Source organism: Lathyrus oleraceus, chromosome 6, assembly GCF_024323335.1.
Source record: "Lathyrus oleraceus cultivar Zhongwan6 chromosome 6, CAAS_Psat_ZW6_1.0, whole genome shotgun sequence".
Taxonomy (NCBI): Eukaryota; Viridiplantae; Streptophyta; class Magnoliopsida; order Fabales; family Fabaceae; genus Lathyrus; species Lathyrus oleraceus.
The window spans coordinates 129008336-129152514 of NC_066584.1; positions in this window are offsets into that span (position 1 = coordinate 129008336).

The following is a 144179-nucleotide window of genomic DNA, read 5'->3' on the forward strand; positions in this document are numbered from 1 at the left end:
CAATCGATACCAAGCATACGGGTAAACGAAAGACAACTCAAAGGGATAAATTGCAAGCATCCGGCAATTATCCAACAACAAGAATATTCGACTCCACAAAAGGGAAATAACGAATCTTACTCGACCGGGGAAACGCAAAAGGCTTCGACTGAAGAGTGCATGAGACATATTATTCATTACCGGCAGACCGTGAATAATATACTCGCATGGAAGATTATCCACAACCGGTTACTGGGTTAATAAAGGATAAATCAACCGAAAAGAAAGGTATCGGGATACCAAACTAGGTATATAATGATAACCAATCAAAAGGGAGCAACAGACATTACCAACCAAAAGGGTAAATGAAAGACGATTTGCTGAGGATAAATTGCAAGCATCCGGCAATTATCGACAGAGACTAGCTGAGGGATACACTGGTAAACAACCAATGATCCGGGGAATAAATCACTAGCATACGGTGAAAAGACCCATTGGGGATAAAATTGCTAGCATACGGCAATTATCCACAAAAGACTTGCTAGGGATATAAGTGCTGATCTGAGCAACTTATCCAAGCAAAGGAAAGTCAACATCAAAGACTAGATGAAGATATCCACAAAATTAGGGTTTACATCTACCGAATACAGGGTAGAAGACCAACAACTCCGCATGGGGATAGAACAAATCACAAATCCGCACGGGAAACCAAAATAGGGTTTATAACAAACCACAAACTGCTGAAGAGCAGGAAGATAGGGTTTACAACTACCGAGTAGTAGGTAGAAAACCAAAAACTCTGGCTGGAGAATAAAAGGTGTATAACCACAAATTGTCAAGAAAGCCAGGAAAAGTAGGACTTATAACTACCGGGTATGAGGGTAGAGGCCCAAAAACATTCCACTGGGGAACAACCCACTGGGAAGCACAAGACTTTTGACAAATAGCCAATTCGGGAATGATCCGAAAAGACGGACTGAATCAAGACACGTCCTAATGAGGATATAACTCAAGTAGGAACATCCATCCCAATATATGTGTTGGGAGGAAACGGAAGAAACCGTCATCCACGAGGATATATCTCAGTGGGGAACTGCAGAAGGAAAGACAACATTTTCTGCTTATAGGGTTGACTCTATATAGAGAGATTTTAAACACCCAACATCTGCTTGGGGAGATCTGTAAAGAGATCTATATCACCATAGCAGGAGACACGACAAACAAAGGATATATGGCGAAAAATGCAACATGAATATCTGAATGTTTCATGAATATGCATGAATATGCGTGATTTATGTTTGATGAATGCTGACAAAACAGACAATTCTAACACAAACAGGTTCAGGAACAACGTCCGGTATTATACTTCCAGGGGAAAAACCAGCTGGAGAGCCAACCTGCGGAGATCTATCATGCTGTAAAGCAAAGATCTGCAGGTACCGCTGAAGAAGCAGCGAGTCAGAGATATCAGGAAACAACCCAAACAGGGTACAGAAAGTCACAACGGGCAAAACAGCCACCAAGACGAATCTGTAGGGGAACAAGAGAACTCCCAGGATATCTGCAAGGGATCCCAGTGTCGACTGAGGAACAAGAGATGCATAAGCACAAACTGCTGTAAAAGCAAATCCATATAACTCCGCCGGGGGACAACCCACTGAGGGAGAATGATATCATCCAGGTAGAATCTAACTGCGTAAGCAACTCTACTGGGGAAAACTGTCGGCTACTCTCTTGGGAACAAACCACTGAGGGAGGACAGATCAAATAAGCATATTCTGCAATAAACCACTCCGCTTGGGGAGAATACACATAGCAAACTGATCACAACAAGTAGGTTCTGCAATATAAGCCACTCTACTGGGGATCACAAACAGTCAGGAAATAAATCCGTTCACCGGAGGCTAGAGCCATCATCCGACTATATCGGGGATTGGAAGAGTATTCAACAGGCGAAACTGCCACAACAAACAATCTGCAGACTAAGCTGAGGAAAAGATGATTGTAATATTGGGATATCAACCCAAATCAAAACTGCTCAGGAAAATAAATCCTGCTCTGCTAAAGAGAATAAACTCTGATGGAGAGATAGCAACAATTCCACAGACGACTTCGCCGGGGAAAAGGTAAAGTACCGGGTATCAAACCACTGACTTACCGAGTCTTCAAAAAGAAAGCGATCATGCTGAGGAAACAGTCAGTTCCGCTGGCAACCTGCATGGGGAAAAGCGGTAACAACTCCACTTGCAACTCTGGTGGGAGTATCAACAACGGTTATACTCGCGACCCTGGTGGGGATATCGATCAATCAGTTATACTTATGACTGCGCTGGAGGAGACAAATAAAGTCTGGGGATACGACCCACTGGAGAAAGTGACGGGGCACCAAGGTGACAAACCATCAACCGCCGAAACTTCTCAAGAAAACACCCATGCTAGGGGAAACTGCTGCTGGAGAAAAACGAAGTCTTCAACAACAAATCACTTGCGACTGTACTGGGGAACAACCCCACCAACAACTTTGTTTGAGGAACAGCCTCAACAAAGATCTGAAGAAAGAAGATACCACCAAACCAGGAATATGAACCAATGTCTTACCTGTTGGGAATCATGCCACCCTCGGGAGAGCACTGAGATATTCTTGAGTATCCTTTCAATCTTGTGGATGTTCTTTTTGTTTAAAACAAAAATTTTGAAAAATTTGATTAAAACAATGACATTTTATCAATTTTAAAACATGCAAAACATTTGTTGAATTGAAACAAATAAGAGTGCAAATAATTGGATAAAAAGCTCAAATTGATTTGATAGAATGGTAGCCTGCAAATGGCAAGACTCCATAGATCTGTACAAATTTGAAATCAGTGATATATATTGGAAGAGGGCTACATTGAACATAATGATCCTTTCTCTACCAATTTGAATCTCGATGTATCCGAAGCTTCGGTTGACGACGAATCGAGAATCTTCTGACGAAATGACGACTGATGAACCAGAAAGTCTTGTCAGGATGCAGTTACTTGCCAAATCCCTAATTTTTGCCTAGATTGTCCCAGAGTGAGGTACCCAATCTAGCGGGATGCAAATATTCTTTTTTTTCAAGTCTCTAATTTTTGCCTGGATTACCCTTGCGGGTTCTCCACCGAGACGCTCATTTTTGCCTAAGCCGCCCTTTCGGGTTTTCAACTTAGCTAGCTATTCTGTTTTTTCATTCTTTTTTCATTTGCATATACTTTCTTTTCTAGGCAAAGTATCTTTTGACTGCATCTGAATTCACAGGACGAGTGAAATCCTCCCCATCCATTGTTGTAAGCATCAAAGCTCCGCCTGAAAAGGCTCTCTTAACAACATATGGACCCTCGTAGTTTGGAGTCCACTTGCCCCTGGAATCGGGCGCGAAAGACAGAACTTTCTTGAGCACAAGGTCACCTTCTCGGAACACACGAGGCTTGACCTTCTTGTCGAATGCCTTCTTCATTCTTTGCTGATACAACTGACCATGGCACATGGCAGTTAATCGCTTCTCTTCAATCAAATTCAACTGGTCATATCGACTCTGAATCCATTCAGCATCAGTCAACTTGGCTTCCATCAAGACTCGCATTGATGGGATTTCCACCTCTACTGGGAGAACGGCTTCCATGCCATAAACAAGAGAGAAAGGGGTTGCCCCTGTTGAAGTGCGTACAGACGTACGATATCCATGCAAAGCAAATGGCAGCATCTCATGCCAATCTTTGTAGGTGACAGTCATCTTCTGGATAATCCTCTTGATATTCTTGTTAGCAGCTTCAACAGCCCCATTCATCTTAGGTCTGTAAGGAGAGGAATTATGGTGTGCAATCTTGAATTCAGCGCACAACTCATCCATCATCTTGTTATTCAGATTGGATCCATTATCAGTAATGATCCTCTCTGGCACACCATAACGGCAAATCAACTGGTTCTTGATAAACTTCACAACCACCTGCCTGGTTACATTCGCGTACGACGCGGCTTCAACCCATTTGGTGAAGTAATCAATTGCTACGAGAATAAACCGATGTCCATTGGACGCTTTCGGCTCAATCATACCGATCATGTCGATTCCCCACATAGAGAAAGGCCATGGTGACGAAATCACATTCAGGAGTGTCGGAGGGATATGAATCTTGTCCGCATAAATTTGACACTTGTGACATTTCTTCACATACTTGCAACAGTCAGACTCCATTGTCAGCCAATAGTAGCCTGCTCTCAACATTTTCTTAGCCATGGCATGTCCATTGGAATGAGTACCAAATGAACCCTCATGGACCTCAGTCATCAACAGGTTTGCTTCGTGTCTATCCACGCATCTGAGCAAAACCATATCAAAATTTCTCTTGTACAGCACTTCACCACTGAGGTAGAAACTGCCTGACAACCTTCTCAAAGTTTTCCTATCTTTCACAGATGCCCCAGGCGGGTAGACCTGGTTCTGGAGGAAATTCTTGATATCAAAGTACCAAGGCTTGTCATCTTTCACGTCTTCAATTGCAAATATGTGAGCGGGTCTGTCCAAGCGCATCACAGTAATGTTGGGAACATCATTCCACCATCTGACGACTATCATAGAAGCAAGCGTAGCAAGGGCATCTGCCATCCGATTATCCTCTCGAGGAATATGATAAAATTCAACTTCTGTGAAGAAAGTTGAAATTCTCCTTGCGTAATCTCTGTATGGGATGAGACCTGGTTGATTCGTCTCCCATTCGCCCTTGATTTGATTGACAACCAAAGCTGAATCACCATAGACATCAAGATATTTGATTCTTAAGTCAATGCATTCTTCAAGTCCCATAATACAGGCTTCGTACTCCGCCATATTGTTCGTGCATTTGAAAGTTAGCCTTGCTGTAAACGGAATGTGCGATCCCTGGGGATTAACAATTACTGCCCCAATTCCATTTCCATATTGATTAACAGCGCCATCAAACACCATCGTCCATCTGGAACCAGGTTCTGGACCTTCATCAAGTGTAGGCTCATCGCAATCTTTCATCTTCAAATACAGAATTTCCTCGTCAGGGAAGTCATACTGAACAGACTGATGATCTTCAATTGGCTGGTGCGCTAGGTGGTCAGCCAAGATACTACCTTTGATAGCTTTCTGAGCTCGATACTCGATATCATACTCGGACAACAGCATCTGCCAACGGGCAATCCTCCCAGTTAAAGCAGGCTTCTCGAAGATATACTTAATTGGATCCATTCTGGATATCAACCAAGTTGTATGATTAATCATATACTGGCGCAAACGCTTAGCAGCCCAAGCTAAAGCACAGCACGTCTTCTCAAGCATAGAGTACCGAGACTCACAATCAGTAAACTTCTTACTGAGGTAGTAGATAGCAAACTCCTTCTTCCCTGATTCATCTTGTTGACCGAGTACACAACCCATCGAGTCTTCAAGAACTGTTAAGTACATGATCAGAGGTCTTCCTTCCACAGGCGGAGACAAAATCGGAGGTTCGGACAGATAATCCTTGATACTGTCGAAAGCTTTCTGGCAATCCTCGGTCCAATCATGAGACTGATCTTTCCGGAGGAGCTTGAATATAGGCGCACATGTGGCAGTCATGTGGGATATAAATCTGGAAATATAGTTCAAGCGGCCAAGGAAACCTCGGACTTGCTTCTCAGTTTTGGGTGCGGGCATTTCTTGTATTGCTTTGACCTTTGCAGGATCAACCTCAATACCTCTTTCACTTACCACAAAACCCAACAACTTGCCGGAACGGACTCCAAAAGTACATTTGTTCGGATTCAGACGAAGCTGGAATTTCCTCAAACGCTGAAAAAGCTTCAACAAATGCTCAATATGCTCTACTTCCGTTCGGGACTTAGCAATCATATCATCAACATAGACTTCTATCTCCTTGTGCATCATGTCATGAAACAAGGTAGTCATAGCTCGTTGATACGTGGCTCCGGCGTTCTTCAAACCGAAGGGCATCACTCGATAACAGAATGTTCCCCAAGGTGTGATGAATGTTGTCTTCTCCATATCCTCTGGTGCCATCTTGATTTGATTATATCCGGAAAATCCGTCCATAAAGGAAAAGACTTTGAATTTAGCTGTATTGTCTACCAACATGTCAATGTGTGGTAGAGGAAAATCGTCTTTTGGACTAGCTTTATTCAAATCTCTGTAGTCAACGCACATACGGACTTTTCCGTCCTTCTTAGGAACAGGCACAATGTTGGCCACCCATTGAGGATATGTCGAAGTCACCAGAAACCCCGCATCAATTTGCTTCTGAACTTCCTCTTTGATCTTCACTGCCATATCTGGATGAGTTCTTCTGAGCTTCTGCTTCACAGGCACGCACTCAGGCTTCAAAGGCAGGAAATGTTGCACAATATCTGTATCTAAACCCGGCATGTCTTCATAGGACCAAGCAAAGATATCTGAATATTCTCGTAGCAAGCTGATCAAATCTTCTTTAACAGACTCTTCAAGAAGTGCCCCAATCTTCACCAGGCGAACACAATCCTCAGACCCCAAGTTGACTGTTTCCAAGTCTTCGAGATGCGGCTGAATGATCTTCTCTTCGTGCTCAAGGAGACGGGTGATCTCATCAGGGATCTCTTCAACGTCATCTTCCTCTGCCTCAAATACAGGGAATTCAAAATTGGGAGATGGCGTTGGATCATTATGTTCAATGGGTTTTAGGATCAACCTGCATAATGATTTTGGTTAAGAAAAATTTCAGAATTTAAGCAAGCAAATCATTATGCAGATGAAAAGATGTTGCTTTTATTGCTTTTTGTTTTTGTTTTTATGGTTTTTGTGATCACTGATTTCATAAAGAAAAGCAAAAAGTGAAAACAAAGGAAAAACAAATGTTTTGACAATGCAAAAATTGAATGAAAACATCATTGTATATATGCTTTGCCAACAATGTCATCACTTCTCCTTTTGGCATGGGAGAAGGGTTTTAAACAAAAGTGAACAATTTACTCTGATCTATGGATAACTGTAGGAACATCCACAGCGACCCAATTGTGGCAGACGCCACCAGGAATAACAAAATTGTTCAAATCTTCTGTATCTTCTTCTTCAATGATAGCAGCAGCTTCCTCTTCTGCAGGTTGATCAGCATGGATGAATCCTCCACTGGTGAACAGACCTTGCTCGTTGCATGCCCCAGAACCATAGCCAATGCCAGCCCGGGATCGGTTATCTTCAAGTTCAAGCACTTTCCCTAAACCAGCGACTGCACCACATTCAATGGCCAGCTTTGCATCTCGGTAGGAAGTGAATGAAGGAGACTTCTTCTCGATTGGTTCATCAATAGATAAAGCTTGAAACTGAGTCCCAATTTCATCCTCTGCGTCAATGTACGAGAAGGAAGACAGATTACTGACCAGGAGAGCCTTTTCTCCCCCTACTACAACCAGTTTCTTGTTTTTCACAAACTTCAGCTTTTGGTGTAGGGTGGATGTCACGGCGCCAGCCTCGTGAATCCATGGTCTGCCTAAGAGACAGCTGTAAGATGGGTGGATATCCATTACTTGGAAAGTGATCTGGAAATCACTTGGTCCAATCTTGATCGGGAGATCAACTTCCCCAATCACGGTCTTGCGCGACCCATCAAAAGCTTTTACAACAACCCCACTCTGCCTCATAGGAGGACCTTGATAGGACAATCTGGAGAGTGTGGATTTTGGCAATACATTAAGAGATGATCCAGTGTCCACCAACACATTGGACATTGCATCAGATTTGCAGTTCATGGAGATATGTAAGGCCATGTTGTGGTCTCTTCCCTCCTCAGGGAGATCAGCGTCACAAAAGCTCAAAGTGTTGCAAGCGGTAATATTTGCAACAATGCTATCAAATTGTTCCAAGGTGACGTCGTGATCGACATACGCTAGGTCCAAGACTTTCTGCAGAGACTCCCGATGGGGTTCTGAATTCAGCAACAAAGAAAGTATGGAAATCTTGGAGGGCGTGTGTAGAAGCTGGTCTACAATATTGTACTCACTCTTTCTGATGAGCCTCAGCATCTCATCAGATTCTTCGTCAATAATGCCACTCGGGCCAACTGAAGAAATAGGAGTCTTTTGTACAGGCGAGGAGGGTTTGGCAACATCAAGTGCCGGGTTCTGAACATTCACAGCAGTCCCTACAGGGTGCACAACAGTGTCAGAAGCGGTAGCCTTAGCAGGCACAGAAAACACACGACCACTGCGGGTCAACCCACTAACATCAGCGATAGTGGTCACGGAAGTAGACGGCAGAGGTACCTCAACCCCATCCTGGACAGCAACAGGATTGTACCGGAAAGGTACGGCTTTATCAGATGAATACGGCGCCGGGCCGGCTGGCTTGATGATCAAAGCAGGGGAAGCCTTTGGTTTGTTGCTATTATAGCGAATAACAACTGGCTCAGGCAATTTGAACACCGGGGAGATGACACTCACTTCGGGCTCAACAACATCAACATTGCGATTCTGGAGAATCTCAATGGTACCTTCATTCAACATCATTTGCAATTCCTTGCGAACCTGGTCACAACCCAAACGATTGACCGAGCAGACGTGGCACTGGTCATGGTTATGCTTCAAATAGCTGTGCTGACACAGCATCTTATGTAATCCAACCAATGACTGCCGGATATGACTGACGTATTTAACCTTGTACTTCCCAAGGTCCTCCTGGATCATATTCACAGATTTCCCATGCGAAGGCAATGGGTTCCTGGTGACATTTGGGTTGGAGTCTTCAAAACTCAGAATTCCGCTTCTCATAAGGTCTTGAACCTTATTCTTCAGCGGGAAACAGTTCTCAACGTTATGGCCCGGAGCACCGGAATGGTAGACACAATGTTGGTCAGGCTTATACCACCACTGAGGGTTGGCCGGTATAGCCGGAGGATCCTTGGGAGAAACCAACTTCCTCTCCAACAAGGAGGGATAAAGCTCTGCGTATGTCATCGGAATAGGGTCGAAGCTGACCTTCTTCCTATCGTAGTTCATGTTAGCTTGGTTGGTTGTACTTCCACGAGGCTGGTAAGCCTGTTGCTGTGGACGTTGCTGTTGTTGGTATTGCGGTTGTGGATATTGCTGCTGATGCTGATACTGTTGAGCATTATCCTTGAATACAGGCGCTACATGAGCCACCTGGTGCTGATGTCCGGCACGATGTGCAGGCTTCCTCTGAACAGAGGGTCTTCGATGCTTTGGCTGAGACTGCACAGCATGCGTTTCACCTTCTTTCCTCTTAAACGCTCCATATCGTTTAGAGGAAGAACCATCATCTTTTGCCAACCGTCCTTCGCGGACACCTTCTTCAAGACGCATCCCCATGTTCACCATCTCGGTGAAATCAGAGGGAGCGCTGGCCACCATTCTCTCATAGTAAAATGACCCAAGAGTCTTCAGAAAGATCTTGGTCATCTCTTTCTCTTCTAATGGTGGAGTGATTTGAGCTGCCAGCTCACGCCATCTCTGGGCGTACTCCTTGAACGTCTCTTTGTCCTTTTGTGACATAGACCTGAGCTGATCTCTGTCAGGCGCCATGTCAACGTTGTATTTGTATTGTTTGACGAAAGCTTCGCCAAGATCGTTGAAAGATCGGATGTTGACACTGTCCAGGCTCATGTACCAACGGAGAGCAGCACCAGACAAACTGTCTTGGAAGTAGTGGATCAAGAGTTGATCGTTGTCGGTCTGCGTAGACATCTTCCTGGCATACATGACCAGGTGTGCCAAAGGACAAGTGTTCCCTTTATATTTTTCAAAGTCTGGGACCTTGAATTTAACTGGTATTTTAACACCGGGAACTAGACAAAGTTCGGCTGCTGACTTGCCGAAGAGATCTTTGCCTCTAAGAGTCCTCAATTCCTTTCTCAGCTCAAGGAATTGATCGTTCATTGCATCCATTTTCTCGTGAACATCTGAGCCCTCAGAAGCTTCAGAGTGATAGATGGTGTCGTCTACCCTAGGCATGGTATGTACGACAGGAGGAACGGGAATAGGGACCGGGCTAGATGCCGGCATTTGAGCAAAGGTAGGAGCTGGCAGATCAGGCATGAAGCCTGGAGGCATCCCCCAAGGAAAACCGGGAGGCATGGCATTGGGCTGATGGGCACTGACAGGCACCGTTGATGTAGCCACTTCAGATATAACCGTCCGCTGAACCGGAGTTGCTGGCTGTTGAGCAGGCTGATTCTGGGCGGCCAGAAGTTGTTCCATCAGAGCGCCAAGTCTGGCAACTTCATCCCTCAGACTCTGGTTCTCTTGTTCCAACTGCTCCATAATCCTTGCGGAGTTGACTCTCGTATAATACCGGTGAGTCAGCTTGTCTTCAAAATAAATGAAGAGCAATGGTTAGAACCGGAAGACCAGAAAAATGGGGTACCTGTTTATGCAAGAATGATGCATGAAATGCTCTGTGCAAATGCTTTGTTTTCAAGGAACCCTTAGGGCATTATTTACAATATTTGAATATTTAAACAATTTAATTGCTCATGGAAAATATTTCATTCAAAATATATCAAAACAAAGAAATACAGCATTTTTGAATTCAATTATTACAAAGAGAAAAGGTAAATGACATCCTATGGATCCCTAACAGCTCGGGATGCTGGAAGACGAGAAGTGCACAACTTCTTGATCTCTCTCTCATAGGCGGCTTCCATATCAGCCTTCTCCTTTGCAAGTTGATCATACTTCCTCTTCCAGAATTTGGAAGACTGAGGGAGCAGAGAAGTCCAAGTGTCGTTCGGATCGTCGATCACTCGGTGCTCGAGAAATTCAATCATAGCATCTTTCTCCTTGAGCTGCTGCAGCAATTCCTCTCTCTCGCGGATCCAGGCACGCGAAAGGTCTTCTTCTCTCAACTCCTCTACACGTTGGGTAGGGAGGGTTGAAGGCCCAGCCACATCCAACAGTGTAGGTCTTGGATGATCATATGGCATCAGGTAGGTAGCAGCCCTCTGTCTGACCCAAGAGGTATAGGGCTCCAAAGCAATGCAGTTCTTTGGACCCAATTCATTCCTACTCTTTATGCGAATATTGCGCCAAGCGCGGACAAATCTGGCTTTCAGGCCTTGGGGATCTTTACCCTCCTGAAAGAATACACCTTCTAACAGAATGTTATGGGGTTTATCCTTTAGGGGGAACCCAAGCTGACGACGTGCAAGCGTAGGGTTGTAGGTAATCCCACCACATGTACCAAGAAGAGGCACATTGGGGAATTCACCACAAGAATTAATGATCTGAACGGTGTCGTACACGCGATCATACCAGGTGATATCATCATTGGTGAGAGACATAAGTCTCTGAGACCACCGTAGACATCCCTTGTTCTCCTTGAAAGCAACTGTCTGCGGCAAGTGCGAAATAAACCACTTGTACAGCAGGGGTAAACAGCAGACAATAACTCCTCCATTCTTCATATTCCTTAGGTGCAAGGAAACTTATGCATCACCCAACAAGGTCGGAACTGGATTAAGAACTGAAAAGATCCTAATGGCATTCATGTCCACGAACTTGTCAAAGTTGGGGAATAGCACCAATCCATAGATGAGCAACACAAATAGAGCCTCAAAGGCATCCTCACTCATGGCCTCCCCATAAAAGGTTGCTTGGGCAATGAGGAACTCGGAAGGAAAACCCTGAATTCCGCCTTTGGTAGTCAGATTAGCTCTAATCAGATCTTCATCTATATGCATCAAGCTGGAAATCTCTCGAGCAGATGGAATACTCTCTAAACCGCTGAACGGCACTTGATCCAGAATAGGAATCCCAATGAGGTGAGAGTATTCTTCCAAAGTCGGCAACAACTGGAAGTCCGGAAATAAGAAGCAATGATAGAGCGGATCGTAGAACTGAGCAAGAGTGCTCATCAATCCCTCATCCACTTGAGTAGTCAACAGCGGCAGAAGCTTCCCATAGCGAGCCTTGCAACCCAAGGGATCTAATACATATGATGTCAGATTCCTTAACTCTTTTACATCGGGCTGCTTAAAGCTGTACTTCTTTGTATGCCTTTTCGGTCTTTCCATGTCTGAAAATTTTGCAAATAAACCCTTTAAGTTCCTTGAAAATTTCCTCTTTTTTGATGACATGAATGCGGATGAATGCGTGAATGCATGAATGCAACAAACACACTCAAGGATCAAGCAAAGCACACCAAACAAAGGTCGTGGGAAAGCTCTATGTATCCCTAATATCAATCATCCATTTTGGTGGACTTAGGTTTTCACCTTATCGACACCCAAGTTCCATTGATATTAACGGTACATGAACCGGTTCAGACATTCTTAATATCAACCAGCCGCTTTGGTGGATTTTAGGTTTTACACCTGATCCGGGATCCATTGATATTAACAATGTTTGAACGACTCAACCACGAATCATGGGTTTGTTGAGAGTCACGAGCATGGAGTCTCGGTTAAGAACCACCCAAAGGGAGTGTACTAGGGTTTAAACCTGCCAGACATGTTCTATCAGAGGTTCCCATAATCATCGTTCCATCTTTCGAATATTTTCGGAGGAACGAATACTCGTATTCCAAGAATATTCTCAAGAGAAACTCTTATGAGTGTAGTATCGCGTAACAATCGTATCAGAACTGACATCTGAACGACCTCCGCACTACGGTCCTAAAAATAGGCCAAGATGGGTTTGGTAAACTAAGGTCCTTGGCTTCTGCGGAACATGATTGAAAGAATAATGCCTAACCACAAATAACTTGTGTGACATTATTAGTTCAACATGACCTCCACCAAGTGAATGGACTCGCAAGTCAATTGGCTAAGGAATACTCCACACCAATCGACAAGACTATGCCATTCTCCTATCCTAGAGAGCACTCGAGTTCGGGTATAGAACTCATCTCACAGATCACCAAAGCAAACAGCAATGTATATCAAGCAATTCACACATTACAATCAATACAGTGATCCCAAATTGTACAAAAATATGTCAAACGACAAATAAACAATATAGCACAACAAGGGTGAAAAGTAGGCAATACAACCAGGGATGATGTTCGTTCTCCCCAGCAGAGTCGCCACTTTTCTGTAGCGGTGTATTCGTCGCTATATGATCTATCGATTAAATCATAAGCTAAGAGATACATTGAAATTTTCGAGTCGCCACCGCACTTTTATTTATCCAAAGGACTGGCTAAAAAGCGAACAAAAGCCTAAGAAGTTTTACACGTAGAAAACTAATAAAAAGATCAGAGATTCTGGGTAAGGGGTAAATTACGCAATGGGAAGGTGTTAGGCACCCACTACGTCCTAGGTACTCCTAGGGAGCCCTTTTCACACTTGTTATGCTAAATTGTTATTTGTTATGACATATGTATTGTGCAAACATGATTGGGATGGTGAGAAAAGAATATACAAGTTTTATTATTGGGTTATTGGGTTTGAACGGATGAACCCGTTGCCTACGTACCTTCCATCAAAGGTAAGGATCAAAACGCCGTAGTTCGGCTAAAAGATTTCCAAAAAGTTGGTGGATTCAGTTTTAAACACAAGCACTGAGGCTCTTCATTATCAATGGGAGAATACTCGACCAAAAACAACATCCACCATGCGAGGATAGCTTCGACGTACTAGAGGGGTTAGCCCTGTTTGAAGTACGGAAGTCTTACTGTCGACTCACTAAGGATAGGCAAGATTTACATCAACCACAAAGATAATTGAAGCCTATGGCTAATGCATGAAAAGATTAATGGACAAAGCCAAAACAAGTGAATGAGTGAAGTTAATTGATTGTGATTATGAAAATGAAGTCAAAGTATGATTAAGATTGATTCAAAAAAGTATTATGAAAATGAGTTTGAAAAAGGTCAAGGACTTGAGTCCAGGTTTTTAGTTAGAAAACATGAAGATGTTTGCACAACACTTATGTCAAGTTTAGAAGTAAAGTGTGAAAAGGTCTAGGACATAATGAATGATGAATGGATGGAAGTGGATTGTAAAACTTCTTAGAAGGTTCACTTCTCGAAATCATATGGGGGATGATTCAAGGGTGTCCTTTGGAATAGCAATGAATAATAATAAACAAACAAAGCAAAGAAAGGCGGATATCGGATGCCAATCACTGGTCTTATACCAATCTCCTCAGGCAAAGAAATAAAAAGCGGATACCGGATACCAATAGATGGACTTACACCAGTCTCCTAAAACAGAAATGGATATCAGATGCCACTCAATGGACTTACACTAATCTCCTCAGAAGAAAACAAAATGAAAAGCGGATACCGGATACCAATAGATGGATTTACACCAGTCTCCTAAAACAGAACAGGATATCAGAAGCCACTCAATGGTCTTACACTAATCTCCTCAAAAGAAAACAAGAATGAGAAATGGAAGTTAACTGCCAATCTGTCTGGACTTAGGTTAACTCCACAGTATGGTCCTAGGAAATCCAATGCCACATTACAGGGACTTACAATGGATCCCCACATACAAGAACAAAAGCAACAATATGATCACAGGAATGCAAATGCCAACTTACAGGGACTTATAATTGCAACCTCTCATACAAACAGATAAAACAAACTATGATCACAGGAAAGCAGACGCCAACTTACAGGGACTTATAACTGCAACCTCACATACAAATCAACAGATCAAATTATGATCACAGGATAACAGATGCCAACTTACAGGGACTTATAACTGTATCCTCACATACAAATCAAACAAAGCAATGAGCAGAGATAAGATGAGTGGCCAAGGTGATGGTCTTATACTCACTTCCATGTCATAGGAGCAATGGCCAAAAGAGATGGACTTACAATTGTCCTCAATGGGTAAACAATCAATGATAGCACACAAGCAAATGAGATGATGGTGCATTGATGAACAATTAATGATGATGATAGATGCATACATACAGGCAAACAAGTGCATATGAAGCAATCAAACAATCAATGAATATCAAACAGCACACTCTATAGCCAAACAATGGGGGCTCACACAAGAGGGTTTGACTTTGAAGGTCCACTGTAATAGGTAAAGGTTGCTCTTAACCTTGCCATTGAGAGGCTAAGGTGAAGCAGATGAAAAGGAAATGAGGGGTGTGCCTCATTGCTTCTATCTCAGATCAGAGAGAGCATCAAAGAAAGTGTGGGAGTTCAGAAAGTAGGAACTCTCTCCACATTATTGACTCGATTAGATCTTGGGTATTTATCTCAATGCTTCAACCATGTAATGGGAGCAAAGAGAGGACACACTGAATAGTGGGGGATAGATTGCTTATCCCTACCTTCCACCAATTGCCTTACTTGAAGGACTTTTCCTGCTTGGGACAATTTTAAACACACACAAGCATTGCCTCTTAAGGAGGACTTCAGACAATTTGCCCGGTCAAATAACAGACCGGGTCTCCAGACTACATGAAGAAGAAAGGTTTATACCTCAAAGCAAATGCTAAAAAGCAAAGCAAGCAAGCAAGTTCAAAGAACTTAAGCCACTAAAGTACCTGAAAAAGTCAAACTTATTAGTAAACAGCTCAACAATCAAAATCAAAAGGAAATGAACCAATAGTCAACCACAGAGGGACCAATTTGTGCAAGGCACAAAGACTCAAGTATGTGAGTCACCTACAAAACAAAGGTTAGCGCATTAAACAATCAAACTAAAACACATTTGAATGATCCTCAAGGCATTGGTGCTTAACCTGAAACAGATGAACTCAACATAAGCTTAGAAGACCACTAGGACTAGCCTAGGGTCAAAGGTGAAAGAAAAAGTCAAGGCAGCAAGGAAAAGTCAACCCAAACCAAGTCTAAACATTCAAGAAGCATTCTCAATTGGATTCAAACTAAAATCATGCATCAAGGTCATTTCATATGCACAAGGATGCAAAGCATGGCAAGAGAAGCATACAAAAGTCAACAGCAAAGACTTCATTCAAAAGTCAACTCAAACAATCTCAAAAATTATGAAATAAATCACACTCAATCCTAACATCTAGCATGGCAAGCATGTAAAATTTCATGGCATTTGGATGAGAGGAAGGCAGTCAAGTAAAATCATGAAGTCAAACCAAATTCAAGTAAGCATGGTGAAAGTCAACAAACATGGGTCAACTTCAAAAAATCATATCAATTTGAAAACAGAAGAGAAATGAGTGAGGTTAACACCAATGCAAAGCTCAAAGAGTCTAGTTATCACATATGAAATTTCATGGTCATACAATAAGATTTGAGAATTTCACAAAAGATTTGGCAACATGTAGCACAAAAAGTCAACAAATGACTAAGCATGGAAGAAAATTCTCAATCAAATGGAAAACAGCAAGATTAATTCCAAGAAAATTCATACACAAACTAGACATGTGATAGATGATTCATGCAAAATTTGAGGTCATTTGGATGTAAGGAAGCATGTGAACAAAAATTGAGAAAATGCATATCATTCATGTAGCACCAAATGTAACACACAACTTCAGAAAATCATAACTCTCAATCCACAAATGATAAATGCACAAACTTTATATGGAAATGAAGGTCAATGTGTCTAGTTTCACCACAAAAAATTTCAGGCTCATTGGATGCAACATGAGAATTTCACAATTGAAATGGCTCAATGTGTCATTTATGCATACATGTTGGGAAATCATTTATCATTTAAAATCCAGACCATGGAAAATTAATTAAAAATCATGATAAAATAGAGGACACATTCATGAGTTTAATGCAAAAAATCTCACAATTTTTGGAGTTAAAATGAATTAAAAGTGAATTATGGAAGTTGGATGATATTTGGGTGAAGCATGAGCAAATAAGCATGGCATATGGGGTCAAACCAAGGTCAACCGTGGCATTCTAGTAATTCTGCAGTCACTTATTGAAGTGCTGCGTTTTGGCAAGGCAAAACGAAATGTTCTCATTGGCTCTCAGCCAATGGAACAGTAAATTGGCCAATGGAATAAATTTCTGGGTTTAACAAAACCCTAGGGTTTGGCCAACAGCAAGGCATCATGTTATCATGTTCGAAAAACAACAAACTAAAATCAAACCAAGCAGAAAAAGACCAACAGCATGGCATTATCAACATCAAGCAACATCAACCAATCGACCAAGCAAACAATTAACAGTGGAAATTCTGGACAGGGTAGGTTGCAAACAGCAGCATGTACACATTCATCATCATCATCATTCGACCAACATTTCAATAGTATGGTAACAGCATTCAACTGGCATACTAACACAAACAGAACATGAATCAATGTGGATTTCTGAGCATGTTCAAGGTTCAAGCAATAACAGCAGGGCATTAACAGCATGGTTTTCAACATGGTATCACCAACATCAACACAAAATCGCTTAGCATGGTAACAACAAGGTTCATGTAACTTTTAAGCAACCACACCAAACAAATCAAGTGGAATTTCTGGGCATGGTATAAGTTTGAAAACAACAGCATCATGGAATTTCAAGCAAGTTCATCATCATGAAAATAAATTCCCAGCATAAACACACAGCAGCATGGCAATGGTACACATGTAGCATCAACATAAACAAACAAAACACGAGCCTGAAACATTTCTGGACAGTTTAGGGCTGCAGCTACAGGGGATCAACATCTTGTTCAATCGAGCTTAACAACAATTTTTCAGAAATGAAAATCAAATACACACAACTGACCAGCAAGCTCTAACTAACATGAATCCACCAACCATTTCCACTAGAACTCATTGGTTGTCACAAATCGAGCAAGAACATAAACCATTTCCAAATTTCATTTCAACATAACTAGCATGATACTTAACCATTTTTAGTAATTTCAAGCTTAATGTAACCACAAGAACATACTCTACACATGGCATAGCATTGATTTAAGAAATTAGAGTTTCGAAAATTTACTTGGATTTGAAGAAAAGTGTGGAGCAGTGGTTATTTGAAGGTTTGAAGCTGAAACAGATGAAGATGATGGTCCCAAATGATGTATCCCCGAAGGAATTGAGCTCAAACTTGCTTGAATCGCATCTAGCTCCAAGCTGCCATGGGAGATGTGCTTCGAAGAACAGAACAAAAGCTGGAGTTCCAGCTGGGTTTTGTTGCTTGAATGAGCTCACAAATATCGTCCAGATGATGGAGCTATGAAGACAACTCGAGGTCTTTTGAAGTTTTTGTGCAGAAAAGTGAAATCGAGCAAAATGCAAGAAAGAGAGAAAGTGTATTTTCTGTTTGGTAGGCTGCCAAAAACTAGGTTTAGAAATGCTGAAAAGTCCCTTATAAGGGTCTGTTTAGAGTTGGATTAGGGAGTGCTAATCTTGCTTAGTTCAAAATGAAGTTTTTGCATTTTTTGCTAATTTGGAAACAAATGAAAGAGGAGGTGTAGTGGCTGGTTGAGTGGGCTTGATACCAGGCTGGAAACAGACCAAGTTTTGCTGTTTTGTGTTGTACATGAAATGCTGCACTTGGTTCTACTTATTGAAGCCATTTTGCAAAATTGCCAAGTTTGCATTTTTATCCAAAATTGTGGTATGGTGATGGAATGTGCATGAATTAGGACTTGAGGCAAGTTTCAAATGTGATTTTAAACCTTTCCCAATTGGCCAAATCAAGAAAAAGTCCATAAATCAAAAAAGTCAACTGTTAGTCAAACTTTGATTTTTAAAGGAAAAAGGTCCAAAAATGCCATTTTGATTGGCAAGGTTTTAGGTCATGAAATTTATATTTTGGAAAGAGGATGAAAAATGTGGTTTGTAGGAAAAAACCCCACCAAATTTGGCCTTATGGTTTGAGAGATATGGCTCTTTGAAGTTCAAGATTTTGTGAAAATGATTTGATCATATCTTGACAACCACACATGGGATTTGAGAGTTCTTGGACTTTTTGAAAATGGGAAGACAAGATCTTCAACTTTCATGTTGGGCAAAAATTCATTTGAAGCTTGTATCATGATGTAAGTTTAAGATCAAGAAGTTTCCATTTTTGGCAGTTGAAATTACAGGTCCACTTTCCATTTCTGGAAAATTTTCTGTTTGACTTGATTTTCTTCCATGATGAGGTTTGACATGATAGATGAGGTTTATACAAGCATGAATGAGCTTCTTCAGATCAATTCTATCCACCAAATCATTGATTAAATCAACTGTTGACCAAGTTTGACTTTTCTAGGGTTTTGGATGATTGGACCTCTTCTGATGAATTCCAAACCCTAAATCCTTGAGAACTTGACTTCAAATGATGTCCCAAGTTATATGAGCTCTTGATTATTGATCATGGTGCCCAAATTCTGCAAGAATGGCCACCATCCATTGCTTTGACTGACTGTTGACTGTCTTTGACCTAATTGCTGATGATGGCTTCAACTGCAAGCAACAAGGTTAGACTGACAATATTTTTGTACTTTTTGAATAATAAACATATGAAAGCAAAGATATACAAATGCAAAGTATGCTTGGTGATCAAGAAAAAATCAACCCACAAGGCAAACTAACCACTAGGAGGAAAGCTAGGGCCTGCAGTGATCCTTGAGGCCATGATATGAATGATATGGGCCATGAGGGATCTTAGGGCCCAAAATTGGGGTCTTACACTTACCATACAAATATCCTTGTGCATCGTCACCAAGGACCTTCTAATAAAGCGGACATCAAATACCTTGAACTCCATAGGACAACCATCTACCATGTTAACGAAAGGGGTGTCATGAGCAGGTAGTGGATTAGCTCTGACATTCGGCGCACGGTCCTCGAAGTACACCATACCACTCTTTACCAGCTTCTGGACTTCATTCTTCAGGGGGTAACAATTCTCAATATCATGGCCAGGAGCCCCTTGGTGAAAGGCACAGTGAAGCTCTGGCTTGTACCACCATGGAAGTGGTTCAGGAATCTGCGGAGGATTTCTCGGTTGCAAAAGGTTCTTGAGAACCAATGATGGATACAATTTAGCATAAAACATAGGAATAAGGTCGAAAGAGACCTTCTTCCTCTCAAAGTTTTATTGTTATTGATGATTGTTGGTGTTGGTGTTGTTGTAGGTGTTTGTTCTTTGCGGTGGCTGTTGTTGACGTTGTTGTTAAACTGAAATTAATTGGTTATTTGAAAATACAGGAATAACATATGATACTTGATGATGGTGTTGACAGGGTTGTTGACTTCTTCTAACATGAGGCCTCCTCTGCCTCCCAACTGATATTGCGTTAATCTCTCCTTCTTTCTTTCTTGAAAACCCACTGTCGTACTTCTTGCTGGACAAAACCTCCTCTTTAGACAATCGTCCCTCTCTGACACCTTCTTCTAACCTCATCCTCATGTTTACCATTTCGGTAAAATCACTTGGGGCATTGAAAATCATACGCTCATAGTAAAATGAGCTCAGGATTTTGAGAAAAATCTTGGTCATCTCCTTTTCTTCCAAAGGAGGGGTAATCTGAGCGGCTAAATCTCTCCATCGCTGAGCGTACTCCTTGAACGTCTCCTTGTCCTTCTGAGACAATGACCTCAATTGGTCCCTATCTGGTGCCATATCCATATTATACTTGTACTGCTTCACGAAAGCCTCACCCAAATCGTTGAATGTGTGGACACTCGCACTATTCAAACCCATGTTCCACCTCAAAGCGGCACCAGTCTGTCTGTCTTGGAAATAATGAATCAGTAACTGATCATTATCAGTTTGCGTAGACATCTTTCTAGCATAAATGACGAGATGACTGAGCAGACAAGTATTCCCCTTATACTTTTCAAAGTCAGGGACTTTAAACTTCATCGGGATTTTCGCATTAGGAACCAAGCAAAGTTCTGCAGCACTCTTACCAAACAAATCTTTTCCCCTCAGGGTCTTCAACTCCTTTCGCAGCTCAAGTACTTGGTCTTTCATCTCATCCATCTTCTCATAAACATCAGGGCCCTCAGACAGCTCGGAATGATAGATGGTATCCTCGACACGAGGAAAAGTGTGAACAATCGGTGGTGGCAAAGACATGACCGGGCTAGATGTCGGCATGGAAGCGAAAGTAGGCGCGAAACCTTCAGGTACAAAGTTGGGCGGCATTCCCCACGGGAATCTGGCAGGCATGATAGCCGCAAAATGAGCGGCATGCACGATTTAAGAAATAACCTCTGATATGACCGTCCTCTGAGGAGGAGGAGTTGCAGGCATTGGAGAAGATTGACTTTGAGCAGCTAACACTGACTCCATCATGGTAGTCAGGATGGCGATCTCTTCCTTCAAATCTATGTTCTCTTGCTCTAGATGTTCCATAATCCTTGGATGATTGGCGCGAGTATTGTATCGATGAGTCAACTTGACTGAAGCACATAAGAAGAACCAATAAGACATCTGGCGAAAGAGAAACCTACTTATGCAAATGATGCATGAAATGCAATGCTTGATTGTTTTTATTTTCAAGGAACTTACAATTTTATTTGCAAATATATAATAATAACAACTGCACAATTTGATTGACCATAAAATCTCTTTTATTTATATAAATGGGAGGATTACACTGAGTACAATTTCAGAAACCAAAATACAAAATACAAGAGAAAAGGAGACTAATCATCCCAAGGATCCCTAACAACAATGTCATATGATCGGGCCACAGGCGCATACTTCCTTCGGATGCGTCGAATCTCGGACTCAAAAGAAGTCTTCATCTGAGTCTTCTCGAGGACAAGCTGATCAGCAATCTTCTTCCAAGCAACGGAAGGATGAGGTATACTAGAGGAAGATGAAATCTCTGGCTCTCTCTGTTTCTTCACTACTCGGTCTTCAAGAAGCTCAATAAGTGCATCCTTGTCCTTAGACTCAAGCTGCAACTCCTCATGCTTTCTACTCAAAGCATGGAAACATTCTTCCATATATCCTTTTCTTGTTTCATCTTGGCGAGTGCGTCTTCCAACTCCTCAACATCTTGGTTAGGGAGAGTTAATGGCTCAACCACAACCATAGACATAGGTCTTTCACAAGCATAAGGCATCTTCAAATCAAAATCTCTCTTCTTCACCCAAAGAGTGTAAGCTTCTAAAGCTATACAATTGCCTGGACCAAGCTCGGGTCTTCCTTTCCTATGCACATCATGCCAAGCATGCACAATCTTCTGCTTCAAATGTTGGGGATCTTTACCCTCTTGATAGAAAAGACCTTATAATAAAGTTTTATTAGGTTTGTCTCTCAAGGGGAACCCAAGTTGACGACGAGCCAAAGCGGGGTTGTAGTTGATTCCTCCTTGCGTATAAATGAGAGGCACATTAGAGAGTTCATCATAATAATAAATAATATCCAAGATACACAATGAAGTATCATACCAAACTATATCATCATTAGTGAGAGACATAAGTCTATGATACCACCTTAGACATTGTTTGTTCTCCATAAAAGTAAGCGTCTGAGGCAAGTGCGAAATAAACCACTTGTACAGAAGAGGAACACTACATACAATAGTTCCACCACCTTTAGAATTTCTTAGATGCAAAGAGAAGTACATATCACCTAAAAGAGTAGGCACAAGATTCCCAATCAAGAAGATTCTAATGGCGTTAACATCAACAAAACCGTCAATGTTAGGGAATAAAGCTAATCCATAGATGAGCAACACGAAGATAGATTCAAAAGCATCCACAAAACCAGCTTGAGTAAATGTGGTAGCTTCCTTGATGAGGAACTCAGAAGTCAATTCAAACAATCCTCTTTTATTTACCCAATGAGCCTCTATCTTAGACTTCTTTAGATGAAGAGCTTCATCTACGATATGAGATCTGGGAATCTCTTCCAATCCACTAAAAGGCATTTTGCTAGAAACAGGTATTCCCAAGAGATGGGCATACTCCTCCAACATAGGCACAAACTGATAATCAGGAAAAGTGAAGCAATGGTAGAGAGGATCATAAAACTGAACCAACACACTCAAAAGTCCTTCGACCACATCAGCAGACAAGATAGACAGAAGCTTCCCATGACGTTGTTTGAAGTCCAAGGGATCTAATACAAAGGATGACAACTTCCTTAACTCTTTCAAATCTGGACATCTGAAACTGTACTTCTTAGTGTTCCTTCGTCCATAATCCATGGTTTGAAAATATTTGCAAATAAGACCTGAATTCCTTGAATTTTTTTCTGGTGGGATGAATGTTATGATGCACATGAATGCATGAATGCAACAATCACAAATAAGGGATCACACACAAGGCAAACAAATAAAGGTCAAGGGATGAATCGAGTCATTGTCAAGATCAATAATCCATTTTGGTGGATTATGGTTTTCACCTTATCAACACCCAAGTTCCATTGATATTGACAAGACTTGATTGGGATCAACCAAGAATCAAGGGTTTGTTGTGAGTCACGAGCATGGAGTCTGGGTAAGAACCATCCCAAAGGAGTGTACTAAGGATAAAACCTATATATCATGTTCTAAAAGGTTCCTAGAGTCTTAATTCCATCTATTGGATATTACAGGTTAGGATGACTGACTCATCAACCCATAATATTCTCAAGAGAAACTCGTCTGAGTATAGTATCGCGTAACTACTATTATCAAGTCTACACCTAAACAGTCTCCGCACTATGTCCTAAATAGGCCAAGAGAGGTTAAATGTTCTACGGTTCTCAGCTTCTCGGACCCCAAATCAGAGATAGTAATGCCTAACCACAAATAACTTGTGTCACATTCCTAACTCCAAAAGGGTTTCCACTGAGTAGATGGGTCTCAAGCCAACTTGTTAAGGACTACTCCACACAAGTCAAACATGAGTATACCATCATCCTATCTTAATTGCACTCAAGTTCGGGTCAGAACTTATCTCACCACTCAGAGATCACCAAGCATAACAAGCAGATTATATCACACAAACAAATATACATACATCAAATATACAATTATATACACACAAAAAAGTAGGCTAAACCCACTGGAGACTAGTCCCCAACAGAGTCGCCACTTAATTTCTTTAGTGGTAAATTCATGATTGTCAAGCTATGGATAAGCTAGACGTCAGTTAAACCAGAGTCGCCACCGTGCTTTTATTATTTCCAAGGGAAAAGGGAAAAGTACGAACAAAACCCAAAGATAAGAAGTTTTCAAATCAAAACTAATAAAATGTCAGAGATTACAGGTAAGGGGGTTGGTTACATAGAGGGAAGGTGTTTGCACCCAAAGTGTCCTAGGTACTCCTAGGAAGCCCTTTTTGTGTGCATATGTGTTTTTGTACAAAATGATGTTTGCAAAAAAATAGAGTGGGGGGATGAGAAAAGAATTCATTAATTATATTTTTGTGTTTGACAAGACCTTCAGACTTGTGCCTACGTACCAACATAAAATGAGGGATCAAAACCTCGTAGTTCGTGGTAATAATTTCAAAGTGGATGCATTGCTTTTAACAAAAACTTAAGTTTTAACAAAGGCACGAAAGGTCTAAAGAGGTTTGAATGGGTGTTAGTACTTTTTGTGTTTTTAAATTTTAAGTCAAGTATGATTAAGTTCATTTACAAGTTTAATTAAGAAAAGAGTTTAAAAAAATGCAATGGCATAAGACTAAAGTTTCTAATTTGCAATATGATCTAAGTTTAGAAATCACAAGAAAAAAAGATGCTAAAAGGAGGGAGATATTTGAAATTAAAGAAGTGGGGAAGAGATGAAGAGACTAATCCTAAGCAAAAAATTAAAATTTAAGAGTTGAAAAGATCTGACCAATGGGTTGCAATCCAATAGACAAAAATGTCATATAGAAACCCAAATTTCCCTTGGACTTTAGAATAAAGCAATATCAATACACAAATAGCAAGATGAAGAGCAAGGCATCAAATAAAGATAGCCACATCCAAGCTTAGCACCTCTATGATCTTCTTCATAATCTCCCATGCATCATATGAACTCAAATATAAGCATTAAGCACAGGTTCAAAGTAACAGCTTCAATCAGACCATGTAGCAGATGAACTCAAATGGGATCACAACACTTGCTTCAGATGAAGTTTCAAATCACAAGCACTTGGTTTCATGAAAGTTGGCATTGGCCAAGTCCTTTTGCATAAGGAGTGTTGCCTAATTCTAAGTCCAATGTCTCAGAGCAAACCAACAATCCAGACAAAATATCTTTTAGGGTTTTTGTTGTTATTATGTACATTAAGGTCAAAAGACCACAAATACAAACAAGTATATACAATCACAAAATAATCACAAGATAAGGCTCAAATGAGCAAAGTGAAAATGACATTAAAGTAAACAAGTTAAATGGTATGAATAATGGCAAATGAATAAAGGCTCAAAATTAAAGTGCATAAAAGTAAATGACTTGAAATTAAATGTTAGTTGTTAATTGATTAGAAGTTAGTATGCTTTAGCTTTTGTTTTGTTTAAGTCAATCTTTGGAGAACACTCAATCCAGTTGTCACAAGTATGGATCCTTGAACCAAGACATCTTCCAAAGGAAAGAAAAAAGGCCAAGTTTCCACACAATACCATGAAAGAGGGGAGACTTACAATCTCACTTACTAGAATGATATGTCTTTTATGTCAACAATTTAGCGCTATGTTAAGCAATCGTAATTGGACTTATGTAGAAGTCACAACTATTTGAGGCCGAGCAATAGGAATTTTAGTGTTAATGCATGTTAGAGACATGGTATTATGAACCATGATCCTAAAACATACCACACTTAAAAAGAATATGTAAAAGAGGTGAACCTAATCTCATCCACACTCATGTTGATTTTACAATCAACTAGCCTTAGGATATGGAGATATCATAGGTCCAGGAAATGAATGAGAAGAGAATGAGATTGATATGAAGAGGGAGGGGAAATGGAATCAACACAAATTGATCAAAGGAGAACTTTTATCAAATTAAAATCATTCATTTATTTTGGGAGATGAAATGTACATTTCATCAATCCCCTAAATCCAATGATTTTAACTCAACAAAGTCAAATCAACCTTGACCAAGGCCCAACAACATAAGTCAAACTCAACAAGTCAATATCAAAAGCTTTACACAATTTATTTTGCAATTAAACAATTAAAATCAATTAAGTAATGCATTAAATTAAATTATGGTTGGTCAAAATCCTAAAACCTCATCAAAACACCAAATAAATGGCCATGAGATTTATCATAGGTCGAACAAGGTCAAAGGACCTTGGAGAAACAATTTCATAATTTTTGGAAACTTAAAAGTATTTTTAAACAATTTAAAATATTCACAAAAACAATTAAATCACGAAAAATATTAATAATGATCCAAAAAATAATTTTAATTCATAAAATGAAAGAGGAATTTATTTAAATTTTTTTTGGTGAAACTCTCATATTTATTGGATCAATATTAAAATTAATATGAATTAAAGAAAATAAACCAAAAAAATGGAAAATCATAAAATAGAAAAAACGTGGACCACTTAATCTCCCTCATTAATTGAGGTGGCATATCAAGTGGCTGCTTGCGCTTGTTCCATGGTAGACTTAAGTCAAGGTGCCGTACAAATGGTAATCAATTTCAACACGCGAGATTATAACATTTCAAATGGATCATGTGGCTCAAATGAATGCCAGCACACCACCAGAGCCAAAGTTCCGGTCTCCTTCTCCGATGAGCCTCACCGGACTGGTTCACTCACAACCATCACCAAAATTAAAAAGAAGGACATAAATTCAAAGTAAAAATGCTCAGGGGCTCGAATCTGGCCTCAATTTCTACTAAGTCCAAGTATATTGAAAGATACAGGGAGTTGAATTATAAGGTGTGTGATCCGAGTTGCTTCGATTTGACCTAAAAGCAACTCAATCTTGTTGGCTACATTGGTAGGACTTCAGACAACCAAAGATCAAGAAGAACTATGAAGAATTGAGTGAGAATCGAAGAGATGAAAATTTCTGGAAAATACCTTCAATGCAGGTTTGTGTTCAATCGATCTTGCTCTTGCTTGCTCTTGATCTTGCTCAGGACACTTGATGGAGTGGAATTGAATGATCAAAAGGTACAGGACTCTTGGAGATTTGAATCTCAAAACAATAATATTCAAACTCAATTTCCAATGAAAATTATCAAGGTTATCCTTTGAAATGAGAGGGTTTGAAGGTTGGAATCAAAGCTGGCGCGCAGGGTCCTCAATTCTGATGGCAATGGCTTCTATTTATAGCAAAACCAAATGATATTTGCACACTTGAATTGAAAATCCAAAAATAGCAATGTATATTGCATGGGTGCATGGGCGTGTAACATGCCCATGTAATCACCTCTTGATTGAGCTCCTTGCATTGAGGGTCTTAAACCCTAGATGTGAGCTTGATAAATCAAAGGTGAGCACATGCCCTACCTACAAGAGAGTTAGATTATACAAATACATATTTTTGGTATTTTGGTTAGTAAGTGATAAAAATATAAAGTATGATACAATCAAATGATGCTTGGTGATTTCTCCCAATGCAAACCCAATGTATGAGGGATGCCAAGTTGTGATCCCAATGCCAATGCATATGATGAGATAGCATGAGGGATCTTAGGGTCAAAGTTGGGGTTTTACAAAAAGGAAGTCATCTGACCAGCAACCAAATCCTCTGGCTACATGGGGATCAACAATATATCCTTTACTACATTGAATCTGGAAAGAAGGTGAATCTTCTTTCACTTTTATTTCAGAATCTAAGGGATTCTATGAGAGACACCATAAATGGTAGCAAAAGGACCAAGAGCTACATTCCTCTGAGTAGGTTGATCTCAAACATTCTGATGGAGAGCCAGTTGATTGGCTCTCTAGCAGACGTCCAATTTACATAAGGTATGAAACCTACTTCTAGAAAGTGGCTCAGCGCCACTGGTCTAAAGAATATGAAGGTTTCACTAAGGTAATAAGTCCACCTGCTGAAGTGTCCAAGGAAGAGATACATAGCAGAAGGATATATTTGAATGATTTTTCTATCTTCTCAAAGCCATATTCTTCTGATGATGTGGTTAAGTTTCTAGATAAGTGTCATGTTGATTCTCTTCTGACATCTTTTGAAGTTATTTCTCAGAAGAAGAGGAAGACTACTAAGAAGCATTTTGAAAGGATGGCTAAGAAGTTTAAGGCTTCTAGAGAACATCAGGATAATTCTGCTGAAGAACCCAGAGCTTATGGAGCTACTTCTGCTGGAACTTCTATTCCTTCTGATATTCGTCTGATTACTATTGTTAACAGTTCATCCATTTCACCCCCATTATCACTTCATCAATCCCAACCTCACTTCCATACATTGTTCCATTTGTTCTAGAATCCATGCCTACTTCTTCTATCCAATCCAATAATCCAAATATCACAATTCCACCACCCTCACCATCAATATCTGAACTTGTAACCTCCACTATAATACCTCCATCTCAATCACCTTTATCGTCTTTTCTCCTATCCCAACTCAGTCAACCATCCATTGGATCTTGAACCATCTTTCCCCTCTCACTTTTATGCTCCCATTATCGAATCAAACTTTGATTCTGACACTGAGTCTGATGTTGAGCCCATAGCCCTTCCTGATAGAACCCCCCAACCCTATTCTGACCAAACACCCTGCTAAACCAAAATTCACCCTACACCCTTGGATGAATTGTTAACTCAGTTTGAAGGTGAGGCTGCTGGAAGACTCCACTCTCTCTGAGGCTTGTTCTTCTAACACAAACCTCTATGAGGCGTGCGCTCCGTTTAACAAATTCATAAGCTGGATTGAAGTCAGTTCTAAAGTGCTAGAGATTGCTTGCCTGAAGGAAGAAAAAAGGAACCCCTACATCAGAAGGTTCCTCCAACGCTTTTACTTCATGCTCCTATTGTGACTCCACCTCCTTCTCCAGTTCAGGCTCCTTTGGTTACTTCTGAGCCTACTCTAGAAGTTAGAAGTGTCTCTGGTGCACATAATACTTTGAATTACGAGGAATTCATTTTGAAGGCTTTGGAGCGTCTATCAGCTGAGAATTTTGAAGTGAAGGAAAAGGCATCAAAGAAAACAAAGAAAACACAAACACATCATTAGTTACTCATCCTAGGCTACAAGTCTTCTTCAGTTAAGTTTGCATCGATAGGTACTAATCTTGCACACTAAGGATATCGTAGGAACACTAATCCACAATTGTACAGTCATAAACCTCCTGAATACACAAATCAACTCGAATCATGTTATTATGTTAAATCCTAACTTACTCATCCTTCTTTTTGCTCTTTTTGATTCAGGCGCAATCACATTAAGCTCGTTATCTCCACACACCCATAGCAAGGCGACCGGTTAGTGACTCTGATCCTTTTTGCACGAGATTCTAGTACTTACGTGGCATAACCCTTTGCTTACTCAATTGTAGTTGCGGGGGATCGGACCGTAATCCTCCCTACCAAGTTCAGCACCAGAAACCGCTGAACCAACTGACAACGAGTCTTATTTTCAATTTTTTTGAAGGTTCTACATCTGTTGGATTAAGTGACCGGGTGAGGGTCACCAAACTTAGAAGGTGCATTCCCTTTTCTTTCTCTTTTTTTCTTTTTCGGAACAAGACGATTGACCGTGTGTGAGATGGTGCTGACTGCTGAAATAAACTACTCAAGAGCTGTCAGAGAATGAGAATTTAAGGATAAAACATAATAATAATTCGAATCAATTTCCATATGCAGGAGACTTACGGTGTTAAGACGATACCAATCTTGTGAATTTTTCCCAAGTCTCCGCAAACTATTCTCAAATTAGTCAGTCTATAGCCTAAAACTTTCAAGAAGATGCATTTTTTTTTATGACTGAAAACAAACAAAACACTAACAAAAACAAGGAAAACAAACGAAACAAACGATTTCCCTCCCCCACACTTAAAATAAGCATTGCCCTCAATGAAAAGACATTACTAATAAAGTAGAGAGAAGGAAAGAAAGACTCCCTGATCAAGTTGCAGGGTAGTTAGGTGCTTCTAAAGAAAGCTCATTTATGCTGACATCTTCAGTCATTGAACTTTCATGGAATAGCTTCAAGCGCTGCCCATTGACTTTGAAAGTCTTGTTAGTACTCGCACTTTTTCTTTCTACTGCACCATAAGGGAAAACATTAGTAATAACAAAAGGGCCAATCCATTTAGATCGAAGTTTCCTAGCCATAAGCTTAAGGCAGGAGTTAAACAGTAAAACTTGTTGGCCCATAGAAAATTCCTCTATCCCATGCAAAAGAAAAAGATGCTCATCAGGAAAGTCATCCTGAATAGGAAAAGGATCTGCATCTCTCTCTATCCTGCTCAAGTGGTCAGCCACTAAGTTCTCAACTCCACTTTTGTCTTTAATCTCTGCTGATCACTCACCATTTATAGTAAGTTTTCATTACTGATCCGATGCAAAACAGAGACATTGGATACACTGTGCAAGCATTTAAGGTACAATTCGAGTAGTTTTACTTCCGTTATTTTATTTACGCATTTTTAATCTTTGTTATGTTTTACCTTTTATTATCTTGATTTTATGCGTGGGATAGCTGTGTTCATGTCCGACGGATCCAGGTAGAAGAACCGGAGAACTTAGAACACGACAGTGCGAGAGTCCGACACGCAAAAGAGCAGAAAACCCCGGTACAGGAGGCCTGACATGGCCACCCGTGTCACCTGACACAGGCCGTGTCAGGGCAATGGAAGCAAAGGAAGGAAAACAGTAGCCTGACATGGCCACCCATGTCAGCTGACACGGACCGTGTCAGGCAAAAGCCCCCACCGTGTTAGCCTTGCCAGGAGCGTATCAGGAGAAACAGTAGGCTGACACGGCCACCCGTGTCAGCTGACACGGGCCGTGTCAGCCCAAGCCCAATATTTTCAATTTTCCCGGGCTTTTCATTCTTCGGGCTTTGTGGAGACATCTTTGGACCTGTCCAACTGCTGCTGGGAACTTTCACTATAAAAAGAAGGTCTTTTGCCAAAGGAAAAATCATCTTGGAATACAACAAACCACAGTATTATGAAGCAATCAAGTATTATAGAGATCAAGGCATTTGGAGATCTGAAGAGATTCATGAGCGGGAGCGATTGAAGAATAAAGTCATCCAATTACTTGTAATGTGTAATTTTTATCTTGAATTTGTTTTAAACAATATCAGTAGCTAAATCCCCCAATGCTAGGGGGTGTCCCTGATTTATAATTGTAATGAATTTGAGATTGATCTATGGTTATCACTTAGGCTGGATCGCCAGTGATAAGGTTTTCATCAGGTTACTCTGCAGTAGATATCACCTAGGACTAGGGATACCCTGTATGAACCAGAGCATTCTTGATATTATACACCTTAACTTCACCCTAATTGGCTATGGACATAGGAATTAGGGTAGATTGATTAAAGGTTTTCTCACCAAGGACTTGGGAGAAAATACCCTTGAGAATTGGTAGTAATTGATATTTGTTGATGCAATAGTAACTCAGAGTTGTTACAGGGATAAATCATACACCTTCCCTGACATTGTTCCTTTTTCTCTACAAACCCTTATTTTCATATTTCTTTATTATTTTCTTTTTACACTAAAAAACCAAATTAATACTTTATGTTTAATTGAATGATAATTTAAACTCAATACTAACGTGCAGTCCTTGAGATCGACATTCGGGGAATTTCCCCATTATTACTATAAAAGGCAAAATAGTACACTTGCTATTTTCCCGATCAAGTTTTTGGTGCCGTTGTCGGGGACTGCCAAAAATATAGAGTTTAATTTTATTTCAATTAAAATTTTGTTGCTCTGCAATAAAATTATTTTTCTGTCATTTATAATTTACTAACCAGTGTATGCGAGGAAAACCCTCAGCTGAAATTCTTTTTGACGCAGAGATCGAGAGAACCCTTCACAGAAGACGCAGAGAACAAAGAGTGGATTCTACAGAAGAAAGTACCTCTGATCAACCAGAAGTCAAGGAACCAATGGCTGAAGTTCCTCCAATTCCACCACCTCCATCTCCGGAAAGACTCCTAGGTGACTATGGAGGTGCAAACGCACCGGGTGGTCGACTCACCATTGTTAACCAACCGGTGAATGTGACAAATTTTCAACTGCATCCTAGCACGATCAATCAATTGGAAAGAAAACCTTTCACCGGAAAGGTTAATGAAGATGCCAACAAACACCTGCAGAGATTTCTGACCATGAGCACCACCTTGAAAATTGATGGTCACACTGATGAAGCAAAAAAATAAGAATGTTCCCGTTCACTTTAGATGGAAACTGCATTCTTAAATGAATATTTTCCAGCATCAGTATTCCTGAGAAAAAGGTATGAAATTCTGAATTTCAAACAGAAGGAGGGTGAATCATTGGGAGACACTTACAAAAGATTCAAAAGGATCTTAGTCGCGTGTCCCACTCATAATATGGATCAGACAGAACAAATGCAGATGTTCGTTAATGGGCTGAAAATAAAGACAAAATAGTTGATTGATACGGCAGCCGGTGGCTCAACAAATTTCTCAACAACCACTGGTATCAAGAGGATTATTAAAGCAATAACTGCTAATGAGCATCTAGAGCTATATGACAGGTGTACCAGTCAGCCAGACGGGGTAATTGATCTTAAATTAGAGACAAATAAAATCCGTCTGGAAGACACTGTTGCTGCCGAAGTAGACAAAAAGTTGAAAGCTATGAATATAGGTAGTCAACAGATAGCATAGGTTCAGCCAGCTCAGGCGAGTACTTGTGAAATTGTTCATGGACCTCATCACACGGTCTATTGCTTTGCGACTCCCCAACAAATTGAAGAGATCAAATTCTTGAAGCAGAATAATCCCTACTCTAACACTTATAACCTAGGTTGGAAGAATCATCCAAACTTCTCCTGGAAAGATCAGAGAGGGAATGTTCCGCAACAAGGTACATGGCAATATCATACTCAGTATCAACAACATCAACAATAACAGGCACCTAAAAAGGCCGAATGGGAGATTGCCATTGAAAAGTTAGCAGCCCACAGTATACAGTTTCAAGAAGAAACAAGGACTAATCAGAAAAACACCACAACTTTCATCAAAAATCTTGAAGTTCAGATGGGACAGATAGCACAATAGTTAGCATCAAACTCTCAAGCCCCTGGAACCCTACCTAGTGGTACGGTGACAAATCCGCGGGAACATAACACGGTTAACACTGTCACAACCCGAAGTGGAAAGTCAACCGAGGTAAATGATATAGAAAAACATGGATTAATAGAGGTGGATTTAGAAATCAAGGAAACAAAAGTCCAAGATGAAGAAGCAATACCACCTCCTGTCCAGGATAAGGAAAAGGTTCCTAAACCCAAAATCAAACTTCCTTACCCTCCACGACAGAAGAAGAAAAATCAACATGAGAAGAATTTCGAGAAGTCTCTGGAAATGTTCAAGAAACTCGAAATCAATATCCCTTTTTTCTGAAGCATTGGAACAAATGCCAATATATGCCAAGTTCATGAAAGACATAATTCCCAAGAAATGTTCCACTGATACTGAATTGATCATCCTGACTGAAACATGCAGTGCCGTTCTCCAAGGCATGAAAATCCCAATGAAAAAGAAAGATAGGGGATCGGTTACTATTCCTTGCACTATTGGTGATCGAAAATTCAAGAAGGCTCTGATTGACTTAGGAGCGAGTGTAAGTTTGATGCAACTGTTCATCTATAAGAAATTAGGCATCGGTTCTGTTCAAGATACTCGAATGACCCTTCAGTTTGCGGATCGCTCTGTTAGGCGACCCTATGGTATTGTGGAAGATGTTCTTGTAAAAATTGACAAGTTTGTCTTTCCAATCGACTTTGTCATTTTGGAAATGCCGGAGGATGAGGAGATCCCTCTCATATTGGGAAGACCTTTCTTGGAAACAGGACGGTGTATGATAGATATTGAGGAAGGAACTATGACCCTCAAGGTCTATGATGAAGAGTTAAAAATAGATGTGAGGAATACCATGCAATACAAAGATGATATCGGCACAAGCAACAATATAGAGATAATCGACCAGGTAATTGCTCAAGAAAATGACCAGCATAGACCCCAGTCACCTCTAAATCGGGTCTTAAGCTTGTCCATTTTTGAAAGTAATGAAGATGAAGAAGAATCTGAGGTGCTTGCTCTGATGGAAAAACAACCTGAATGGATTAGATCTAGACCACACCGGGAAGATCTAAGACCACCACCATCCGATGTCACTGAAGAACCTAAAAAAGGGGTGAATCTGAAGTAGTTGACAACAAATCTGAAGTATGTATTTCTAGACACTGAAGAAAAATGTCCAGCCATCATTAATGCTAGTCTACAGAGTGTCCAAGAGGCAAAACTCATTCAAGTGCTAAAAAAATACAAGGGTGAAATCGGATGGGCAATTGAGGACTTAAAAGGTATAAGCCCTAGTGTTTGCATGCACAAGATCTTAATGGAGGATGACCATAAACCGGTAGTGCAACCACAACGAAGACTTAACCCAACCATGAAAGAAGTGGTGTGCAAAGAGGTTGTAGAACACTTGGATGCGGGCCTAATCTACCCTATCTCCGATAGTTCTTGGGTAAGTCCAGTCCACGTGGTACCAAAAAAAGGGGGCACAACGGTAATAAAGAATGAAAAGAATGAGTTGATTCCAACCCGCACTGTTACAGGTTGGAGAGTATGCATCGATTACAGAAGGCTAAACGTGGCAACAAGAAAGGATCACTTCCCGTTACCATTCATTGATCAAATGCTGGAAAGGTTGGCAAGACACGATTATTATTGTTTCCTAGACAGTTATTCGGGGTACAACCAGATTGCAATTGCCCCTAAAGACCAAGAGAAGACTGCATTCACATGCCCATATGGTATCTTCGCTTATAGAAGAATGCCATTTGGCTTGTGCAACGCACCGGCCACATTTCAAAGGTGTATGACTTTTATTTTTACTGACATTCTCGAAAATCATATGGAAGTATTTATGGATGACTTCTCGGTATTCGGTTCTTCATTTGACAACTGTTTGACTAACCTGTCATTTGTTTTAGAAAGATGCCAGCAAACAAATTTGATCCTGAATTGGGAAAAATGTCACTTCATGGTCCGGGAAGGAATAGTATTGGGACACAAGATCTCCAACAAGGGTATCAAAGTGGATATAGCAAAAGTGGAGGTAATAGCAAACTTACCACCACCGGTGAATGAAAAAGGCATCCGAAGCTTCTTAGGACATGCGGGTTTCTACTGCAGGTTCATAAAAGATTTCTCCAAGATTGCCAAACCATTGACAAGTCTGCTGGTAAAAGATACCCCGTTCTTATTTGACAAAGAATGCAAGAAAGCCTTCGAGACCTTGAAGAAGGAGTTTCTGTCAGCACCCATTGTTATTGCTCCAGATTGGTCTCTCCCTTTTGAGATAATGTGTGATGCAAGTGATAACGCAGTGGGGGCGGTACTAGGGCAACGCAAGGAGAAGCTCTTGCATGTGATCTACTATGCAAACCATGTACTCAATCCTACTCAAATGAACTATGCAACCACAGAAAAAGAACTCCTGGCGGTGGTATACGCTTTTGACAAATTCAGATCCTATCTTCTGGGATCAAAGGTAATTGTATATACTGACCATGCTGCTTTGAAATATCTTTTTGCAAAACAGGAATCCAAGTCGAGGCTGCTGCGATGGATCCTCCTACTACAGGAATTCGATATGGAAATCAGAGACAAAAAAGGTAGTGAAAACACTATTGCTGATCACTTGTCTCAGATGACTCCGATTCAAGAAACTGAAGAAACACACCCCATCAGAGATGAGTTCACGGACGAACGCATTCTAGTCGTTACGCATATCCCATGGTTTATCGATTACGCGAACTTTGTGGTAGGTGGACTGATACCTGATGACTTTGACTCTAACAGACGAAAAACGTTTTTGCATGATTGTAGGTTCTATGTATGGGACGATCCATTCCTTTACAAAAAGGGATTAGATGGTCTAGTCAGGAGATGTGTTCCAGAGGAAGAGCAGAGGGACATTTTAAAAGCCTGTCATAACTCCGAATATGAAGGACATTTTAGCGAAGACAGAACCGCAACCAAAGTCCTCCAATCTGGATTGTACTGGCCTACACTGTTCAAAGATACACAATCAGTGGTTAAAGAGTGCGACAGATGTCAAAGAACAGGAAACATATCTAAAAGAAATCAGATGCCTCAGAATGCCATGTTAGAAGTCGAACTGTTCGATGTATGTGGGATAGATTTTATGGGACCATTCCCACCTTCCTTTGGAAAGCAATACATTCTGGCTGCGGTTGACTATGTGTCAAAATGGGTGGAAGCAGTTGCACTGCCCACGAATGATGCAAAGGTGGTGATCAACTTCCTCAAGAATTGTATCTTTTCACGGTTTGGGGTACCAAGAGCACTTATTAGTGACGAAGGTACCCACTTCCTAAATAAATTGATAGAAAACCTACTGCGGAAATACAATGTCAAGCATAGAATCGCCACTCCATACCACCCCCAGACCAATGGACAGGTTGAGGTATCCAATCAGCAGATCAAGCAAATCCTAGAAAAAATTGTCAGTGCCTTTAGAAAGGATTGGTCAATCAAGCTCGATGACGCACTCTGGGCATACCGAACAACGTTTAAAACACCAATAGGTATGTCCCCGTATCAGTTAGTCTATGGTAAAGCTTGTCACCTACGACTCGAACTTGAGCATAGGGCATTTTGGGCTACCAAATTCCTCAACTATGATCTGGCCAAAGTGGTAAAATCTCGGATCCTCCAATTAGAAGAGCTGGAAGAGTTCAGGAATCGAGCGTATGAGAATGCCAAGATATACAAAGAACAAACCAAAACCTGGCATGACAGGCGCATTCAGAAGAAAGACCTTCAAGAAGGACAACTGGTGTTATTATTCAACTCAAGGTTGAAACTCTTCCCAGGGAAACTGAGGTCCCGATGGTCGGGACCCTTTGAGATACAAAAGGTATTTTCACATGGAGCCGTTGAACTAAGAAATCCAGCGAACGGAAACAAGTTCAAGGTAAATGGGCAAAGAGTGAAACCTTACATACAAGACCAGGAGGGTGGTCCTATAGAAAAAATCCATCTCACCTGAGCAGACGGAGAACCGTCGAGCCATGCGACGTTAAACGAAGCGCTTCGTGGGAGTCAACCCACACTTTTTATTTCTAATCAGTTGTATGTGTCTGTAGGTATACAGAAGTTCTACAAGGAGGAGCCAGAGGAACCAGCGGTTGACTTGACAAGAAAACCAAAAAACGGCCAAAAGGACAGCCTGACATGGGCCGTGTCAGGAGGGGGAAAATGTATGAAGGATGCTTGAAAAACAGTGGCCTGACACGACCACCCGTGTCAGAAGAAAACATGGTTTTGGGTTTGGTAAAACAGTGGCTGACACGGCTTGTGTCAGGATCACTGTAAGACAAGTTGTGGAAAATGGTAAAACAGTAGCCTGACACGGCCACCCATGTCAGGCATGCGGATTTTTTGAATTTTTTTTGAAATTTTGAAATTTTCGTTGGGCCCACCCACTTAAACCACTCTTAACCACACTTTTTCCCTTCTCACTCATCATTATCATATTTTTACCACACTTATCATCACTCTCTCTCATACTTTTTCATCTTCTTCTCCCACTCTCTCACAAACTCCATTAACACTCACTCACCTCACCACACAAAACCCTCTATGCACCCAAGTTCCACTCACCTATAGCTCAAACACCCTTCACAAATATTTCTCAACTCGTTGTCCCGGTCGTAACCATGGTTTCATATTTTCCTAACTCAAAAGTTCGGAATATTGCTATTTTTTGCAGGTCCAAAATGCCCCCGAGAAGACTCCTTACCGGAAAGCAACAACTTGCAGAGATGGCGAAGTCCCGGAAACGCCCAAGCCGGAATCCTAATCCCCACAATATTGTGTTTGACAATCCGGAGCAAGAACGACGTTACCAAATTCACCGAAAGCGAAAGCTCACGCCAACCAGGTATATGTGTGAGCATACTTTGAACGCTCTAGGGCTGAAAATTGAGGTCGACCGAATGTTCCATGTTTTGGGCATGCTCGAGTTTATAAGTTTGGAGGCGCCGACCTACGAGCGCATCACTCTCGATTTCCTCAATACCTTAGAGTTCCAGCTGGAAAAGCGGTGGATTAACACAACCAAGTATTATTTCGGTACCTTACGTTTTCTGTTGTTTAACAATTATCATGAATTATCTATTGAGGAGTTAGCTGCAATACTCCGACTCCCTCTGAACGGACCCGAAGCGGTCCCAGACGGGTTTTCTCCTAAGGATTTATGGATCGCTATAACTGGGAGGACGAATTACTCCTCCAAAGGTGCGAAAGCCTCGGGCATCCAGAATCCCTGTTTCAGGTATGCCCAAAAAGGCTTAGCCTATACCCTATTCGGTAGAGGCGACAACAACTGAGTAGCTACTCAGAGAGATCTATTCTTCATGTACTCGATGGCTCAAACCAAGACCATCAATGTAGCTGCCTTTGCAGCAGACTACCTGGGGAGAGTCGACCGAGCGAACTCCGGAGGCATTTCCGTGGGAGGTATGATCACCCAAATTGCATTGCATTTCGGGTATCAGGCTGTTTTACTCGAGGACACGCCAATTTCAGGTAATACAAAAATTGACATGTCTGCTCTGATTTCCCAAGGTATGATTGCGGTTGCCCCTACCTATTATTCCGTCCTCATTCGTAAAAGGTTTATCATCGCTCTGCCGGATCCGGACATAGTGGTTATTACTGGCTATGCGAATTGGCTGTATGTGAGCGTCATTCCTGATGCGGATGAGGGCCACGACACTGACCATTTTAATGCAGGTGAGCAATTTGTAGATGATCGGGCAGAAGGAACGGAAATAGAAGAGGAAGATCCTTAAGCACCTCCTGAGCAGTTTGCCCCACAGCATCAGGAACCCACCCAGCAGGCAGCGGGTTCATCATCTTGGTCAACTGACCAATGGAGCTGGGTACAGACCGAGATAGATGACTTGAGGACTGAACAACAAAGGTAAGGCATCGAGCAAGCCCGTCAGGGAGCGATGTTGGATGAGATGAGCAGCATGATGCGACAATTGATGTTGCATTTCCCGCACCCTCCGTGCTTGTTCACAAACATTGTGGACAATGTTGAGTTCAAGTGTGGGGGAGATTTTACGTCTTTTATTAGTAATTTTTTTGTGTTATTTTTACTTTTTAATTTTGTATTCTAGATTTAATTTGTCTATTGAAAATACATTATGCTGCAAGTGTGTGTGTCAAGTTTGTGTTGACAGGTTGCAAAAGTGATGATCACAATTGAAAGTGGATGAAAGATCACACCACTCACCATGGTGCTTGTTGCGAAATATCTCCCCAGAAAGTGACACCGCTGAAAGTAAAGAGCAGATGCAACATACACAGCTTAACCGACACGAGTATCCTGCATATTCCGAAGGAAGAAAGCAATTGCACCAAATTAAGGAGCACTGTGGATCCTGTCAAAGCTGAACCAAACCAAGTGAGTCAGAAAAGGCCAAACACATTAATCATCATGAGCGTCATTCAGGTTTGTCTTTATCACTCTAAATTTGCGTAGACTCTCTGGGACTGTCACTGCATGATACACACACTAAGGCACGTTGTTTGTAATTAACCCCGACCTTTCTAGCCATCCTGAATTATTATATCCCTCGTTAACCCCCTTTGAGCCTATATCCATTTTTTGTGTGTAAAACACCATGAATGTAACCATTGGCCAAAACACTTCCTCACCCTGTTCAGAGTCATGAGAATGTATTAAAGCTGTGTTGAAAAGCTAAGTTTGAGGTAAAAACCCCAAAAGCTTTCAAAGCCCTAGAAAGTGCAAAATTAAAAAAAAAAATGATGAATTGAGAAAAAGAAAGAAAAATAAAAATCAAATACTCGATGATTCAAAAGAATGAAGCATGGAAAAGGGCAGTCGGTAAAAATTCAAGAAATAAGAAAAGAAAACCGAGGAAATAAAAGACACAAACACCGGATGTAACATCGACTCTGAACCAAAAGACCCTTGTTTTCCTTTTTGAATCCATACCCTAACCCAAGCCAAGCTACAACCCGAAAGACCTCAAAAAGTGTGTGTGTTGTGTGTAGATGATGAGAAAAGAGAGACTACTCAAACTTGTGAGTGATATTGCATAATTTGAATTATGAGTGTAGACAGCTTACCCCGAGAGAATTGGTGAGAATGTGAGATAAGCTGACAGGTGAAACGGTGCTTTAAAGTGGAAGTGTGAATGATGACTTACGAGGATGGGTAGGACTTGTGGAAGGAAAAGGGAAGATGTTTGCGAATGATCTCAGCAGTGGTGGAACGTATAAAGAATTATGGGGAGTGATAATGAAACATTACTTGGGACAAGCAATGAGCTAAGTTTGGGGTTGTGATCACTCACCATTTATAGTAAGTTTTCATTACTGATTTGATGCAAAACAATGACATTTGATACACTGTGCAAGCATTTAAGGTACAATTCGAGTAGTTTTACTTCCATTATTTTATTTATGCATTTTTAATCTTTGTTATGTTTTACCTTTTATTATCTTGATTTTATGCGTGGGATAGTTGTGTTTATGTCCGACAGATCCAGGTAGAAGAACCAGAGAACTCAAAACACAACAATGTGAGAGTTCGACACGCAAAAGAGCAGAAAACCCCGGTACAGGAGGCCTGACACGGCCACCCGTGTCACCTGACACGGGCCGTGTCAGGGCAATGGAAGCAAAGGAAGGAAAATAGTAGCCTGGCACGGCCACCCGTGTCAGCTGACACGGGCCGTGTCAGGCAGAAGCCCCCACCGTGTTAGCCTTTCCAGGGGCGTGTCAGGAGAAATAGTAGGCTGACACGAGCCGTGTCAGCCCAAGCCCAATATTTCCAATTTTCCCGGGCTTTTCATTCTTCGGGCATTATGGAGACATCTTTGGACCTGTCCAACTGCTGCTGGGAACTTTCACTATAAAAAGAGGTCTTCTGCCAAAGGAAAAATCATCTTGGAATACAACAAACCACAGTATTATGAAGCAATCAAGTATTACAGAGATCAAGTTATTTAGAGATCTGAAGAGATTCATGAGCGAGAGCGATTGAAGATCAAAGTCATCCAATTACTTGTAATGTGTAATTTTTATCTTGAATTTGTTTTAAACAATATGAGTAGCTAAACCCCCCAATGCTAGGGGGGTGTCCCTGATTTAGAATTGTAATGAATTTGAGTTTACATTTGCATTTATAATATTTTGTTTACGGTAACCTTTTGATGTATTTATTGCTTTCTCTTTTGGACCAATTGAGATTGATCTATGGTTATCACTTAGGCTAGACCGTCGTGATAAGGTTTTCATCAGGTTACTCTGCAGTAGATATCACCTAGGACTAGGGATACCCTGTATGAACCAGAGCATTCTTGATATTATACAGCTTAACTTCACCCTAATTGGCTATGGACATAGGAATTAGGGTAGATTGATTAAAGGTTTTCTCACCAAGGACTTGGGAGAAAATACCCTTGAGAACTGGTAGTAATTAATATTTGTTGATGCAATAGTAACTCAGAGTTGTTACAGGGATAAATCATACAAACCCTTATTTTCATATTTCTTTATTATTTTCTTTTTACACTAAAAAACCAAATTAATACTTTTTGTTTAATTGAATGATAATTTAAACTCGATACTAACGTGCAGTCCTTGAGATCGACATTCGGGGAATTTCCCCATTATTAATATAAAAGGCAAAATAGTGCACTTGCTATTTTCCCGATCATCTACATTAAATTCTTGGAGCAACATCCAACGAATCAATCTCGATTTTGCATCCGGCTTCTTCAACAAGTACTTTAATGCTGCATGGTCAGTAGAAACAACAACCTTGGAACCTAGCGAATATGATCTGAATTTATCAAGAGTAAAAACAATAGTCAGCAGTTCTTTTTCAGTGGTAGTGTAATTTGACTGTGCAGAATCTAAAGTTCTAAAAGCATAGTAAACAACATGGGCAGCCCTATCAACCCTTTGTGCAAGGATAGCCCCAACAGCATAATTAGACGCATCACACATAATCTCAAAAGGGAGGGTCCAGTCCGGTGGCTGGATTATGGGAGCGGAGGTCAATGCTTTCTTCAAGAAGTCAAAAGCTTGTTTGCATTTGTCATCAAAGTTGAAAGTGACATCATTCTTCAACAAGTTTGACAGTGGAAGAGCTATCTTGCTGAAATCCTTGATGAAACGCCTGTAAAAACCTGCATGTCCAAGAAAAGAACAAATCTCGCGAACGGAAGAAGGGTAAGGTAGTGTAGAAATCACATCTATTTTAGCAGGGTCAACAAAAATTCCTTTTTCTGAAATTGTGTGACCCAATACAATTCCCTGATCAACCATAAAGTGGAATTTTTCATAATTTAAAACGAGATCAGTTTCGATGCATCTTTTTAAAATCAAGCTTAAACTGCTCAAGCATGCATCAAAAGAGGAACCATAGACAATGAAATCGTCCATAAAGACTTCCATGCAATTTTCAATGAAATCAGAAAAAATGCTAATCATGCATCGCTGGAAAGTGCCAGGAGCATTGCAAAGACCAAAAGGCATCCTCCTGTAAGCAAAAGTACCGAAGGGACAAGTAAAAGTGGTCTTGTCTTGATCTTGCGGTGCAATATGAATCTGAAAGTAACTTGAAAAACCATCAAGAAAACAGTAATGTGATTTACCAACAAGTCGTTCAAGCATTTGATCAATGAACGGTAAAGGAAAGTGATCCTTTCTCGTAGCCTGGTTCAATCTCCTGTAATCAATATAAACTCTCCAGCTGTTCTGAACTCTAGTGGGACCAAGTTCATTCTTTTCATTTTTTACCACTGTGAGTCCTGATTTCTTAGGTACAACCTCCACTGGGCTTACCCATTTACTGTCAGAGATAGGATAAATGACACCTGCTTGCAAGAGTTTGGTTACCTCCTTCTTCACAACATCAAGAATCAAAGGGTTAAGCCTCCTTTGGGGCTGCCTTACTGTTTTCGCTCCGTCCTCAAGTAATATCCTATGCATGCACATCGACGGACTAATACCTGGGAGGTCGGCTAACGTCCACCCGATTGCCTTCTTGTGCTTCTTTAAAACCTGCAAAAGCTTGTCTTCCTGATCGAAATCAAGGTTAGAAGAAATAATAATAGGGAGTTTTTCATTAGTCTCCAAATAAGTGTATTTCAAGTTTTCAGGGAGCTGTTTCATCTCTAAAGACAGGGGTTTCTCGATGGATGGAATGCTTGGGGAAGCCGGGATGTCAGGAACATCAACTGCAAAAACAGCTTCATCGGCAACAACTTCACCTGTAGGAAATGTATCAGGCTGCAAGGCAACATCAATCTCCACACACACAACACAAAGGTTAGTGCCAGTACAATCAACACATGAGTAAATATCATCGAAACCAGATAAAGATGGAAAATCAAGTGAAAATAAATCAGAACAAGTGTCCTCAACCAGCTCGAATATCAATTCCATATGAAAAACGGAATGCTCTTCCAAGGGGTGTTTCATGGCATGGAAAATGTTAAATTTTGCGACAATATCACCAAATTCCAATGACATGGTTCCATCGTCAACATCAATTTTTGTCTTCGCCGTTTTCATGAATGGTCTGCCTAAAATGATGGGGGCTCTACTTGTCTTAGTCTCTCCTTCCATGTCCAGAATGTAAAAATCTGCAGGAAAAATTAAATCGTTAACTTGGACAAGGACATCTTCTACTACGCCAGTCGGGCGTGCATTGTAACACCCCTTTTTATACCCCAAAATACTTAACATATAATCAGAGTGAATAAGCACGTATATAAACAAAAGGGCGTCACATCGACGTTTTCAAAAACTAAAAGCTTTCAAAAACCAACATCATTCATCATCAATATACAATACACCTGGTCATTTAAAATAACACATTTCAAATATCATGAATATTCAAGAATATGCGTACGCAGCGGAAAATAATGAATACTCATGTATTTCATAAAATCACTCATGTCCCATACCATGATCAACTCTCAATAACTCAAGATAAAATAAAGCCATATCCTGACTATTTGGCACTATGGCCTCTCAAACAGCAATTGCAATTAAACATGTTCACAAGTAATAACATAATACATATCCAAATAGGATATGAGTTCAATATTACTAATCTACCCAGTGTTACATCACTAGAGCATTGACTCACTACCTAGTCTCTAAACCAAAACACGGAAACTCTCCGGCTAAATCTCGAGTGAACTACCTTCCACTTACTTCAACAATACTACTCTTGAATATCTGCACGATGCCCATGTAAAGAAATATTCAAACAGAAAGGTGAGAATTCAAATCATTATGAAGAAGTATAATAAAGCACAATGATTAAATCAACAATTAAAGGAATTCATCACACCTTGTATAACCATGTAAATAATACTAACCAATATTTATTTCACATGTTTCAAGCACACATCAAAACTCAAGGAGTATAATATTAAAATCCAATGCTATATTCCCAAATATACACATAACTACAATTATCACATAATCAAATATTTTACCAAGTTATGTATCCAAACATCACCAAGTTCAATTACCATATCTCATACACACACAACAATCACATCAATGCATATATTCAATTATCACATAACTCTAATGTGACTCAATGCAAGACATATGACTCTATGCATGTGGTACCGCAATGTGAACCCAACGTTTCACCACTTTCCGATTCAATATCTAGAATCCAAACAACGCTTTCGATCAGGACAAGATCAAAGCCACTACGTCTATTTCCAATTAAGGATCAACGTCTGCTACGCCTATTTCCATTTAAGGATCAACGTCTGCTACGCCTATTTCCATTTATGGATCAACGTCTGCTACGCCTATTTCCATTCAAGGATCAACGTCTATTACCATGTGAACCCACAGTTTCACCGCTTCCACCATAAAGCCGACTATGCCATGAATGAATGTACAAATACCAATAATATATGCAATTAAGATCATCTCTACCATCTTAGCATTCCATATATAACCATAATTCAACTCTATGAATTATCCACCAATGGTACGTATACACATTCATAATAAATTACCATTCACAAATATAGGCTATTTATCAAATACGCACACTTAGATTTTATTTCAAAATGATTACAGCATTTAAAATCCTCAATTTTCCTTTTTTCAACAGTGGTAACCGGTTAACGCTTTTAGGGTAACCCGTTAACCCGAAACAGAATTCAATTCCTGGGCAGATTTTTCAGCATGTAACCGGTTAACACATTTTGGTTAACCCGTTAACACGAAAACATAATTCAATTCCTAGGCAGATTTTCAGCAAGTAACCCGTTAACACATTTTGGTTAACCCGTTAACACGAAAACATACTTCAATTCCTAGGCAGATTTTCAGCAAGTTGTAGCGGGGTATTCGTTACCATTAGAGATATTGACTAAATCCAAGGTAAATCATACAAGTCGAGTCGCCACCGCACTTCTATTTATCCAAAGGAATGGTTAGAAAGCGAACAAAAACCTAAAAGTTTTATCGAATCAAAAACTAGTAAAAATGTCAGAGATCTGGGTAAGGGGGTTGGTTATGCAATGGGAAGGTATTAGGCACCCAAAGCATTCTAGGTACTCCTAGGGAGCCCTTTTCACATTTGTTGCAAAGGTTGTTGTTTTTTTTTAAAATTTATTTGTGCAAACATGATTGAAGGGATGAGAAAAGCGCGTATGTTTATCTAATGTACTACTTACTGAAAGAAGGGTCAAAAGAAAATGACTCGCACGGACGTCGCATCCACTGCATACGTATCTCATTTGAATCTGAGAATCAGAGTCTTCGTAGCTCGGTTACCTATGGGTTAAAGATGAAATACGTAGGCATAAGACGCGATGTCTTAGCGAGCACACTCCTCTTATGCCTACGTATTTCATCTGGGATGAAAATCAGAGCAAAACATAGTTCGACCACCTATGGGGTAAGGGTTAGGTTTTGGGGTGAACGACGTTACTACGCAATCTACCGGATGCTCGACCTTTGGAGACTTACTCGCCTGTAGTAGAAGGAGATAACGTGTTCTTAGGAGAAGAAAAATCAATGAGTTTGGGGTGTTTAGGGATGCTCATGCAATAAGGCAGTCCTAGATGAAGGAACCGTGCTACCTTAAATGACATGCCACGAGAGGCTATACGAAACCTAAGAAATTGGTAACATGCGGGGAAAGTAAAGGGATCGAGAGATCTACCGTACGGATAAAGATCCGAAGTAACAGCAATTAGAGAGATAAGAAACCCAGAGATCTCTCAAGCTAGCACCATCAAAGAAAGTGAGTCAGTACAGGTAATCGGAATAAACCTCCAGGTGGTATCCCACAAATAAAGTGGAACACCAGGCAAGCCATCTCTGCAAGAGTCATATGAGCCCTCACAAAACAAAACTCAACAAACAGGTTAGAGAAACAAGATAGGGTAATCAAGAGTTGCCCCCAAATCAAAATGTAACCACATGAATCATGCCATTAAAATTCACAAAAAGCTCACAAAAAGCAACCAAGGGTAGGAGGCCTAAACCTCTTGTCAAACACATGCATCAAAAGGGTATCAAATTCACCCATAATACCTCATACATTCAGAGCATTCAAATTAAAAGCATAAAGTAATGAGAATAAGGCAAACCTGACTGGAGAGATCGAATGAAATTGAATTTCCCGGTTGGGTTTGCAAAGCAATCTGAGGGTTTATATGAGAGGGAATTGGTTCTTTGCCGATGAGTTCCCTTCAGTCTCTGGAGGTTGCTCTGAACTCTGTTAGCTCTTCTCTCCCTATCTTTTTCCCTGCCAGGGTAATAGGAATAGAATGGCCTTTTGTTTCACTAAAACTCTAAATTTATAACCTGATTTTTGTGGACATGTGGGCTCAAATGAGAGAGGCCCAAGTCCAAAAAATTTCTGTTATATTTTATTTATTTATTTATTTATTTATTTATTTATTTATTTTCGTTTTTCGTTCTTTTTTTTTAAAACACGTGGGCTTCGCCTAGCGAGCATGACAGTTCAAGAAATTCCTCTGAGCGTAGGTGATTCTGGTGGCTTTTCTTGGGACTCGCTAGGCGACCCATTCTGCTCGCCTAGCGAGCATGACAGCTCATGAACAAACTTTTGCTCCTTCAAAATTAACGTTTTGACTGACGAATAAACCCCATTTGAACCTGTTGGAAGTATCTCAAGCCATTCCCTTCTGTTGACTGATCATCTAAATAGAATCTACAAAGTGTCTTGGATGATACTCAAGCTTCAAACAAAAGATGTTAGTGACACATTTTCGTGCTTTTGGTTAGTAAACAAAAATAAGAGAAACAATGATGTATAATTCAAGCATGCTTGGTGATCTCAAACCAATCACAAGGAGTCCCACCCAAAGGCAAAGGGAACGAAGATGCTAAAGATCCTTGAGGCAATGCAAATGCAATGTTATGATGCCATGAGGGATCTTAGGGTCAAAATTGGGGTCTTACAGATGCCCCTATTTAAGGTCATTCTAGCCGGAGAAGTGAAGGTTAAAATCTTCGTCTCGACGGGGTAGAATGGGCTTAAATAATAACAAAGAGACGAATTTTGGTCCCTAAGAGACCTCATGATGCAAATGTAGGTATGAAAAATGGTAGCACTCTGTGGAGATATGTGTCCACAAAAGCAAAGAAATCAGAAGCCACTGATAATCCATATGAGCAATTCACTCCATGGGACCAAGACCCTGGGGACTCTCCTGGGGATAGAAAAGGGATAAAAATGCGCGAGCAGGTCACGATTCATAGCGTGGGGAACAGAATTCCAAAGGGAAAAGATCCAATGGAAATACTCGAGCTGACTCGAAGATGCATGTATTGGGGAATATGCCAATACAGCAAAAAACTATCCACAGCGGATACTTCGGATAAAATTCGGATGAAAACAATCCACTAAGGGACTTCGCTGGGGATGTCCACAAGGACACTCCTGAGGAAGCAGCGGGACGAGGTATTACCGGTTACTGGGTAATAAGCTCAAGGAGACATGTGATCTGAACGTCAGGTATGAGGGTGAGAGATACAACATGCTCAGGAAGAGATGAATATCCAAGACCGGCATAAGGGTGAGAGATATCAAAACTTCAAAACGTCTGAGGAAAACCTAAAAGGTATACTTCAACTCAGGGATTCTGACTCCACAGGGGACAAAAAGTCATAATAGGGAGCAGAGAGGAAGGAACACCAGGGATACCGGTTACTGGGCATATAGGTGACCAACCAAGGCGTGAATTGGGGAATATTCCCAAAACACTCATCATCCAAAAGAGGGCTAAAAGAAAACTCGATTACAGGATGGATATTCGACTCCACAAAGGGGATACGAATCTTACTCAACTGGGGAAGAACAAAAGGCTTCAGACCCGAGAGTGCATGAGATATACTATCTATTACCGTCAGAACGTAGATAATATACTCGCATGGACGATTATCCACAATCGGTTACTGGGTTAATAAAGGATAAATCGACCGAAAAGAAAAGGCATCGGGATACAGAAACTAGGTATATAATGATGACCAATTCAGAGGAGAAACAATCGTTACCAACAACAACAAGGTAGACGAGAGATGACCCGCTGGGGATAAATTGCGTAATCAGGGCAATTATCCAAGCAGATGAGGGCAATTATCCCCGAATATTGGATGAAGATAACTGTCACCAATTAAAGATGAGCAAAAATAGTTACTCTGCAAAAAAGGGAAGAAATAGGGTTTACAACTACCGGTATGAGGGTAGAGAAACACAGCCTCCGCCGGGGATAATAATTATTAATTATTGAGCAATTGTTCATTTACCACGGGGAAACAGGAAAAGAGTCTCAAGAGACCGATCTAGGATCAAACTAGATAGGCACACCAAATCAAGACTTGTCCCGGTGAGGATATAACTCAATGGGGAAAACCATCCCAGTATATATGTTGGGAAGGAACAAAAACAATCAACATCCACGAGGATATAACCCGGTGGGGAATATGGAAGAAAGGATAGACGCTTTCTGCTTATGGAGCTGACTCTATATGGAGAGATCAGACACACACATCTGCTCGGGGAAGTATATCACCAAATAGCAGGAGACAACAAACAACGATATATGGCAAACAATGCAACATGAATATCTGAATGTTATAATTATGCATGAATATGCGTGGTTTATGCATGATGTATGCTGACAAACAGACATATCTAACACAACCAGGTCCAGGAATCAACCACCCGGTACTACATCTCAAGAGAGAAAGCCAAGTTCACCGGAGAGTATCCAATCTGCTGGGGATCAGAGATACCAGGAAGCAAAGAACTCTGCAGGGGATGAATCATCAATCATTCCAGCTGGGGACGAGAGTTATCACAGACAAGGTCCACCACACCACCAACTCTACTGGGGAATCTATCCGAGGAGATAAAGGATTTATCGGGATCGACCACCAAATACCGCTCTTGCCCAAAGAGATCCAAGCTGCTGAGGAAGAAAGATTGCTACTCTGCTGAAGGGAAGAGAGGTGACTCTCAACAAGCAATCCACTTGGTAGGATAAACCACAAGGGGTTCCGGAGGGAGGAGATACAACATGGCAGGAATATGGACAAAAATCTTACCCTGTTGGGGATCGTACCACCCTTGGGAGAGCACTGAGGATCTCCTAAGTATCCTTTCGTCATTGTGAATGTTCACCTTGTTTAAAAACAAATTATAAAAAATTTGATCGTTTAAAACAATGATATTTTCTTAATCAAAACATGCAAAACATTTGTTGAATAGTAATAGATAAGAGTGCCAATAATTGAATAAAAGGCTCAAATTTATTTGATAGAATGGTAGTCTGCGAATGGCAAGACTCCATAGATATTTACAAATTTGAAATTGGTGATATATATTGGAAAAGGGGCTACATTGAACATAATGACCATTTCTCCACCAATTCTGAATCCGATGTATTTGAAGCTTTGGCTGATAATGAGCAAGGATCTCTGACGGACGACAGTTGTAGAACAAAGTCTTGTCAGGATGCAGTTACTTGCCAAATCCCTAATTTTTGCCTAGATTGCCCCAGGATGAGGTACTCAATCTAGCGGGATACATATATCATTATTATATATTTTTTGTGTCTCTAACTTTTTCCTGGATCGCCCTTTCGGGTTTTCAATCCACCGAGACGCTCATTTTTGCCTAAGCCGCCCTTTCGGGTTTTCAACTTAGCGAGCTATTCAGTTTTTATTTTTTTAGGCGAAGTATTTCTTGACTGCATCTGAATTCACAGGACGAGTGAAATCCTCACCATCCATAGTTGTAAGTATCAAAGCACCGCCTGAAAAGGCTCTCTTAACAACATATGGACCTTCATAGTTTGGAGTCCACCTGCCCCTGGAATCGGGCGCGAAAGACAAGACTTTCTTGAGCACAAGGTCACCTTCTCGGAACACACGAGGCTTGACCTTCTTATCAAAAGCTTTCTTCATTCTCTGCTGATATAACTGACCATGGCACATGGCAGTCAATCTCTTCTCTTCAATCAAGTTTAGCTGGTCATAACGACTCTGAACCCATTCAGCATCAGTCAACTTGGCCTCCATCAAGACTCTTATTGATGGGATCTCCACCTCTACTGGGAGTACAACCTCCATGCCATAAACAAGAGAGAAAAGGGTCGCCCCTGTTGAAGTGCGGACAAATGTACGATAGCCATGCAAAGCGAATGGCAACATCTCATGCCAATCTCTGTATGTAACAACCATCTTCTGGATAATTTTCTTAATGTTCTTATTAGCAGCTTCAACAACCCCATTCATTTTGGGTCTGTAAGGAGAAGAATTATGATGTGCAATCTTGAACTCGCTACACAGCTTTTTCATCATTTTGTTGTTCAAGTTAGATCCATTATCAGTAATGATATTATCTGGCACACCATATCGGCATATGAGTTGATTCTTGATAAACTTCACGACCACCTGCCTGGTCACATTTGCATACGACGCCGCTTCAACCCACTTGGTGAAGTAATCAATTGCTACGAGAATAAATCTGTGTCCATTGGACGCTTTCGGCTCTATCATGCCAATCATGTCAATTCCCCACATGGAGAAAGGCCATGGTGATGAGATCACATTCAAAATTGTCTGGGGAATATGAATCTTATCAGCATAAATCTGACACTTGTGGCATTTCTTCACAAATTTGCAGCAGTCAGACTCCATTGTCAGCCAATAGTAGCCTGCTCTCAACATCTTTCTAGCCATGGCATGTCCATTGGAATGAGTACCAAATGAACCCTCATGGACCTCAGTCATCAACAGGTCTGCTTCGTGTCTATCCACGCATCTGAGAAGAACCATGTCAAAATTTCTTTTGTAAAGCACTTCGCCATTGAGGTAGAAACTGCCTGATAATCTCCTCAAAGTCTTCCTATCTTTTACAGATGCCCCAGGCGGGTAAATCTGGCTCTGAAGGAAACACTTGATATCATAATACCACGGCTTATCATCTTTTACTTCTTCTATTGCAAATACATGAGCTGGTCTGTCCAAGCGCATCACGATGATATTGGGGACTTCATTCCACAATTTAACCACAATCATTGAAGCAAGCGTAGCAAGAGCATCTGCCATCCGATTCTCATCTCGAGAAATATGATGGAAGTCAACCTCAGTAAAGAACGTTGAAATCCTCCTCGCATAATCTCTGTATGGAATGAGGCCAGGCTGATTCGTTTCCCATTCACCCTTAATCTGATTAACAACGAGGGACGAATCACCATATACATCAAGATGCTTGATCCTTAGATCAATACATTCCTACAATCCCATAATACAGGCCTCATACTCATACATATTATTCGTGCATTTGAAAGTTAACCTTGCTGTAAAAGGAATATGCGCGCCCTGAGGAGTAATAATCACGGCCCCAATACCATTTCCATACTGATTTACAGCGCCATCAAACACCATACTCCATCTGGAACCAGGCTCTGGCCCTTCATCAAGTGTAGGCTCATCGCAATCTTTCACTTTCAAATACAGAATTTCCTCATCCGGGAAGTCATACTGAACTGACTGATAATCTTCAATAGGCTGATGTGCCAAATGGTCAGCCAAGATACTACCTTTAATAGCCTTTCTGAGCTCGATACTCAATATCATACTCAGATAACAACATCTGCCAACGGGCAATTCTCCCTGTTAAAGCAGGCTTCTCGAAGATGTACTTGATTGGATCCATTCTGGATATCAACCAAGTCGTATGATTTATCATATACTGGCGTAAGCGCTTAGCAGCCCAAGCCAAAGCACAGCATGTCTTTTCAAGCATTGAATATCGAGACTCACAATCGGTGAACTTCTTACTCAAGTAGTAAATAGAATACTCCTTCTTCCCTGATTCGTCTTGCTGACCAAGGACACAACCCATCGAGTCTTCAAGAACAGTCAGATACATGATCAAAGGTCTTCCCTCTACAGGCGGAGACAGAATCGGAGGCTCAGACAGATATTCTTTAATACTGTCGAAAGCTTTCTAGAAATCCTCGGTCTAATCATGGGACTGATCTTTCCGGAGGAGCTTGAATATAGGCGCACATGTGGCAGTCATGTGGGATATGAATATGGAGATATAATTCAAGCGGCCAAGAAAACCTCGGACTTGCTTCTCAGTTTTGGGCGCAGGCATCTCTTATATTGCTTTGACCTTTGCAGGATCAACCTCAATACCTCTTTCACTAACAATGAAGCCCAATAACTTGCCAGAACGGACTCCAAATGTACACTTGTTGGGATTCAGACGAAGCTTATATTTCCTCAAACGCTGGAAAAGCTTCAACAAATGCTCTACATGTTCAACTTCCGTTCTTGACTTAGCAATCACATCGTCAACATATACCTCAATCTCCTTGTGCATCATATCATGAAACAAGGTGGTCATAGCTCGTTGATACGTGGCTCCGGTGTTCTTCAAACCGAAGGGCATCACTCGATAACAGAATGTTCCCCAAGGTGTGATGAATGTTGTCTTCTCCATATCCTCAGGTGCCATTTTAATCTGAATATATCCAGAAAATCCATCCATAAACGAGAAGACTTTGAATTTAGCTGTATTATCTACCAATATATCAATATGTGGTAGAGGGAAATCATCTTTCGGACTAGCTTTATTCAAGTCTCTATAATCCACACACATCCAGACTTTTCCATCTTTCTTAGGCACGGGCACAATATTGGCCACCCATTGAGGATATATAGAAGTCACCAGGAACCCCGCATCAATTTGCTTCTGAACTTCTTCCTTGATCTTCACTGCCATATCAGGATGAGTTCTTCTGAGCTTCTGCTTTACAGGCATGCACTCAGGCTTTAGAGGTTGGAAATGTTGTACAATATCAGTATCTAGACCAGGCATGTCTTCATATGACCAGGAAAAGACGTCAACATATTCTCGTAGCAACTTAATCAACCCCTTCTTAACAGATTCTTCCAGAAGTGCCCCAATCTTTACCTCTCGCACACAATCTTCAGACCCCAAGTTGACTGTTTCCAGATTCTCAAGATGCGGCTGAATGATCTTCTCTTCATGCTCAAGTAGCCGGGTGATCTCATCAGGAATCTCTTCAATATCATCTTCCTCTGCCTCAAATACAGGGAATTCAAAATTGGGAGGTGGTGTTAGGTCATTATGTTCAATGGGTTTAGGAATCAACCTGCATAATGATTTTTGGATATGAAAAGCTTTAGAATTCAAACAAGGCAAATCATTATGCAGATGAAAAGATTGATTTTATTCCATATTGAGGTTTTATGTGATCATCAATTTCATGCAAAAGCAAAAAGGGAAAATAAATGGAAAAATAAACATTTAACATGAATTTATTGAATGAAAATATCATTGTATTTATGCGCCATCAATGTCATCACTCCTCCTTTTGGCATGAGAGAAGGGTTTTTAAACAAAGTGATCATTACGTTGACTTATGGACAACTGTTGGAATATCCACAGCGACCCAATTGTTGCAGACCCCTCCAGGGATGATGAAATTGCCAGAATCCTTTGTATCTTCTTCTAAAACGGCAGCAGCCTCCTCATCTAGACCAGTGTGGATGAAACCTCCACTCTTGAATAACCCTTGCTTGTTGAAAGTACCAGAAGAAAAACCTATGCCAGCCCGGGACTCGTTGTCTTCTAACTCAATAATTTTTCCTAAACCAGTGGTTGCACCACGCTCAATGGCCAACTTTGCATCTTTGTAGGAAGCAAATGAAGGAGTTCTCTTCTCAATAGGCTCAGCTATAGATAAAGCTTGGAAAGGAGTTCCAATTTCAACCTCAACATCTATATAAGAGAAGGAAGACAAATGGCTAACCAGGAGAGCCCTTTCTCCCCCTACCACCATCAGCTTCTTGTTTTTCACGAATTTCAATTTCTGGTGTAGGGTGGACGTCACGGCGCCTGCCTCGTGAATCCATGGTCTGACTAAGAGACAACTATACGATGGGTGAATATCCATAACCTGGAAGGTAATCTGGAAATCACTTGGTCCGATCTTGATTGGGAGATCAACTTCCCCAATCACAGTTTTGCGAGACCCATCGAAATCCTTCACAACTACTCCACTCTGCCTCATGGGAGGCCCTTGATATGATAGCTTTGAGAGAGTGGACTTTGGCAATACGTTCAATGATGACCCGGTGTCCACCAACACATTGGACATGGCGTCGTCTTTGCAATTCATAGATATGTGTAAAGCCAAGTTGTGGTCTCTTCCCTCCTCAGGGAGATCAAAGACACAAAAGCTCAAGTTGTTACAAGCAGTAATGTTTGCAACAATGCTATCGAATTGCTCCAAAGTGACATCGTGATCCACATATGCCACATCCAACACCTTCTGCAGAGCCTCTCGGTGTGGTTCTGAATTTAAGAGTAAGGATAACACAAATATTTTGGATGGCGTTTGTAGAAGTTGGTCTACAACATTGTACTCGCTCCTTTTGATGAGCCTCAGCATCTCATCACAGTCTTCTTTCATATTGCCACTCGGGCCAACAGAAGTAGGAGTTTTTAGTACGGAGGAGGGCTTAACAGCAAGTGCCGGATTCGGAGAATTCATAACATTCCCAATCGGGCGTTCAACAAAACCAACATTAATTTGAGGCTTCGGCGGTGCTGAAAATACACGGCCACTACGGGTCAAACCGCTAACATCGGCAATATTCACAACAGAAGAAGAGGGCAAGGACACCTCTTTCCCATTCTCTACTGCTACGACGTTGTAGCGATAGGGAACTGCCTTTTCAGAGGAGTAAGGCACAGGACCAGCAGGCTTAATGATCAGAGCGGGAGAAGCCTTCTGCTTGCTACCATTGTACTTGATGATAACAGGCTCGGGTATCCGGAACACTGGGGAGATCACATTGACCTCAGGCTCATTTTCATCAACATTCCTGTTTTGAAGGATCTCAATGACTCCTTCGTCCAGCATTTCCTGAACATCCTTGCGCACCTGGCAACAACCCAATCGGTTAACAGAGCAGACTCGACATCTATCATGGTCATGCTCATAATGACTGTAGTCACACAACAAACGATGCATCTGGACCAGAGACTGTTGAATATGACTGACATATTTGACCTTGTATTTTCCAGGGCAACCCTGGACCATGTTGACAGATTTCCCATGTTCGGGCAATGGGTTCTTCTTCACATTAGGGCCTACGTCCTCAAAACATAAAATACCATACCTCACAAGGTCTTAAACCTTGGTCTTCAAAGGGTAACAATTCTCCACGTCGTGGCCGGGAGCACCAGAATGGTAAACACAATGTAACTCAGGCTTATACCACCACTAGGGGTTAGCAGGTATAGCCGGTGGGTCTCTCGGAGTAATTAGCTTCCTTTCTATCAAAGAGGGATATAACTCTGCATACGTCATAGGAATAGGATCGAAGGTGACCCTTTTCCTCTCGTAACTCGTGCTGGTTTGATTACTGTTTCGAGGCTGGTAGGCCTGCTGCTGCGGTCGGTGCTGTTGTTGCTGATATTGCGGATGTGGTTGCTGATTGTTACTATGTTGCTGATACTGTTCATTGTCTCTGAAAACAGGTGTTATATGAGCCACCTGGTGCTGGTTACTGGCGGGATGCACAGTCTTCCTCCTCACAGAGGGTCTTCTTGGTTTTTCATGGGAGATCACAACATGTGCCTCTCCATCTTTCTTCTTTGCAAACGCCCCATAACGTTTGGCAGAAGAGGCTTCTTCTCTGGTTAACCGTCCTTCACGGACCTCTTCTTCTAGACGCATCCCCATATTCACCATCTCGGTGAAGTCAGAAGGAGCGCTAGCAATCATCCGCTCATAATAAAAAGAACTTAAAGTCTTCAAAAAGATCTTAGTCATCTCTTTCTCTTCTAGCGGAGGCACGATCTGTGCTGCCACCTCTCGCCACCTCTGGGCGTACTCCTTAAATGTTTCTTTATCCTTCTGGGACATGGCTCTCAATTGATCTCTATCGGGAGCCATATCCATGTTGTAATTGTATTGCTTGACGAAGGCTTCGCCGAGATCATTGAAGGATCGGATGTTCGCGCTGTCTAAACCCATGTACCAACGCAAAGCGGCACCAGACAAATTGTCCTGAAAGTAATGGATGAGTAGTTGGTCATTATCGGTTTGAGTCGACATCTTCCTGGCATACATGACCAGGTGGCTGAGAGGACAAGTATTTCCTTTGTACTTTTCAAAATCAGGGACCTTGAATTTCACAGGGATCTTCACATTTGGAACCAAGCAGAGTTCGGCAGCAGACTTGCCGAAAAGATCCTTCCCTCTGAGAGTTTTCAATTCCTTGCGAAGCTCAAGAAATTGATCGTTCATAGCATCCATCTTCTCATAAACATCTGGACCCTCAGACGGCTCAGAATGATAGATGGTGTCGTCTACCCTAGGCAAAGTATGCACGACAAGAGGAGGAACAGAAAGGACCGGGCTAGATGTCGGCAGAGAAGCAAAGGTAGGAACAGGACCCTCAGGAATGAAATTGGGAGGCATCCCCCACGGAAACCCGGTTGGCATGGCTGTTGGAACAAAGTGTGCACTGGCAGCGGGCACAGTAGAGGAGACAATCTCAGAGATAATTGTCCTCTGGTGAGGAGTTGAAGGTGTCGGAGAAGACTGGCTCTGGGCAGCCATGAATGACTCCATTAGGGCAGTCAATCTGGCCACTTCCTCTTTCAGCTCGCGGTTCTCTTGCTCTAAGTGATCCATTAGTCTTGAAATATTGGCTCTAGTGTAGTACCGGGGAGTCAGCTTGTCTTCAAAATAAATGAAGGACACAGAGTTAGACCATAGGGCAAGGGACCGAAAACAAAACCTGCTTATGCATATGATGCATGCAATGCTTGTGCATATGATTTGCTTTTTATTTCAAAGGATGTTTAGAGTTTTATTTGCAAATTCGGGAAATATTAAGCATTTTATCACATATGGAAATATCTCATCAAATAATATCAGGGAAAAGAAGTGCAGCATCGTCAATCATATACAAGAGAAAAGGAAAATAATCATCCTATGGATCCCTAGAAACAATCATCCAAAGCTCGGGACACAGGAAGATAAGATGCGCGAAGCCTCTTCACCTCCCTCTCGTAGGCTGCCACCATATCGACCTTCTCTTTAGCGAGTCGATCATACCTCCTCTTCCAGAACTTAGAAGACTGAGGAAGTAGAGAAGTCCATACATCACCAGGGTCATCAATAACCTGATGCTCAAGAAACTCAATCAACGTATCCTTCTCCTTAATCTGCTGAAGCAACTCTTCACGTTCACGGATCCAGGCACGTGAACGGTCTTCGTCTCTCAACTCCTCTACTCCTTGATTAGGGAGGGTTGAAGGCCCAGCCATAATCATAGGTGTAGGTCTCGGATACTCGTAAGGCATGAGATACTCAGGCGCCCTCTTCCTAACCCAAACAGTGTAAGGCTCCAAAGCGATGCACTTTTTAGGACCCAACTCTTTCCTTCCTTTCTTATGAATCTTGCGCCAAGCGTGGACCATCCTAGCTTTCAAGCCTTGGGGATCTTTACCATCCTGAAAGAATACACCCTCTAACAGAATGTTATTGGGTTTATCCTTTAAGGGGAACCCAAGCTACCGACGTGCCAAAACAGGATTGTAGTTAATCCCACCACATGTACCAAGAAGAGGTACATTGGAGAATTCGCCACAAGAGTCAATAATCCGCACACCATCATATACACGGTTGTACCAAAAGATATCATCATTAGTGAGAGACATAAGTCTCATGGACCACCGTAGACATTCCTTGTTCTCCTTGAAAGCGACTGTCTGAGGTAAGTGAGAAATAAACCACTTATACAACAGAGGCAAACAACACACAATGGCGCCACCACCCTTTGCATTCCTCATATGCAAAGAGAAGTAGGTATCGCCCAACAGAGTCGGAACGGGATTAAGAGTAGAGAAGATCCTAATAGCATTCACATCCACAAACTTGTCGATGTTGGGGAACAATACCAATCCATAAATTAGAAGTACAAATATGGCTTCAAAGGCATCCTCACTCATGGCCTTCCCATATATAGTAGCTTGAGCAATGAGGAACTCAGAAGGGAGACCTTGAATTCCACCTTTGGTAGTCATATGAGCACCAACCAGAGATTCATCTATGTGTAACATGTCAGCTATCTCTTGAGAAGTAGGAATACTCTCCAAGCCACTGAACAGCAACTGGTCTAGAATAGGTATACCCACAAGGTAAGCATACTCCTCAAGGGTAGGCAAAAGCTGGAAATCCGGAAACGTGAAGCAACGGTACAAGGGATCATAAAACTGCACCAATACACTCACCAATCCTTCATCCACCTAAGTAGTCAGAAGAGGAAGAAGCTTCCCAAAACGAGCCTTGAAACCCAAAGGATCTAATACATAGGATGTCAGATTCCTTAACTCTTTCAAATCTGGTTGTCTGAAGCTGTACTTCTTTGTATTCCTTCTTTGTCTTTCCATGTCTGAAAATTTTGCAAATAAATCCCTTAAGTTCCTTGAAAATTTTCTTATTTATTGATGATATGGATGCAAATGGGTGCATGAATGCATGAATGCAACAATCACACTCAAGGATCAAGCAAAGCACACCAAACAAAGGTCATGGGATGGATCATGTTATCCTTAATATCAATCATCCATTTTGGTGGATTATGGTTTACACCTTATAAACACCCAAGTTCCATTGATATTAAGGATTCATGAACGGATCAACCATGAATCAAGGGTTTGTTGTAAGTCACGAGCATGGAGTTTAGGTTAAGAACCACCCAAAGGGAGTGTACTAAGGTTTAAACCTGCCAAACATGTTCTACAAAAGGTTCCCATAGTCATCATCCCATCTTTCGGATATTATTGGAGAAACGACTACTCGTATTCCGAAAATATTCTCAAGAGAGACTCTTATGAGTGTAGTATCGCGTAACAATCGTATCAAATCTTACACTTGAACGACTTTCACACTACATCCTAAGAATAGGCCAAGATGGGCTTGGTAAACTAAGGTCCTTGGCTTCTAAGGTCTATATTGGAAAGAGTAATGTCTAACTACAACTTACTTGTGTGACATTATTGAACCCAACATAACCTCCACCAAGTGAATGGACTTGCAAGTCAACTTGCTAAGGAATAACTCCACACAAGTCAACAAGACTACGCCATTCTCCTATCCTAAGTGCACTCGAGTTCGGGTATAGAACTCATCTCACAAAGATCACCAAGCATACAAGGAATTAATATTCAAACAATTCAATCATTACATACAATACAGTAATCCCAAATTGCACAAAAATATGTCACACAAAGAAAAACATACAATACAACAAATATGAAAAGTAGGCAAAATCCACTAGGCAAATTGATCTCCCCAGCAGAGTCGCCACTTTTCTGTAGCGGGGTATTCGTTACCATTAGAGATATTGACTAAATCCAAGGTAAATCATACAAGTCGAGTCGCCACCGCACTTCTATTTATCCAAAGGAATGGTTAGAAAGCGAACAAAAACCTAAAAGTTTTATCGAATCAAAAACTAGTAAAAATGTCAGAGATCTGGGTAAGGGGGTTGGTTATGCAATGGGAAGGTATTAGGCACCCAAAGCATCCTAGGTACTCTTAGGGAGCCCTTTTCACATTTGTTGCAAAGGTTGTTTTTTTTTTTTGAAAATTTATTTGTGCAAACATGATTGAAGGGATGAGAAAAGCGTGTATGTTTATCTAATGTACTACTTACTGAAAGAAGGGTCAAAAGAAAATGACTCGCACGGATGTCGCATCCACTGCATACGTATCTCATTTGAATCTGAGAATCAGAGTCTTCGTAGCTCGGCTACCTATGGGTTAAAGAGGAGTGTGCTCGCTAAGACATCGCGTCTTATGCCTATGTATCTCATATGGGATGAAAATCAGAGCAAAACGTAGTTCGACCACCTATGGGGTAAGGGTTGTGTTTTGGGGTGAACGACGTTACTACGCAATCTACCGGATGCTCGACCTTTGGAGACTTACTCGCCTGTAGTAGAAGGAGATAACGTGTTCTTAGGAGAAGAAAAATCAATGAGTTTGGGGTGTTTAGGGATGCTCATGCAATAAGGCAGTCCTAGATGAAGGAACCGTGCTACCTTAAATGACATGCCACGAGAGGCTCTACGAAACCTAAGAAATCGGTAACATGCGGGAAAAGTAAAGGGATCGAGAGATCTACCGTACGGATAAAGATCCGGAGTAAGAGCAATTAGAGAGATAAGAAACCCAGAGATCTCTCAAGCTAGCACCATCAAAGAAAGTGAGTCAGTACAGGTAATCGGAATAAACCTCCAGGTGGTATCCCACAAATAAAGTGGAACACCAGGCAAGCCATCTCTGCAAGAGTCATATGAGCCCTCACAAAACAAAACTCAACAAACAGGTTAGAGAAACAAGATAGGGTAATCAAGAGTTGCCCCCAAATCAAAATGTAACCACATGAATCATGCCATTAAAATTCACAAAAAGCTCACAAAAAGCAACCAAGGGTAGGAGGCCTGAACCTCTTGTCAAACACATGCATCAAAAGGGTATCAAATTCACCCATAATACCTCATACATTCAGAGCATTCAAATTAAAAGCATAAAGTAATGGAAATAAGGCAAACCTGACTGGAGAGATCGAATGAAATTGAATTGCCCGGTTGGGTTTGCAAAGCAATCTGAGGGTTTATATGAGAGGGAATTGGTTCTTTGCCGATGAGTTCCCTTCAGTCTCTGGAGGTTGCTCTGAACTCTGTTAGCTCTTCTCTCCCTATCTTTTTCCCTGCCAGGGTAATAGGAATAGAATGGCCTTTTGTTTCACTGAAACTCTAAATTTATAACCTGATTTTTGTGGACCTGTGGGCTCAAATGAGAGAGGCCCAAGTCCAAAACTTTTCTGTTATATTTTATTTATTTATTTATTTATTTATTTATTATTTATTTTCGTTTTTCGTTCTTTCTTTTTTTTTTAAACATGTGGGCTTCGCCTAGCGAGCATGACAGTTCAAGAAATTCCTCTGAGCGTAGGTGATTCTGGTGGCTTTTCTTGGGACTCGCTAGGCGACCCATTCTGCTCGCCTAGCGAGCATGACAGCTCATGAACAAACTTTTGCTCCTTCAAGATTAACGTTTTGAATGACGAATAGACCCCATTTGAACCTGTTGGAAGTATCTCAAACCATTCCCTTGTGTTGACTGATCATCTAAATAAAACCACAAAGTGTCTTGGATGATACTCAAGCTTCAAACAAAAGATGTTAGGGACACATTTTCGTGCTTTTGGTTAGTAAACAAAAATAAGAGAAACAATGATGTATAATTCAAGCATGCTTGGTGATCTCAAACCAATCACAATGAGTCCCACCCAAAGGCAAAGGGAACCAAGATGCTAAAGATCCTTGAGGCAATGCAAATGCAATGTTATGATGCCATGAGGGATCTTAGGGTCAAAATTGGGGTCTTACACAAGTAACCCGTTAACACATTTTGGTTAACCCGTTAACACGAAAACATAATTCAATTCCTAGGCAGATTTTCAGCAAGTAACCCGTTAACACATTTTGGTTAACCCGTTAACACGAAAACATAATTTTTCTTAACGTTCCCATTACTGTAATGAAATTTAATAAACCAAGTGGCTTCTCAATCTATCCTTCAATTTCACCCATATATCCATTCCAAACATAATTAATCACCACAAATCAAAGATTACTCATCAAAACCTAACAATTCCAAAACCATAAAAATTAGGGATTTCAACCTAAACATATTTCTACCCATTGACCCAATTATACTAACCCATAATAATAATAAGAGTTCTCCCCCTTACCTCTTCAATTTTCTAGAAATCCTAGCTTCTCCCTTGTTCTTCCCCTCTTCTCCTTACTTTTCCTCTTTTCTTTCTTGTTGCCTTGAAATGACCAAGTGAGTGCTACTTCTCACTCTCCTCACCTCTTACTATCCTAGTCTTATATTTGGGCTTAAGGAATGATACTTCTAATTTAATTATTAGGCCCAATAAGACATAGCATTATAATATCTCTAATTAGTTCAAATAACCTAAACCAACACAATAAACACATCAAGTCAATTAATTCAATCAATTATTATACTACCTAACAACCAATTAATTAATTAACACCCCAAATAAATAAAATAAAATATAATAATAATATAAGAAATAAATATCAAAAATGGGTTGTTACAACTCTCCCCCACTTAAAAGATTTTCGGCCTCGAAAATTACCTCAAACGAACGGCTCCGGATACGATTCCTTCATCTGTTCCTCGAGTTCCCAAGTGATATTGCCATTGGCGGCTCTGTCCCATATCCCTTCCACCAAAGAAATCTCCTTACCATGAAGCTTCTTCACTCCTCGATCTTCAATTCGCATAGGTGATGTATCAACCGTCAAATTATCCCTCACTTGAACATCATCTAATGGAACAACATGCGATGGATCCGCAATGTACCTCCTCAATTGAGACACATGGAACACATCATGAAGATTAGAAAGTGACGGTGGCAATGCAATTCGATATGCCACTTCACCTACCCTCTCGGAAATCTGATAAGGACCAATGAAACGCGACATCAACTTACGCGACTTCAAAGCTCTACCAATACCCGTTATTGGCGTAACTCGAAGAAACACATGCTCATCTTTCTCAAACTCAAGAGCCTTCCTCCTCTTATCATGATAACTCTTTTGACAACTCTGAGAAGCCTTCATCTTATCTTGAATCATCTTAATCTTACCCGTAGTCTCTTGAATAAACTAGGGTCCAACCACAACACTCTCTCCCGATTCGTACCAACACAAAGGAGTCCTACACCTTCTACCATAAAGAGCCTCAAAAGGTGTCATTCCAATACTCGAATGGAAATTGTTGTTATACGTAAACTCGATCAAAGGCAAGAAACTACCCCAATTTTCTCCTTGTTCCAAAACACAAGACCTCAAAAGATCTTCAAGTGATTGAATAGTCCTCTCCGTTTGACCATCAGTTTGCGGATGATATGCCGAACTCAAATGCAACTTCGTACCCAAAGCACTTTGCAAACCTTCCCAAAATCTCGAAGTGAACCTCGGATCTCTATCCGAAACAATGCTCGACGGAATACCATGCAAACACACAATTCTCTCGATGTACAACTTAGCAAGTCTCTCCATCGAATAATCCATCCTCATCGGAATAAAATGAGTACATTTCGTGAACCTGTCCACAACGACCCAAATCGCCTTACAATTACTCGATGTTCTCGGTAAACCCGAAACAAAATCCATAGAGATACTATCCCACTTCCACTCGGGAATAGATAACGGTTGCATCAAACTAGACGACTTTTGATGTTCAATATTTGACTTTTGACAAGTCAAACATGAATACACAAATTCCGCTACATCCTTCTTCATACCTTGCCACCAAAACATCTTCCTCAAGTCTTGATACATTTTAGTAGCACCAGGATGAATACTCAGACCACTTCTATGCCCTTCCTCAAGAATCCTCTTTCTCAAATCCACAACATCTGGAACACAAACTCGATCACGACACCTCATGATACCATTCTCATCAATCCGAAAGTCACCACCTTTGCCTTGATTAATCAATGTCATAACATCGACTAATTTCAAATCTGACTTCTGACCTTCTCTAATCTCATCAAGAATGCCACACGTAAGCTTCAACATACTAAGCTTAACACACGAAGGCGTCGCTTCACAAACCAAATTCAAATCTCTAAATTGCTCCAACAATTCAAACTCTCGAATCATCAACATAGACATGTGCAATGACTTCCTACTCAATGCATCGGCTACAACATTCGCCTTTCCAGGATATTAATTCAAACCAAAATCATAATCTTTCAAGAATTCCAACCATCTCCTTTGCCTCATATTCAATTCCTTCTGATCGAACAAGTACTTCAAACTCTTGTGATCACTAAATACATCAAATCTCGATCTAAACAAATAATGTCTCCAAAGCTTCAACACAAACACAACGGCGGCCAACTCTAAATCATGCGTCGGATAATTCCTCTCATGAACTTTAAGTTGCCTTGAAGCATAAGCTACCACTTGCCCTTTTTGCATCAAAACACCTCCCAAACCCAACAAAGAAGCATCACAATACACAATGAAAGGTTCTAAGGGATCCGGTAAAATCAAAATAGGAGCCGTAGTCAATCTACTCTTAAGCTCTTGAAAATTTGCTTCACACTGCGAAGTCCAAATGAAAGCTTGACCTTTCCTAGTCAACTGCGTCAACGGTAACGACAACTTAGAAAATCCTTCAATGAACTTCCTATAATAACCAGCCAAACCAAGGAAACTTCAAATCTCAGCAACAGACTTAGGAGCTTCCCATTGAGATACAATTTCAACCTTTGTGGGATCTATAGAAATACCACCCCTCAAAATCACATGCCCAAGAAAACTTACTTCACTCAACCAAAACTCACATTTAGAGAGTTTAGCAAACAATTTCTTCTCTTTCAACACCGATAACACAACCTTCAAATGCTCGGCATGATCCTCTTCACTCTTAGAATAAATCAATATATCATCGGTGAACACAACAACAAACTTATCCAGATAATCATGAAAAATTCTATTCATATACTCCATAAATACACCAGGTGCATTAGTCACACTAAAAGGCATCACGGAGTACTTGTAGTGACCATACCTTATCTGAACAACAGTCTTTTGAATATCCTCAGCCTTTACACGAATCTGATGATACCCAGACCTCAAATCAATCTTGCTAAACACACAAGCTCCAACTAGTTGATTCATCAGATCGTCAATCCTCGAAAGTGGATACTTGTTCTTAATCGTCACTTTGTTCAGTTCTCTATAATCAACACATAATCTCATAGAACCTTCTTTCTTCTTGACCAACAGAACAGGTGCACCCCACGGCGACACACTAGGACGAATAAACCTCTTCTCAAGCAAATATTCAAGTTGACTCTTCAACTCTTTCAACTTAGAAGCAGACATTCTATAGGGAGCCATCGATACAGGACTAGTTCCAGGAACTAAATCAATCAAAAACTCAACCTCATGTTCCGGCGGTAAATCACTTATATCTTCAGGAAATACCTCCGCAAACTCACAAACGATTGGCAATTCTCCAATCGTCCTCTTCTCACGAATATCTAAAGTTGCCAACAACATAAACAACTCGGCACCACCTTGCACCGATTCATCAACTTGCTTAGCAGACACAAACCAATCTTCCTTAGCACCAACCTCAGGAAAAATAACCGTCTTCTCAAAACAGTTGATATACACCCGATTAAATTCTAACCAATTCATACCCAAAATCACATCAAACTGCTCTAAAGGAAGACAAACTAAATCAATTCCAAAATCCCTACCAAAGATACTCAACGAATAATTCAGACACACAGTATTGATCGTGTCAGATACACAAATCAAATACAACAAGATGGAAAACATTAACGACTATTGACCAACTTGTCGACCATACTCTGATACCACTAATGTAACACCCCTTTTTATACCCCAAAATACTTAACATATAATTAGAGTGAATAAGCACGCATATAAACAAAAGGGCGTCACATCGACGTTTTCAAAAACTAAAAGCTTTCAAAAACCAACATCATTCATCATCAATATACAATACACCTGGTCATTTAAAATAACACATTTCAAATATCATGAATATTCAAGAATATGCGTTCGCAGCAGAAAATAATGAATACTCATGTATTTCATAAAATGACTCATGTCCCATACCATGATCAACTCTCAATAACTCAAGATAAAATAAAGCCATATCCTGACTATTTGGCACTATGGCCTCTCAAACAGCAATTGCAATTAAACATGTTCACAAGTAATAACATAATACATATCCAAATAGGATATGAGTTCAATACTACTAATCTACCCAGTGCTACATGACCAGAGCATTGACTCACTACCTAGTCTCTAAACCAAAACACGGAAACTCTCCGGCTAAATCTCGAGTGAACTACCTTCCACTTACTTCAGCAATACTACACTTGAATATCTGCACGATGCCCATGTAAAGCAACATTCAAACAGAAGGGTGAGAATTCAAATCATTATGAAGAAGTATAATAAAGCACAATGATTAAATCAACAATTAAAGGAATTCATCACACCTTGTATAACCATGTAAATAATACTAACCAATATTTATTTCACATGTTTCAAGCACACATCAAAACTCAAAGAGTATAATATTAAAATCCAATGCTATATTCCCAAATATACACATAACTACAATTATCACATAATCACATATTTTACCAAGTTATGTATCCAAACATCACCAAGTTCAATTACCATATCTCATACACACATAACAATCACATCAATGCATATATTCAATTATCACATAACTCTAATATGACTCTATGCAAGACATGTGACTCTATGCATGTGGTACCGCAATGTGAACCCAACGTTTCACCGCTTTCCGATTCAATATCTAGAATCCAAGCCACGCTTTCGATCAGGACAAGATCAAAGCCACTACGTCTATTTCCATTTAAGGATCAACGTCTGCTACGCCTATTTCCATTTAAGGATCAACGTCTGCTACGCCTATTTCCAGTTAAGGATCAACGTCTGCTACGCCTATTTCCATTCAAGGATCAACGTCTATTACCATGTGAACCCACAGTTTCAACGCTTCCACCATAAAGCTGACTATGCCATGAATGAATGTACAAATACCAACAATATATGCAATTAAGATCATCTCTACCATCTTAACATTCCACATATAACCATAATTCAACTCTATGAATTATCCACCAATGGTATGTATACACATTCATAATAAATTACCATTCACAAATATAGGCTATTTATCAAATATGCACACTTAGATTTTATTTCAAAATGGTTACAACATTTAAAATCCTCAATTTTCCTTTTTTCAACAGTGGTAACCGGTTAACGCTTTTAGGGTAACCTGTTAACCCGAAACAGAATTCAATTCCTGGGCAGATTTTTCAGCATGTAACCGGTTAACACATTTTGGTTAACCCGTTAACACGAAAACATAATTCAATTCCTAGGCAGATTTTCAGCAAGTAACCCGTTAACACATTTTGGTTAACCCGTTAACACGAAAACATACTTCAATTCCTAGGCAGATTTTCAGCAAGTAACCCGTTAACACATTTTGGTTAACCCGTTAACACGAAAACATAATTCAATTCCTAGGCAGATTTTCAGCAAGTAACCCGTTAACACATTTTGGTTAACCCATTAACACGAAAACATAATTTTTCTTAACGTTCCCATTATTGTAATGAAATTTAATAAACCAAGTGGCTTCTCAATCTATCCTTCAATTTCACCCATATATCCATTCCAAACACAATTAATCACCACAAATCAAAGATTACTCATCAAAACCTAACAATTCCAAAACCATAAAAATTAGGGATTTCAACCTAAACATATTTCTACCCATTGACCCAATTATACTAACCCAATTAAATTAGGGATTTCAATTTTCTGGAAATCCTAGCTTCTCCCTTGTTCTTCCCCTCTTCTCCTTACTTTTCCTCTTTTCTTTCTTGTTGCCTTGAAATGACCAAGTGAGTGCTACTTCTCACTCTCCTCACCTCTTACTATCCTAGTCTTATATTTGGGCTTAAGGAATGATACTTCTAATTTAATTTTAGGCCCAATAAGACATAACATTATAATATCTCTAATTAGTTCAAATAAATTAAACCAACACAATAAACACACCAAGTCAATTAATTCAATCAATTATTATACTACCTAACAACCAATTAATTAACTAACACCCCAAATAAATAAAATAAAATATAATAATAATATAAGAAATAAATACCAAAAATGGGTTGTTACATGCATTGCTCGTGTTCGCCAGTTGGACGATCAAACTTGTATGCTGCAAAGGACCAAGATTAAGGTTATTATAAATAGAAGTAGGCATAACATTAATGCCCGCTCCCAAATCAAGCCTGCAATTCTCGAATTTACTATCCCCGATGGTACAAGGGACAATAAAAGTTCTCGGATCCTTCTGCTTTTGTGGCAAGAGCTGAGTGATGGCTGAAAAAAATTTCTCGCCTGTAACTTTTTCAGATGAAGGCTTGGACTGAATAAAAGCAGAAATATTTCTTCCCAAGTTAAATCTCTCACTTCCTTTAATCCTCCTCTTATTTGTACACAAATCCTTTAGAAACTTTGCATACTTAGGAACCTGTTTTATTACATCAAAAAGCGGAATATTTACCGCAACTTTTCTAAAAACATCTAATATCTCTCTTTCCTTGTCTCCCTCCTCAATTCTTTTATTTTTCAGAACTCTGTGTGAGAAGGGGACTGGTGGCACATACTCCTTTTCTTTAAATTTTTTAGATGAAACAGGTTTAGATGGAGTAGGTTCAGGTTCAGATGTTACCTCAATAATTTTTTTATTTTTTTCAGGGGCTGTTTTTGTAACCTTTCCAGATCTCAACGAAATCGCACTCACATTAGCATTAGAATCCTTTGGATTGACAACTGTTTAGGCTGGAAGCTGGTTCGACCCTTGGGCTTGCATGTTATTTATTTGAGTAGCAAGTTGTCCCATTTGCGTGTTCAAGGTCTGAATGCTAGAATCGGTCCTTTGTTGGAATTGGAGATTGTTGGCGACCATTTGTTTGACAAGATCTTCTAAGGATGGTCCGGAAGGTGCAGAGGCAACCACTTGAGGTGGGTTCTGTTGTGGGTTTCCATATCGAAGGTTGGGATGGTTCCTCCAATTGGGATGGTATTTGTTGGTGGACAGGTCAGAAGTATTATTGTACCTATTTTGATTGTAAAGGTTGGCTGCATAAGCTTGAGGCAACTCAGTAATGGACTCGTCTCTTAGAATAGGACAAGTATCAGTCGGGTGCTCATGAGAAGTACAAATACCACACACTGTTGTTGTTTGAGGTTTTGCTACTGCCAGCTGTTTGACTAAGGCAGTGAGCTCGTCAATTCTGGTCTCTAAAACTTTGTTGGAAGAAACTTGAATTTGATTCACGCCTTTTCTTTGCACAGAATTATCTCTAGTAGTGAACTGTTGGGAATTAAGGGACATATTTTCGATAAGGGCTTTGGCAGCAGCTGAAGTCTTATCAACAAGTGCTCCACCACTAGTAGCATCAAGAATGTTCCTATCCATCAGTGTCAAACCCTTATAAAAGTACTGGATGAGTAGTTGCTCGATGATCTGGTGCTGAGGACAACTAGATATTAATTTCTTGAATCTTTCCCAATACTCAGCAAGTGACTCATTATCCTGTCTAATACCACAAATCTCTTTTCTGATCGAGGCTGCTCTGGAGGAAGGGAAGTATCTCTCTAAGAACATTCTTTTTAGAGCATTCCAGCTTGTGATCGAATTTGGCTCAAGATAATATATCCAATCCTTTGCTGCACCCTGCAATGAAAAAGGAAAAGCTCGAAGTTTGATATGGTCTTCAGTTATTCCTTCAGGCCTCAACGATGTAGAGCACACAACTTGGAATTCTTCGAGATGTTTATGTGGATCCTCACCTGCAAAACCATTAAACTTTGGCAACAAGTGTATCAAACCAGATTTTAGTTCAAAATGAGTGTCAGCTTCAGGATATTCAATACATAGGCCATTATAATTCACATCAGGGACAACTAACTGCCTTAAAGTTCTTTGGTCAGCCATAGTAAAAAACAAACACAATGAAGGAAAACGATTAAAATAAATTCAAAAAAAATAAACTAACACCGAAATTAATCTAATGACTTAAAAATATAATTTTGAGAATTTTTTAGATTTTTTTCGACTCTATGAAAACAGTAAAAAATTCATAAAAAATAGAAAAAAAGAGGAATTTGGGAAATTGAAAGCAAAGTCCCTTAACTACTCTATCAGAGATTTTTTTTACACAAGACTGTCGGAACAGATATTCAATCGGACACAATTTTCCCAAATATCGATTTTTTCACTTTTTGGACTCTAAAATTCGAGTTGGGCAAAACCGTGAGGAAACTAGGACCTAGACGCGTAGACACTAAACCTATGACTCTAAAAATGATTAATATAATCAAGAATCCCCGGCAACGGCGCCAATTTGATCCGCTGTCGTGCGCGGGTCAAAACCAGTGTTTTTTAAAAAATGTAGTACGACGACAATTTTAACTCGGATATCGTTCTCACAAGGATTCTTGATTATTATTATCCAAAGGTAAATCGAATTAGGGGGGAGGGTTGTTTGGTTTGGTGTTCGATTAAGAAAAAGTGATTATTAAAAGCAATTCTTGAAATAAGCTGTTATGAAATAAGTGATTATGAAATAATTCAATCTACCGATTCAGTTCCTACTATCATCGATTAATATAATTTTAATACCCTAAGCGGATTGTCTATTCCTATTTGGATACAAAATCAATGACAAACGCGGTGAAGTTTGTGAGATGTATGATCTTATTGTCCGAATTAAGCAAACGGGATAAGTTTTCATGGATTAAGCAAACATGATTGATCAGACACAAAAATGAATTAAGCAAACGTGACGTGCCTATGTTAGGATCATACAATCAATCAAATTGAATCAATATATTTCATGCCATCGAATTAAGCTTACAAGAACACAAAATATCATTGAAAGGAATTAAACTAAAATTAACATTATAATAATCTCAATTTTTGGAACCTGAATTACGGCAGATCGAATCAGAGGGATTAGTTCTCCATGGAATTCGTACAAGCTTTCAAATTTTCATGAATAGTGATTCCGTCTACTATTTTCAGCTGCTTAGGTTATAGGAAAAGTAGAATAAACCTAATTTGGTCAAAACATAACCCAGACCCAAACTAAATAACCCAACACAAAATATAAATCTAGTGCTGAAGGATTCAACGGATTTTTTAACCATGCTACAGTCCGAAATAACTTCTGACTTCTTCATGAAACTCATAACTCTTTCTCTTAGCTTTCCAACGATTGGTAGCACGCCTCGATCCGATACTCCTAGCTCTAGTTATGAATTTATTCGTGCAGACTGCTAATGCTGAAAATAAACTGCGAAAAACAAATAAGTGTAAAAATAAGATAAATTATAAAAACACATTAAAAGAGAAAAATAACCAAACTAAAACATGGAAATGCATAAGTATAAATATAGAAGAATATGCATCAAAATGCACTGATCAAGAGATCTTATCAAGACTAACTCCCCTTCTAAACCATGGTTTTAAAAACTTTGTGTTGTCTTTATTTTCTTTTTCTTTTCATTTTTGTACTTTAAATTCTCTTACGTTGAATAAAATGAAACTTTTTTTGGAGTAAGAATGATTATGTTTACTTTGTCTTTTAATTCTTTTTGAATGATGACAAAGGGGAAGAAAGAATGATTGATTTTGATTTATCTAATTCCAGTTCTGAAACCCAAACATGTTTTATATGTTTCTGACATTGGTAACCTTTCTGAGAATTTTGAATAAGTTCATCATGTTAACCAAGTGTTTTAGGTACTAAGGTATTAACCAAGCTGAATTATGTTCATAAATTCATAGCAACCAAACATATGTTTTTAAAGAACCGGGCTTTTTGTTATGAACAAGGTGCTTATTAAACCAAGTGCTTCAGTTGAACCAGACATATACAAGCTCTGAACCAGAAGAAGTTCTGAACCAGATATATACAAGTTCTAAATCTGATGAATACAACCAGGATATGAAACCTGACATCTGCTCTCATGAACAATTGAACAAGGTTATGAAAGCTCTGACAAATCATACTATGTGAGGAGGAGGATAACCAAACTTTATGACACTGTAACAGTATTCTGAATGAAATATTATGTACCCAAGCTGATGCATTATAGGAAGCTACTTCATCCATTACAACCAGGCTTCTCCCTTATGGGAAGATATCTATCAGATAGTAACCAGGTGTCTGCCTTTCTGGAAGAGAGTAACAACCTAGCTTTTGCCTTATGGGAAGTTATTTCTTTTATGCTGATTACAATTTTTATATGCGTTAAGATTATTTTAAGTCTTGAATTCAGGGGGAGCTTGAAAACCTAACTCTGACATTCTAAGTTGAAAAATAATTTTTAACAATATAAAATTCAGGGGGAGCTTACAAACCTCGCTCTGATATTTTTATATGATTAAACCAAGTAAAAATTGTTCATCAAAATACATGGTTTTATAATCATCAAAAAGGGGGAGAATGTTAGAAAAATATTTGCTTCTGCATTTGGCCTTTAGTTTTGATGATAACAATGCATTGTTTCTTAGAGAAAAACTTTGTACACTAATGGTTTTTTATCTAGTGTGAAGCTTTTGCTAACAGGTTATGACTCTGAAGCAATGACGTATGACGCCATCAGACTCTGGACTCAACACACTCTGACTCTGACGAGATACAAGTGCTTTACAAGATGTTGTCAAGTTCTATAAAGCTCTTAGATAACATTTCTAATGAAAGTTTATGCTAAAGCTTTTGGTTGTGACTATGATTGAAGAGCCTTTGAAGGTTTGTCTGCCTGCACTCAAGTTCTGAAGATTCTGAAGAACTAGATCTGAAGACTCTAAAGACCAACTTTTATGGAATTATGTCAAGATTATGAAGACTACGGTTCTAAAGACTCTGTCAACTTGTTTCTTGATCCTTCTTAGCATGCTTCAACCATATTTCATCAGAAGCCTCTGCAGATTAGAAGTTAAGATCAAAAGGTTTCGTATCAGGAAAATAATACACAATACAAGATCATCCTTTCCTCCACTACCGTGATTTTGTCGGCTAAGGACACTATACTTGAATATTGGAAGAAGTTGCTAATGCTTTGATAACACCATTACACACATTCTTGCTGAAATCATATTATTTCTGTGTATAGTTATGTAAATACACAAGACTTTTTGCTCGTTACTGTGTGATAAATATTCATTGTATTAACTTGTGTTAATCTTATTTCTTGAGAGAATTCTTTGTAAACTCAACTTGTAAATCTAAAATCTGTTTGAGTGGTTTCCTTGAGTGAGTAGGTTTTAGTCAGATAGACTCAACAAGACAATGACGGTTTATCTTTGTGGTGTCTGTAATCATGTTTTGATTATAGTGGATTAAATCCTTCTTTAGAAGACGAAATCACATTGGTAGGGTGGACTGAAGGTAGTTTCGTTCACAGCAAACTAGGATAAAAATAACTTTGTTATTTTTCTTGTTCGGGTTTTTGCATGCCTAAGTTGGTTTTGAAAAAGCTTTTGTTTTTCCAGAAACCCAATTCAGATTCCCATTTCTTGTGTTTCTTGCCACCTTTAGATCACTTCAGTAATGAATTAGAAAATTTGTTTATCTAATGGCTGAATTAGAAGATTGCTTTTGGAAAAGTTTGTTAATCCAAATCAGTTTTGAAAAGATTCGATTATATCATAAATATGGATAAAGAAGAGTCAATTAAATATGATTTAATAAAGAGATTTGGATTTGATTTAAATTAAAGAATATTTTGTTTAATTGAATTTATTTTGAATAAAATATTTAATTGGATATGATTTGAAGAAAGATTTGGTTCAATTTCATTTATTCCAAGATTTTGCTGAAATTGATTTGCAAAGATATTGATTGAAGATGTAATTAAACAAATATTCCATAAATAATTTTAATTGGATTTAAATTAGAATATTTGGATTTTCACTTAATGAAAAGATCTTGAATTACTATTAAAGATAATTTATAGTGCTTTCTGATTTGGAAGATATTTCATTATGAATCTTTTACTTGAGAGTTTGGATTCTTATTTATCTAAAGTAAAGGAAGTATTGGAATTTTTTAATTAAGATTTAGAATTTGTTGTATGAAGACTCGTGGAAAGCAACATGTTAAGGGAGATGTCTGATACTCTACTTGAAATCTAGTCCTAGACTGCTTGCTTAGCGCACACGGTTGATTAATGATTAATTTACGCTTTTGAGTTTTATTTTATTTTCTATCCAATCAAAGATATGAGTTTTTTTTATCATGTGTTTGGATTTAGAAAATATTTCTCCTAAATCTGTTTTTAGCAAGATTTAATTTGGTGTTCTTATTTGTTTAATATTTGTATCAATCAAGGATCTTAACCATCATAATGAAGTTTTGATTATTTATGTGCATTGTTAGAAAGGTTTAATCTGAATCAAATTTAGCAAGATTGAATTGGTTATAATCAAGAGATTTAGATTAATTTTATATGTAATCAATCAAGGTTGGTAATCAACACTATTGAAGATTGATCTCATGTGCTTTTTGGAGGATAAGTTATATTCAAGATAAAAACCTACTAGACTTTAGAGTTGGACTTTGTGTTACTATATAAGGAGGCAATGTCCTTTGCAAAGACTCATATCTTTTGGGTAAATATCTACTATATAGGAGAGTTTTAGTTGAGTCTTGTTTTTATAGTTCATACACTCTATTTCTGGGCATTAGTTCTAAATTATTCTGATAGAGTATTGATTTGTATTAGAGTATTATCTGATAGAGAAAATGGGTAAGAAAGTCTGTTATGCAAGGGGAAGGTATTAGTACCCCTCACATCTGTTGTACTCAACATGAACCATTTTAATTGTTCTATGCTCGAATGGGTGTTAACTATCTAAATATTACTTGCGAAATGATCTGAATAAGAGGGAAAAAGGGTTATAATTAGGGTGCTCGCTGAGGATTAGGTTCCTCAAGCATACGTATCCTCATAGTGCAATAAGGAATTCAGAGCTTCATAGTTTATGGAACTAAAACAGAAGATAAAATGAGTGTTGACCTAAGCATGAAGACTGACAAGGCAAATAAGAAAAATGGATATTGAAATGTGATGAAAGTATGGTTTGAACCAAAGGATTTTATTGTTTGAACCCACAGGGTAGGCATATCTGAACCAAAGAGAAAATGTGGCATGAACCAATGCATGGTATGGTCGAAAAGAAAAAATGTGGCATGAACCAATATATGGAATGGCCAAAAAGAAAAAAAAAGGTTTTTCTAAACACTAAGACTAACAAGACAAATAAAAAGGCTCTTGGTTAAGAGGTAGGTATTTAACCATATATCGTAATTAACTCAAAGATATATGTGGAATCCAAAGAAGATGGTATTTGGTCCGAAGAGAATGTATATCACTGAAGAGAATTATTGATGATGTTGAAGATATTGAATGGTGAATGATGAAAGGTGAATAAAAGGAGAAAAATAATTAATAATTAATGTGATCGCCAAGAATTCGAATCCTCGTGCCTACGTATCCTTATAGTGCAATAAGGAAATCAGATCTTCATAGTTCATAGAATTAATGATGGGTATTGAAAAGGAAAAAGTTGATTAGGTTGCCAAAAGGCGACGAAAATTTCTTGAATATCAAGAGTGTGGCATTAACCAATAGATGGTAATTAGCCAAAGAGAATAAAATAATGGGGTATGAACTACTAAATGGTGATTATCCTACAAAGAATAAAGGAGTGTGTATATGAATCAAAGAGTGTAGCGTTAACCAATAGATGGTATGGCCAAAGTGACAAAAGAGGGTGTTTGCCTAAACACAAGAGGACTGAAAAGGCAAACATAAAGGAGATCGAAAGGGTTCACCTAAGCACGAGAGGATTGATAATGTGAAGATGAATGAGATGTGGGTTGCCTAAGTACGAGAGGACTGATAAGGCAAAAGAGATCGAAAGGGTTCGCCTAACCACGAGAGGACTGATAAGGAGAACATGAGTAAGAGATGGTTTTCCTAAGCACGAGAGGAATGATAAGGAAAAAGAGATCGAAAGGGTTTTCCTAAGCACGAGAAGACTGATAAGGTGAACATGAATGAGAGATGGTTTTCCTAAGCATGAGAGGACTGATAAGGTAAAAAAGGTCGAAAGGGTTCGCCTAAGCACGAGAGGACTGATAAGGAGAACATGAATGAGAGATTATTTTTCCTAAGCACGGGAGGACTGATAAGGAAAACATGAACGAGATATGGTTTGCATAAGCACAAGAGGACTAATAAGGCAAACATGAATGAAATATAGGGTTCGGTTTCAAAGATGGTTATTTGACCATGAGGTGATTAACCCAAAGGATGTGTGGATATCCAAGAGAGGGTCGTTGTGTTTGATCCCATATGGAAGGTGTATTGCTTATGCAGATTGTTGAACCAGACTTGTCAATTGTTTAATTTGAATTACACTAGTCTATGAGTAGAGGTGAATACTTTGAGCAACTGGGTCATTCTTCCCATACCCAAAGATATTCAGAATAAGGATAGGAATGCTCCCTCTCACCCTTTCCATACTGCTTAAGGATCATGTCATGTAATTCTCATCATAACTTACAAGTTGCTGAAGAAGATTATTTTTTATTGCTCCTGATGATGAAGTGTTGATCGTGAAGAAAGAGACTTGGCAGTTTCTTAATTCGAATTGCACTAAAGTCTATGAATAGAGGTGAATACTCTGAGCAACTGGGTCATTCGGCCCATACCCAAAAATATTGAAAATGAGGATATGAATGCTCCCTCTCACCCCTTATTTACTGCTTAAGGCTCATGGTGCACAGTTTGAATCATAACTGACAAGTGTTGATACATGAACTTTGTTATGCTTGAATAGTAGTCCAGTGTCCGATCTGTCTGCAATGTCTTGATTTGATTGAAGTGTGAAGTCTTACACTTGTTGATGTCTTGAAATCCAAAGTCGCTCTAGTACAGCGGACTTAATCTCATCAAGTGATCAAGAGACTTATGATCACTTGAATAGAATGTGGGAATATGCACATGTAAAAGGATTTAGTTGATCAAAGCAACTTTGATCAACTCAATCAATCAGGATGAAATTAGTTAGGAAATCATGCATAAGGAATAATGACCTAAAACCATAAGGGACTGATTAAATTAAACTAATCTTCTAATTCTAAACATAGCCTAGAACTAGGGAAATATGGCTATGTTATTGATTAGCAATGCAAATTCTAAAAATTACATCAAGATCTAACAAAAAAACATTAATTTGGTTAAAGTTTCAATTAATTCCAAAAACAAGTAACAATTAATATTTCTAATTAATATTTTTCCAATGAAAATTAAAGACTAAATGGAAACCTTATTTTATTTATTTTCTAAGCATATTTTTCATCAAAACAAAACAATTACAAAAATGATAATAAAGAAAGAAAAGCAAAAGAAAACACAAAGAGAGGCCTAAAAATAGGGTGCTAATAGCAACATGAATGGGCCAAGGTGCTCCCAAGGCCCAATTGGCCTTTTCATGCATGCAGGGGGTACTAGAAGTGTTTAAGGGTGCCAAGAGTAAGTAATAGGGCCCAAGGATCCGAGGACCAAGTCACACAAGTGAGGGAGAGGGAAGGAGTCAGCTCATGCTCAATACATTCATAAGTTCAAAATTCATGTGTTCATATGTGTTCCAAATTATTCACCGCGCCTCCCTCACTTGAGAACAAACTCTATCGCGCCAGAATTTGCCACCGGCGACGAAGTCTGAAATCACCAAAACCGAATTCCATTATCTTCATCTCAACATGTTTTATCCAAATCCATCATCAAATTTGATCAATTCCTAATCAAGCCTCTAAACCGAACCAATTCGTGTATGAACCATAATCTAAACTTCCAGAAATTAAATTCTCTCAAGGGGGAATCAAAGTCCAATTGGTTGGGGCTTTGATACCCCAAGCCCCAAGCTACATCCTAGTATTGGACTCGAAGAAAAACGAGGAGGAAATCAACCTACCCGCCGAAGACTCTGAAGGTGACGACGACGATGAAGCTGAAATCACATGTATGCCCAAATTTCTTACTTCCTTTCTCCTTTTCGGAATTTTCTTCCTCTTCTCCGGTTCTTCTTCTTCATTATGATCTTGTTGTATGCAATTGATCCCCTCTGCGTGTGTGTTGTAAGAGGTTGAGGAATTGAGGGAATGGTGAATTTATGGTGAGAGTAGAGAGAACTTTGTGATGAGTGGTTTGGTTGTAGAAGTTCAGAGGTTAAGAGTTCTGAGGTTGATGGTGATGGTGATGAATGTACAGTGAATGAGATTTTGTATGTGCAGTGATCTGTGAAGGTTTTGTGGAGAAGTTCATGCTCTGAAAATGATTATCGGAGCTTGATTAGGGTGGATGATTAGGTTATATAGGATTTGGATTTAACGGGGATTAACTTTGTTAAATCTTCTTAGCTCAAATCAGTTAGTAATTAACTTTTGTTAATCCATCTTTTAAGGTTAGTTATAAGTAGTTAGATTAGCTGTTAGTTAGGATCTATTGGGTTATGTTGAACTGAAGTTGAAGGCTCTGTTAGAAAAATATGTTAAAAATTTAGTTAGTCATGGTTAGTTTTGGAGGTTGCTAGTTTGTTATAGGTTAACTTTCATTTGGTGTTTCTGTTAATTGTTAGCTGCATGTTAGGATGTGTTAGGTGTGTGAAGTTGCTATGGATGAATGCACTTGTGGCTGTCAGTATGTTCAGATGAAAGGTTAGTTGAACTGAATTTTGCAGTTAGTGTTAAACCCTTGTTATGACAGTTAGAAGAAATATGCACCACTCAGTTAGTGGGAATTGGATTCAAATTTTTCTGTTGAAGGTGTTGGGATAAAATGCGAAATGTTCAATGTGAACTACAATAGCTCTGCTGCTGCCAAGTTCAGTTATGTTAAATAAATTAGGAGGAACATGTTAGTGTTAGGAAATGGTTATTTGGGTTGTTTATGAAGGATAATAGCGATCAAAAACGCAGCGGAATTTAAAATTTTCTCCTTTAGTGATCCTTACGAATGGGCATGATCAGTGATAGAATCATTACCTCTTATGACGATTGAAACCTTTGATGCAGATCTACAGAGCGATCACGAACGTTGAACGATGACAACGCCTCTACTCAGTCCACACGAACAGATTCCTTCAATCTCGGTGCTAGCTGCTATGAAGGCTTTGAGTGAGAGAGAGAGAGAAACGAAATTGCAACTACACAAATGCTTCTACACAAGGGTTCTATTTATAGAACCACTTGTGTGGGTTGCAAGCTAAAAAGCCCACTCAAGTTTATGTGGCCCATATCTTATAATATGCCAAAATCATTTAAGCGCGTGGTACCTTATCATATTTCGTATTCTACTTAAGTAGGTCGTACCTTACGATGTTCTATAATTCACTTAAGTGCACCGTACATTACGGTATTCCTTAGTTACTCTATCTCTCATCAATCCGTCCTTTTGTGTGTGACCCTGCAGGTTTTTGCAGCATTGGTAATTATATTAAATCATGTATTTAACATAATAAACAGTGAGCGGTATCTAGCAACACATCACTGCTACCCAAGACACAAAAATGTCATGTGATCTGACAAATCCTTTTGTGATAATACTTATGTGTACAATTACCCTTTTCCCTTATGTCTATATTGAACACAAGGCATATACCGTTTCATCCTTGTCTAGTTCAATATTGGGCCCATAGACATTTATCCTGTTATGCAGGATGGGAAAATTCCATCTAGGTCACTCATGTCCCTTAGCATGCTTCGTGGAGTACCCATTAACTGTCTTTATGGTCATCCAGTTACGGACAATGTTTGATCAGCAATAAGGCACTCGACTCTATATCTAGGGTCCATAGTGGTTTCAGGTCGAAGGGTGGTATACACCATTATCACCATGAGAATAACTTATGACACTTTGCATAACATTCTATATAGTATTCTCATAGCGGGTCAATCCAGTATAAATATTACTCTTAATATTCATACTTATGTTTAAGACTTGATAACTCCTTATCCATGATCCATGAGATGTGATCATCAGTCTATATACATAATAGTCTTAATGCTTTAATGTTATCCCACTTCACAATAAAGCTCGACTATGGATACTTTAAGAATAGTGTCCTTATGTTTAATGTGATCTCATGATTAAGTCACACTTGATACATTAAACGGACTATCTATTCTAGGGACTTTATTAGACAAACATAATAAAGAAAAAGCCTTTTATTATTAATAAATAATTCGATATAAGTACCAAAAGTATTGGCCTCTAGGGCTTACACCAACAGTTTAATCTTGGTCACATAGATGATGCAAGTTAGTTTATCAATTCAAGTTTGCATTGTTGTGAAAACTAGCTTAACTAATTGGATTGGTTGTTTAGTCTATGCATTGTAATGTTTGTGAATGAAATATAATATGCTTTGGTTTCCTTGTAATTATGCATGTATGTGATATGTTAGTGAATATTAGAATGTGAATTGGTTTTGATGTTGGTTTGAAAATGTTTATGACTTCAATGTTTGGATTTGTGGTTTGGTGTGTATGTGTCATGAACATGGACCTACTTTTGGTTTTGGTTATATGCTCATGTGGCATTATGTTCTTGCAGGGACATGTATGCAAAAGGTGGAAAGGCCAAGGCCCATATATGAGGTGTTCAAAGTATGTCATCAAGAGGAACTTTGTGGAATTCACCAAAAATCAAGAAAATTGAGCCTTGGGAAACTTGGAAGGAAATGGAGATGGGATGATGAATAAAAGTGAGGAAATTAGGGTTTTTAGGATTTCAGTAATAGTAGTTGACTTTGGTCAACTATTTGACCAAAAAGTCAATAGTTGACCAAAAAGTTAACAGTTGACCAAAAGTCAGCCTACGTCAAAATTAGGTTTTTCTTGTAATTTTTGTGTGAACATGAAATGGTTGATTTGTAATGGAAATTTGAAGTGATACTTTGATTATCTTGTAATACAATGGCCTTTTTTTGAAATGAAAATGTAACTTATACTTTACATAACATGTTTTCCCTCCTAATTAATTTTAATGAAAATTGAATGGGCTATTAAATTTGAATAAATGTACGTGAATCAACCATGGATTAAGAATCAACGGACTAGGAATGCATTATGAATCATGAGCCAATGAATACACTATAAAGCATGAATTAGTGGACTGTGAATGCACCATGAATTTAGAATCAATGAATGCACTATGAAGTTTTAAATGGACCATGATACTAGAATGAAACATGCACTTTGAATGAGAACTTGAATGAAACTTGAATGAGCGAAGCCTTGGATAAAATAAATTACCAAACAAGTAGACATGTAAATCCAATGGTCAATAGATGATCAACTTGATGAATGATTCCCAAGAATAATTACAACTTGATGATGCATACCATAATGACTAAATAACCCTTTTTCATGAATTACGGTTTTAATCAACAAGATCAATATACCAACCACATTGTACACAAATGACATGAATAAATAAGTAGGATTTCAAGCCATGATTCAAAGATGGGCTTTCCAAATTGAATGCAACAACACCATCCCTAGGGCTTAATTCTCATGCAAACCCCTGCATTTATTAGGTATAGATAATCACAAGCCTTAAATCTATAATGACTTGTTTTAAAGTTCAAACATGAATGAATGATATACATGTATTTAGAATGAATGTGTGCAGAGGAATCACATGTTATTTATACTTTGCCTTTATTCTTTCTGGTGAGGATTTAACTTGTAATACACATTGTTACAATATTGTGTCTAGCATCTTGTCATTCAAAGAATAGAATTTTTAACCTTGCATTCATTCCTTGTTTGTTCATTAAGAAGATCCACATCCATATGATGATAGTTTTTCAAAAGTTTAAAGGAACCTAGACATATGGATTTTAATTTCCCAAGGAAATGTTTTAGTCTTGAATTGAAAAGAAGGACTTTATGTCCTTCCACCAATTCCCTTTTCTGAGATTTCCCTCATCCCATTTCATCTCTCTTTATAGAGCTCTACATTTTCATAGGAGAACAATATGTTTTCTTCTAGCTTCTTGAGTTGCAACGTTCTTCCTTACCCAATAACTTGCAAGTTAATTTTTATATTTTTAATAGACCAAAAGGTTTATGTTGTAACTCAATGGATATACGACAAGACTTTCCATAGACTAATATATAAGGAGACATCCCTAAAGGTGTTTTAAAAGAAGTTATATAGACCCAAATAGAATCATAAAGATGTTTGGACCAACCCTTCTTAGAAGGGTTCAAAACCCTTTTAAGAATTCTCTTTATCTGTCTATTGGAAAACTCAGCTTGACCACTACTTTGAGGATGGTATGTTGTAGAAACCTTGCGTTTAACCCCATATTTAGCCATTAAGTCCTCAAAACTTTTAATGCAAAAATTTGTTCCTTCGTAACTAATGATAGCCCTAAGTGTGCCATGTCTAGAAAAATGTTTTTGATTAGAAATTCGGTCACTAACATAGCATCATTAGTAGGGGGTTGCTATTTCCACTATCCATTTAGATACATAGTCTACAACTACAAGTATGTAAATATTACCAAAGGATTTGGGGAAAGATCCCATGAAATTTATGTCCCACAAATCAGACAATTCAATTTCCAAAATATTAGTGAGTGTCATTTATTATTTCATGAAGATAGTTCATACCTTTTGGCACCTATTACAAGTTTTCATAAATCCATTAGCATTTTTGTATAGAGAAAACCAAAAATAACCTAACTAAAGAACCTTATCATCAGTTCTTTTTCCTACAAAATGGCTCCTGATGATGACATGGGATCAAGAAGTTATATCAAGTCTCAGTAGTTATATGATTCAAAGATCTAGTTGAAGTGTTAAGTCAGTCGTTGAATCAAGTAGAGGATCATGAAGTCTAAAAGACTGAAAGTGTGAAAGTTCACGTAGTCCTATGCTTAGCGCCTTAGAGTGATCGACTTAACTTATAAAAGGTCAAGAGTAAGTCTTGAAGTACTAAGGTTATCGCACACACACACACACACAAATATTTTCAAACCCTCTCTGATTTCATAGAACTTCTTGAAAATCTATCAAAGCTTGTATGAAGTAGTTGATTAAGAAGTATATCTAATCAATTAGGAAAGTTAAACCACTTCCTAATCGATTAAGGATTTGGTCAAATCAATTAAAGTAAGGTGAAAGAACTTATCACCAATTAGAAGATATATTAATTGATTAAATCATATATCTGTTATAGAGTTTCCTTTTCTGAATTAGAGTTTCCTCCTTTTAAAGCGTGCTAATCAATTAACAAGTGATTTAATCGATTAAATTAATTAATTGGCCCAAGAATAATTTCCTTTTTTAAGAATTTTTCTCTATATATATATATTTGAAGCTTTTCCTCATTTCATTTCACCAGATTTATGAATATAAACCTCTTTAATTTTCTTTCACTCTCTCTGTTTTTGAAATTATTTTTTCACAATAATCATCATAATATTTAAAGACTGACAAATCCTTCTAAGAGTTATGTTGAAACTGGTGATGTGCTTAATATGTTGTATTCAAGAGTGTGACTCTCTTTTAAATCGTTTGTAAAGGATTGAAAAGTTGCAAGCGAAACCTGATAAAAGCTTGTGTGAAGGTTCTTGAGCTGAGCTAGTGTAAAAGCTTCGTTTGTAGGTTTTTGAGCTCAGCCTGTGCAAAAGCTCTGTTGAAGGTTATTTGGAGTGATATTGTAAAAGTGCAAGTTTGATTTTAGTGGAACTATTGAAACTCTTGGGGACACGAGTAGGTCAAATGGTTATACGAAACTTGTATAAATTTATAGTGCACTATTTGTATCTTTTCTCTATTTATTTTCTATTGTATAACTCTCTTTTTCTCCATCTTCTTGTATCATTTCATAATTATTTCTATGTGTGTTTATCAAATACAATTTTATTGTTTTAAAAACCAAATATTTTTTAAATTAATCTTGATTTTCAAACAAAACAACTCACCCCATCTTGTGTTTGGAGTCACTTGTTTAACACAGAAGACCTTGACGTAAGCCCAACTCACAAAGGGGCAACTATGAAGGGACAATTCCTAGATGGTTCTTGATTGTGGCCTCAAAATTATTTAACAAGAGTTTGAACCCCATTCAATAGAACAAATAACATATGCATAGACAACTCGCACCCATCAAATTGACTACTTAGTCTCATATTGAGGTCAATGTGCAATACCGCCTAGTCAAAAGACAAGCCTTCATCACTGAAGACATATATCATCCCCAAAATTCCTTGATCCATCCATGGATAATTATCAGCATCAATAGAGAATTCAAGATTGTGGTGTCCATGTCACACCATATCGATATCAATTTTAACATGAATTTTTTTTTGACAGTGAGTAAGAGTTTCCAAATGAAACTCTCTCTTCCACCTAACTTCGTTATCAATAGGTTCACGAACAAATGAGCTTTTATAGGTCTTAACGTAGGTTTGAGCTTTCGATGCATCTTTGGGATTATTTATGGTTTTTGGGTTTGGTATATGAAGCCAGGGGAAGGAAAAGCCTCATGCAACTTTACTAACGTTAATCCAAGTGGGAGCATGTTTTGTTTCTTAAACAAAATTTACTTCAGGGTCTCCCACTTCTATGGTATCCACCGCTTTAGCAACGTCCATGACTGGATCATTCACATCGTGATGCTTTCTCACTTCTACAAAAGCCACTACAAGGTGCCTTACCTCTAACGACCATAACTCTATGTTTTCTGATTTTTTTAGTCTATTAGTTTGAGATGAAGCATCACTGACTTCTTCATCACTAACCAAGTTTATAAAGATGACTAGAAAGACAATGCAGACAATAGAAAAAGGGAAAGGTGGGAAATCGGTGCCTTGAATGTTTTTGCATGTTTTGAAGGATTTGAGTAGACAAATTTCCAAAAACTTAGATTTATCTTGCAACTAAGAACAAAGATTAAAGAGAAACAAAAGATTATGATGTGTTTTACCAAAGACGCAAAGAAGCAAAAAAGTTTGTGGCACTTCGAAACAGGGAAAGCAAAAAATCTTAACTGACTTCACTCATGCAATTTAGAGGGGAACATGGGTGTCAGGATCAACGACTGAAAATCAAAGGCCATAATCGACAGTCTAAATGAAACCTCGATTTCATTACGAAACTCGAGTACCCTATGGGCGTCACATCCTACTACAAGAACTTGAGTACTTGAGTCCATGTGGAAGTCTCCCACGAAGTAATGTTTCATTGACACAATGAACATTTAATGTGTGTATTTTTAAGGCTACATACTCTCACTCATGCAATTTAGAGGGGAACATGGGTGTCAGGATCAACGGCTAAAAATCAAAGGCCATAATCGACAGTCTAAATGAAACCTCGATTTCATTACGAAACTCGAGTACCCTATGGGTGTCACATCCTACTACAAGAACTTGAGTACTTGAGTCCATGTGGAAGTCTCCCACGAAGTAATGTTTCATTGACACAATGAACATTTAATGTGTGTATTTTTAAGGCTACATACTCTCACTCATGCAATTTAGAGGGGAACATGGGTGTCAGGATCAACGGCTAAAAATCAAAGGCCATAATCGACAGTCTAAATGAAACCTCGATTTCATTACGAAACTCGAGTACCCTATGGGCGTCACATCCTACTACAAGAACTTGAGTACTTGAGTCCATGTGGAAGTCTCCCACGAAGTAATGTTTCATTGACACAATGAACATTTAATGTGTGTATTTTTAAGGCTACATACTCTCACTCATGCAATTTAGAGGGGAACATGGGTGTCAGGATCAACGGCTAAAAATCAAAGGCCATAATCGACAGTCTAAATGAAACCTCGATTTCATTACGAAACTCGAGTACCCTATGGGCGTCACATCCTACCACTCTCATCTCAACCGTTGGTATTCATCGACCAACATCCTGTATCTCACGTTGTATCCATCAATGACTTTATTGACTTGTATCTCAGTGTTCTATCTGTTATTCTTATATAAGTGTTTATTTGTGTCGCACTAAAGTTCAATTCATTTATGCACTTGAAGTTTCACATTTCTCATTTTATTAACTTGAACGATATAGCCTTCTATATCCACACCTCTTAAATCACCATAGACACCTTCCGTTACACCAAAATCCCTTCCACGACGATCATCGTCAAACTTAACATAAACTTTTGCTCCCATTAGAATAAATTTTCTTTCAATCATTTTGATTAAATATTTTGCTCATAAAACAAACAAAATTCTAAAACTATCTCCCGAATATTATTTTAATAGTTAATTAATCTAATGTACCTATTTTGCAGGGAATCTTATCCAACAATACATATTAAATTCTAACCAACGATTTCAAAGTACAATTATCCTTCCAAATCAAATTATTGTGGCAAACACAAACATCAGATCAAATATAATGCTTAATTTATTTTCACAAATATAATGCTTAATTTATTTTCACATAGATCCAAAACTCGGATAGCAACATGTCATAAGAAACAAAAGTGAAAGAACCTTGAAAAGGATGTCTACATACATTTTTTTCTTAATTTTGTTTTCTTTACCAATGACTTCAAATAAAATAACTTATTAATTCCTCTAATAAGGTCATTTATAATTAATTTTCTTGAGTCAGTTGATTAAAATTATAATTTCAGAGTCGAAGACTCTCTGGTTCGTACCTGCTCTCTTGTATTTTAATGGGAGAAAAAAAATATAGTAGCCGTCATGAATGGATGAAGAAAACCAAACTGTTGAAGTTCAAGAATGAGAATTCACTTGTAGACAATAAATTTTAGATATATGAAATATATTTTATACTATTTCATCCGTCTCAAAATAATTATTACAATTTATTTTTTATATAAATTAAAAAATACAATAAATAAAAAAGAAAATAATATTTTTTATTAAATTATTTTTATTTATTATTGATATATTTGAATTATTATAAATATAAAATAAGAGAATAATAAATTGTAGTATTAATTAAAAGATATAATTAAAAAATTAAAATTAAAATTATATTAAAAATTAAGAATGATATTTATTCTATAATAAATAATTTTATAAGATACGAGATCAATGGAATATAATTTGTTTGGTTATTTTGAGATGATGGAGTATAATTTGTTTGGTTGTTTTGAGAAAAAAGGTACAAGGTAATGACGAATGTAATAAATAAACTTGGTAAAAAATAATGCAGCACGAATTTGACTCAAATTCCACGGGATGCACATGCTATATTATAAATAAAGTACACGAACAAAATGATGGGTTGTTTTCCTTTTTATCCAAATAATAATAATAATATTATATAAGAGAATATTTTTATTCATTAATGTGTATTATTTTCTTTACTATTAAATTTATTTTGAGAATATATCTTTTGAAGATTATATTTGATGATTTTTCTCTCAAAATATTATATTTAAATTTGATTCACATCTATCAATACTACCTCCATTTTTTATTATAGATTATTTTGAAAAAATATTTTATATCACAATATAAATCGCTTTATATTTCATATTATATCCTTAAATATTTTTTTTTATTTTAATTATATCAATTTGTCTTTTTAATATCATTAATGAAAGACAAATTTATAAAACCTTTTATAATTTCTCTTTTTTATATCATAATTATTACATTTATTTAATACGTTTGAAAAATAAAATAACATCAATAATAAAAAAGGAAGGAGTAGTATACAAAAAATTACTATATAAGTAATGCGCTACAATTTCTGTTGTTAGTATAATGATATAGTTTTTGGACCATAATGACACTAATCTCAATTAATATCTCCTAAAAAGTATATCAATTGATTCACTCAAAAATAAAACAACTACTTATAAGATAAAAGTTTCAAATGATTAGATAGTTTGTACACTTTTTATTGAAAATATAAACATTTGTATTGAGCCAAAAATTATTTACATTTTATTTGAGAGTTTAAATTGCAAACACAAATATTTATTTATTTTTATTAATTGTGATTTTTTTTGAAAGGAATAAGTTGTACTTAGATTCTTTAAAAAGAAAAGAGACTAATTTGTAGTCAATTCTTTAAATTAAATTAGTCAATTCTCTAAGTTAAAAAAATATAAAGTATAAGTAAATTGGACTAAAAAATATATTATGAATTTGAAATTTGGTGAGTAATAATAAAAATATTTCAAATGTGAGGGAACTATGTAACCATGGTTTGTGGGATGAAATATGATAAATTTTGTGTCATCTCCCTTTCCCGTCTCTTTATCTTCGACAGTTTTGTTTAAACCCACGTTTATTTTAAACAAGCTAGGAATTGTTTTAAAACTTGAACACAATTCAAATTTCTTTTTGTTTTCATACATACAATTGACATAATAGTTAGAGTCTCTTATTTGAACACTTAACCATGAAAAAGTAAAGATTATCGAGAAAAAACTATGGCTGAAAAATAATATTTGAAGAACAACAATTTGACTATTAGAAATCAAACATTTATGTTTCTTTATATTCCATGATGTTGATTTGTAGAATCTGATACAAGAATGTTTAAGAACACTTGTAAATAATGTTGAAGTATTGTTAACGAGAAAACAATTAAACGATGAGCATAAAAGAGTTACAAAATATATTATTGTTAACAAGAAAATAATAAAACGACGAGCATAAAAAAGTTACTAAATGTATCAAAAGGCTAAAAACTTCGTAATGATTGTTGTAAACCTTTAATAAATTTGAAAAAAAAAATCTTGATAAAAAAACAACAAAGAGTATCTATGACTCTTTGTGTGTCAACTAAGAAGACAACAAGAAAGTTAAAGAATCTAAAACAAATGTCTAAGTAAGGTAGCACAAAATTTTTTAAATGATAGAAGATGGAGACATGCAATCCATATTTCATAGGTTCCAAACTTTAGTATCAGGATTCAAAGTTTTGAATAAAAATTGCACTACTTCTAATCATGTCAAAACAATCCACATGAGTCTTCCAATGAAATGGAGACCAAATATTAATGCAACCCAAATAGAAAAATGTTTGAACGTGTTTTAACTCTTGAAGACCTCCCTTCGAAGTTATGAGATTGAATTCAATGAAGATGAATGTAAGAGGGATCCCAAGTCTCTTTATTTTAAGTCAAAAGGCAAGAAGAGGCAAAAACCATGGCATTATCTGCATAAATCGATGTGTTAGTCTACAAGCCTTCCATCATTGTAGTTGGTATTTCATATTTATACTCCCTACAACTAGGGGAGGTATAAAACTTGGGAGGAATGGAGGCCTAGTGCCTCCTATAGTGGTTTGTGTAACCATGAGATTAACAAGAAAACTACTTGGCTATGGTGGTGCATGCATGCCTAGTATCTAAAATAAAATTTTAAGAAAAAATATTCAAACATGCATATAAGGTGAAATCATACATATAAATTAAACAATCAGACTTCCATTTTCGTTACTTCTATTAAATGTAATAAAGAAGAGAATGTAGCTAAACTTGTTGATAGAGATTCAAACTGAAAAGTAACTAACCTCAAGTTAGTTACAGTTACTTAATATATATAAGTAACCAGATACTCTTGTATCAAGTGAGATTTTTTAGTAATGAAAAGTTTGAGTACTGTTTTTTCTTATTCATCTCAATGCTTTTACTTGTTTAGATTGAGTTTTAACATGGTATCATCGATATGTGATTAAGATTTCTTCACCGTGTTCTCTTAATTCAACTCATCACTCTCAGTTTATTTCCTTCCATATTCATTCATTCGATCTGTACTCCTTAATCATTATTTTCATCATGTACGTTGTAAGTTCCAAAAGCAACATCAATGGAGGGTCCTCATCACACGCCAAAACAAAGATTATCCAATTGATACCCTCAATCCATATTTCATGCATCCTAATGAAAACCTAGCTTTAGTTCTTGTTTCCCCTTTACTCTCGAGCAAAAATTACCATTCTTGGTCTCGTTCCATGGATATGGAACTAAGATCCAAGAACAAACTTCATTTCATCAATGATGGTTTTCCTCGACCACTAGACGAATACCATGGTTATGTCATGGACCAATAATTCTGTTGAATCAGAGATAGCTCAAAGCATTTTGTGGATGGATAATGCAACTGAAATATAGGTTGAATTGAAGGATTATTTCTATCAAGGAGATGTTTTCCAAATTTCAGATATTCACGAAGAAATGTGCACATTGAAACATGGTGATTCTTCCATTTTTTCTTACTATACCAAACACAAGAAAATTTGGCAAGAATTGGAAAATTTTCGTTCAATTCCTGAATGTTCATGTGATATTACTTGTCAATCCATTACCAAAATACATGCATACAAAGATTGAGATCAAGTTATACGATTTCTTAAAGGCTTGAATGAACAATATTCAGTAGTTAAGTAACAAATCATGTTGATAGATCCCCTCCCGAACATCTGCAGAGTTTATTCTTATCTTGTTCAACAAGCAAGACAAGTTGTTATACCTCTTGATGAACCAAAAGTTTTATCTTTTCCTAATCAAAATCAAAGTTCACAATCCTAACTTTCATGGTAAAGGTACTAAAGGTGGCATGTATTTTGGTGGTGGAGGTAGAGGCACACGAGTTTGCACTCATTGTGTCTTGACCAACCGCACAATTGATTCTTGCTTCAAAAATCATGTTTTCCCTCACATTAGAAGCAAGATAGTGTTGGCAACAATTGTGTAACTATGACAAATAAAGTAGATGAGTTTCAAGTTGAATTCAATGAAGAAAATGAGCAGGATTCGGGTACTCTGACTTTTGCACCAGCTCATCACAAAGCTTTGTTAAAACTCCTTAAAGGAGCATCTAATTCACAGTCTCATAGTATCAGTCATTTGACAACCCAACCTGATATAGGCACAAGTATCTTATGCATTATCCCTAACTCATATAGACTTAAAACGTTCATTTTAGACTCTGGTGCAACTGACCATGTGTGTTACACCAGAAAAAAATTGCAGTGCGTGAAGAGAATCAAACCAATAACCATCAAAATACCAAATGGAGCTTTAGTAACTACCGATTTTGCAGGAACCATAAATTTTGACCAGTCTTTCTATATGACAACTTTTTTATACATGTCTAATTTTGCTTTTAATCTCATATACGTCCCTAAATTAATCCAAACACTAAATTTCTAATTGATTTTAATGATATTAATTGTAGAATACATCATATATGCTCCAAGAAGGTGATTGGCACATCTAAATTAAATTGTTGGTTCTATCTCTTGACTTCTCCATCGGTTACCTTACATAACACACCACCAAATCACTCCATTAATGTTATACGCCCTCACACCTTATATATATTTCACAATTGTAATCTTTGGACATAATACTTGGTCATACTTCAAATGAAAAATTGCTTGAGCTTGATAAAAAGTTTTCTGTTACCGAACTTGTTGATCATACTTCTCCTTGTGATATTTGTTTTTATGAAAAGCAAAAAAGGCTTCCTTTTTCTCTTAGGTTTCATGTTTCCAATTTTGTTTTTTATTTTGTTCATATGGATATTTAGGGCCCCTATCCATGTCATCCATTATAGGATATGGATATTTCTTAATTATAGTTGATGACAAATGTAGTTTACATGGATTTTTCTCGTGAGATGGAAATCTAAAACATCATCCATCATTAAGTCATTTGTGTCAATGATAAATACTCAATTTAATCTCTACATAAAATGCATTAGATCTAGTAATGGTAGTGAATTCCTTCTCACATATTTTTACAAACATTTAGACATAGTTCATCGAACATCTTGTGTTGGTACTTCCTCAACAAAATGGTATTGTTGAAAAGAAACACCAACACATTCTTGGCATAATTAAAGCCATCTTATTTCAAGCTCATTTACCTCAAATATTTTGGGCTTATGTTGTTGGTCATGTTGTTCATATCATCAATAGATTGCCTACAATTTTCTTAAAGCATAACTCACCTTATCAAATTATGTACAATGAATACCTGTCTTTACAAATTTAAAGGTTTTTGGGTCATTATACTTTGCATCCACCTTAAAAGAAAATAGTAAGAAATTGGACTCTAGGTCCAGAAAATGCATATGTCTAGGAATTAAACTGGGGATTAAGGGTCACATCTTGTTTGATTTGCAATGTAAAGAATTTTTTATGTCAAGGGATGTTATATTTTTAACAACATTTTCCTTACAAGAAATTTTCATATGATGATCATTTATCTAGTCTTAGATCTAATGATTACAACCCTGCTTGTTTAGATGAATTATTGGATAACCTAAACACCTCAAACCACATAAACCAATACAAACCTGCCCCCATAACTTCCATCATATATCCTGACATGTCTAATAATTCAAACCCCATATCACATGATTCTCTTGATTTGATCCATGAATCATCACCACTAGTTCAAAGTCCCAACCTTGTGCCTAGTACCAATCATGTTCCTCCAATGAATTTACCTGCCAGAAAATCAACTAAGCATGTTCACCTTCTAGATACCTACAAGATTACCATTTTAATATTCTATCCGATAAAATTCATATTTTATAAGAAACTGTTCTCAATTCATCTTCTTCATGTAAGTATCATTTATCATCAGTCTAATCATATGATTCATTCTCTTATGCACGCAAATATTTCATTCCAAATGTTTCTACCATTAGTGAACCTACGTCATATGAGACATCTATATGTGATGTTAATTGGAAGAATGCTATCAAGATTGAGTTAGTTTCCCTGATAAAAACCAATACTTGGAATCTTGTTCCTTTACCTTCACACAAGAAATTCATTTGATGCAAATGGTTGTTCAAATTGAAATTGCATGCCAATGGTACAATTGAGGGATACAAGGCATATCTAGTTGAAAAAGGATTCACACAAACTGAAGGGTTGTAATATGTGGACATTTTCAGTCTTGTAGTGAAAATGACTACAATCAGAGTTCTCATGGTCATTACAGCAATTCAGAATTATCCATTTTTTCAACTTGATGTCAACACAACCTTCCTTCATTGAGATCTCAATGAAGAGGTCTGAATGAAGGCCCCTCCATGCCTTAATTTTGATATAACCTGATCTTGTGTGCAAATTGAAAATATCACTTTATGGTTTGAATCAAGAAAGAAGACAATAGAATACTAAACTCACTGACACACTCACTTCATCAGGATATAAATAATCAAAAGTTAATTATTCACTTTTAAATAAGAATTTTGGCTTTACAATCATCCTTGTCTATGTAGACAATTTGGTCTTAGGAGGAACTGGCCGTGAAGAAATCAGGCAACTTAAAAATCTTTTAAATGACAAGTTTAGTATCAAAGGCATAGGAGTATTCAAATACTTCATAGCTTTTGAAGTGGATCGAACTAGAAATGGCATCTCTCTTTGTCAAATAAAGTATGCTTTAGACTTAATACTTGATGCAAGTATTATTGGAGTCAAGCCTTGCAATATACCAATGTTGCTCCATATGCAACTTCACAACACATATGGAAAACGTCTCTTAGAACCTACTGCATACATGACACTCATTGGAAGATTATTATATCTCACTCACTCCAAGCATGAGATAGCTTATATAGTTAGTAAAATCAACCAATTTCTTGATGGTGCTACAGACAAACATATACTAGTAGGTTTACATGTGTTAAGGTACCTAAAAAAATCTAGTTTAAAGCTTATTTTTAATGTCACCCTCTACATTATGCTTAGAGGTTTCTTTGATTATGTATGGGGGCATATCCTGACACATGAAGATCAACCACATGCATATGTTTATTTCTTGGAAAATCTCTCATAGAAAAGCAAAAAATAGGATATAATGTCTCGATCATCATCAGAGGCAGAGTATAGAGCATCGGCCCAAGCAACTTATGAAGGTCAATAGCTTCTCTACTTACTTAATAACTTTCAAATATCACATCAAATGCCAATTATCATCTACTATGGCAATAAATCTTCTTTGTACATAGCTGCAAATCCAGTATTCCATGAGAGAACAAAACATATAGAAATTGATTTCCATGTGCACTACTATAAATAATACATTTCGTGACAAAACTTTCACCACGCCCAACAAAAAACCGAGGTATGATGCCAAGACGCGCAGTGTTTTATTTTATTTTTAAATTAATACGACATATTTTCTCGATTTCTAAAAATAACAAAGGGGAAAAATAATTAAGGACATGTTTTGAATCTCAACAAATGCAGTTTATATTTTTATTTCTTTAAAAGTGGTGTCTTTCTTTTTATTTTAAAATTAATGATCTATTATTCCAATTTTGTTTAATTATCGAGGGATTATATAATCATATTTTACTATAAAAACACTCATTAATCAGATTTTACCTTAAACATAACTTATATGTATCCGCTCCAAACTTGTACGCGTCATTCTTTGGGATGAATTGCAAGACAGAAAAAATCTTCAATGTTCTTCTATCTTGAACAAAATATTTTTCTACTCTTGCAATCCATCCCAAGATAACGGTGTTGATGTTATTTTTGTAATTTTGGAATAACATTTTTATGTTGTCAATCAAAGAAAATACTCCATAACTTATTATTTTCCTCGGTTGACAACATTGAAAAACTTATTTCTAAACACTCTGTAAATTTCAAGCAATTGCAGTACAAAAAAATGATGAATGGTAAAAAAATTGAAAAGAAAACGAGACATGTTACTTTCAATTTTTTTTATCATTCATCATTTTTTGCAAGTAATACATTGTCTCAATTTTTTTTATAAAATCGAGGGGAAATTCCTTATTTTAACAACGCTCAAGATATTGTCAACACATCAATCCACAAAAAACTCTCTACATCCACTACTATATATCTTGTTCTCTTTCTTGTAAAAACATTTTACATGAAAGCATTTGATCAAGATAATGAAATCTTTGAATAGATCTTTGAGATGGATTGCAAGTGTAGAAAAAAAATCTCATGGTTGGAACATATAACTTAGAAATTGAATGCATGCAATCCATTGAACTTGAAAAGAATGCGAACAAAGGGCATACAACAAAATCTGGATTACAACAAAGATTTATTATTCTCCAAGAATAACTTGAAAATATTTGTTCTTCTCCAAGAATCCATTGTCAAAATCTGGATTTGTTTAAATAATGTATTTTACTATTATTGTAAACAATAATTTTTTTTAAAAAAAGTTTACTGCCATCGTTTTTTTACAAAAATCGAGAGGTATGTGGCACTTGGGATGTAACATATTTTATTGTATTATTTATTTTAAAAGAAACATATTTTACCTCAGTTTTAATTAATAACTGAGGGGAAATATAAGCGTGTTTACATTCCTTAAATAAATATTTGTTGTCTATTTAATGAGTATCAACGCTCAAGACATTGACATTAGTGATCCGCGTGAAACCTAACACACATTATAAAAGCATTCTGAGTATTAAAAATTGATAATTAAACATTTAACATGAAAACTTTGAAACTTAAAGAGACTTGGAAAAGTTCTCTATGATGGATTGCAAGAGAAGAAAATTCTTTGGGTTCAAGGTTTGTGTTCTTAAATAATCATATAACTGAATATTTATTTTATTTATTTAACCATTTTTTTTGTTTTATATCAGAAACAAATTGATGAAATATCCAACGTCAATCTTTCCCAAAATTCAATGAAACGAGGATCCAACATTTGTTATTTCCCAAGATATTCGCCAGTTGTTCTTTATCGACAACGACGACGATGAATTAGATTCAAAATTTGTTATATATTTTTACTTTAATATCATGTTTAAACAATGTAATATTATGTGTAAATAATGTCATTTTTAAATAAATTAATTCATTAAGATTATGTGTAAACCATTTATTGAGTATTTTAAAAAAATTATAATTTCTCTCGGTTTTGGTCATATACTAAGAGGTATGAGACGTTAGTTTTAAAAATATAAAAAAATTATTGATTGAGATTGAATCAATGATTGTTTCAACTATCCCCCGGTTATTCTAAAATTGAGGGATACAATAGAGAGTTTTCATAATGCATTTATTTACTCGCCTCTGTAACCGAGATTGAATCAACTTCGTGTCCGAGATTAAACGTGTTTATTGTAGTAGAGATGGTAAGAGATAAAGTATTAACAAGTGCAATACATCTAATGGCCATCACTTCAAAAGAGCAAGTGGTTGATATACTCACTAAGTTATTACACTCGGATCCATTCAACAATCTTCAAGTCAAGCTATAAATGATTGATATACATTCTAATTTGAGGGGATGTTAAATGTAATAAAGATAATGTGGCTAAACTTGGTGAAAGATATTCAAAACTAAAAAGTAATAGTTAATTACCTGTTACTTGATATATAAGTAACCACATGTATCAAGTGAGATTTTTGAATAATGAAAAATTTGAATACTATTTTTCCTATTAATCTCAATACTTTTACTTGTTTAGATTGAGTTTTAACAATTCCATGCAATTATTCTAATATTATGAAACTTAATAAGACATAGACTCGTTTGTGATACACTTGGTACACACATGCTTAATCATGTAAATTGAGGAGATAACTATTTCAATTAATGTTGTAAAATATGATTAATTCATATAGTTGAATTAACTTCAATTTTGTGAATTGAAATAATTATATATTCAGCTAAAATTAATCATATTTTGTCAACCGAATGCCGCACATATGTACGTACGGAAATAATGTGTCCATGAAACATTTTCTTTAAATTAATTAAAGGTTGCAAAGATTGCTAGATATGACTATTGATTGCTAGGGTTGTGATGTTTGGGATTCCATTTTCTAGAGTTCTCCAAGTTTGTTTACATGTGTGGAAAGGGTTATGATTCATGAACTAGAAAGTGACATTGAAGAGGTTGTGAAGTCTCATTCCAGCTAAATTGGTTGGAAATTGCTATGTGGATCCTCGAACTAGGGGTGTGCAAAAATATGGTTAACCAAATTATATGTCTAAACTGAATTGCATTGCACTATAAAATAACTAAACCACTTGAATGGTTAATGAACTGAACCATTTAAATTAACCAATTATAATTCAGTTTAAAACCGGTTCATAACTAGTTTTCTTTTATAAACTGCTTTAGTTATAATTTTTTTAATAAAAAAAAAATTATTGAAAGTGAAAAAAAATAGAAATTAAAAATATTTATAATTATGAAAAATTAAAAATATTTTATTAAAAATTAAAAATAAAATTATAAAAAAAATATAGTTTTTTTAGAAAAAAATCTGAAAATAAAATATTTTGTATTCCATAAAATAAAAAATAATTTTTTTCTGAAAATAATTTTTTTTATTCATTAAAAAAATATAATTTAATTTGAAATAATTTTTGTTTCAAAAAAATAAAAAATTATTGTTTTCCAAAATAAAAAAATTCTGAAATTTTTTTTTTTGAAAAATAAAAATTTCAGAATAAAATTATTTTTATAGTGAAATTTTTTCCCAAATTTTATGAAATATAAAAATAAAATAATTTTTTTTTTATTTTTCCGAAAATAAAATTCGAAAAGAATTTATTCTGAATTTTTTTCCCCGAAAAATTAAAATTAAAATAATTTTTTTTGCATGAAATTTTCAAAATATCTATTCAGATTTTTTTTCAAAAAAATAAAAATTTTAAATAATTTTTATAAATAAAAGTTTTTTTAAAAAAATAAATATTTTCATTTTTTTAAATTAATTATTTTTTATGAAATTAAAAAAATTGATTTTGAAACAGTTCAAATTATAAAATTGGTTTATAATTGCAAACTGATTATAAACTAGTTTATAAATACAAACCGGTTATAAACTAGTTTTAAACTGAATTGAAACCATTTTAACAATTAACTGCATTATTTGTAAAATGGTTATTATAAACTGAACTGAACTATAAATGTGGTTTGGTTCAGTTCATGAACCACGAACACCCTGACTCGAACTAACTAAATTGATTGGGATATTGCTGTGTGTGGATCCTCAAACCAGCGACTTCATGTTCAACAAGGTCCTTTAATTAGGTATGAATGGAATATTACTACTAATCTTTCGTAAATCACCATCAATCTTACATTAATATGTTTTTTTATTTTACTGTGCTCTCTTTCTATTAATGTATAGCAAGAAACAAAAAGACCATATCTTCTCTTTCTAATCTCTACGAGTCTTTTCCCAAAAGAAGTTGAAGAAAAAGGAAATCCATCGTAATCACCTTTGCATGGCAAATAAAAAGGGTACAAGGGTGTTTATTAAAGGTGGGACACATTGTTTTTTAGTATAAAAACAGCTGGGACACATTGCATATGATTATTTATGACATTATAAATCAACATCAATAAATAAATAAATGCTCCTAAATAGGCTGATGAAATATCAATTGTGATTTGTTTCTAATCACAAATAGTGTTTATAGCTTTGTTCACATATAAGAAATTGAACATAACGTGTTTAGTTTGTGTAGATCTTTTTAAAATATTTTTTCATATTATTGTCTTTAATCTTGATTTTTCAATTTTAAAGATAAATTAGTTGTACTAATAAAGGATGTTAAGAAAGGAAAAAAAATGCACCTTGTCGAGTTAATTATTTAAAAACAATTTGTTTTTCATATGAAGTTTATAATTGGAGAGAAAAACACTCATATAACATATTTTTTAATGTATTATTTTATTGCAAAAAATTCATATAGATTTAACTATTACAATGTTATCATACATATTCACAAATTTGTGAAACAGGAACAGAAAAATCTAACAGTGGATAAAAAAATAAATTACATAATTAATAAATTGTTTACCTAAAAACATCATATATATATATATATATATATATATATATATATATATATATATATATATATATATATATATATATATATTCAACTTTCACTTTATTACATGATATAATTATTTTATCAAAAATATCCATCTCTCTATTTCACTAATACTCTTTAAATCATTTTCAATATTTTAAAATAAATAGAGAAATTGGTGTTAAATTATTTTTTTGTTTATGTGCTAAAAAAATAATTTAGTGGCCTTCTAGCATATTTAATATATTATATAGATATTATATAATTTAGTGGCCTTCTAGCATATTTAATATATTATTTAGTTCACACTTGCTTAATCACGAATCCGATTCAGGACGATCACAAACTCCGCTCTCAGTTAATATGCGATGAAATTTCGTCTGTCATTAGCGACAATCCGTCGTTAAATATGAGTACAATAATCTCGCATGTTGTTACACAATACAACTATATTCCATCATACAGGAAGGCATTGATAGCTAGGACTAAGATAATTGAAAACGTGTTTGAAAATTGGGAGGAGTCATACAAAGAACTTCCAAAATGCTTGGTGGCACTTAAGCATGATTCTCCAGGGACTATTGTCAATTTGGAAACGTTTCTTGCGTATACCCCAAACGGGACTTGTGTTAGTGGTAATGGAATATTCCATCGACTCTTCTGAGTGTATCAACCATGCATCAAAGGTTTTTCTTTTTGTAAACATATTATACAAATTGATGGTACATGGTTGTACGGGAAATATAAAGGAGCGCTACTGATGGCAGTGACACAAGATGGTAACAACAACATTTTTCCAATCGCCTTTGCACTAGTTGAAGGGGAGACTGTTGGGGGATGAAGCTTTTTCCTAAAAAAATCTCCGATTTCACGTTACTCCTCAACCTAACTTATGTTTGATCTCAGACAGACACCCATCAATTGTGAGTGCCTATAAAAACATTGATAATGGTTGGCATGATCCTTCTTTGGTGTATATCTACTCCATTAGATATATCACTCAAAATTTCATGTGGGAGATCAAAGACAAAACGCTGCGGAAGAAGGTTGTCAATGCAGGGTATGCATTAACAGAACCCTCTTTCAAACACTACCGCGGAGACATCAGATTGTCAAACGCAGATGCAATAAGGTGTATCGACAATATTCCATTGGAGAAGTTGACTAAGGCATACAACAACGATCAACGATGGGGCCATATGACAACAAATCTTGTGGAATCAATAAACTCTATCTTCAAAGGCATCTGAAACCTACCGATAACCGTTTTAGTGCAAACAACCTATTTTAGGCTAGGGGCATTGTTTGAGATCAGACGTTTCAAATGGGGTTCAGTGTTACAATATGGATAGTTGTTCAGTGATGCTTTAATGAAATTCATTAAAGAAGAAGTTGCCAAAGCTAACACATATGTGGTCACAGTGTTTGACCGTACTAAAGGTTGATACAGTGTTGCTGACTCAATGAATCATAATGAAGGCATGCTGGGGGGACACTATCGAGTGGAACAAGATAGAGGTTGGTGCGACTGCGGGAAGTTCCAAGCCTTTTGTATGCCCTACTCCCATGTCATAGCGGCATGTTCAAAGGTTCGACAGAATCCTTCTAACTTACTATTCGCCCTATACAAAGTCATAAATATATGCAATGTTTATAAAATTAGATTTTTGGTGGTAGCAAAAGAGGATTATTGACCTGCATATCAAATGGACATACTCTGGCACAATGAAATAATGCAATGAAAGAAAAAGGGTCGTCCAAACAGTATCCGTATTCTAACTGAAATGGATACGGAGAACAAAATGGTTAGATTATGTAGTTCATATCGCCAGCCCGGTCATAATCGTACAAACTGTCCCAGTGTTGGATCAAGCACAACAACATAATTTTAATTATAACCCTTTTTATTTATATTTAAAACAAAATTCATTTAATAAATATCATAAGATTGAGTTACAAAAACTTGAAAATAACAATTAAACAATAATTTAAACAACAATTAAACAATAATTTAAACAACAACACAAACACCAACAACAAATAAAATAACATCTCAGACAAATACAACAAATAAACAACATAACTATGCGATTACAAACATCAAAACAATTTTGTGAGAAGTATACATCATCATGTGAACGTCTCTGTCAGTTTTAACATTCATCCAAAAGCGAACTTCTCCATTTTAGTTGAACGTGGTATCAAACCATTGAATTTTTTTTTATCTTTTCAACCTCTGAAATTTCTCCATCTAACCAACGGTTCAAGATCCTGTTAAGATGTTCGAACGTATCTACATTCCAAAGTCGGATCTTCATCAGAGGTTGCACTACTGAAAAAATTAAATCGACATTTCTCTTGTGAATATAAGGACACATATATGAATATGAAGATATTTTAAAGAAAAATGGAAGAAAAATGAAGAAAAATAGAAGAAGATAGTAAGAAGATGTGTGAAAAATTATAAGATGATGATGTTGTATTTATAGATGGAGTGCAAGAGCAGTAGCCACATGCATTGGCGTCTTCACAAAATGGATTATGCATGCGGCATTGCATGTGGCGCATACACATGCATCACTCCTAGTGATCCCGTGGACATGGATACACCAATGCATGTGACACCTATGTACAATATTTTCATTGGATGTGCTAATGCATGCATCTGACACTTTTGTTACATAATTTTGGAATAATTGTTATTTTGGAAATTTAATTGAAAAATTTGATTATTTTAAAAAAATAAATCACAAATTAATTGATTGAAATGTTGAAGAAAGTTGGAAACTCTAACCTATATTATTATTTTTAATATTATTTGTATATGTTTATATATTGCTCGGCTTTGTATGGGTTGGTGGAAACTATTAGTTCTCCTTATACTCTTTTCTTTCCACTTAATATACTTGAATGTTACAAATATATTATTGTATACTATTTGAATGTTACAAAATAAATTCTCGTTCCTTCATTGATAATATACATTATTGTATAATTTAGATATCCAATGATATATAGAAATGTTACCAAAGAATAATATATAAAAATATTATATCTTTTGTATCCAAGAAAATATATCTTTTATTTATTTTAATTTATCCAATATTTGTGGAGATTGATATAAGAAATCTAAAGAAATATTCACTACAAAAAAAAACTCAAGAAATATTCACTATAATAATAATAATTTATAACAAAGTTTTTACGTTATTTATATAATCAATTGAGATGTAATTTACAAGCGCGTCACTTTTTTATTATTTAAAGAAACTACATTTTCTCGATTTAGTTAACATTAACTAATGGAAGAAAGTCCTTCTAGAACATACTATGAATTCCAACAATGACAATTTTTAATTTTATTTGCTTTTAAATTGACATCATTCTTTTTTTATTCTATTTTTTAATTAAAATTTTAAACAATATAATTTTTCCTAAAGTTTCTTATGTAACTTTGAATTCCAAATTAACAATGTTAATCTTGCATCTGCTACTGAGGATTCTTGTCGAGATTTATCATTTAACCTCTCCCACATAGTCTCCATCCGAACTAAAATATCATTATATTTTTAATTAATATATATTTTTAAATTTATATATAGATTCTTTTGTTATTTCATATAATTTATTTTATATATTTTTGTAATGTTAGTAAGAGAGATCAAAATGATTATATTAAACTTTTTTATGTTTATAAAATTGGTGGTCATGATTTTCATGAGCATAAATTAAATATTATCTAAATAATAAATTATCTTAATTAATTTCTTAAAATTTTATGGTTATTTTTAAAATTGTTTTCTATTAATTTGGGTAAAAGTAACTTATATTTTTTATGTTTATGAATCTTCACAAAAATTGTGGGATATACATGAACGGAGATTGACTTGAAAATCCCCCTCACCACAAGTATCTAAGACATGTATGGAGAATAGATAGATTTGAGGGTGGGATGAGAAAGGGGATTATAATGTATCCCGCCCCCACCTTGTCCTATTGATATCCCTATCAGCAATTGTAATTTTTTTAAAATTTTTTTAATTGACGTCTTGTTTTTAATAATAATAAAATAAATAAATATATTTATTATGTTAGTTATAGGTAGGGGTGTTCAAAACCAAACCAACCTAATAGAAAACCGCATACTAAACCAAATCAAACTGAAACCGCAAAAAACCGCATTTGGTTCGGATTCGTTTGGGTCATTTTTTAGTAAAATCTCACGGTTTGGTTTGGTTTGCGGTTTGTATTTTGCAAACCGAACTAAATCAAACCAAACCGCATTATGTTACAACCCAAAGTTCACTTATCCCACATCCAACCCAAACCTCAAACCTAGTATGCCTTAACCTTACAATTACAAACGATTTTCTCTTAATCACATTTAGGATTTCAATTTCAACTTTCTTAAATCTCTCATAGTAGTATCACACATTCTTCTCATCTTCTTTTCCATGTAGGTCTCGCCTATTCTACTCTAATAAGTCTTCTATTATGTTCTTTCTCTTTTATCTTTTATGTTACTATTTTCTCTTCCAATTACGTTTTTATTGCACTTTTCTTCTCAATCTCGCATCTCTTATGTTCTTTTTTTCATCTTCTCTAATCTCTCATCTCATATGTTTTTTTTTATGTTTTATTATAATGTCTTTGATATTATTTTATGCTACTATTTATATTTGTCTTTTATTCCACTTTTGTCTAATCTGGTTTTTTGTATATTGAATGAAACGTTTTTGTCTAAATATGATGAATTTTGATGTTATTTAGTAATATATGATTGACTAAACACAAAGTTATGTCGTTATTTGTAGGAGTATATATGGCTCAATAAAAATATTATAAAAAACCGAACCAACCGAACCAACCCAAAACGCATTGATTTGGTTTGGTTTTATTTCTAAAAGTCAACCAAAGCAAACCGAACCGCATGCTTTTTTTCTCTTGCGGTTCAGGTGATTTTTATTGCAAAAACTGCCCAAACCGCACCGCGAACACCCCTAGTTATAGGGATATCAATATGATATGGAGTGGCGGTTGATACATCCTTTTCTCTATCACCATCCTCAAATCTATTATCCATTCCCGTCTCGAATTTCCGCATTGACGAGATTTTCTATCTCATCACTATCCCATGGATCCCCGCAGATCCCCACTATTTCCACAAAAATCCATAAATATTAAAAAAATATATTATATAAAACTAAATTAATGGAAAAACTATTCAAAAATAACCCATAAAAATTAAGAGATTAATCATCTACCATAAATCTATTGTTTAGGCAATATTTTATCTATACTCATGAGATTCATGACCACCAATTTTTTAAACTTAAAAAATATAATCATTTAAATCTCTCTCCTTTACTAACATTACATATATTTTCTAAAAATATATAAAATAAATTACATAAAATAAGAAATAAACATATATATAAATTTAAAATTATATATTAACTAAGGATATAATGATATTTTAGACGAGTCAAGGATATGTTTGTCGTCCCCGAAGTGCCTTTGGAGGAACTTTGTTCCTCATCCCTGTCCCAGCGGAAGAAAATTCTCATCTTTGGGGCTCCAAATGGGGAATTGTCCATAAGAATTCTCACTAGCGTATACAAGTTGACATCCCTAGTTGGTCATGTCGCTCTATAGGAAAACCATTGTTTGTTTTTTATTTTCAAATTGAAAATAAATTATTTATTTATTCCTTCGGTTGGGCTATCCAACCGATAGGAAAATCCAGTCAAATATATTTTTTAGAACAAAATGCTAACTTTCATTCATTATTGCATTGACAATTTTTCATTCACTATTGCAAGTACCCATATACGAACTTCATCTTCTACCTCCAAACTCCATCTATCATTAACAAAACTCTATTTTTTCCCTAAACCAAATTCGAAAAATATAATTTCTTCCATAAATGATACTCATAAATATCATTTATTCCATGAACGAGTTTCAAAACTCTAGCATTTATTCTCCAACTCGAATGAAGCAAGGAAATTAACAAAGTAAGCTTATGGATCTCTAACGAAACTCAAAGTAAGAAAACTCGATTGAAACTCAAACGAGACTCGATTTTTTTTGTCTTCTTCATTATGTTTCTGGTACATAAATGAATTTTCCATGGATGTAACTTAACAATGTTAGTTGGTGTTGTTGTTTCGTTTAGTAAATGGTTTAATGGTGTTGTTGTTGAGATTAAAGGATTAACGAATTTATTGATTTGTTGTTGTTGTTGTTGTTGTTGTTATTATTATGTTAGTAAAAATATTTAATTTTGTTGAAATTGAAGGTTTATAGGTTTAATGTTGTTGTCGTTGTTGAAGGTTTAATTTCGTTGTTATTGTGTTAACTTATCAAAGTATTGACATTTTCTTAATATTGTTATTGTTTGTTGTAGGGATTGAAGATTAAATTATGCTAATAATATAGGTTTTTGTTGTTGCTAAGAGAAAAATTGATATTTTTTTTCAGCAATCTCTCTGTTGCTTACAACCCTTTGTTCAATGATACTTTTATTAATTTTGTTGTTGTTGTGTTAGTAAAAAAACTTAATGTTATTGAGATTAAATGTTTGATTTTGTTGTTGTTCTTGTTCTTGTTTTTGAAGGTTTAATGTTGTTGTTGTGTTAAGTTATCAAAGTATTGACAAATTCTTTTAATGTTGTTGTTGTTGTTGAGATAGAATGTTTAACCATGCTATTAATATATGTTGTTGTTAATGAGAGTAAAAGGGATACTTTCTCTCTTTGGCATTCTGGGATTATTTAACTTGTATTTAAGAAGTTCATAAGTCATAATGATTATAAAAGTGCTAAAATTTAATTTATCCTCTACTTAAAATGAATTAGAGAATTTTTATAAAAATACATGTTATAGATGGACGATCTATCCAACACCTCTCATGCAGATGTGAAAGAAAGTATAGGGATATATTTAAGGTATTAAATTTAATTTATATGATTTCATCAAACACCTCTAATTAAGATTAATTATTCTAAAAAATGGAAGATCTTTAGGGATATAATCTTTTTTTTTAAAATACTCATACCAGCTTTTTGATGTAATTATAGTTGGATTTTGAAGTTCCAAAAAGCGATAAGTTGAAGAAAAGATGAATTTCTTATGTTGGTGAGGGCTTGAGGGAATTCAAAACACAACTCACATCGGATTACATTAAAAATTTCATGTCTAGTCTATTAGAATAAGATTTGGTTCTGCATCTATACCTTGAGTTTTGATGATAACAATATTGTATTTGTGTGAGAATAATTTTAGTACCCTAATGGTTTGTTATTGTGTAGCTTTAACAACCAGTTCTGATTCTGATTATATGATGTGTAACATCATCATTTTCTGAACTTTGCGTTCCAAATCCGCTTATGCGCGAGTCAGTAGAAGTTATGAAAGATGTTTTGTATTGCTGCTGCAATGATCTTTCTGCTTCTGTGTTGATTCACTCATCAGAAGCTTCTGAGGAGACATTATGTTGTTGCTGTAATATTCTCTTAGTTCATGCTTATGGACATGACTCTGATCACCAAACTTATGAATAATGGCAAGCTTCTGAAGTTGTGTTATATAGCTGAAGATTCTGAAGATCTCAAGTCAGACTATTGGCGCTGTCAAGATTCTGATCAAAGATTCTGAAGTTTATGAATCCAAATTTATGTTTCTTCATTTCATGCTTCATCAACTTTCATCAGAAGTCAATGAACTTGAAGATAAGATCAAAATGGAATGTGATCAAATGGTACATGGTACAAAGTGAACATCCTTTCCACTATCTGATTTCATGGGCAAGGACAATACTATACATCGCACCTGTCACTGATTTTGTGGGTGAAAGAACAGTACACAATATCATTTCTTTCTCATCCAACAGTGGACAGCCGCTCAAATGAGTTTTCCCTATTTTTCCCTCCAACGGTCGTATGCTTATGCTATATAAGTATGCATTGGAGACTTGAAGAAAAATGTTGGTTACACAAATATTTTGACAATTATTTTCTTTGTGAAAAGCTATCATTCTTTTGTATACAGTTTTTCTTTAAGTGTTTGTTATTCATTTGTGTAAAATCTGCTTGTGTAGAAGCATCTTATAACACAAAATATTCTTAAAAACTATTTGTTTGATTCCTTAAGGAGGTTATCCTTGAGAAGACAGAAGATTGTTCTTTGTGAGTCCTTAAGGAGACTAAGGTTTAGTTGGATCCTTGATAAGACAAAGAAGGTTATTCTTTGTATTTGTTGTAATCTGTTGATTATAGTGGATTAAGTCCTTGTGTATACGGCAAAATCACCTTGGTGGATAGACTGGATTAGCATTGAGTTTCAAACGAACTAGGATAAAAATACTTGTGTTTTTATCTCTTTGTTATTGACTTGTTAGTGGTGTTCTTGTTTTGGAAAAAGCTTTTGCTTGTAAAATCCAATTCAAACCCTCATTTCTTGTGTTTTTCACACCTTCAATTGGCATCAGAGCTCTGGTTCTGATTGTGATAAAAAGGTTTTTATCAACACCTCACAATGTTCAGTATCAATCCAGTTTGTGCGAGAAACAATGGTTGCTTCTAACGCTGTTAACTTTGTTAATACTAATGAAAGAGATCATTACAGTGCAAAACCACCTATTTTTGATGGTGAGAAATTTGACTATTGGAAAGACAAAATAGAAATTTTCTTTCTTGGTTTCGATGTTGATCTCTGGGGTCTTGTAGTCGATGGCTACGTTCACCCAGTAAGTGCTGAAGGAAATACTTTAGCAAGAAGTTCTATGTCTGATAAACAGAAGAAAGGCTTCAAAAATTATCATAAGGCCAGAACCATATTGCTTAATGCTATCTCATATACTGAGTATGAGAAGATAACAAATAGAGATTCTGCCAAATCCATTTTTGACTCTCTGAGGATGACTAATGAGGGAAATGCTCAAGTTAAGGAGACAAAGGCCTTGGCCTAAACTAGAAATATGAGACATTCAAAATGGAAGATGGTGAAAAAGTTGAGACTATGTTCTCAAGGTTTCAGATGCTTGTCGCAGGACTTAAAGTTATGGATAAAGGGTATTCTACAACTAATCATGTCAAGATAATTATCAGAAGTCTTCTCGAAAAATGGAGACCTATGGTAACTGCCTTAAAGCTGGCAAATGATCTCAACAACATCAGTCTTGAAGAACTTGTTATCTCTTTAAGAAGCCGTGAGACTTAGCTAGAAGAAGATGAACCTCAGGAGTAAGGTAAATCTGTTGCTCTAAAATCCAAGCCTGAGAAGACTAGAGCATATCAAGCTTAGAAAGACTCAGAAGGATCTGATGAAGACTCAGAAGATGGTGATGAGCTATCTCTAATATGAAAGAGAGTCAATAGACTCTATAAACACAGGAAAAATGGTCAAGGGAAGTTCAAAGGAGTCAGAAGGACCGCTGGTCGCTTTGAATCTTCATCTGGACATAAAAGGCAAGGCTCTGGAAAAGAAGTTATCTGCTTCGAGTGCAAGGAGTCAGGCCACTATGAAAATGATTATCCTAATCTTAAGAAGGACAGAAGGCCCAAGAAAAACTTCTCCAAAGTCAAGAAGGGGATGATGGCTACCTGGGATGACTCAGAATCTGAAGAAGAAGATTTTGACAAAGTAAAATCCAACATTGCACTAATGGCAAATACTAAGGATCCCACAAGTTATGAAGAACCAGAAGACAAGGTGTTATCAGAATCAGAATCCGACTCTGATTCTGAAGAGACATCCTTAACAGGACAGCTGAAACACCAGTCAGGGTACCTGGATAATGGATGCTCACGACACATGATAGGCATAAGGTCTATGTTCCAAGATTTGGAAATTAAGCCTGGAGGCGTCATTGGTTTCGTAGGAAACCAAAAAGGAAAGATCATTAGCTCTGGAACCATTGGTAATGGTAAACTTCCTTCTATTACTAATGTTCTTTTAGTTGATGGTCTGATGCATAACCTGTTGTCTATTAGCCAACTTAGTGACAATGGTTATGATATCATCTTTAATCAAAATTCTTGTAAGGCTGTTAGTCAGAAAGATGGTACAATCTTTTTTAACGGAAAGATGAAGAACAAAATTTATAAAATTAGACTTTCTAATCTTGAAGATCAAAATATAAAATGTCTAATGTCTGTTAATGAGGAGGAATGGGTCTGAAATAGACGTTTGGGCCATGTTAGCATGAGAAGGATTTCTCAGCTAAATAAGCTTGAATTAGTCAGAGGTCTATCAAACCTGAAGTTCGTTTCAGATGCTCTTTGTGAAGCATGTCAGAAAGGCAAGTTTTCTCAAACTTCTTTCAAAGCAAAACTATTGTTTCTACCTCTAGACCGTTAGAACTTCTGCACATTGATTTGTTTGGACCAATGAAAATTGCTTTTATCAATGGAAATAAGTATGGATTGGTCAAAGTTGATTACTACAGTCGTTGAACATGGGTAAAGTTCTTGAAACAAAAGGATGAGTCATATTTTGTGTTTTCTACCTTCTACTCACCAGTGCAAACACAAATGAATTGAAAAATAGTTAAAGTCAGAAGTGATCATGGTGGAGAATTTGAAAATAAAAATTTTGAAAATATTTTTGATTTAAATGGTATTTCCCATGATTTCTCCTGTCTTGGAACTCCATAGAAAAATGGAGTTGTAGAAAGGAAAAATAGGACTTTGCAAGAAATGACTCGCACCATGATCCAAGAAATTGATATGGCTAAGCATTTCTGGGCAGAAGCAGTTAACACAACTTGTTATATTTAGAACATGATTTATATCTGACCTATTATGGATAAGACTCCTTATGAATTGTGGAAGAACAAAAATCCCAACATTTCTTATTTTCTCCCTTTTGGATGTGAATGTTTTATGTTGAACACTAAAGAAAATCTTGGCAAGTTTGATTCTAAAGCACATAAGTGTGTTCTGTTAGGATATTCTTGACGCTCTAAAGGCTACATAATCTTTAACACAAATTGTTGAGGATTCAATTCATGTTAGATTCAATGATCAGCTTGATCCTGAAAAGTCAAAGCTAGTTGAGAAATTTGAAGATCTGAAGATCAATCTTTCAGAATCCAAGGATATTGATTCTGGAGAAAAAGGCTTAGAAGGAAAAGCTAAAGAATATGAAGAAATGACTCAACCTGAAGAAATCATTGATCCAACTCACCAGAAGAAGAGTAGATCAAGAACTTATCATTCTGAAGAACTGATTCTAGGAGACAAGAATGCTCTAGTCAGAACTAGATCTTCATTCAAACCTTCTGAAGAGACTCTTCTAGGTTTGATGTCTCTGATAGAACCCACATCAATTGATGAAGCTCTTCTGGATAATAAATGTATTCTGGCTATGGAAGAAAAACTGAATCAATTCACCAGAAATGATGTTTGGGATCTTGTTCAAAAACCAAAGGGTTTCCATGTCATTGGAACCATATGGGGTTTCAGAAATAAGCTGAATGAGAAAGGCGAGGTTGTCAGAAACAAAGCTCAACTGGTAGCACAAGGTTATAGTCAGCAATAAGGTATAGACTATACAGAAACCTTTACTCTAGTTTCCAGGTTAGAGTTTATTCTTATTTTAATTTATTTTGCAGTTAATCATAACATCATCCTTTATCAGATGGATGTTAAGACTGCATCCTTGGAAGGATATATTTCTGAAGATGTATATGTGCATCAACCTCCTGGTTTTGAAAGTTCTCAGAATATTAATTTTGTTTTTAAACTAAAAAAAATATTTGTATGGTATGAAGCAAGCTCCCAGAGCTTTGTATGATAGACTAAGCAACTTTCTGTTGAAAAATGATTTTACTATAGGGAAAGTGGACACAATTCTCTTTTGCAAAACCTTCTAGAAGTATATTATGGTTGTGCAAATTTATGTTGATCATATTATTTTTGGTTCTGCTAATGCGTCGTTCTGCAAGGATTTTGCTAAGTCAATGCAAGAAGAATTTGAAATGAGTGTGATGGGAGAACTTAAGTTCATTCTGGGAATCCAGATTGATCAACGATCAGAAGGAACTTATATTCATTAGAGCAAATACAAAAAGGAACTTCTGAAGAAGTTTAACTTAACAGAATGTAAGTAAGTAAAGACTCCAATGCATCCTACGTGTATTCTGGAGAAAGAAGAGGTAAGTAGTAAGGTAAATCAGAAGCTATTCAGAGGTCTGACATGTAACACCCTTCTACCCAATCGACATATTTAAATAAGTTATCAGAGTACCACATGTAGAAGAGTTTACATTTCTTACAACATACACTTATCGCATCACAACACATAACACATTATTTATTATATTTAAAACTTCGCAGCGGACAACAACATAATTATTATTTTTCATCATATAATAATTCATAAAAATGTTTCAACATTGTCTCGACAAAACATCTCAACATTTTAATCCTCATGAACAACGTAAATAAAATATAATTATCTATCGAATCCCATAACCCCGGTGTCACATGACCAGAGCATTTGACTCGACTCCGTAGAATAGCTCTACATTTATTCTTCAAACCTCAACGAAAGCTACTCCTCTTTATCTGCACATTGCTCATCATAGATGAACATAAACACATGCAGAAGGGGTGAGAATTACATTATTAAATAATAATATAACGACATAAATATAAACATAATTATATATTTCACACATGCCAACACAGCTCATCATCATCATCATAATCAACAAACTCATGAACATCAACGAAACAACATATCAAATGCAATGCACACACCCATGCATGACTCAACACGACTCGGTATACCCATCTTGTGACCACTACAGGATCACCACTCCCAGATTCATCACCATAGAATCCGAGTTCCCCGTAAGGAACCAAGCCTCTCAACAAGCCCGGAGTCAACAACATCATTGGAACTCAGTCCGTTCATCACTAGGCATCGGCCTTTCATGAATGCATGCACACCAAACATGCATCATAATCAACATCGCAAAACATCGCAACAACAACATCATATGATCATGTTATCTTCATCATTAATAGCATGACATACAACTCAACAAAACAACAACAACATTACATCTTAACACATGGATTCATCACAATCAACCACAATAGGCCAAATCACCATTTCAACATAAAAATTAGTCATTTTTCAATACTGGAACAGTGTTAACCGGTTAACGCCACAGGTTAACCGGTTAACGCAGGCAAAACTCACTTCTGGGCAAAACGCAACAGTGTTAACCGGTTAACGCTATAGGTTAACCGGTTAACGCAGGCAAAACGCAACATTTTCACAATATACAACAGTGTTAACCGGTTAACACCCTGGGTTAACCGGTTAACGCAGACAAAACAGCAGTTCCTGCGCTAACACAAGGCAGAATGCAGAGTTCTCCGCATTTTCCGCCGTCGGAGGACTTCCGGACCTCCGATTCAACTTCCGTAAAAGGCTACGCGTTCGGGAAAACGCGACTCACACAACTACGGATTCAATTTCAGCTTAATTCGACTTATTCATCATAGTACTAAACGACGGTAAACCCCAACTTCCCCAATCTTCCTAATTCCCCAAAATCCATCAACAATCCTACATAAATCATGAAAATGCTCGCATATTATCATTTAATAAGGTTCAGACCCCTTACCTGAGATAATTCGGCAACTCAACGCTTCCGCTTTTCCGCTCTTCAGCCTTTGCTCTACAGCTTCTCCCTTCTCTGCAGCTTCTCAACTTCCACGTAAAACTCTACTGTTCCAAATGAGAAACTTTTTCTCTTATCCCAACTTATATATTTTCCAATTATTATTATTCCAAATAATAATAATAATAACAATAATAATAATAATAATAATAACCCAATTTATTTAATTAAATTAATAAAATAATATTATCAACTTAATTAAATAATTCTTTTACTTTATTTGGGGTGTTACAACTCTCCCCCACTTTAGAAGTTTTCGTCCTCGAAAACATACCTCAAGCAAATAGAGCCGGATACGACTCCTTCATCTGATCTTCACGCTCCCAAGTCAAGCTCTCACCAGCTGGACCTCCCCAAACAACTTTCACCAGAGCAATCTTCTTACCTCTCAGGGTCTTCTCTTCTCGGCCATCTATCCGAATTGGCAACACCTCAACGGTCAAATTATCCCTCACCCGGATATCATCCAACTGAACAACATGCGAAGGATCCGCAATATATTTTCTCAACTGAGATACATGAAACACATCATGCAGATTAGAAAGCGACAGCGGTAAAGCTATCCGATACGCCACTTCCCCAACTCTCTTCAAAATCTGATACGGACCCACAAACCTCGGAGTAAGCTTTTTAGACTTTAAAGCTCTTCCCACACCTGTCGTCGGAGTAACTCTCAAGAACACATGATCTCCCTCTTGGAACTCAAGCGCCTTTCTCCTATTATCATGATAACTCTTCTGACGACTCTGAGAAATCTTCATTTTCTCCTGAATCATCTTAACCCTTTCAGTCGTCTGCTGCACAATCTCAGGTCCGAGTACAACACTCTCACCTGATTCATACCAACACAATGGAGTTATACACCTCCTACCATACAATGCTTCATATGGAGCCATACCGATACTAGCATGAAAACTATTATTATAAGTAAACTCCACCAACGGCAATTAACTATCCCAAGGACCACTCTGCTCCAACACACAAGCCCTCAACAAATCCTCCAAGGATTGGATAGTTCTTTCAGTCTGACCATCAGTCTGAGGATGATAAGCTGAACTCAACCTCAACTTGGTCCCCAACGCTTTCTGCAAACTTTCCCAAAATCTAGAAGTAAATCTGGGATCTCTATCAGACACAATACTGGATGGAATACCATGCAGCCTCACTATCTCCTCAATATACAACTCTGCCAACTTCTCTAAAGAGTGATTAATCTTCATCGGCAAGAAATGCGCCGACTTAGTCAACCGATCCACAATCACCCAAATAGAATCATTACCTTTCACCGTCCTCGGCAATCCCGTCACAAAATCCATGGAAATGCTATCCCACTTCCATTCAGGAATCTTCAAAGGTTGCATCATACCTGCCGGTTTCTGATGTTCAATCTTTGACTTCTGACAAGTCAAACAGGCATACACAAACTTAGCAACATCTCTTTTCATACCAGCCCACCAAAACAACTTCTTCAAATCTTGATACATTTTAGTTGCACCTGGATGGATACTCAATCCACTCCTATGGCCCTCTTCAAGAATACTCTTTCTCAATTCAGACACCTCAGGAACACAAACTCTACCTTTAAATCGCAGGATGCCATTCTCATCAATCTCAAAATTACCACCATTACCCTGGTTAACCATAGTAATATGATCAACTAGAGCGACATCAACTTGCTGACCATTCCGAATATCTTCCAGAATTCCACTAGTCAACTTCAGCATACCCAACTTTACACTATCAGCGGAAACTTCACAACCCAAACTCATATCACGGAACTGTTCAATTAACTCAAGTTCCCGAACCATCATCATAGACATATGTAGAGACTTTCTACTCAGCGCATCTGCAACTACATTAGCCTTACCGGGATGATAACTCAATTCAAAGTCAAAATCCTTCAGTAATTCTAACCACCTTCTCTGCCTCATATTTAACTCTTTCTGATCAAACAGATACTTCAGACTCTTGTGATCACTGAACACTTCGAATCTGGAACCATACAGATAATGCCTCCACATTTTCAACACAAATACAACAGCTGCAAGTTCTAGATCATGCGTAGGATAATTCCTCTCATGAACTCTCAACTGTCTAGAAGCATAAGCTACAACTTTACCATTCTGCATCAAAACACCACCAAGACCCATCAAAGAAGCATCACAATAAACAACGAAGGACTCACCAGGATTAGGCAAGATCAACACTGGAGCACTGGTCAACCGCCTCTTCAACTCAACAAAACTCGCTTCACAAGCTGCATCCCACACATACACTTGACCCTTCTTAGTCAACTGCGTCAACGGCAATGCCAACTTAGAGAAGCCTTCAATAAATCTGCGATAATAACCAGCTAACCCCAGAAAACTGCGTATCTCAGTAGCAGACTTCGGAGTCTCCCACTGTAATACAGCATCAACTTTAGCAGGATCAACAGAAATTCCACCACTCGAAATCACATGGCCAAGGAAACTCACTTCCTTCAACCAGAACTCACATTTAGATAATTTTGCATACAATTTCTTTTCTCTTAACACCTGCAAAACAACTCTCAGATGTCCTGCATGCTCTTCTTCCGTCTTAGAATATATCAATATATCATCTATGAACACCACAACAAAATCATCAAGGTACGGATGAAATATACGATTCATATATTCCATAAACACACCTGGAGCATTAGACACACCGAACGGCATCACAGTGTATTCATAATGACCATACCTCGTACGGAAAGCAGTCTTCGCAATATCATCTGACTTCACTCGGATCTGATGATAACCCGACCGCAAATCAATCTTACTGAAAACATGAGCTCCACTCAACTGGTCCATCAAATCATCAATCCTCGGCAATGGGTACCGATTCTTGATGGTCACCTTATTCAACTGCCGATAATCGACACACAACCTCATCGTACCTTCTTTCTTCTTCACTAACAATACTGGTGCACCCCAAGGAGAAACACTTGGACGCACAAACTTCTTCTCAAGCAATTCTTCAAGCTGCTTCTTCAATTCAACTAATTCAGCTGCCGACATTCTATAAGGAGACATCGACACTGGACTCGTACCTGGTACTAAGTCAATGGCAAATTCGACTTCACGTTCTGGAGGTAAATCGCTTACATCCCCCGGAAACACATCCTGAAATTCACAAACAACGGGAAAATCTACACTCACCACTTTCTTATCCGCTTGCAGAGACGCAAATAAAGCGAATATCTGAGCTTCATCTTTCACAAAATCCCCCACCTGCCTAGCAGATAGAAATCTTGCCTCATCATTCTCCCCAACTTCAGAAAACCGCACCGTCTTCCTGTAGCAGTTGATAAACACGCCATAGAATTCTAGCCAATTCATTCCCAGAATAATATCAATTTGGTGCAAGGGTAAGCACACCAAATCAACCACGAACTCTTTTTCAAAGATCGTCAAATGACAACCTCGACAGACAACAGAAGTCTTCACAGAACCATTAGCAGGAGTATCTATCACCATACTTCCGCCTAGGGACGACATAGTCACACCAATCTTAGTTGCACACTCATATGAAATAAACGAATGAGTAGCACCAGTGTCAACAATAGCAAGCAATTCAACATTATTAATCAAGCAAGTACCTTTAATCAGATTATCTTCCTTAGGAGCTTCAACCCCACTCAGAGCAAACACCCTACCAGTAGTATGAGCTGCAGTAGCCGCCTTCTTCGGTTTCGAGCACTGCGAACTGATATGGCCTTTCTCGCCACAATTAAAACATGTCGGACCAGCATCCTTACATTCCGTAACTCTATGACCAGTCTGACCGCATCGGAAACATCTCAGCACTTTCTTGGTACAGCTATCAGCACGGTGGCCTGGCTCGCCACACTTGAAACATTTACCAGCTATGGAAGATCCTCCCCCACTTGGCTTCTTCTCATCTACCATTTTCTGCTTACCTTTACCATTCGGAGATGCATAAGGACTACCACGATCCTTATTCTTCTTCTCACTAAGACTTTTGTAATGAGCAGTCCTAGCCTTGCTATCTTCCTCAAATATCCTGCACTTATTAACCAATGTAGGAAACCTACGAATCTCCTGGTAACCAATGCCTTGTTTGATCTCGGGACGCAACCCGTTCTCAAACTTGACACACTTGGATCCCTCAGCATCAGCATTATTATAGTGAGGACAATACTGCACCAGCTCCTCAAACTTCGAAGCGTAGTCAGCAACAGACAGGTTACCCTGCTTCAGTTCTAGAAATTCCATCTCCTTCTTACATCGCACATCAGCAGGAAAATATTTCTCCAGAAAGGCCGTCTTGAACCTTTCCCAAGTCATCTCAGCACCTGGTACTTCAATTCTCTGGCGAGTGTTATCCCACCAGTTTTCAGCCTCTTCAGATAACATATGCATACCAAACTGCACCTTCTGTGCTTCAGTACACGTCATCACCCGGAAAATCTTCTCAATCTCCTTCAGCCAAATCTGAGCACCATCTGGATCATAGCGCCCTTTGAATGTAGGAGGGTTATTCTTCAGAAACCTTCCCAAATTCTTAAACTCGTCGACCGGCGGATTCTGCTGCGCCTGCATAGCCTGCGCCATAGCAGCCAAAGCCTCAGCAATCGCACGGTCATTTTCTCCAGCCATACTCTGCACAACACAACCACAATCGTTAAATATCGACAGTGTCATTTACACTAATCGACCAACAGGGAAAACATCACATTATGACTCGACTGGACTGACCATGCTCTGATACCACTAATGTAACACCCTTCTACCCAATCGACATATTTAAATAAGTTATCAGAGTACCACATGTAGAAGAGTTTACATTTCTTACAACATACACTTATCGCATCACAACACATAACACATTATTTATTATATTTAAAACTTCGCAGCGGACAACAACATAATTATTATTTTTCATCATATAATAATTCATAAAAATGTTTCAACATTGTCTCGACAAAACATCTCAACATTTTAATCCTCATGAACAACGTAAATAAAATATAATTATCTATCGAATCCCATAACCCCGGTGTCACATGACCAGAGCATTTGACTCGACTCCGTAGAATAGCTCTACATTTATTCTTCAAACCTCAACGAAAGCTACTCCTCTTTATCTGCACATTGCTCATCATAGATGAACATAAACACATGCAGAAGGGGTGAGAATTACATTATTAAATAATAATATAACGACATAAATATAAACATAATTATATATTTCACACATGCCAACACAGCTCATCATCATCATCATAATCAACAAACTCATGAACATCAACGAAACAACATATCAAATGCAATGCACACACCCATGCATGACTCAACACGACTCGGTATACCCATCTTGTGACCACTACAGGATCACCACTCCCAGATTCATCACCATAGAATCCGAGTTCCCCGTAAGGAACCAAGCCTCTCAACAAGCCCGGAGTCAACAACATCATTGGAACTCAGTCCGTTCATCACTAGGCATCGGCCTTTCATGAATGCATGCACACCAAACATGCATCATAATCAACATCGCAAAACATCGCAACAACAACATCATATGATCATGTTATCTTCATCATTAATAGCATGACATACAACTCAACAAAACAACAACAACATTACATCTTAACACATGGATTCATCACAATCAACCACAATAGGCCAAATCACCATTTCAACATAAAAATTAGTCATTTTTCAATACTGGAACAGTGTTAACCGGTTAACGCCACAGGTTAACCGGTTAACGCAGGCAAAACTCACTTCTGGGCAAAACGCAACAGTGTTAACCGGTTAACGCTATAGGTTAACCGGTTAACGCAGGCAAAACGCAACATTTTCACAATATACAACAGTGTTAACCGGTTAACACCCTGGGTTAACCGGTTAACGCAGACAAAACAGCAGTTCCTGCGCTAACACAAGGCAGAATGCAGAGTTCTCCGCATTTTCCGCCGTCGGAGGACTTCCGGACCTCCGATTCAACTTCCGTAAAAGGCTACGCGTTCGGGAAAACGCGACTCACACAACTACGGATTCAATTTCAGCTTAATTCGACTTATTCATCATAGTACTAAACGACGGTAAACCCCAACTTCCCCAATCTTCCTAATTCCCCAAAATCCATCAACAATCCTACATAAATCATGAAAATGCTCGCATATTATCATTTAATAAGGTTCAGACCCCTTACCTGAGATAATTCGGCAACTCAACGCTTCCGCTTTTCCGCTCTTCAGCCTTTGCTCTACAGCTTCTCCCTTCTCTGCAGCTTCTCAACTTCCACGTAAAACTCTACTGTTCCAAATGAGAAACTTTTTCTCTTATCCCAACTTATATATTTTCCAATTATTATTATTCCAAATAATAATAATAATAACAATAATAATAATAATAATAATAACCCAATTTATTTAATTAAATTAATAAAATAATATTATCAACTTAATTAAATAATTCTTTTACTTTATTTGGGGTGTTACATGACAGGCTCTCTCTTATATCTAACCGCTTCTAGACCTGATATCTTATTAAGTGTCTGCTTATGTGCTCGCTTCCAATCAGATCCTAAGGAAACTCACTAAACCGATGTTAATAGAATCTTTAGGTATCTGAAAGGTACTACTAATCTTGGTTTATTTTATAGAAAACCAAGTGAGTATAAATTAGTAGGCTATTGTGATGCTGACTATGTTGGAGATAGAATTGAGCGAAAAAGTACTTCTGGAAGTTGCTAGTTTTTGGGAGATAACTTGATATCATGGTCCAACAAGAGACAATCAACAATCGTGCTTTCAACAGTCGAAGATGAATACATTGCAGCTTATGGATGCAGCACTCAGATACTCTGGATGAAGAGTCAGCTAGAAGATTATCAAATATCAGAGAGTAACATTCCTATTCTTTGTGATAATACTTCTGCTATTTGTTTATCTAAGAATCCTATCTTGCATTCTAGGGCTAAACATATTGAAATAAAATATCACTTTTTATGTGACTATGCTCAAAAGGGAATTTTTTATTTAAAATTTGTTGATACAGACCATCACTGGGCTGATATATTTACAAAACCCTTTATTGAAGATAGATTCGTCTTCATCATGAAAAACCTATTTATGAAATTATGTCCAGAATGAAAAGATGTATTTCAGAATGTTTAAGTCTTCAGAACTCTAGAATCGATTCTGAGATTGTTATTCTTTCTGACTCTGAAATACGAGCTTTCTGAAGTAATGAAGTTCTCATTAATCAGGAAAGTTCTAATCAGATGCAATCCTATCGATTTGTCTTCCTGATTCTAATCAGTTGTTGCATTAAATGGTTGTCTCGTCGTTTGATTTCATGTGGTTCTTAGTGGCGACAGCTGTCCCACTTACTGAGTATGCGTGATAAAAGCGTGACACATTGGGTTTAGCAATTCTTGGAATTAGGTTTAAACTCTTATGCTTCCCCTCATGACTGCGTATTCTCTTTTTGTCATCATTGAAATTTTTTCAATATAAACCCACTTTACTCACATTTTCATACTACGTGCACATTTCTTCCACACTTTCAGTTTTTCAATCCTAAAAATAACAATCTCTCTCTGAAACTATTCTTCATCATCATCTTCTTCAAATGGCTGAACAACAACAACAATCTCCAATCTCTTCAAAGGCAACTGAAAGCAACACCTTTTTGGAAGGAATTCCAGAATTAACTCTTCATACTCTTGTCAAAGAGTAAATGGTGTTATGTGAAACCATTGTTGATTTCAAAAACTTGAAGGAAATGGTTTTGATTTCACTGAAACCTTGGAACTTTAAGGTTGGAAAACATTCTTTGAGAGACTCACATGCCCAATTTATCCAGTTCTCATAAAGCAGTTTTGGGTACACGCAAATGCTAAAAAGAAAACTATTACTTCCTATGTCATGAATAGGAAAATAGTTGTTACTAAGAAGTCCATAACTGAACTTATCTCTCATGATGGTAAAGGGAAAAGGATACACAATGCTAAGATCACCGCTAAGAGAGAAGCTTTCATTGCTCTAGTGATCTTCAAGGAAGAAACTAACTTTGTAGACGGAAAAGGTCCTAGTGCCAAGGACTTGACAAGGAACCTAAGAGTTTGGTTCAAAACTATTTTGGGTTGTATTCACCACATGCCTAGCACAAATAGCTATGAGTATATCAATACTTGTCATAAGTTCATGTTATTCTGTTTGGAGAAGAGTGTCAAGCTGGGACTTTCTTTCATTTTATTCAAATTCATGAGGGATTCTATCCGAGAATCCATAATTGATGGGTCTTCTAAGAAGACAAAGAGCAAGTTCATTCCCAACGACATATTAATTTCTGACATTCCCGTGGAAAGTGGTTTAGTAGATGACCTTTTAGTCAGGGGATTAACAGAAGAACTGGTGAAGGATGCTGGAAAATTCTTATGGGGGAAGAATCTGAAAAGTATGGGACTCATTGTAAGACCCCAAATTTGGCCCTAAGATCCCTTATGACATCTCATTATGTGCATTGACTTTGGGGTCACACCTTGGCATCCTCCTTACCCCTCATTCATTGGGTTTGCATTGGGAGAGGTCACCAAGCACATTTTATTGTATCGTACTTTGTTTTTCATTATTTACTAACCAAAATACCAAAAATATGTCAATGTATAGTTTGTTGCTTTTGTAGGTAGTGTGTGCATCCACCAATGTCTCACCAAGCTCATTCCGAGGGTTTGAGACCCTAAATGCAAGGAGACTAATCAAGAGATGGTTTATATTGATTCTAGACATCACATATGGATCCCCATAGTCTTCACATATCATCTTGATCAAGAATTCATCAAGAGTTTGAAGCTTGTTTGCCTTGGAAGCCCTAATCCATCTGGGTATCTTGTGTGACTTCCTCAACAAGTTTCTTCATCATTTGATCTAGTATTTCAAGGGATACTTAATATTACATTATTTTATACGTATATGATCCTCCATGAGACCCAAAGATCAAGAGAATGTCAAGTTTGCAAGTTGGTTCATGGTGGTTGACCAAAGAAAGTCAAAGGGTCAAAACTGGGGTTTCCTAGACCCTATCTCCTATAATTATTGTCATATGAAAATGATTCCAAGAGAAACGTTACTCCTTATGACATTACAAACAATTTTAATGTTGAAATCAAGAGCTAGTTTTGCTTGGAAAGTCATTTTTTATGGTGAAAGATTATAGGTCACTTTGTCTGAACCCTAGTTAGGAGGTCAACTTCCAAGGACCATAACTTGCTCAATTTTTATGAGATGAAAGCCATTAAAGTTCCATGATCAAATTCAAGACGTCCTTTTCAACTCTGATGTTTGGGAGAATTTCAAATTCAACCTGCAAGTGCATGTGCGAAGTGGAAACATTATAGGTCATTTTGGGCCATTACCATTGAACAAGTGAATTTCCTCAACTTCTAAAATGCATAACTCCTTCATGCCAAATCAAAATAAGGTCAAATTTGTGGCCAAATTGAATAGGTTTGAAAGGGATACAACTTTGATGAAGTAACATTTCCCATTTGAAATCCATAGCAAAAGTTATTCAAGGTGGAAGAAGTGAACATTTGACTTTGTACTTAGAAAATTTTCAAACATGTTTGATTTTCCAAACTTCCACCTCAAAATTCATCACGATCCAAGCTTCAAATGGAAACGTTTTCATCATGAAAGTGGTTACCCTTGATCTCACCTTTCCAAAAAGTCCAAGATCACCTCATTTGGCAAAGGAATGAAGGACTTACGCGTGGCTTCTTTTCGTAGGACCATTTGAATGGATTTCACCTTCACATTTCAAATTCAAATGCATGGCCACTTGACATGACTTCAACATAGTACACAAGCATTTTTGGACCTGAATACATCACTTGATAGGCCTATCACATGCTCATGCAAGCATGCAATACAAATTACTAAATTTGGCAAAATTTGGAAGTGTGTGGAAATGAATCACATTGGCTATAAATACAACCCTCATGGCTCAGAATTGAAGACCTCATGCCCAAGCTTTGAACCTGCAATTCAAACCCTCACTATTAAAGGATAATCTTGAAGGTTTTCATTTGAAAATCGAGCTTTAAATCTCATTCTGTTTTGAGGAAACTCCAAGAGTCCAAGCTTTTCTTTGATCCGAATCACCTCCTACAAGGTTCTGAAACCAAGCCAAGGACAACTGGAATCAAGATCAAGCAAGGTTGAAGCTCATTCGAAGGTAATTTTTCAAAATTTTCATCTCTTCGATTCTCTTTCAATTCTTCACTATTCTTTGTGATTTTTGGTTGGCTGAAGTCCTACCAATGTAGGCAACAAGATTGAGTTGCTGTGAGGTCAAATCGAAGCAACTCAGTTCATAATCCTCAAAATTGAAATCTCTGTATCTTTTTATATACTTGGAATTGGAAAAAATTGAGGCCAGATTCGCGCTTCTGAGTATTTCTTCTTTAAATCCATGTCCTTGTTTTTTCATTTTCATGGTGGTTAGTGGTGGACCAGTTCGGTAAGGTCCACCAAAGAAGACAATCGGAGCCCTATTTCCGGTGGTGTGGTGGCTTGCTCATATCCATCAAATCTTCCTTCCACGTTCTAATCCTGATCATCCAATGTGATTACCAAATGTGCCACGCGTTTCACTCAAGTGTTGGTGGAATGCGCGCTTCTGGCCATCAGATCTGCCACCTCAATTAATGAGGGAGATCTGATGACCCTTGTTTTTTTTTATTTTCTTTTTAATTTCTGATTTTATGTTTAATTGCTTTATTTTGTTTAATTCATAATAATTTCATTTTTAATCCAAAAAATACGGGACTTTCACCAAAAATCTTTAAATATTTTTCTCCTTCATTTTCTGAATTAAAATTATTTTTTGGATTAATTTTGATATTTTTCATTAATTAAATATTTTTGTACATATTTTTAATTATTTAAAAATACTTTTGAATTTTAAAAAATGATGAAATTTTTTATCTAAGGTCCTTTGACATTGTTTGACCTAGGATAAATCTCTTGGCCATTTATTTGGTGTTTTGAGAGATTTTAGGTTTTGACCAAATTAAATTGAATATTAATGAATTTTTAATTGATTAATTGTGTAAAAACTATGTTGAGCCATTTTTTTGGTCTTGTGATGTTTGACTATTTGTTTGGGCCTTGGTCAAGGTTGATTTTACTTTTGTTGGATTAAAATCATTGGGTTTAGAGGATTGATGAAATGTACATTTCATCTCCCAAAATGAATGAATGATTTTAATTTGATAAAATTCCTCCTATGACCAATTTGTGTTTCTCTCATTTCCCCTACCCCTTCATCTTCATCCTATTCTTTCCCATTCCTTCCATTGACCAATGAAATCTCAAATGTTTTAAGGCTAATTGGTTCATCAATGACCTTGTGTCAGATGAACCAATACAAGTATGAATGAGATACGTCCATCCCTCTTGATCTTTTCTTTTAATGTGTTGTATGTTTTAGGAGTTTGGTTCATCATACCAAGTCTATAACATGCATTAACACCTAAATTTCTATTGCCCGACCTCAGATAGTTCTGACTTCTACATAAGTCCAATTACGATTACTTAACATAAAGCTAAATTCGACCCTAAAGGCATAGCATTCTAGTAAGTGAGATTGTAAGTCTCCCATCCTTCATGATATTATGTGGAAACTTGGCCTTTTTTCCTTCCAATGGAAGATGTCTTGGTTCAAGGATCCATGCTTGTGAATGGATGGTTGAGTGTTCTCCAAAGAATGACTTAAATCAATAAAAAAAGCAAAATACCACTAACATTCAGTTAACCTTGACTAACATTTAACTAACTCTTATTAACACTGCTTTACTTTCAAGCCATTTACTTTATGCAATTTAATTTTCAGTTATTTACATTTCATTAAACTTGTTTATGTTTATGCCATTTTCACTTTTCTCATTTGAGCCATATCTTGTGATTGTATATATTGTTTGTGCATTTTGATGTTGTTTGTGGTCTTAGGACTTTAAAACACTTAAAAACAACAAAAACCCTAAAAAATGTTTGGTGGACTGTTGATCTTGATCTGAACTTTTGGACTTAGGATTAGGCAACATTCCATGTGCAAAAAGGACTTGGCCAATGCCAACATTTTTAAATCAAGTGATTGTGAACTGAGCACTCATCTGATGTAAGTCTTGGGACCCTATTTTCATCTGTTACTTTGTCTTGATGCTAATTGTTATTTTGATCTTATGTCTGATGCTTTCTCCTGAGTTGATCAAGGAATATTTCATCTGATACATGAGAAGACAAAGAAGACTGCTAGCTATGGGATTTGCTTGCTTGGATGTGGCTATCTTTATTTGATACCTTGATCTTCATGATGTCTGATATTTCTAATTGCTTGTTGATTATTGCTTTATTCAAAGTCCAAAGGGAAAGTAGGTTTTCTATATGACATTGTTGTTTGTTTGATTGCATCCCATTGGTCAGATCTTTTCAACTCTTAACTTTTAGTTTTATGCTTAGGGTAGCCTCTTCATCTTCTCTCACTTCTTAAATTTCAAAATCTCTCCCCCTTTTCAAAAACTTTCTTTGCTTGTGATTTCAAACATAGACCTTATTTCAAATAGAAACTTTGGCCTTATGCCAATGAACTTTCAAACTCTTTTTTTTTTCTAAATTAAATTTGTAAATAAACTTAATCATATTGATTTAAAATTTCAAAAGACAAAAAGAACTAACAACTTCATTCAATTTTTTGGCCCTTTGTGCTCCTTTTCATTTAAACTTTTATTTAAAGCAATTCACCAACTTTGAAATTTTTACCACGAACTACGAGGTTTTGACCTCACATTTTTATGTTGGTACGTAGGCACAAGTTCGAAGGTCTTGTCAAACATAAAATATAATCAATGAATGCTTTTCTCATCCCCACACTCTATTTTTCTCAAACATCTTTTATACCAAAAAACACATATACACATAAAAAGGGCTCCCTAGGAGTACCTAGGATACTTTGGGTGCTAACACCTTCCCTCTGTGTAACTGTTAGATTCCCAAAAGTGCTTATTTGAGCTATCAAATATGGGCATCTTTCACTCTATTTCTTTGCTAAAGTGTTCGAAAACACCTTTGTTTTTGATGAATTGCAAAACAATGATAAGTGATCTTGGTACCTTTGATTTGTGTGTTATTGTGCAGGAATTAGGCATGAAATAATAGAAAATGAAGCCACAAGAAAGTTGGCAAAGGGACCAAAAAAAGGATGCATTCATCAGCTTGCTCGCTAGGCGAGGGCTGTGGCGAAGAGCTCGCTAGGCGAGCGCCCAGCGAGACCCCAGCGAAAAGCTCCAGTATTTTACAGTGGCAAACATCAGCAAACTCGCTAGGCGAGCAGCCAGCGAAGGGTGTAGCGAACACGTCCAGACTTGGCCAAAAGCGCAGCTAGCACTCACTCGCTAGGTGAGCTATTAGCGAGCTCCCAGCGAGCAATTACAGTAGCAAAACCTCCTAAGCTCGCTGGAGCGAAGGCTGAAGCGTGGGCTTCTCCTAGCGAAGGTTTTGTTCGCCTAGCGAACATGCCAATCTGGCAGAGGTTATTTCTTTGGGCGCTGGTGCCACAGGTGCCTCATTTTGGGGCTCGCTAGGCGAACAATTCTGCTCGCCTAGCGAGCATGACAGCTCAGTAGCAGCTCTATAAGTAGCAAGGGCTACTTTTTGGAGCCATACTTTTACACCTTCATACTTTTGTACTTTTTAGATATTTTTCCAGCATTGCTCTAGAGATCTTTTGTGACCTAGAAATCATTTCTCTTCATCTCTTAACAATCTTTCACAAAAAGAAGGTGGATTCCCATCCAATCTCGATTATTCGACTCGGATGTTGATCAACCTTCTTCCGAAACTTGTTGACCAAGCTACCATTAAAATGAGTAGCTAAGTTCTTCATTTTGTCAAGGTTAGATGTAGATGATCATTAGCTTTGTGTGTAAATGGGATGACCTTCATTTGTAAACTCTTTAATGATGAATATATGGTGAAAACTTTGTTTTATTGAAAACTCTTTGTGTTGGTTTATGATCGAGAGATGTTTGCCAACTCTTTACCTAGGTTTTCATCCAATCTTGTTTGTTAGCTAGAGATAGTAATGAATGATTTTGTTCACCATAAGGTTGAACCCAAAAGTTGTCATTTTGATAGATTGTGTTAGAGATAAACAATGGATCAAAATGGGAAAACTCACAATGTGTGTTAGAGATAAACACATTGAGAGGACTTTGTGAAATAGTTTACCATCTAAAGGAGTTTATAAGTTTTGTTGATCGAACATATACATGCAAAGTGATTGTCGAACCCTAACTTTGGCAATATTTCTCAAATATTAAAACCAAAACTTTTACCGCATTTTCTTACACTTTTATGCAAGATACCGTGACTAAAACCAAAAACCCCCTTGTTACTACGAGTTAAGAATTGAAACAACTGTCGAAAGGCGGCGATATCTCACAATCCCTGTGGAGACGATAACAAAAACCCGACACTTAAAATTACATTCAACAAAATGGCGCCGTTGCCGGGGATTGTGAATTGATATTGCGAGCATCGCAATAGTTGCTTAATTTTTAGCTTTCGAATTTTTGACTTGTGCTTGTAATTTGTTTGGTTTAGTGTGCAGCTTTCGTTTTATGCGAGGGTAGATTCCTGTGGACGAACTTCTTTTTGATCCAGAGATCGAAAGAACCGCAAGGAGGCTGAATAGCAAAACGAGACGAAGGAGGCAACAGGCTAGACAACGACAAGAACAAGGAGAAAGTTCTTCTACCACACATCCACCACCGTTCATACCAATCATGGAACCACCACCACTGCCCATTTCCACTCCATGTGTAAACAGTCAAAGGAATACTGCTCAGTTTACCAACCACACGGGAAGGCAAGCCGAGATGAAAACGGGAACTCTTAATTTACTATATGGAAGTCCATTCACCGGAATGGACCATGAAGATCCCTTTGTTTTTCTCACCAAATTTTACGAGATAGCATTGGCGGCCGGAGTTGATCAAGCTCAAGAGATTCCGTTGTTCAAAAGATTATTTCCCCACGCTTTGCTCGGCAAAGCAAAAGATTGGTACTTAGATCAAACACCAACCGTCATGACAGACTGGAACGTGTTGGAAGAGAAGTTCATCGAAAGATTTTTCTCCCATAACCGGTTCATGGAATCCAAGACGACCATCTCAGTGTTTTCACAAGGAACCAATGAATCATTAAATGAGGCGTGGGAAAGATTCAAATCCACGCTTCGGAAATCTAAAGGGCATGGTTTTGATGAATTGACTCAAATCCATATTTTCAAAAATGGACTTCAACCAAATTGCAAGACGTTGTTGGATGCTACCTCGGGTGGTTCTTTATTGTCTAAAAGCGCCGAAGAAGCTACAAATATCATAAATCGAATGGCTCTAAATGATCTTCAAAGTCAAAATAGAGGCAACTCTTTGAAGAAGCCGGGAGTGCTTGAACTTGGGACGAACGATGCCATTCTTGCCCAAAACAAACTGATTTCACAACAAGTGGAACTCTTAACGCAACAAATAAAAGAGTTGAGAGAACCTTCAAAAGCTAAACAAATAGCTTGTTGTGAGCTTTGCAAAGGTGAGCATGACACCGGATTTTGTCCACCTCCCGGGTTCGAAGAAGTAAACTACATGGCAAACCAACGGGACTACCAACCGAGACAACAACAACAAGAACCTTATCAACCACATCCTCAAAATCAACAACAACACTTCCAAGGGAATCAAGGGTTCCAACCTAGGAGTAATTATTACCATAACCAAGGTTATGGGGGTGGTTCTTCTAGCCGTCAAAACCCTCCCCAAAATCCTTATCAACCTCAACAACCGCCGGTCGTAACGTCAAAATTAGAAGAGACATTGACACAATTTATGCAAATGTCAATGGCTAATCAAAAGAGCAACGATGCGGCAATTAAAAATCTCGAGACTCAAGTTGGACAACTCGCTAAGCAACTAGCGGAACAACAACCCGGTCCTTCTTTTTCGGCGAACACGCAAACAAATCCTAAGGAACATTGTAAAGCGATCACGACAAGAAGTGGGAGGGAGTTGACTAGTGAGAATAAAAAAAGAGATGAGAGTGAACAAAGAGAGGAAAAAGAAGAAAATGAGGAGGAAATATTGGAGGATAATATTGATGGTGAAGTGGGGGAGTGGAGTGAGGAGGAAAAAGTTGAAAAGAACGAAAAGAATGGTGAAGTTGAAAAGAAAGAAAGTGTGGAAATTGAGAAAAATAAAAGTGATGAAGTAATGGTGGAGGAAGTGAAAAAGAAAAGAGCAAGAAGTTCTAGAGTTGCTAAAGGAAAGGAGGTAGTGAGCGCTACTCCAATCCAAAACCTTCCTTATCCACATGCTCCATCTAAAAGGGAGAATGAACGGCATTACGCCCGGTTCATGGATATTTTTAAACAATTGCAAATCAACATTCCGTTTGCCGAAGCCTTGGAGCAAATGCCCAAGTATGCCAAATTCATGAAGGACATACTTACAAAAAAGCGGAGGTATACGGAACCGGAGACCATTGTCCTAGATGCGAGCTGTAGTGCAATTATTCAAAGGACGCTTCCGAAAAAAGAGGTTGATCCGGGACGAGTTACTTTGCCGGTTAAAATTGGTGATATCTATGTCGGAAAGGGACTAATTGATTTGGGGTCAAGCATTAATCTTATACCATTGTCTATTATAAAGAGGCTTGGCAACATTGAAATTAAGTCCATCCGGTGACGTTGCAATTGGCCGATAAGTCGACTACCCATTCTCATGGCGTAGCCCAAGATGTTTTGGTTAAAGTCGACAAATTCTTTTTCCCGGTCGATTTTATTGTTATTGATATGGAAGAGGATGATGATGCTCCGCTCATTCTGGGCCGACCGTTCATGAAAACCGCGCGCATGATGATAGACGTTGATGACAGTTTGATGAAGGTGAGAGTCCAAAATGAAGAAGTTACATTCGATCTATTCGAAGCAATGAAGCATTCAAAAGATAGAAGTGATAGCTTTCGCATCGATGTGATCGAAGAGGCAATTTTGGAGGTTTCTAAGCATATTCATGAGATATCTCCTATGGAGTTAGCTCTTGACGACTCATTTGAAGTTTTCACAGCTGAAGAAGAGCAAGCTCTTGATGAATGCTTAAGGGAACTTGATGGTTTAAACGAACTACAACCGTGGGAAGTTGAGGAGGAAGACTTGAAGAAGGAGGTTAATGACGAAAAAGCGCCTATTGAATTGAAAATGTTACCTTCTACTTTGAAGTATGTATTCCTAGATGAGACCGAAGCAAAGCCGGTCATCATAAGCAACCTTTTGTCAAATGATGAAGAAGCCCGTTTGATCAATGTGCTGAAAAAAAATCAAGAAGCCATGGGTTGGACTCTTTCCGATCTAAAAGGAATTAGTCCTTCATATTGCCTGCACAAGATCTTAATGGAAGAGGATTTTAAGCCGGTAGCTCAACCACAACGCCGCTTAAATCCTACTATGAAGGAGGTTGTTAGAAAGGAAGTTGTCAAGCTGTTGGATGCGGGAATGATTTACCTGATTTCGGATAGTCCATGGGTTAGTCCTGTGCATGTGGTTCCGAAGAAAGGTGGAATTACCGTGATCCGAAATGACAAGGATGAGTTGATCCCGACTAAAGTTGCAACGGGGTGGCGAATGTGTATTGATTATAGGCGGTTGAATACCGCAACTCGAAAAGATCATTTTCCACTCCCGTTCATGGATCAAATGCTCGAAAGACTCTCGGGGCAACAATACTATTGTTTCTTGGATGGCTATTCCGGGTATAACCAAATTGCGGTTGACCCAGCCGATCATGAAAAGACGGCTTTCACATGTCCGTTTGGAGTTTTCGCATACCGAAAAATGCCCTTTGGGTTGTGCAATGCACCGACGACTTTCCAAAGATGTGTGCAGCCATTTTTGCCGACCTTATTGAGAAAACAATGGAAGTCTTCATGGATGACTTCTCGGTATTTGGTGGTTCCTTTAATTCACAGAAAAATAAATTTTAAGGGACTGAGGTCTTATTTACAAATGTTTTCAGACTATGGATTATGGACGAAGGAACACTAAGAAGTACGGTTTCAGACGTTCTGATTTGAAAAGGAAGTTGTCATCCTTTGTACTAGATCCCTTGGACTTCAAGCAACGTCATGGGAAGCTTTTGTCTGTGTTATCTGCATATGTGGTTGAAGGACTCCTGAGTGTTTTGGTTCAGTTCTATAACCCTCTCTACCGGTGTTTCACTTTTCCTGATTATCAGCTTGTGCCTATGTTAGAGGAGTATGCCCATCTCTTGGGAATACCTGTATCTCACAAGGTACCCGTTAGTGGATTGGAGGAAATTCCCAGATCTCATGTCATAGCTAAAGATGTTCATTTGAAGAAATATGAGGTTGATGCTCATTTGGTGAAGAAATGAGGTATTATGGGATTGACTTCTGAGTTCCTCATCGCTAAAGCTACTATCTTTGCTCAAGCCGGTAGTATGGATGCTTTTGAAGCCATCTTTGTGTTGCTCATCTATGGTTTAGCTTTGTTCCCTAACATTGACGGTTTTGTTGATGTTAACGCCATTAGAATTTTCTTGATTGGGAATCCTGTTCCCGGCTCTGTTGGGTGACATGTATTTTTCTTTGCATTTGAGGAATTTTAAAGGTGGAGGGACTATAGTGTGTTGTGTTCCCCTTCTGTACAAGTGGTTTATTTCGCACTTGCCTCAGACGTCTGCTTTCTTGGAGACCAAGCAATGTCTACAGTGGTCCCAGAGACTTATATCACTCATTAATGATGATATTGTTTGGTATGATTTTGCAGTGAGTAGTGTGGACTTTATTGATAGTTGTGGTGAATTCTCTAATGTGCCCCTCATTGGTACACAGGGAGGAATCAACTACAACCCTACTTTGGCTCGTCGTCAACTTGGGTTCCCCTTGAGAGATATACCTAATAATACTCATTTAGAGGGTCTATTCTATCAAAAGGGTAAAGATCCCCAACTTCTGAAGAAGAGGATGATACATGCTTGGCACAATGTGCATAGGAAAGGAAGATCCGAGCTTGGTTTGCGCAACTGTGTAGCTTTGGAAGCTTACACTATTAGGGTGAAGAAGAGAGCTTTGGAGCTGAAGATGTCGTATGCCTGTGAAAGACCTATGTCTATGATTATGGGTGAGCCATCAAATCTCCCTAACCAAGACGTAGAGGAGTTGGAAAACGCACTCATCAAGATGAAGCAAGAGAAAGACATGTGGGAGGAGCAGTTCCATGCTTTAAGCCGAAAGCATGAGGAGTTGCAGCTTGAGTCGAAAGACAAGGATTCTCTTATTGAACTTCTTGAAGACCGAGTAGTGAAGAGACAGAGAGAGACAAAGGGTACATCTTCCTCTAGTATGCCTCAGCCTTCCGGTGCTTGGAAGAAGATTGTTGATCAGCTTGTCTTTGAGAAGGCTCAGATGAAGACATCTTTCGAGTCCGAGATTCAACAAATCCGAAGGAAGTATGCGCCCACAACTAGATCCTCTGATACCATTACTAGGGGATCCCTAGGATGATTAGTTTCCTTTTCTCTTATATTTGTACTTTTGTTTATGAAATTGTACTCAGTGTAATCCTTCCAAATTTTAGGAATAAAAAGAGATTTTATGGTTAATTGTTATTATTTTAATACTTGCAAATAGAAATTCATATGTTCCTTGAAATTTAAACAAACGAAAACATTGCATTTCATGCATCATTTGCATAACAGGTTTTCTTCCGCTAGATGTCTTATCGGTTATTCTTATGTGCTTCAGCCAAGCTGACTCATCGATACAACACTCACGCTATCAACCAAAGATAATGAAGCATTTAGAGTAAGAGAGAGGAGAGATGAAGGATGAAATTGCCAAATTAACAACATTGAGGGAATCCGTCATTACTGCACAGAACCAGACTTCACCAACTCCTACAACTTCTCCCCAGAGGACTGTCATTTATGAGGTTGTTACCTCGACTGTTCCCGTTGCTGCCAGCCAATCCGGTCCTTCCATGCCTGCGGGATTCCCTTGGGGAATGCCATCAAACTTTACGCTTGAAGGGTATGCACCCACTTTTGTTTCTCTGTTGGCATCTAGCTCGATCATGTCAGTTCCACCTCCATTTGTTCACACTCTGTCTCGTGTTGAGGACACCATCTATCATTCTGAGCCATCTGAGGGCCCAGACGTGTATGAGAAGATGGACGAAATGAAAGATCAGTTCCTCGAGCTACGTAAAGAATTGAATACTCTGAGAGGAAAAGACTTATTTGGGAAGAGTGCTACTGAGCTCTGCCTAGTGCCTAATGTGAAAATCCAAATGAAGTTCAAGGTCCATGACTTTGAAAACTATAAGGGTGTAAGACACCAATTTTGACCCTAAGATCCCTCTTGCTATCTCATCATATGCATTAGCATTGGGATCAAACCTTGGCATTCTACTCCCCCCCATTTCATTGGTTTTGCATTGGGAGAGATCACCAAGAACTTTTGATTGTATCATACTTTGTTTTTCATTATTTACTAACCAAAATACCAAAAATATGTCAATGTATAGTTTGTTACTTTTGTAGGTAGTGTGTGTGCTCACCCATGCTCTATCAAGCTTATATCTAGGGTTTGAGACCCTCAGTGCAAGGAGTTCAATCAATAAATGGTTCACATTATCTCTAAGAATCATATATGGATCCCCATCATCTTGACATGTCATTTTGATCAAGAAATCATCAAGAATTTGGAGTTTGTTTGCCTTGGAAACCCTAATTCATCTGGGTATCTTGTGTAACTTCAACAAGTTTCTTTAACAATTGATCAAATATTTCAAGGGATACTTCATATTACATCATCCTACACATATATGATCCTCCATGATTCCCAAAAGGCAAGATAATATCAAGTTATCAAGTTGGTTCATGGTGATTGACCAAGGAAAGTCAACTGGTCAAAACTGGGGTTCCCTAGATCCTATCTCCTACATTTTTTGTCATATGAAAATGATTTCAAGAGAAAGGTTACTCAAAATGACATTCCAAACAACTTTCATGTTTAGGTAAAGAGCTAGTTTTTCTTGGAAAGTCATTTTTTATGATGAAAGATTATAGGTCATTTTGTCTGAACTTTAGTTTGGAGGTCAACTTCCCAAGACCATAACTTGCTCAATTTTTATGAGATGAAAGCCATTAAAATTCCATGATCAAATTCAATATGTCTAATTAAACTTTTTTGTTTAAAGGTAGTTCAAATTCAACTTTCAAATGCATGTGCCAAGGGGAAACATTATAGGTCACTTTGGACCAATGCCATTGAACAAGTGATTTTCCTCAACTTCTAAAATGCATAACTCCTTCATGCCAAATCCAAATGAGGTAAAAATTGTGAACAAATGTAATAGGTTTGAAATAGAGACAACTTTAATGAATAAACATTTCTCATTTGAAGTACATAGAAAAAGTTATTCAAGGTGGAAAAAGTGAACATTTGACTTGGGACTTAGAAAATTTTCAAATATGTTTGATTTCCCAAACTTCGACCTAAAAATTCATCATGATACAAGCTTCAAATGGAAAAGTGTTCAACATGAAAGTTGTTCCCCTTGATATTAGCTTTCCAAAACGTCTAAGATCATCTTATTTGGATAATAATTGAGGGACTTACGCATGGATCCATTATTGGAAGTGTTTTGGCAAGATTTGGATTCAAATTATCAGTCTTCTTTGCATGCTTCCACATGATGATTTCAGTACACTTTACATACGAATTGGAGTTGGATTACATCAGTCCTTAGGCCCAAACCATTGCCCATGCACCCATGCAAGGAGGTTTCTAAATTTGGCCAAATTTCAAGTGGTGCAAAAATTAAATTCATTGCCTATTTAAACAAGCTCAAGGTTTCAAAATCATCATCAACACCCTGCCGAAGCTTTGTTAGACTTATCCAAACCCTCACTACATAGAATTTCTGAAGGTTTCTCTTGAAGTCGAGCTTGAACTTCATCTTCTGTTTGGAAGTTCAAACTCTAGAAATTCACTTCCCTTTTCATCTCAATTTGTTTCTGCAAGCAAGAGGAAGAGAAAGCAAGCAAATCCAGATTAAGATCAAGTGAAATTGGATCAACTCGAAGGTGATTTTTTCAGAAACTTCATCTCTTCAATTCTCTCTCAATTCTTCACCATTCTTTGTGATTTTTGGTTGTCTGAAGTCCTATCAATGTAGGCAAGAAGATTGAGTTGCTTTGAGGTCAAATTGAAGCAACTCAGTTCATGATCCACAATCTTCAAATCCCTGTATCTTTTTATATACTTGGAATTGGAGAAAATTGAGACCAGATTCATGCTCCTGAGTATTTTTCCTTCAAATTAGTGTATTCACTTTCCATTTTTCATGAAGTTGAGCCTGAACCAGACCGGTGGTGATCACCGGAGAAGACGACTGAAGCTAGGGCTCCGGTGGTGCGTCGGCAATGTCCAAGCCATCTGATCTGTTTCAAATGTTTTAATCTCAAACGTCCATTGTGATTACCAAGTCTGTGGTGCATTGACTAAGGCGTATGGTGGAACGCACGCGTGTGGTCGTCAGATCTGCCACCTCAATTAATAAGGGAGATTTGATTGACCTTGTTTTTTTGATTTTCATGTTTAATCCATTTATTTTGATTAATTCATATTAATTTCATTTTTAATCCAAAAAATATGAGACTTTCACCAAAAATCTTTAAATATTTTTCTCTTCCATTTTCTGAATTAAAATTATTTTTTTAAATTGATTTTGATATTTTTCATGAATTAATTTATTTTATGCATATTTTTAATTATTTAAAAATACTTCTGACTTTTCAAATACTATGAATTTTTTTGTCTAAGATCCTTTGACCTTGTTTGACCTAGGATAAATCTCTTGGCCATTTATTTGGTGTTTTGAAGAGGTTTTAGAGTTTGACCAAACTAAATTTAATTTAAATGCATTTTAATTTGATTTTTAATTGATTAATTGTATAGAAATTATGTTGAGCCATTTTTATTGACTTGTGATGTTTAACTATGTGTTTGGGTCTTGGTCAAGGTTGATTTGACTTTTGTTGAGTTAAAATCATTGGATTTAGGGGATTGATGAAATGTACATTTCATCTCCCAAAATGAATGAATGATTTTAATTTGATAAAATTCCTCCCATGACCAATTTATGTTTCTCTCATCTCCCCTCCCTATTCATCTTCAATCCCATTCTCTCCCATCCTTTTCATTGACCAATGAAGTCTCAATACCCTAAGGCTAATTGGTTTATCAATAACTTTGTGTTAAATGAACCAATACAAGTATGGATGAGATAGGTCCATCCTTTTGATCTTTTCCTTTTAGTGTGTGGTATATTTTAGGAGTTTGGTTCATCATACCAAATCTCTAACATGCATTAGCACCTAAATTTTTATTGCCCGACCTCAAATAGTTGTGACTTCTATATAAGTCCAATTATGATTGCTTAACATAGAGCTAAATTTGACCCTAAAGGCATAGCATTCTAGTAAGTGAGATTGTAAGTCTCCCTCCTTTCATGGTATTGTATGGAAACTTGGCCCTTTTCCCTTCCTTTGGAAGATGTCTTGGTTCAAGGATCCATGCTTGTGAATATAGGATTGAGTGTTCTCCAAAGAATGACTTAATCAATTAAAAAGCAAAACTCCAGTAATACCTAATTAACTTTGACTAACACTAACTATTATTAACCTTGCTTTACTTTCAAGTCATTTATTTTATGCAATTTAAATTCAAGTCATTTATTTTATGCAATTTAAATTCAAGTCATTTACCATTTCATTTGTCATTTTACATATCCTTTAACTTGTTTATGTTTATGCCATTTACACTTTGCTCATTTGAGCCATATATTGTGTTTGTATATATTTGTTTGTATATTTTGTTTGTGTTTGTGGTCTTAGGACCTTAAAATACTTAATAAACAACAAAATTCCTAAAAACTATTTGTGTGGACTGTTGGATTTGATCTGAACTTTTGGACTTAGAAATAGGCAACATTCCATGAGCAAAAGGACTTGGCCAATGCCAACATTTCTGAGACCAAGTTATTGTGATTTGAACTTTCATCTGATGCAAGTATTGGGACCCCCTTTAATTCATCTGCTATATGGTTTTGATGCAACTATTATTTTGATCTTTGTCTAACATCTTCTTCTAAGTTGATCAAAGAGTATTTCATCTGCTACATGAGAAGACAAAGAAGACTTCTAGCTATGGGATTTTCTTGCTTGGATATGGATATCTTTATTTGATGCATTGCTCTTCATATTGCTAATTGCTTGCTGATTATTGCTTGACTCAAAGTCCAAAGGGAAAGTGGGTTTTCGATATGACATTGTTGTCTGTTGGATTGCATCCCATTGGTAAGATCTTTTCAACTCTTAACTTTTAATTTTATGCTTAGGATTAGTCTCTTCATCTCCTCCCATTTCTTAAATTTCAAATCTCTCCCCCCTTTCAAAAAACTTTCTTTGCTTGTGATTTTAAAACTTAGAATTTATTGCAAATTAGAAACTTTGGCCTTATGCCATTGCATTTTTAAACCCTTTTCTTAAATCAAACTTGTAAATGAACTTAACCATATTTACTTAAAATTTCAAAAGACAAAAAGAACTAACACTCATTCAAACTTTGGGCCTTTTGTGCCTATTTTAAATTTATTTTTTGATTAAAAGAAATCCACTCATTTTGAAATTAATACCATGAACTACGAGATTTTGATCCCTCATTTTTATGTTGGTACGTAGGTATAAGTCCGGAGGTCTTGTCAAACACAAAAATATAACTAATGAATTCTTCTCTCATCCCCACACTCTATTTGTTTCAAACATATTTTATACCAAAAACACATACACACATAAAAAAGGGCTCCCTAGGAGCATCTAGGACACTTTGAGTGCTAACACCTTCCCTCTGTGTAACCAACCCCCTTACCTGTAATCTCTGGCATTTTATTAGTTTCTATTTGAAAACTTCTTATCGTTGGGGTTTGTTCGTACTTTTCCCTTTTCCTTTGGAAATAATAAAAGCGTGGTGGCGACTCTGGTTTTATTGACGTTAAGTTTATCCATAACTTAATGGTCATGAATTTACTGCTACAAAGGGAGACACTTACTCACTAAGTCACCTTGTGATGTACACCAGAAAGATGTCAACTCAAACTGATAACGATCAGTTGCTGATTCATTATTTCCAAGACAGTTTAACTGGTGCTGCTTTGAGATGGTACATGGGGTTGGACAGTGCAAGTGTCCGTACTTTCATTGACCTGGGTGAAGCCATTGTTAAAAAGTACAAGTACAATGTTGATATGGCGCCTGATAGAGACCAGCTGAGGTCTATGTCTCAGAAAGATAATGAGACATTCAAAGAGTATGCTCAAAGGTGGAGGGAACTTGCTGCCCAGATAAGCCCACCATTGGAAGAAAAAGAAATGACGGAGATCTTCCTGAGTTCGTTTTATTACGAACGTGTGATTGCCAGTGCCCCCAATGTCTTTACCGAAATGGTAAATATGGGGATGAGGTTAGAAGAGGGAGTCCGTCAAGGACGTCTGGCCAAAGAACAAGCATCATCTAACAAGAAGTATGGGGGTAGTTTCTCCAAGAGGAAGGAGGGAGAAACTAATTCATTAACTGTGGGGAGGCAGATGATGCCTCATGTTAGAAAGAGTTCTCAACCTCGTCAACATCAACATCAAGTTTCTTCAGTGATTCCAGTTTTTTCCAATAATTCCAATCAATCTATTCCGATTCAACAACAACAACATCAACAACAACCACAACAAAGAACCAACTACAACAACAACAATAATCAACAACAAAGCTTTGAGAGGAAAAGGTCTCCTTTGAACCTATTCCTATGTCATATGCAGAATTATATCCATCCTTGGTTCTCAAGAAGCTCATTCAACCCAGAAATCTTCCACAGATTCCTGAGCCACTTCCATGGTGGTTCAAACATGAACTTCGTTGTGCTTTTCACCAGGGAGCCCCTGGCCACGACATAGAGAACTGTTATCTGTTGAAGTATGAAGTACAAAAGCTTGTGAAGAGTGGGATGGTGTCTTTTGAGGACAAAGCATTTAATGTGAAAGATAATCCATTGCCTACTCATGGTAATGCTACTGTCAATATAATGGACGACTGTCCAGGAAATTTCTGAGTATTCAATGTACGACGTATACGTAGGCCATTGGTGGAAATGCATAGAACCTTGTGTTTGATCAGTGACTGTGAGCATGACCATGATAGTTGTGTGATATGAAGCGTGAACCCCCGTGGGTGTATGATTGTTAAGAGAGATATCCAGAAGTTGATGGATGAGAATGTAGTCCAGATTCAACAGTCGAGGGATATAGATGATGTGAATGTGATTGTGTCAGTATTCAAGACCCCTGAGTGGGTAGTTATTCAGTTTGATAGCAGCAACAACAATAATGTTAATAGATTGGTATCGCCGTTGGTTATACGGTTAGCGGGCCCTGTTCCGTATGCATCCGATAAAGTTGTGCTTTATTAGTACATTGCCACAATGGTAGAAAATTATCAAGAGGTTCCTTTAGGAGTTGCATAATCTATGGTAAATATAACTCACATCATAAAGGTGACCCATAGTGGTCGTGTATTTGGTCCAGTTTTTCCAAAAGAGGTAGAAGATGATGTAGCCAGTAAGAAGGCAGAAAATCCAGTAGCGAATCTGGTTAGCACTTCAGTGTGTCAGTCTGGTGAATCCAACAAACTGAAGGCTAGTGATGATCCTGAAGTTCTAAAGTTAATAAAAAGAAGTGAGTTTAATGTGGTGGAGCAATTACTCCAAACCCCGTCAAAGATCTCTGTGTTGTCACTATTGATGAACTCTGACGCACATAGGGGGGCATTGCAGAAAGTGCTCGAGCATGTTTATGTTGAGCATGATGTAATTGTGGATCAGTTTGGCCATACTGTTGCCAATATTACTTCTTTCAATAACTTGAGCTTTTGTGATGAAGAGCTTCATGAGGAAGGCAGAAATCACAATTTGGCATTGCATATTTCGAGGAATTGTAAGGAGGACGATATCTTAGCAAGGCGCCCCAATGAGATACAGTGGCGTGATTGTTAAGGCATTTGATGGTTCTCGTAAAACCGTCATTGGTGAAGTGGACCTTCCAGTGAAGATAGGTCCGAGTGATTTCCAGATAACCTTCTAGGTAATGGATATCCACCTGGCCTACAGTTGTCTATTGGGAAGGCCATGGATTCATGATGCAGGAGCAGTGACGTCTACTCTACACCAAAAGCTAAAATTTGTGAAGAACGACAAGCTTGTCGTTGCTGGTGGAGAAAAGGCACTATTGGTGAGCCATTTGTCATCCTTTTCTTATGGTGGTGCTGAGGAGGAGGTTGGAATGCGGTTTCAAGCCTTATCTATGGCTGAGGAGAAGAAAACTGGGGCACCCATTTCCTCTTTAAAGGATGCACAAAAGGCTAACGAGGTTTGCAACATTGATCGATGGGGTCGTATGATAGAGATTGTTGAGAACAAGAATAGGGATGGATTGGGGTTTCAACCAGGGTCGTTCAACGTCAAAACTAAAGATGTGAAACCGAGTTTCCACAGTGGAGGGTTTATTCATGGGAATGATCAACAATTAGCTGCGTGATTGAGGATGACGGTGATGAAGACAAAGCTTGCGCCAACTTTGTGACGCATGGCCATATTTGCAACAATTGGGTTGCTGTTGATGTTCCTAATGCTATCCATCGCTCTAAGTAATTTGTTTTTTAATTTTTTAGAAAAATCCTTCTCCTATGCCTAAGGGAGAAGTGAACATTGTTGGGCATTTCTATTATCATCAAGAAAATAAAATTTTATTCATCCACATCTATGATGTTTTGTTTTTACTTTTTGCTTTTCTGAAAATGGTAATCACAAAAAACATAAATAAATAACAATATTCCATCTGCATAATATTTGGTCACAATTCACTTTTCTAAAATCAAAATATCAAATCATTATGCAGGTTGATTCTCAAACCCATTGAATACAATGATCCTACTCCCTCTCCAAACTTTGATTTCCCTGTGTTTAAAGCCGAGGAAGAGACTAATGATGATGAAGTATCTGATGAATTATCTCGTTTACTTGAGCACGAGGAAAAAGCCATTCATCCGTTTGAATAGCAGATTGAACAAGTCAACTTGGGTTCCGAGGATGATGTGAAGGAAGTCAAGATTGGGTCTTAACTGTTTCCAGAAGCTAAGAAAGGGTTGATTGATCTTCTTCGAGAATATTAAAATGTGTTTGCTTGGTCCTATCAAGACATGCTTGGATTGGATTATGAAATTGTGGAGCATAAATTGCCGTTAAAGCCAGAATGCCCGCCGGTCAAACAGAATTTGAGAAGAACTCATCCTGATATGGCAGTTAAGATCAAAGAGGAAGTGCAGAAGCAGATTGAAGCTGGTTTTCTTGTTACCTCCGAGTATCCGCAGTGGGTGGCCAACATTGTACCTATTCCTAAGAAATATGGAAAAGTCCGCATGTGTGTTGATTATAGAGATTTAAACAAAGCTAGTCTGAAAGATGATTTTCCTCTGCCACACATTGATATGTTGGTAGACAATAAAATTAAATTCAAAGTCTTTTCGTTTATGGATGGATTTTCCGGTTATAATCATATCAAAATGGCACTTGAAGATATGGAGAAGACCATATTCATTACACCCCGGGGAACATTCTGTTATAGAGTGATGCCTTTCGGTTTAAAGAATGCTGGTGTAACGTACCAGAGAGCTATGACTACTCTTTTTCATGATATGATGCATAAAGAGATTGAAGTTTATGTTGATGATATGATTTCCAAATCAAGTGATGAAGAAGACCATGTTGAACATTTGTTGAAGTTATTCCAGCATTTGAGGAAGTATAAACTCCGCTTGAATCCCAATAAGTTTACTTTTGGTGTTTGTTTTGGTAAGTTGTTAGGCTTTATTGTCAGTGAGAAGGGTATTGAGGTTGATCCTGCCAAGGTTAAAGCAATACAGGAGATGCCTACGCCCAAGATTGAGAAGCAAGTCAGAGGTTTTCTTGGCCGCTTGAATTATATCTCAAGATTTATATCGCATATGACTGCTACATGTGCGCCTATTTTCAAGCTTGTTTGGAAAGACCAGTCTTGTGTTTGGACCGAAGATTGCTAGAAAACATTTGACAATATCAAAGAGTATTCGCTTGAGCCTCTGATTCTGTCTCTGCCTGTTGAAGGAAGACCGTTGATCATGTATTTGACTGTGCTTGATAAGAGTATGAGTTGTGTTCTAGGTCAGCAAGACGAATATGGGAAGAAAGAATATGCAATTTACTACCTCAGTAAGAAGTTCACCAACTGTGAGACTCAATATTCTATGCTGGAAAGGACTTGTTGCGCATTGGCTTGGGTTGCTAAGCGTTTGCGTTAATATATGCTGAATCATACTACTTGGTTGATATCTAAAATGGATCCAATCAAGTACATTTTTGAGAAGCCTAATTTAACTGGGAGGATTTCCCGTTGGCAGATGTTGTTATCTGAGTATGATATTGAATACCAATCTCAAAAAGCTGTCAAAGGTAGTGTCTTGGCTAAACATTTTGCTCACCAACCGATTGAAGATTACCAATCAATGCAATATGATTTTCCTGACGAAGATGTTTTATACTTGAAGATGAAATATTGTGATGAACCATTGCTTGAAGAAGGGCCAAAACCTGGTTCCTGTTGGGGCATGGTATTTGATGGAGCTGTTAATTCCTATGGTAATGGCATTGGGCAGTGATTATTACTCCTCAAGGCACTCATTTTCTGTTTACAGCTAGGTTGACCTTCAAATGTACAAACAATATGGCTGAGTATGAGGCTTGCATTATGGGGCTTGAATAGGCAATTGATCTCAGAATAAAATATCAAGACGTCTGCGGAGATTCGACTTTGGTGGTGAATCAGATCAAAGGTGAATGGGAGACGAATCAACCCGGTTTGATACCATATAGGGATTATGCGAGGAGGATTTCAACTTTCTTGACAAATGTTAAATTTCATCATATCCCTCGAGATGAAAACCGGATGGCAGATGCTCTTGCAACACTACGCCAAAAATGACTTTTAACAGCGCATCTTAGACAGCGCTTTTAAAAGAAAGCGCTGTCTAAGGTTAAAATTAAAATAAAACACGGAAAATGTTCCAAAAAAATAATGAAAGCGCTGTCTAAGGGGGGGTCTTAGACAGCGCTTTCTAAAAGCGCTGTCTAAGACCCCCCCTTAGACAACGCTTTTAGAAAGCGCTTTTAAATATAGACCTTAGTCAGCGCTTTTGATAAAGCGCTGTCTAAAGTCTTTAAATTAAAAAAAAAATTAAAACCAAAAGCGCTGTCTAAGGGGGGGTTTAGAAAGCGCTTTTGGAAAGCGCTGTCTAAGCGCTTTTGGAAAGCGCTTTTAGAAAGCGCTTTTGGAAGTCTTCAATTCCACGAACACATAATCACAGAGCTTCTCGAAGACACCAATGGCGGTCTCGTCATTCTCTCTTCAGGTCTCTCTCTATCGAAACTCATTTCATCTCTTCTCCTTCTTCACTCCACTTCTCAGGGAACACTTCTCATTCTATCTCCTTCCTCCGCCACTCTCAAATCCAAAATCAATTTCCATCTCAAAACCCTAAACCCCCAATTCTACCAAGTCCCCGTCGAAATCACCGTCGACCTCCCCGTTAACCACCGCCACTCCCTCTACTCTTCCGGCTCCGTCTGTTTCATTACCCCTAGAATCCTCATCGTTGATCTTCTCACTAATAAACTACCTGCCTCAATTATCTCCGGACTCATCATCCTCAACGCTCATTCCGTTTCGGAGACTTCCACTGAAGCTTTTATTGTTAGGATTTTTCGTTCTCTCAATCGAAGTGCGTTTGTTCGTGTTTTCTCCGATAGGCCACAAGCGATGGTTTCGGGTTTTGCGAAGGCGGAGAGAACTATGAAGTGTTTGCATATTCGTAAGCTGCATCTTTGGCCGAGATTTCAAGTTTATGTTTCGCAGGAGCTTGAGCAGGACCCGCCGGATGTTGTCGATATTAGGGTTCCGATGAGTAAGTACATGATGGG